The following is a 144,179-nucleotide window of genomic DNA, read 5'->3' as shown; positions in this document are numbered from 1 at the left end:
CATGATGAGCTAGATGCTCTTAAGGCTCGGCTCAAGAAGAGATTTGAGATGAAAGATCTCGGACAGGCCGCTCACATACTTGGTATGCGCATCAGATGCGACAGGTATCAGGGACTCCTCTACTTATCACAGAGGGAGTACATTCATAAAGTCCTTGAGCGCTTCCGCATGTAGGACGTAAAGCCCATTGGCTGTTCATTGCCTTCTTATGTGAAGGTATCACAATATGATTGTCCGCAGACAAATATTCACCTATGCTAGAGGTGTTGTTTCTTGGATGTCCAGGGTGCAAAAATACATGGCTCTTTCTACTACAGAGGCCGAGTATATTGCAACCACTGAGTCTTGCAAGGAGGCCATTTGGTTGGGTCATTTGGTTGCTGACCTTGGTACTGATGCTATCCCTACACTGCATTCGGATTCTATGAGTGCTATTCAGTTAGCCAAGAATTCGGTCTTCCATGCAAAGACGAAACACACTGAGGTGAGATATCACTTCATACGTGGGGTCATTGAGGACAAGTCTGTTCATCTTGTCAAGATCTCGACTTACCAGAATCCTACAGATCTGCTCACAAAAAGCCTCTCTACAGAGCGCTTTGCCTTCCTCAAGAGGTTGATGGGCGTGGGATGAGATGACATCTTTCCTCATCCTGTTGTACATGTGTACATGTTGTACTGTCTTTTTCTTTTTCTTTTCACTCCTCACTAGGGCAGATTAGCCTTTAAGTGGGAGGTTGTTGGGGTAAAGGCACCTCCGCCTGGCCGCCCGTGTATTACTACATTGACAGTCACCGCCACTTCGCACACTGTAGGTGGCGGGTGCCCGTCACCGTCACTTTATTCTTTATTCTTTTAGTGACAGTTTGAATAAAGGAAGGCCTGGTCACACATTGTGACTGTTGGAGTTCCCATTTCTTGTCTCTTTCTTTCTTGCTCTTGCTCTCCCGCCATAGCTCTTGAGTGCAAGCTTCGATCCTTATCACCTTTCACCATGCTAAAATTTCAATTTTGAGCAGTCCTTTGAGAGTAGTCACTTGTTACAAGCACTCTATGGCATATATTTTGTGGGAGCTATATCTTGCATAAAATCCCACCTCTTGCAATTGGATTTGGGATAATTTTGGGGTTGATTTACTACTAGTACAACAGCATGTTTACTCTTTGTTTTGTAGTTATCATGGCATCAACTACTGGGGATAGTGATATCTTTAACATATACAAGTTGGATGGCACCAATTTCAATTATGAGAAGACCCAAATTTAGTAGGTATTGGTGCAAAAGGAGCAAAACCAACTATTGAAATGCAAAGACATAAAGCTCGAGGAGTTTAAGATATGGCATGGGCTAATGTAATGGCCCACCATGATCAAAGAACACAACAATTTGCCTAAAATAATCCTACTAACACACTATTAGCGAGTTTGGGAATCTCCCATTTCCTATTTTTTTTAATACTAAAAAGGTGGCACCTGGATAACATGCCCATAAGTTTCTCAAAACCATATGATGTGACCTATGATTTGGAGTTATAGTGTTCAAGTTATGGCAAATCCAAAGATTTGACTATGTCTCCCAAACTTATGGGAAATTTTCATATTCCCCAATCTACAACATACAACTTTCTAAATCAATTTACAACCATAAACATTTAATTTTCAAGACTGATATGCAAACATAAAGTATGCATCTTAATCATTCATAGAATGCCACTCTCCTAATAAATATCCATCAGATTATTCCTTAACAAATAACTCATCATAGATAGCATTAAATTTTAGGACACAAGAACATAATGATATAACTAGACATCAACAACCCTATACATGTGCTATCCTAAAGATCTTTGCATTTTAGATGATAATAGATATAAAAAGATACAATTGAAGTAATCAAGACAGTTGCCACCTTTTAGGTAAAGTCACATGGCATACAAGGGTTACTTCATAAGTATTAAGGTAAAAGTACTAAAGTAATGGTGTAATCTAAACCCTAACACCTAACACAACTCGGTGGATGACCAGGACAGTCAATACTTGAACCCACAGATGCAGCTAAGTAAGATGATGCATCAAAACTAACCTAGAGAACATAGTTATACCTTGCCAGAGGTCTTACACCCCTTCACAAGCCACACTATGTAGCATTGAGTAGAGCCCCTCTAGGATACTCAAAGCCCTCTTATGTAGTTGCATAATTGGCCCTAAGTGTCAACAAGATGAAACTAATGTTTGTGATGAAGCAAAAATAAAAAGTATAACTAAAAAAGAAACTAGATATTGTATCTAGGTACATAAGAAATAATGGCCATGCATGAAGACACATCAATTAACCAACTGATCAGCACCACTAACCATCAAGGAAGAATCATGTTCCATTTTCTTCAACTCTTCATGCACCTATATCCTGAAAATCCATCTAGAAAACTATGTATCTCATGTCCTGCTACATCATCAAGCAAAAAGTCAATAAACGATATCAGGCAAGGATATGAAATTGTGGCTACATTCAGCTTCCTGTAATCCATACATACTTTGATCTTCCCATTCTTCTTAGGTACCACAACAATAGGAGATAACCATGTCACTTCATTAACCAGCTTGATGAAATCAACCCTCAACAACTTGTCAATCTCTTCCTTGATCAATTTAGCATAGTTCAGGTTCTTTGTGTTACTCTTTTGGATGATTGGCTTAGCATCCTTCTTCATGTTGATTTTATGCTAACATATTGCTGGATCAAACCCCTTCATATCATTATAGTCCCAGGCAAAGATATATTGAAACTCCTTACACAACTTAACGAGATCTTGCTTGAAGTTCTCCTCCACATATATATTGACCTTGATAGGTTTAGGCTCTTCTTCCACATTCAGGTTAACTTCCTACACTTCAACTTCCTAATCTTGAAATGATTTTCCTTAAAGAACCTCTTGTTGCTTTTATCAAATTTTCAAGAGCAGCTTTTCTTTGAATCTAAGTATCAAGTCTAAGATTTGATCTAGAGTTAACTACAAAGAGTATCCTACTAATGCCTAAAAGAACTCTTTCGAACCTCGTTCTTGAAACTTTCTTGAAGTCCTATCTTCATGATGCTAATTTTGCTAACTACAAGATTCAGGGTACCTTGCTAGTCCTAATCGTCATGCTCCTCAAGTATTATTTTTCTTACCACTTTCTACAGCTTCTTGACTTGCTTAGTTGCCCTTTTCATGGCTTTCTCTTGTTCTTGCCAATCAAGTTTCAAACTAGCTTGGCTTCTAACAACAACTAGTATCATAGCTTCTTCAAGATAGTCTTCTACTTTAGTGCAATTAGAATAGTCACACTAAACATGCATACTTATAGCACTTAGGTTACATGACACATCCTCTGCCCTTCCTTAATCTTGCTCTTGATGAATATTTCCATAACTAGCAGTCTTTGCACCTTCTTCAGGAGGTTGCCTTTGCTCATCTTGGTCAAGTAGGTCTGTGAGAATTGCTGCTACTAGGGCAAGTGGATGTTGTTGATAAGGTGCTCGTACAGGCCTTCCATCATTGTGGGTCCTTTCTTTTAGCATTCCCCTCTCAGTCGTATGCCTTTCCCATAGTTCACAGTTTGGCCCTACGAAGTGTCCTTGACCTCCATAGTAATGGCATGCTCTTGTTTGAGAAGTTTGCTGTTGTGCTTGAAAATTTCCCCATGGCTATCTTGATGGTATTCTTATATGTTCCCTAAAGGGTCTCTGAGGTATTGTGTCAATAATTACCTAATTAACTATAGCATGCTACATAAAACTTAGCCTAGGCTACATCACCAACACCTAATGTGACATCTCGATATTGGGGTTCTACAAAGAAGTTATGGTTTCATGACCATTCCTTAGGCTCAATACTTCTCCTTTCTCTTAGTGTCATAAGGATCTAAGTCTTTTAGCTTCTACTTAATCTTATTATCCAATCTACTGTCCTTTGACTTTGTCTTAGTTCTCTCCTTTGCCTTATTCTTCTTCTTGCTCTTTTCTAAGCTTGTTTTCTTCTTCTTCTTATGCCTTTTCCTACTAGTCTCTTCATCGTCCAAATCAATTGACTCACCTTCTAACTTTGAATCTAAATGGCTATCTTCATCTTCTCACTATCACTATATAAGTCTATCTCTGTATCTAGATCTGAAGAATCTTCATCCTTCCGGCTCCTTGAATGAGAAGTACTAAGCCTTCTCTCCACCCTCGTAGTAGCTTTGATCATGGTATCCAATGCGTCATTAGCTACTAACTACACATTAGCTATAGAGCCTCTGATCCTACTCTTCAAGCACTTCGTGAAATAAGAAATCTGCATCTCTACTAATGGTGTATCTGTCTAAGTTAGCTAATTCAGTAGATTCTTGAACTTTTGAGCATAGTCTTCAACTAGTATATTCTTATGTTTTATATCCTTAATCTTCCTTAATACATCCCCCATATATTTATCTTTCTCGAACCTTTCAAAAAATGTCACCATTAGATCATTATGTGTATTAAAAGTAGCCATACCATAACAGCTAAACCAGTCCATGGCTTTACCTTGAAAAGTTGTTGCAAATTGTTGTTTCTTAACCTAATCTCTATACAATTGATTGAAACTTAACTATACAGATTGAAACCACTAGCTATTCACCTTGTTTCGAATTGGGCCATATGGCAATCAATATCTTCATTCTTCTTACTTGAAAACTTTATTTATTTAACCTTAGGGTTCTATGGTGATGGTACTTGAGTTGACATCTTCTTTTTTGTTTTAGTACCAAGTCCCAAAACAGATTAAACAACAATGGTCTCTGTTTGGGAGGACCAAAAAGAGAAGTTCCTACTAGGAGAACATCTTGTGCTCTCCTTTTGAAATCATCGGGCGCATTTGAACATCCAAATCCAATTCAAGATTGGCACCAACCCCCCTGATGTACTTGTAGAGTGAACATCTTTAGGTACTGCTTGATACTCCAGATCTTCATCAGCCCACATTGTAGAGGCGAGCACAAGCTCTACTGCCAAGACCCACGGACCTCTTATTGTTCAAGCATCTCAAGCGAGCACTAATGGCTACCTCTCACATAGCCGACGCGCTATCCCTCTCTAAGAGTGTAGTGAGCTTACCTTGGTACCCGATTGAGTTGCTTCCTCTCTCAAGCACTCTGATAGCTCCATGATTCTTGATGCAAGCTCAAGCATCCTCGAGCCTCCACCTCCAAGCTCCATCCTCCATAGCCGCATGTGAGACAAGAGAAGAGAAGGGAAGAGGAGAGAAGAAGAAGAGAGGAGATGGTGGAGAGCTTCACCTCCTTGATCCCTCACCCTCACACACTCACTCCCTCACACTCTCACACTCCCTCACTCAAGCACACACAAGTAAGCAAAAAGAAGAGAAGGAGAGAAGGAGAGTCCACTTTGCCACACACCAAAGAATGAGCTCTCGTTCATCTTTTGAAATTTATATACAAAGCCCTAAATCCCATTTGTGCGACCATCCCCTTTTTACATGGACGGCTATAGCCTAGGCTCTTTTTTCCATTGGTCTCCTATCTTCTTAGCTTCCTTCCTACCGCCCATCTATATTTACAATTTGCACAAGTTAGAGTCCGGCACTCTTAAAATAAATCACGGTGCGCCTTGCATTCTTTTACAAAAGTATTGACTTGTACGTTTCCTTGAGCGCCTCTTCTTGATTTAGGGCTTTTTCACACTTCTTGTGCTTCTCAATTGCTTTTTATTTCTCTCCTTCTCGGCCCGTTTGGACTCCTTGTGGGCCCTTTGCAAGTCGACCTTTTCTTGTTTCCTCCTATCCTCTTCTTGATGTTCTTGCACAATTTTCTTCTTTGTCTTCCTAGCCTCTCCCCGGCTAGTTTGTTCTTCTTGTTCCTTGATGTCTTCTCCTTCACTTAGCGTCCTTTCATTGGACTGTGCCTCCCATTCTTAGTGGGGTGGCAACCTGCTTGGTGTTTTGTCCACCACTTCTCCTCCTTCCTACTCCTATCCCAAAGCTTCCCTGATGATTGTGGTGAGTACACCGAATTCGATGGTTGCAGTCTTTGAGGACGACGCTTTCCTTTTAGCCTTGGTGGTGGGAGATTCTCTACCAGTGGGCTAGCCTCTCATTGCCAAGGCCTTTGCTGAGGTCTCAATGGTCTTTCTCACAAACCCATTGAAAGGGAAGTGGAACCCAAGAGGAAGAAGCTTGGCGGTGAGAGCTATGGCGGATGGAGAGCAAGAGCAAGAGAGAGAGTGAAACTCAAATTGGGAACTCCAACAACCACAATGTCAAGAGCAAGAGAGAGAGTGAAACTCAAATTGGGAACTCCAACAACCACAATGTGTGGTCGGGCCTTTATTCAAACTATCACTAAAAGAATAAATAATAAGTGACTATAACGGGCGCCCACCACCTACAGTGTGCAGTGGCGGGTACTGTCATTGTAGTAATACATGGGCGGCTAGGTGGAGGCACCTTTACCCCCCAACAACCTCCCACTTAAAGGCAAATCTGCCCCATGAGAGAGAAAAAAGAAAAGATAGTGCAACATCTACACATGTACAATAGGATGAGGAAAAAGATGTCATCTCATCCAACACCCATCAATCTCCTAAGGAAGGCAAAGCGCCCTGTAGTGAGGCTCTTCGTGAGCAAGTCTACACGATTTTGCTCAGCCATAATCTTGACAAGGTCAATAGACCTGTCCTCCTCAATGACCTCGCGAATGAAGTGATACATCACCTCAATATGTTTCGCCTTTGCATGGAAGACCGGATTCTTGGCCAACTGAATGGCACTCATAGAATCTAAATGCAGTATAGGCATAGCATCTATCATACCAAGGTCTGCAATCAAGTGGCCTAACCAAATAGCCTCCTTGCAAGCCTCTGTGGCTGCAATATACTCGACCTTTGTAGTAGAAAGAGTCATACACTTCTACGCCCTGGACATCCAAGAGATAGCCCCTCCAGCATAAGTGAACACATAGCCAGAAGTGGACTTCCTACTATCTGCATGTCCTGCATAATCAGAGTCAGTGTACCCCATAACTCATATATCATGGCTGCCATAGCAAATACACATATCTGTTGTGCCCTTCATGTACCTCATGATACCCTTCACGGCATCCCAATGTTTCTTGCCAGGTGTAGCCATATAACGTGCCACAACCCCAACTGCAAAAGTAATATCTGGACAGGTGGCTATCATGGCATACATAAGACTACCCAAGGCAGATGCATAGGGAATCTTGGCCATCTCGGCCCTCTACTCATCTGTCTGCGGACAATCGGCCTGTGAAACCTTCACACGAGAAGGCAATGGATAGCGTATAGGCTCAACATCCTGGATATGGAAGCGCTCAAGGACTTTATGAATGTACTCCTTGTGTGATAGATAGAGTAGTCCCTGAGATCTATCATATGTAATGCGTATACCAAGTATATGAGAGGCATGTCCCAGATCTTTTATCTAGCTCCTCATGAGCTGTCCCTGCTAAAAGCATGTCATCCACATAGAGTATCAAAATCAGTAAAGAACCATCACGAGATTTCTTTGTGTACAAGCAAGGATCCATAGTACTGCGGCTGTAGCCTTGTGACTGCATGAATGCATCAAACTTATGGTACCATTCCCTAGATGTCTGCTTCAAGTCATATAGACTCTTCTTTAGCTTGCACATGAGGTGTTCCCTGCCAGGGTCTAGGCTACTCCATGTAAATCTCATCATGCAAGTCCCCATGTAAAAAAGTAATCTTGACATCCATCTGGTACAAGTCCAAGACCAAGACTAAGCATAGGGTGGTCATCTTGACCACAGGAGAAAAGACTTCATCAAAGTCAACACCATGCTCCTGCTTAAAACCCTTAGCAACTAATTGAGTCTTATATGCCAACTTGGGGTGTCCAGGGGCACTTTTCAGCTTGTACACCCACTTGCATGGCAAAGCCTTCTTACCCTAAGGCAAGGAAACCAAATCCCAAGTCTGATTCTTATGCAATGAGTCAAGCTCAGACTTCATAGCCCTCTCCCAAGAGTGACAATCACCCCTGTGTATAGCCTCATCATAAGTGAGAGGCTCTCCTACATCTGTAACCAGTACATAATCCATAAAGGAGGGCACAAATTGGTCAGGAGTTTGTCTATCTCTAGTAGAATGCCTCAACCCAGGCTTTGTTGCCTAACTGACATCTTGTCCAACATCAGCAAGTCTAACATCTGGGCCATGAGCATCAAGTGATTATGCTCGCTATCTAGCTGTGGCTGTGGAGTGGACTAAATGGGAGCTGTGGCGTACCTCAACCACTTTCTCAAGCTACATATGCATTTTGTCCTCATGAAAGATGACATCATGGCTGCGGATCACTTTCCACGCCTGCGGATTCCATAGATGGTAACCCATCTCTCCTGCATCTCCATAGCCAATGAAAATGCATTTGACACTTTTAGGATCCAGCTTATTGCGTTTGTCCTTGGGCACATGGCAGAATGCTTCATATCCAAAGACACGCAAATGATTATAAGAGGGGGGCTTGCCTGCCCATACCTCCTCTGCAACCTTAAACTCAATGCCACTACTAGGCGACCTATTAATGAGATGCACTGCAGTAGTAACTGCCTCAACCCAAAAGTGTTGCAGTAAGCTAGCCTGGCTAAGCATGCTACGAACCCTTTCTTGAATGGTCCTATTCATGCGTTCAGCCATACCATTCTGGGGAAGGATATAAGGGGTGGTCAACTGATGCTTAATACCCCACTCATCACAAAACTACTCAAAGGCATGTGATACATACTCATCCCCATTATCTGACCTTAGGCATTTTAGCCTTTTCCCAAACTGGTTCTCTACCAATGCAAGCCAACACTAAAATGTGTCTAAGACATCGGATTTTCTCTTTATGGGATAAGCCCAAACCTTACGTGAGTAATGATCTATGAAAGTAACAAAGTACTTTGCCCCACCGAGTGACTGACAGGGCATGGGCCCACATACATCTGAGTGCACAAGAGCCAAGGGCTCACCCATGCGTTTCTTACCAGACTTTTTATGCATATTTGTAGTCTGCTTGCCATACAAACAATGATAACAAGAATCAAAATGCAAAGAATCAAAAGGTGGAAGATCTTGCAAAGCACGGAGCATTTTCATTCCTTTAATGGACGTATGCCCCAAACGAGCATGCCAAAGAGATACATGGGGAATAGAACCCACAGACAAAACATGATCCAAGGTATCTCCAGATACAAGTAAGGGATAGAGGCTGCGAGACTTGGCACCTCTTGCAAGCACAAGCCTACCACAAGTAATCTTCCATGCAGAGTCTCCAAAAGACACAAAATACCTTGCATCATCAAGCTGTCCAGCTGACATAAGGCTGTGAGTCAATGCAAGTACATGGCGTACATCATGTAAAACAAAAGAACTGCCAGAAGGAAACTGCAACTTAACATCTCCAATGCCCACAATGTCAAGAGACTTGTCATCACCAAGACGCACAGAACCAGAAATGCTACGATAGGTATGAAACCAATCTCTACAGGGTATCACATGAAATGATGCACGCGAATCCAATAGCCAGTACTGCGCATACATGGAATGTATCTCAGAAGCCTATAAGGCATCGCATGAAGAAGCTGCAAGTATGTAATCATCATCTGAATCAGTGGCCTGCATGACATTTACCTCTTCTATATTCACACTGGACTTTGCAGGTACAATGCTATGCTCAGAAGACTTTTCATGCACTTTCTCTTTTCCCTTTTCCTTGCGCTTATCATCGCGCATTTTATGGCACTATGGCCTAATATGTCCTACTTTCCCACAATAATGACAAATAAGATCAGACTTCCATCCATGGGACTTACTGCGACCACGTGACTTGAACTTGGACTTTTGAGAGTCCCTGCCCTTATGATCATTATCATGCATGCCATGTCTGCCACCTCTAACGGTCAATGCATGTGAAGAGCAGGAAGCATCATTGCTTCTCCTGTTGATTTCCTCATTCAATAAAGCACTGTCAACATCTTTGATTTTCAGCCCATCAAGCTTGTTCGTGCATATGGCATTACAGAAGACATCCCATGATTCAAGCAAGGTGCCAAGCAGAAACAATAGGCGCAAGTTGTCTTTGAACTCAATACCCTGTGACAACAGACTCTTCATGATAGCATGAAACTAATTGAAATGAGATGATAGGGAGGTCCCCTCCTTCATGTGAAGGTCCATTAACTACTTCAACCAATACATTTGTGACGCAGGACTTTGCTATGCATAGAGCTCCTGAATCTTCTCCCATAAATCCCATGCATTCTGATTCTCATCTTCAACAACATTATGATGGACCTCTTCTGAGAGTGATAAGATAATGGTAGACTTGCATAGCTCATCAACTTCCATCCCAACATCATCATCTATATCCTCGGGTTTAACACCCTTGAAATGCAAGGGTTTAATCTCCAACTTCTACACCAAAACCTGCCATATTTGGGACTTCCGATACCCATAGTTGGTACCATCCAACTTGGCAATGTTAAAGAGAGCTGTGTCTTTTAGATGACCAGCCATACTGTCCCAAATCAAAGCAAAAAAGCAAAATTTCATGTTGCTATAATTAGCAAAAAATGCACTAAAACCACTCCTAAAACTGGCTGAAAGAAGGGATATCACCAAGAGAAGCATCTGTCCACCAAATCAAAGCAAAAAAGCAAAATTTCATGTTGTTGTAATTAGCAAAAAATGCACTAAAACCACTGCTAAAACTGGTTGAAAGAAGGGATATCACCAAGAGAAGCACATATCCACCAAATATGACCAAGATAACATCAAATATTAAGCATTACCCTCATAGAAGTGCTCGAAATCTGCAGATTTCAACTTGTTGTAATAAATGACAGCAGTATATAAAACTGTCCCAAAGTGAAGCAATCACTAATACATAAGTCACTGTAACTGCCAGGTAGCAAGATACATCCAACAAGGAGTGCCAAGGGGCAAGAAGATACCACGAACTGTCAAACCAATAACCTGTCAGGCAAGAGACATCTCATAGGTCTGAAGTCATGCATGTAATGGGTCTCGGGGTAAGAGAAGAGACCAAGCACAAGCACAACTGATAGAGCAATAAGCTCAATGCATAACCATCCAAGATGCACACAAAACTGACAAACCTATGACAGAGATAGGTGCCTGCCCCAATAGGTGTATCAAATCAGCCCACTACATACTAACTGCAAACAAAAAGCTCTTAAGAGAGAAAATGCATGTAACTGTCCCACAATTTCAAGCTCAAGTGTAAGTAAGACTCTATGTACATTTGAATATACCAAGAGGCTTCCACTAGAAGTAAAGTTAGATGCAAATAGAGCAAGCAACGCTCTAATACATGGAGCACATAGCATCAGACATGCCAAATCCTAGTAGAGCATAAATCCCAAGCTATCTCAGGCCCGTAAAGCATAAGCCTAAAAGCATTCAAGGAGCATGTAACTGACAACCAAATGTAATGCCTAGTAGGTCCAAAATGCTCAAATACATTTGAAGATAAAGCTCCAAGTAACTATCAAGCATAGGCAAACCAAGTGGCATCCATATCTGACCAAAGCATAAATGCAAGAAGCCTAAATGTCAAGCAATGACAATAGGCATAAACCGGTCCAAAGCATGCCAACTGAAGCCAAATGCCAGTGAAGGATGACCAAATCAGAGCCTAACCACCCTCAAAAGCATTCTGGAGCCAAAAGGAAGCATTTGACAATCTCCAAATACATCGGTATGATCATTCAAACCTCTAGTAAACACCCCGTATCCAAGAATCAATGCATACATAAACTAAATGAGCTTCAGCCCACTATATTACAACAGCATATTTAATATTAAATGAAGCTCAAACAATGTCTAAATCTACTCCAAATCAGTCCCAAAGCATAGACATAGCATTCCATAACATCCGGGCATCAGTAGGCATCAAATGGGCAATGCCAAGAAGCATCAAACAGTAAATGTCAAGTGCTGCTCTGTTTTGACAGTCCTGGGACTATGTATACAGCAATGGCTGAAGGGGGAAGCACTCGAATCGATCACCGAGAGCCAAGAACTAATGCCGAGGAGTCCAACAATGATCGAAAAGGTTGCCAAGAGTGCTGGGAAGCCGGGGAAGAAGCGGAATGTGCTAGGAGCAGATCAGCCCAGCCCCCTAAAAATGCACCACATTTTGTGCTAGTTATTCCTAGGGGGTGGGGGGTCTTCAACAGTGCTCGGAAGCACTTGGCAATGTCAAGGGGGCTCCGATGCAACCCTGGAAGGTGCCAATGGAAGTCCGAAAGCTCGGGGAGGAAGCAGGAGATCAAAACATACATGCAAATGAAGGTGCCATGGCTGCCATTGAAGCTCGGGTTGAAGCTCTTTAAATCCAAGCTGAAGAGAATGCCGGGCAAGCTCTAATGCCTTTGCTCTGATACTAGTTGAAAGAGAAGTGGAACCCAGGAGGAAGAAGCTTGGCGGTGAGAGCTATGGCAGATGGAGAGCAAGAGCAAGAGAGAGAGAGTGAAGCTCAAAGTGGGAACTCCAACAATCACAATGTGTGGCCGGGCCTTTCTTTAGTCAAAATGTCACTAAAAGAATAAAGAATAAGTGATTGTGACAGGTGCCCACCACATGCAGTGTGCAGTGGCGGGTACTGTCAATGTAGTAATACATGGGTGGCTAGGCAGAGACGCCTTTACCCCCAACACTCGTTGAGGTTGACCTCATCCAGCGACCTTGCTACGACACTCTCTAGCACGGGGACGTTGATGCAGCTCATTATGGAGTTGTATCTTTAGCTAGAAAATAGTGCATGCACCATCTTGGCTTGGAGTTGGATTTTGGGATCAGGAATATCCGCCAAGCTAATGCCATCATTGGTGTGGACTTTTACCTTGTCCATCCCTAGTAAGGCATATATGTCTCTTTTCGACTTCCTTTCTACTTTGTTTACCAGGCCCAATGCCTTTTCCATCAGCTTCGAGGTCAATTCGATCTGCACTTGGCGAGTTTCCTCCCCCTCATGCACAGTTATGGTGCCGCGGATTGTGTGGAAAGTCCTCAAGAACTCTACACAGTGGAAGTAGTCCACTCCCCAGCTCAGTGCCTCCATGGATTTCTATAGATTGCATTGCTCGATGATTTGCCTTACCACCCATTCTTCAATGGCCACATCATCTAGGTTGAAGATATGCCAAAATTTGAATTGGTTGAAGGCTTCCGTTTCCACCGAAAGTCCATATTTTGCTTGTTCTTCCCTTGAAAAAGGTAGTTTGCTAGCCTTTTCTTGGCCTGCCATGATGGTGCCTGCCATGAATCCATATTCACCATTAGTGGTTTTCAAAATAAGCAATAGGAAATGACTACATGCTTGTTAAACTAAAATGCTTGCATGCAGAAGTAGACTTTTCCTTTCATTAGTCTATTGATTTTAACCTTTATCGACCTTTTCCTTAATCACAAGATGTTGCATTTTACCCTTGCAATGTGTGGTTTTCCTTTATTGTTTTCTTTATGTGTTTGGTTTGATTCACCTTACCCCTTCCCCCTTCACAATGAAAAGAATCCTTCCTAGGATGAAATGGTTAGAGAATGAAGGGTCTTTAGCGCACAATCTTAGTGTTTTACTTTCTCATGAGCCAGGCATAGAAACTCAAATTATATTCTAATCGAGCATAGCTGTCCATATCGAAAGGACAGATGCCCACATGTGTAATGTAAGTGAGGACATCAAGTAAGAAGTCACCAGAGGCCACTCTGCTATAGCAATGTGCAACTCCTCCTCGGTGAGGATGCGATCTAGATAAGGGTGTTCTTTAATGTGGTCTTCAATGGGTCGATTACAGAGAGTAGTCAACACCCTATATGAAGTTGGAGCGACATAGGTTGGGTTATATTCAGATGCTTTGATCATACGTCATTGTTCAGCATTGGTCATTATTCGGCATCCCTCTAACTCCCATTGTAATTGTAGAGTGTACTATTTCTGCAAGAAGGGGGAATATTAAGATGCTTTGATCGTACGTCATTGTTCAGCATTGGTCATTATTGGACATCCCTCTAGCTCCCATTGCAATTGTAGAGTGTACCATTTCTGCAAGAAGGGGGAATTGTTGTCGGCAAGCCATTGCAACTTCTCGATTTTATGGTTTGTGGCCATGATCGTGCTCTTGTTATACGATGTGATGAGACGATGTTTGGTTGCTTGTTCCTTGGATACCTCGGTTGCAATTAACTCCGCAGCTACTTCGAAAGCTTTAACAAATACGAATTCTGACTCCTCCCAAGAGCAAGGGAGCGTTTGCACTTCTATTGCTATAGGTTCTTCCAAGAGTCCTAGATCTAGTCGATCATAGCTTTTAGTCAATGTCATGAAAGTAGCATCCAAGCATCGGAGGCAAGTAACCAAGTCGTTCCGAGTATTTTAAGCTAAATTTGTGGCCAAGGTTAGAATTGAGTGCCGCTCATAAGAGGGTCTAAGCCCTGCATGTGGTTGAGGTTTGGCAGCGCTAGAGAGGTCAGTAGCTAATTGTTGTCGCTTGGTTTGCTCACAAGTTTGTAGCTTGACCTTATGTTCGATGGGTGTGGTTGTGGCAGCAGGTGACACACTACTTGGTGTGTTTGAGAGTTGGGGGGGGGGGGGGGGGGGTGTCAGTGGGACTAGAGGGGGTCGATTTGTTAGTAACATGTTGCAATTTTGGCCGATATATTGGCTTATGCCCTACTGAGCTAGGCTTTAGAGGTTCCATGGATTTAGTGGCTTGAATCACTTGTGGTTTGAGTGGTTCTGAGGGGACGTTTCATGTGGGCAAGCTTGAGGATGGCGTTTGAGTAGTGACTTTGGATGTTTGGGCTTTAGGCAGCCAAATCCAGGTGTTACCCATATAGTAGCCTTGCACTTGCAACAAGGCCTTGGGGACCCATTGTGGCTTGACCGTACACCAATGTTTATAATTTTGTCTCGGCCTCCTAGGTTTCGGGTACGGATCCGTAGCCTTGCGAGGCCACAAGTTTCTATTCCAAGGTTGCGCTCTCTATTTAGGTACCCATTTGAACCGGGGTTCATGGGCTTCAATGTTGGTTCTAATGGGTTTCTGGCCTCGAGGCTAGGTAGGTTGTGACAAGTCCCAACCCCCCTCCTGAGACTTGGCAATGGATGTCTCTACCGATGGATTTGTGGACTTGGAAAGAGTCGCACCGACCTTGCTAAAAGCTGTGACTATGCAGACATTACCCATGGTGAGGTGGATGCGTTGCGACTCATAATTGACATTGCAATGAGCTTGCTTCTTGAAAGTTCATCCTAGCAGCGATTATGTGCTTGCATTCTTAGTGTTGGAAAACACAAAGAAAATTATCGGCATGCTTTTAAACTCGATAGAAACTGCAACCTTGAACTTTCCCAAAAGTTTGTACGGTTGGCCTCCATAAGAGGTGAGACTAGCATTAGTGGGTTGCAACTGTGGTTTGACAATTTGGGTCCAATGGTAATGAGTTAAGATATTAAAAGCAGCTCCCTCATCGATCAATGTGCTAATGGTGCATGTGTATTTGGCAGTGACCATCATGCATAGGTAAGCTCGTGGTATTGCTTCTTCATCCTCAATGTCCATCTCAGTGATAGTGGCTACTCATACGTTGACAGGTAGCATTGGTATTGGGGGCTCATGCAATGGGTATGTGGGGGGAAAGTACTTCTTTATGCAGCTACCATTGAAGAAGCCTATGTCCTCACCCTCTAGAGTTTCAAGTTCTACGTTGTCAGTTCAGCTAATGGTTCGAACCTTAAAATGTCCTAGCCCCCGAAATTTCAGTTTTTGCTTATGTCCTTTGACTGAGTACAGTAGTACTAAGTCACCCTATTCAAAGTTACGCTGCTTGACATGCTTGGGTCTTCTCCTTCTAGTGGGTTCCTTCAAGTTCTTACGCCTGGGTGAGTTCCTTATTAATTAAAACCACTCCTCAACTTACCTCCACTCTATGCGCGTGTGTGTCTATATGCTCGTTTCTATGCACTGTGTGAAATCATGCTTTTAGCTTTTCTCCATCATCATGCTTTGAGGGTTGGAATTCAGAGTTAGTGAGAAGACAAGTGCCTAAATGACTATAACGCTCTTGTCGTGGGTTTAGCTTGATAGGCTCGTATGCCCGGTTTTTTGTCGTCTCTGTTGATTTATAGGGTTCTCTACTGCTCTCTTTGCCCTGTCATGATTCAATGGTTCCTTAAGACTCCACTTGATGCTGTTGTTGGGCTGAATCACTAGATGGTCAACTAGTGTCACTTCTATACTTGAGTCTCGTTGATTCCTTTGTTCCTTGTGCCAAAAAGGCTTCTCTAGAGTTTGTGTGGTCTTCTGATGTCTGAACAGCCAGTGTTTAGGTGGTCTAGTCTAATGTTCAAAATATTCTAAAAATTCAAACTCGGGCCCAATAGGTCCGAATTGCAGGGCCGAATGTCTGATTTGGCCCATCCGAATGGCCGAGGGTCGAATGAGAAAGGGCCAAATGCAATTGGTCCAAGTGTTGAATTCGGACAGTCTGAATGCAGTTGTCCGAGGGCCAAGTCAGGTGGGCTGAGGGCCGAATGGTGAATTTGGGCGAGCTTTGTTCAAGTGGGTTTGGTCGAGTGGCCAAATACAGGGTGGGCTAAGGGCCAATTTTGGGACTCGGCCAAAAATCACCATCACTTGGATGGGTCGAATGCGACGCATTTTTCACCGAGCTTGCACAAAATTCGCCTTGCCAAGTGATTGAAGCCTTCATGCTGCTCGAGCACCTCCAAACCTTAAGTACACATGTAGGAGAAGGTATAGGAATACCTATAATGGGCAATGAACTCGTCGGCGATGAGATTGAAGCAAGTCCACACAATGAAGCTCTCTCTCTCTCTCTCTCTCTCTCTCTCTCTCTCTCTCTCTCTCTCTCTCTCTCTCTCTCTCTCTCTCTCTCTCTCTCTCTCTCTCTCTCTCTCTCTCTCTCTCTCTCTCTCTCTCTCTCTCTCTCTCTCTACAGCCAGACCTCCGGGCTCACACTACAGCAGGCTGAGGACCAGCGTACCCGACGCCGCACGAGGATCCGTGGGTTTTGGACCCCACAGCCACACCGACAGGAGATCCGGAGGATTCTTGATCTACATCGATAGCAGACTGAGATCCGACGACACTCGCCACATTGGATCTCAGATCTCCAGTTTGCTCTTTCTCCACCGCCGATGTACCACATCCTGCATCCAGGAGGGATCACCTGCTATTAGCGACTTCGACGACTGCTACTACATCCCAGGATAGTATATCTCCCTGCATCTGTTACATATACACATCGCACCACTTTATCACAACCAACAGTTGTTCCCCTATCACAGCCGACATTTGTTCCCCTTTTGTAGCCATTTTCTGGAGTACCAGAGCTGCATACACACATACACATACACGACACTTATCACACTCACAGCACCATATTTTCAGTTTCCAGTTTTTAGCTTTTCATTCAACACTTTTATTTTGGATAGCTGGACCTCATCAGTTGTATCACAGTTTGTCTCATAGGCCAGTTTTGGTCTTTAGAAGACGTTAATATAACTTTCTTTCTTTCTTTCTTTCTCTCTCTCTCAGGCAACCTGGGTTTCAAATGAGCTTCCCCTTGGTCTCCTGGCTGGTAAACCCCTCCTCCACAAAGTTCTTACCACTTCTGTCCCCTTGCTCGTCGGTCTCAACCCCCTCTAGCTCTCCTTCCTCCCATTTTTCATAGATCTGTGCTCTATTTGGCATGTTTTATAGTAGCAAACCTTACACTTTTCCAACTGATTTTCTAACCTTAACCTACTCTAAATGCAACAAGAATTGAAAGCAAGGTGCTGAACTAATTTCTCCTACTAAACTAACCATCAAAGATAAAAAATACTTACTTGTAGCACGGATTAAGGACCCAAAACCTCCTATCTACCTCAAGCTCCAGTTCGGGGATGAAACCCTTACTTTGATGCTCTATTTGAAAAGCGCAAGCGCTCAACCTTGAATCCGTTGGTCCCGGCAATGGAACCAAAATGTAGAGGCGAGCGCAAGCTCTACCGCCAAGACCCACAGACCGCTTATTAATCAAGCATTTCAAGAGAGCACTAATGGCTACCTCTCACATAGCGATGCGCTATCCCCCTCTACAAGAGTAGTGAGCTTACCTTGATGCCCGATTGAGTTGCTTTCTCTCTCAAGCACTCCAATAGCTCCACAATTCTTGATGCAAGCTCAAGCATCCTCGAGCCTCCACCTCCAAGCTCCATCCTCCATAGCCGCATGTGAGACAAGAGAAGAGAAGGGAAGAGGAGAGAATAAGAGGAGAGGAGATGGTGGAGAGCTTCACCTCCTTGATTCCTCACCCTCACACACTCACTCCCTCACGCTCTCATACTCCCTCCCTCAAGCACACACAAGCAAGCAAAGAGAAGAGAAGGAGAGAAGGAGAGTCCACTTTGCCACACACCAAAGAATGAGCTCTCATTCATCTTTTGAAATTTATATACAAAGGCCTAAATCCCATTCGGATGGTCATCTCCTTTTTACATGGCCGACCATAGCCTAGGCCCTTTTTTCCATTGTTCTCCTATCTTCCTAGCTTCCTTCCTACCGCCCATCTATATTTACAATTTGCACAGGTCAGAGCTCGGTGCTCTTAAAGTAAATCACGGTGCACCTTGCACTCTTTTACAAAAGCATTGACTTGTGCTTGTTCTTGAGTGCCTCTCCTTGATTTAGAACTTTTTCACACCTTGTGTTTCTCGATTTTTCTTGGCATGCCTTCATTCTCCATTCCTCTTTTGCCTTGGCTCTATCTTCTGCTTAGATTTTCTCGATTTTCCACCTTGTTCGTTTGAGGGCTAACACACACCTTTGCTTCAGCCTACACTCCTTCATCCGCCTATACTTCAACTTCTACCTCATGCAAAATGTGTTGAGTTTCCCTTCTGAAATTCTCCTAAATTGATGGGCTCTTGTGCTTGTTATAATCCAATCACCTTGTTAAGGGTATTACCCTGACATAAATGCTACAACCCCAAAGCACTTCCATCATGATCATTTCCATTACAGTCTTGTGCTTCACAAAAAATTCTTGAACTTGATTTTCTCCAATCCTAATGCCTAAATCATGAGCAACATGCACACGAAACTGGTAAGAGCACCAAAGCATAATGGCCCACCATGATCAAATGATATAACAATTTGCCTAAAATAATCCTACTATAGCATACAACTTCTTGAATTGATTTATAGCCATAATTAACATTTAATTTTTAGGACTGATATGTGAGCATAAAGTATACATCATAATCGTTCATAGAATAACACTCTCCTAAAAAATATTCATCAAATTATTCTCGAATAGATAACTCATCATAGACATCATTAAAATTTAGGAGATAAGAACATAATGATAGAACCAGACATCAGCAACCTTATGTGGGCGCTATCTTGAACATCTTTGCATTTCACATGTTAATAGATATAAAAATATATGATTGAAGCAATCAAGATAGCTATTGCCTTTCAAGTGAGGTCACATGACATACATTGATTCCAAGCACCTATATGCATACATAAGTATTAACGTGGAAGTACTATAGTAATGGTTAATCTAAGTCCTAATAGCTAATTTGAACGAGCTATGCAAGTCCATCATTATCTTGTCATTGTCTAAGCAGGTTTATTTCAATGTTATGGAGATAGAAGGTGGTGCTTATGATTTATGGCAAGATATGTGATCCTCGTGACAAGCAAAGTTCTACATCTCAATTGTATTAGTTAGAGAAGCTTGTAGGCCTTTGCATTAAGGAGGGCACTCCTATATCCACTCATTTGAATGAGTTCCACTCCATTATCAGCTAGCTTATCTTGTAGGGCATTGTCTAAGGATGACATGAAGTCTCTATTCTTGCTTGCTACACTACTTAAGTCTTGGGATACATTATGTACTTCAATGAGTGTCAATCCTACCAAAGGTGGGTTTAAATGCTCCAATGTAGAGGGAGCTTTGCTTATATAATAAATAAATAGGAAGAATATCGATGCAGCTTGCACTTCTCATGCACTTACAGTTAGAGGTAGACATGATGATACATGGAATGATTATAGTGGTAAAGACTCATAGCCTAACAAGGGCAAGTCTAACTCTCATGGCAATCGCATAGTAAGTCATGTGGTTATAAGTCCTCCCTCACTTGTTGTTATTATAGGCAACAAAGACATGTAAGGCCACACTGCCTTACTCAATATTCAATCTACTTACTCTCAATGTTGGCTTCTTGATTCATGGGCTTTCTTCCATCTTATCCTACATCATCATTGGTTTTATACTTACCACACTATTATAGATTCAATCACACAAGGTGATGGTCATGTATATGATATTGTTGGCATAGGTGATGTGAGACTACAATTTAGTACTGGTGCTCCATTTGTGTTGCATGATAGCATATAATGTCCCAACTTTGACTAAAATCCTTATCTCAATAGGATAGTTGGATGATGACAAGTATGATGTATCTTTGGTGATTTTGCATGGAAGATTACACACTGAAACCTCATTTTTGCTAGAGATGCCAAGGTTAGCAACATTTATCCCTTGCTTATATCTAGATCTATTGATCATCTTTTAACCATGATTGATATTATGCATGTATCTCTTTAGCATCACCATCTTAGGCATAGGTCCCTTAAAGGAATGAAAGTCCTTACTCTTCAGTCATAGGTCCCTTACTCTTCAGTCATAGGTCCCATACCCTTCAGTCATTAGGTAGTGCAAAGTATTTCATTATATCCATTGATGATTAGTCGCATAAGGTTTGGGCCTATCCTATAAAGCAAAAATTAGAAGCATTGCCTACATTTCAATGCTCTCTTACTACGGTTGAGAACCAGTTTGGGCATAGGCTAAAATACCTAGGATCTGACAATGGGGGTAAATTATGTCTCTAAGGCATTTGAGGATTTTTGTAACAAGAGGGGTATTAAGTGTTGATTGACCGCCCCATATACCCCACCCTAGAATGGCATTGCAACACACATGAATATAACTATTCAGGAAAGAGTTTGTAGTATGCTTAGTTAGGTGGGCTTACCACAATATTTTTGGGCTGAGGTAATTACTACTAACATGCATTGTAATGCAAGTGGATGTATAAAGTGAAGCACCCATATTGGCCCTAAGCCAACATGTAAGGCACGTTTGATTGCTAAGGGTTTTAAATAGAAAGAGAAAATTGACTTAGATGAGATATTCTCCCCTATGGTCAAGATAACTATCCTTCACTTGGTATTGGCCTTAGTTACATAAATGGATCTGGGCTTGTACCAGATGGATGTTAAGATGGCTTTCTTATATGGATACCTGCATGAGGATCTCTATATGCAACAACCTAAGGGCTTTAAGGAAAATAATAGGGAATACCTAGTGTGCAAGTTGAGGAAGAGTCTTTATGGACTTAAGTAGACAGCTAGGGAATGTTATCATAAGTTTGATGCCTTTATGCATTTACAAGGTTATTCCCATAGTGATATGGATCCATATCTTTACAAAACAAGGCCCATGATGATAGCTTTATCATTTTGGTACTCTATGTTGATGACATACTAATTGATTGGAGTGCTCATGATGAGCTAGATGCTTTGAAGACTTTAACTCAGGAAGAGCTTTGAGATGAACAGTATGGAGTATCCTTCTCTTGAATACTTGGTATGCATGTTATGCACAATTGGTCTAAGGGACTTATCTGCTTATCACAAAAGAAGTGCATTCGTAAAGTCCTTGAGTAGTTCCATATGCATGGTGTTAAGCCTACTAACTACCCATTACCTTCTCATGTGAAGGTCAGTCAGGCAGATTGTCCTCAATTAGATTATGAGAGGGCCGAGATGACCAAGATCTCATATGCATTTGCAATGGGCATCAAAATTTATGCCATGATGGTCACTAGACCTAACATAACATTTATAGTGGGAGTTGTGGCTCGTTTTATAGTGACACTAGCTAATGAGATTGGGACACCATGAAGGATATCATGTAATACCTTAAGGGCACTATGGATATGTGCATTTATTATAGTAACCTCGGTACTAGAGTCATGGGCTAATAAACTCTAATTATCTAGGACATGCAAATAATAGAAAGTCCACCTTTGGTTATATCTTCACATTTGTTGGAGTGTTGTTTCTTAGATGTCTAGGATGTAAAAATGCATGACCTTGTCTACTCTACCGAGGTTGAGGATATTGCAGTCACTCTAGCTTGTAAGAAGGCCCTATGGTTAGGCCATCTAGTCATAGACCTTCGTATAACTGTGGCTCCTACATTGCATTCAGATGCTATGAGTGCCATCTAGTTGGCATATAATCCGATCGTTTATGCAAAGACTAAGCATATTGAGGTCCATTACCACTTTATAAGAGAGGTGGTTGAGGGTAAAAAGATAGAGCCCGACTAATCAAAGTCTTGCAGAACTACTCACTGAAAGTCTTCCACTAGAACATTATGTCTTCCTTAGGAAGGTGATAGGCATCAAATGAGTTGACATCTATTCACCTTACTTCTATGTACACATTGTACTATCATTTTTTTTCTATTTTTCTTGCTAAGGCTTATATCCATATTAATTAGTCAATTTTTAAGGTCAACCTCTCCAACAAAATTAAAATTGAATATAATGTATTATCATATTTAAGTAAATACTTATTTATATATAATATCTTATTGCTAGCATTTAGAACATCCTATAAGTCTGCTAATGGGTTAAACTTACATCCAATAGCTTTCTTGTGCTTGGGCAATGATACTAGGTCCAAGTCTTGTTGGCCTCTAATATAGCCATCTGCTCATTCATTGTTGCATCCCAATGTGCATGACCAATAGCTTCATTTTATTTTTTTAAAAAGGATTTTCAACAACCTTCACCATATAAGCATAATGAAGAGATGCACAACCCTCAAAACCAAATCTTTTAACAGGATATCTCGCCTTGTAGACATGTGTACCACTAGATCACTCAATGGAGCCTTTATATTACCATATCCTCTCTATACACCTAGTTTCCTAATTGAAAGAATACCAGGTTTATTATCTAAACTCTTTGATCCACTAGAGTCCCCCATCAAGAACTAAAGTGGACGCATCATTACCATTTGACACTTTCTTCTTTCCTTTGTCATCACTTGTAACACTAGTAGATGCACCTAAAAATATCCATGACTGATTTTAGATCTACTACAAAATGATGTCTCTAGTCTAATAAGAATCTATTATTCTTGCTTTTCTATCTGCACATGGCTATCATGACCATCAACCTCATCCAATGCATCTCCACTAAATGCATACAACTACTTGTCTTATAAAAAATGACATCATTGCTCACTCTAAACTCAATGATGATAGGGTTATAACAACACTCTATTTTCTCATTATAATATCCAATAGAGATATATTTTTCACCCTTTGGGACCACCTTCTTCCTTGATTCATTAGTCACATGAAATATGCAATACAACCAAACAATTTCAAGCGTGACACATCAGGCTCCTTGCTTGCAAAACATTCTTCAAGGGTCATACAATAAACTACAATTTTGGGAGTTCTGTTCATAATATAGATATAGTAGTATAAACAACCTCAAACCAAAAGTACTTTAGTATACTCTTTTTAGTCATCAATGCCCATGTAACTTCTGTAATATGCCTATTTTTTCTTTTAGCAACCCCATTTTGTGTTGCTGATTATACCTATATGTAAATTATCTCTTTATCCAATGAGACATGAAGAACTTGATAGACTCATTAGAGAGGTATTCTCTCTCTCCATCTGATCTCAAACACTTAACTTTCAAGTGTGTTTATGTTTCAACAACAACCTTGAAAGTTCTGAAGTGTTCAAACACTTTACTCTTTTCGTTCATGAAATACATCCACAGATTTCTAGAACAATCATCAATAGATATAGCAAAACATTTCTGCCACCAAGAGATACATTTTGCACATGCCTCCAAATACATGTATGCACGATATTAAGTATATTCTTGCTTACATCTCTGTCACATGAAAACAATTGCCTCGGTTACTTCCTAAATTAACATGCTTCACAAACCTTATGTAATTCTGCAACTCTAAATGTGAGCAAACTTGTAACTAATCCTTTGAACTACATTAATTTCAACCTTTGCATATTTGCATGTCCAGTATGTTTTTGTCATATTTCAATGTCTGCAGCCACACCTTTGCAAATAGATGATCACTTAGATCTAGTTCCTTTTCTTCAAAAACAAACGTGCGTAGACCTTTTCTAATAAGAAAGTTCAGTATAGAGAACTTCTGTAATGGGTTGTTGTTCTTATCTAGCTTCTCAATAATGGGATTTTCGCTATTCTTAGCTATTATGACCAAATTGAGTACCAAACAACAAGCAAATCTTCAACAACCTTTCACAAGAAGTGCACAATAATAGCAGGGTAGCCTTTTTCACTAACTCCTCAATAAGACATATTATCTATACCTCATCTTCAAATAAACCTTGTGTTTGCTTCACAGATTTGAAATTTGTAGCATGTGTATTTGAGAACAACCAACATACTTGAGATGACAATATATCGTGTAACTGCTATCCATATATGACCTTGCCAAGATGAAACGAGGCGGCTCAAAGTAGCCTCACATGGCCAAAAACTTAGCAAGAAAGCCAAGGCCTGTCCATAGAATATACACCATTCTACTTGCAAACCAAATCTCATAGCAATTTGAGATTTTCAATCTATAGGCATCATCTAAGGGAAAGAGTGAGAGAATGGGAGAGCTTCTTCCTCAATGATTGCTTACTTAAATCCTTGATCCTTCTCCTTTACTTCAACCTTCAAAACCAGCCTCCCTTATGTTAAAAAACACGGATCTAGAGCATGGCAGGAGCTATGGAGGATGAAAGAAGAAGATAAGACTCACGTTGACATAGGCAAAGATAGACCAACTGTTGCACAAGTGAATTAGGTTCCAAGATAGATTAGCTTGGACTCATAAAGACAATATTATGTAATGAACTAACACTGACACAAGACACTAAGTGAAAGTACAAAGCATCATGATATTGTATTCATTTCATAGTCAAGTACAATGCTTTATAGAAGTTGAGTTGTTCCATTCTCCTCACTGTGCATATGGGATTCAGGACATCTCTTCCTAGAGTATACATCATTTGTTATTTCTCAACATCCCCCCTCAAATGATGAGTCCCTACACTTGATGGCTTTTGCCCCCCTACATGATAACATGGCTTGGGAGACTAGCTCATAGGCAGCCTAGTCAAGTTAAAGCTTGAGACTTTACATCTTTGGCAAGGGTTTTTACAAAGGAAATCCACTAAGGGAAACATAGAGATCCACTATGGGAACAAAATCCTTAGAACAATCTGTCAGAGTTGTTGATGGTAGTGGAAGCATCTTCTTCTTCTTCTTCATTCATGAATTGGTTCTAGTGGTGATCATTCTACATTTGTTGTGCTCTTTTCTTGTGGAAACATTCACTAGCTATATGACCAGTCTTACCACAATAATGACATGTCATCCGACTTTTGTTGTCAATGTTGAATCCTCGACCTCTTCCTTTGGGTCCAACAGCTCCTTTGGTGTATAAGAGATTTTCCCTGGATGAAATACCATCTTTTGCATTCTTGTTCTTTTGTTTGTTATCTTCATCAAGAAGAGAGTGCTCAATATCTTTAAGTGAGAGACTTGGAACATTACTTAAGGTGGACACGAGATTCTCGTATGGATCCTTATTTACACTTGCAAGCAGTACAACTATTGCTTCATATTCATCAATATTCTTCTTAAGAGTTGCAAGTTGGGTTTTTAGGCTCTTGAACTTGCTAATGTGTGTGGTCATGGAAGCACTGTCTTTTATATCTAGTTTATAAAATTGCGTGAGTAATTTTACCTTTGAATTCTTTGCTTGGGTACCAAACATCCTGTCAAGTTCCTCCCAAGCGACTCTAGCATCTCTAATGCCAGAGATATGATGTAGCACATCATCACTTAGTCCCCATGCAATGATGCCTAGTGCCTTGTTATTTATCTTCTTCCATTCTTTGGTTTTTGATGAAGTTACTGCAAGGATTCCGCTTTCTGAATCTTCTTCCCTGTCAAAGAGATCCCAAAGGTCTTTCCTCATGAGGTGGTACATGGTCTTTTCCTTCCATGCATGGAAACCCTCTCCATTAAACTTTGCTATTTGCTCAAATTCTGCCATGTTGATAAGCTTCAATTATTCAACAAAAGAGTTGTATTTCAATGTGTTAAGAGACACAAGTGCAAGGTAATGTGAATGCACACTCTGTAGTATTAAGAGATACTATGTCTGGTCTTTAAGCTCGACTCTTCTTCCTTCTCGATGGTGATTATTTGATGCTTGTCTTTTCCTTCAACTTGAGTCCCCTCCTTGCTAGTAAAATCACTGAGTAAACACTCATATTAGAGTGACAGTATTTGCCTTGCCAAATGGAGGAAGAATGAGGCAAAGAAAGAAGCCTCGGTGTTGATGCTACTACTTGAGGTCTTCAAGACTTAAAAAGAACCTTCAAAGTATCCCAATTCTTGTTGAAACTTTCAAATTCAATGCAATTAGAGTGGCAATAGCATTAGTGTACTGTAGATAGTGAGGGAGTGAGATGAGAATGAGCTTGTAGTTGAAGTGGCTATGGTGGAATTAGGGTTAATCAGATAGGTGACTGGTTTTCCACTTGGGGCAGCTCATAGACACACTTATATGGCAAATCATTTGATGAGGAGGAAGCCTATAACCCAAGCTTCCAAAGCCCTATGGTAATAGGGCATCCAGTAGCGCGGATGAGGAGATTCAACTGTATGATAGTCTGCTATGGTGTTTCTGGCAGCGAACTGCAATCTCTACAATGCCAAGTGTTGGGGCAGACAATGTTGACATTTGACATGACAAGGAGGAGCGCTTGAAGTTGGAGAACAACTCTCTTGAAGAGAGCAGGTTGAGATAGGCTCTGGTTGAGGAGATCCAAGAGCTCAACCAGAGGTGGGTGCAGGTTGGCTATGGCAGTCACAAAGTCAACAAGCTGAAGGTGAAGTTGGAACTGGAGTCATGGGCCGCTGAACACTGATGACCAGAGGTGAGGAGGGTCTAGGAGAGCAGTGTACGAAGCTATGCCATGCTCAACTGAGCTCTGATACCATGTTAAAAAACACGGATCTAAAGCATGGTAGGAGCTATGGAGGATGAAAGACAAAGAGAAGACTCATGTTGACATAGGCAAAGATAGACCAAGTGTTGCACAAGTGAATTAGGCTCCAAGATAGATTAGCTTGGACTCATAAAGACAATCTTGTGCAATGAACTTACATTGACAAGACACTAAGTGAAAGTACAAAGCATCATGATATTGTATTCATTCCATAGTTAAGTACAATGCTTTATAGAAGTTGAGTTGTTCCATTCTCCTCATTGTGCATATGGGATTCAGGACATCTCTTCCTAGAGCATACATCATTTGTTATTTCTCAACACCTTAGTGGTACCACTTTGATACCATATCATGAATTGTGTGATGGAAGGACTTGCTCAAGCTACTGCACCAAACACATACAATACATATAAGGAGAACCTCACTCAAGAACACAAGAAGAGAGATGGAGACCAAAATATTTTCTAGCTGATTTTTTTTTTCTTCTTCCTCTCACAATACAATGTATCCAAAGTATAGATAAGATATAATAGAAATGAAAGGGGCTTGCCAAGTCAAATAGTACATAACTAACAATTCTAATCGATTGGCACTATAGTCATACCATTTGTAGGTAGATGTAACTAACTGAATATAATAAGTGATGGGTCAATAGCCATGTGAGGATCATAATGACCATTAACATGCTAAGTATAAATGTACAGACCCATTTAGCTAGGTGATCCATCATCAATGTTCTCATATGTTGAGCTTTATCTTGACAAAATAAAGGTTCCTAATTGACTCTAAGATCTCCTAACAAGTTGTTAGCGTCGGTTATGGGCTACTACTTACACAAGACAATCTGAAGGACTCATGTCACGCTTGGTTTAAAGAGAGTGAGAATCAAGGAGGGAGATAAATGTGTCAACCCCTTTGCTCATAGGGTAAACTCTTACTTTAGTCTTGTAAAACAACATTACGTCAGGATCTAAGACAATGCTCTAAGATAGTCAACCTTCAACTCTTCCTAAAAGTTCCTATATCTAATGTTTTATTGCAAGAAAGCCTTTTGGCTAATCGAGACTGCCCTACCATAGAACAAACCTATTGGGGATTCCCCCTCTTACTTTTTCCATTTGTAATGAGGTTTTCTTAGTTTTTAAATTACCTACCACATTAATGCAACAGGTGCAAATAACTTTCTTAATTAACTAGTTAAAATAAGGCTTGGTTGTATAATTTAACACAAAAAATTTAGAAATTACTATTTTAAAAAACATAATTTTAATTCTAAAATTGGCCTATCTTTATCTTATTATATTAATTCCAATCCATAGACAAGACTTTGCATGAAGGCAAGAACCACCGATCCACTTGTAACTAGTATTGGGGCCTTCTAAGAGACCTTTCCCAGGTTTATAGGAGGTTAGACTAGTCCTAGCATACCCAAGGAATTGCCACCAAATCCCCCTTAGCTCCTTGGCACCTCTTAGCTAACATCTAGTCCCTACAAAGAGGCCTCTCATAATCAATGTCAGTCCTAGCATTCAAAGTTGGCAAATAACTCCTCAATGAAGAGCTCTATGGAATGGTTAACTAAGATACACTTACTTTGTGGGTAGCATGTTGTATAATCTTTGTATTCATTATTGTATCCAACAAAAATGCATTTTATAGCCTTGTCATCCAATTTCTTGCATTGTTGTGCTAGTACCAAAACATAAGCCAAGCAACCAAAAACATGTAAGTGACTCATAGATGGCTTTTTACCATGCCATCCCTCATACAAAGCGATAGGTTGCAAAGCCTTAATGGGATGCTTGTTAAACATATAGGTTGCACATAAAACAACATCAAGCCTGAAACTATGTGGTAAATCTTGACTCTTAATCTTACATTGTGTCATCTCCATGAGTCATTTGTTTTTTCTCTTGGTTAAACCATTTTCTTGTGGTATATATGGCACTGTACATTGGCATTTATTCCATGTTTAGCCAAATATGTATTTAAATTCCTTACACATATACTCCCCCCCTCGATGTGAATGGAGAGTGCCCACTTTATATCCTAACAATTTTGAGCCATGCTAACAAATGGCTTGAAGCACAATATCACTTTAAACTTAGCTTTGAACCATATATCCATGCATGCTCGAAGTAGTCATTAATGAAAGTCAAGAAGCGTAGGTAGTTAGCAAAAACATGTTGCTTGCATTGGATCACAAACATCATTGTGTACAAGTTGTAGTTTGTAAATAGCTCTCATGGAACCATCTTTTGGAAATGAAGCACATTGTATTTTACCTAATATGCAGCCTTCACAAATGTGTTTTCGAGGTACCTTAAGAGTAGCTAATGGAGACACCATATCAAATATTAGTAGGTGCAATAAATTAGCAAAATGCAAATGACCAAAACGTGTACGCCAAAGTTCTGCATCTAAAACTTCTTACAAAACTGCAATTGCGCATGCCATGTATTCCACATATTTTCCATAGTTATTGAGCTTATGTTGCTTGCCACATAGTGAATTGGATGCAATAATTATATCCCCACAAGAGAGATCATGAATTGTGCATTTATCATCAATAAACTTCACAATCAAGCCAATCTTGGCAAATATAGAAATGAACAACAAATTCTTATTTATCTTTGGTACTACAAAAGATCCATGAGTGTGAAAGTACTACAATTAACAAGTAGTTAACATAAAATTTCAAACTCATTTGATAAGATAAGAGGAGTCATTGGCACATGTCACAATGCTGCCCTTAGGGGCAAACTTGAGAGAAGTGAATAGACCATGTAGGGAAGTAACATGCTTTGTGGTATCACTATCAAAGTACCATATACATGAATCCACAACATACATGCAAGAATCATGTAAAAAAGGGTCATAATTGCATCGTGCACTAAATGCCCATTTTGTATCTTGCACAACATTCATAGATTTTGACTTAAAAAGAGAAGTATTCACAACAACCACAATAGTCTCTTTCTTTTTAGCTTCATCCATAGAGTTTATTTAGAACAATCCTTAATGACATGATCTTTTACCTCATAGTACATCTGACTCTCTTTTTTCTTCTCATCCTTATTAGCCTTCTTTGTCTGAGCAGCATTTGGAAATTTCTACTTACTAGAAGAAAATGAAGGTTTTACTTTTCCTTTCTAAGTAGCCACAAAATCTTGGTTTGCAATAATGGGCCTATTTTGCATGGATTATTCTTGTTGCATTGAAATAGAAACCAACTCATCAAATGACAAAGCATTCGAATTGCCTTTCATTGTCAAATGAAGAGTACATGCAAAACTTTGATAAGACTTAGGAAGACCCTTAAGAACAATCTACACAAGATAACTATTTGGCAAAATCTCATGTGCAACAATCAATTGCTCCTTAATATCTTTGATATTTGTAAAAAAAGCTATCCATAGAGTTATCTTCATACATATGTTCACTCTCTAACTGCTTACATAGGTTAGCAACATTGGTCTCGTTTCTTTCTTTTTGGAAATGTGCAAGAATATCCAAAGCATCCTTTAATTAAATGAATATGTGGGATCATGGTACATAACAAACAATGCAAGGCACGAGCTTATGCATCTCTGCCATCCCAACAAATCTACTTCATAGCATTCACCTACTTGAGTACCAACAAAAGGAACCTACAAGTGATAATGTAGAAAAGACACTTTACAACAAGGAGATCCCTTACTATCATCTCAAGGGGTGGTTGAGCCATGCAAATAGTACCTCGCCTAGTGTTAGACCCATCTCCCAATCTAGAAAATGAGAAGACACCGACTCCCTACAGATAGTAGTTGTACATGAGGTTTTAAATTGCACATGTCGAAGCTCATGGAGAACCACAAATCTTTGCCTTACTTTCAGCAGCATGTTCTTCATATTTTGGCACCTTCCAATCTTCTTTCCAACACTTCCAACCATGATCAACGAATCAAGAGTACCAACATCAATTATTCTACTATCTTCAAAAATACCTTATCATCTAGCACACATTCAACTACAATCCTAATCCTTTACTTTAGCAACATCCACTTGCCATTCATCCTCCATCAAACCTTACAATTAAGTTCCAACACTTCACATCTACAATGTGTGCTATTGCTCATTGCTTTGAACAAAGAGTGCTAAGGGAGCGACACTCAACTAGGAGGGGACAATACCTAATAAAAATTGCCATTGATTATTTTCTTATTCACAACAACTATAACATAGTAATTTTTTTGTTCTACCTCAAATCCTCTTATGTCCCATGAGATTAATGTGAACTTAGCAAAGCACTTCTACACATTATCCAACATCAATCCTCATCCCCATCAAAGATTACATAATGCTTTCGATCCAGTAGTGGTAGCAAGCCATTCAATGGACATTTATCCTTTCCTTTCACATCATAGATCTTACCCTTTCCCTTCTTTGAGTCCATTTTTCCTTTGTCCATTGACACATTTCCTCTCATGCTTTTGTGCCTTCCCCCTACTTGTAGCTAACACACAAACTATTATTGTTGAAAAGCTATCTTGCATGCACTATATGGTGTTTTTTCACCATTTATTCTTTATCCTTTTGCTATTGTTTTCCTTGTTAAGATTTGTTGCCTATTGCATCTCACCTTGCTTGTCTACCATCTCCAAATTGTTGGTCTTACTCTCAACCTTAGTCTCCATTTCCAATATTTTGGGAAAGACAATGATGAAGTGGCCTCATTCTCTACATAAGAAATAAGAGCCTAGGAAGGATTTGAATTTGACTTCAAGCACAACATCAATGCCATTTGCCTCATATAGTTCTAGAACATTTGGAATCTCATTTCTACAATCCCATGCTCTCTTCTCAAATTTGAGGACTATATTAATAGAAGCAACAGATGAGACATATAGCTCCTTGTTAAGAAATGCAATTGGTGTCACCATTTCACCATCAAGCCATATGGGGAGATCAAGGAAAGAAACCCAAACTTGGCACTAATGTTGCAAGATCACCTTAGTAGAGAAGCTTGAAGACCGTTGGAAGATGTATACAATATTCCCCCTAAATTCAAACGCACTACCTAAGATCCAAGCATGTTCTCCCTAAGAACCAAAAAAGACAAAAAAAATCTATTTCTAGACAATCTAAATTGAATTAGGAATGCTTTGGACTAGAATGTGTTCAAGAACTTATTGAAGTCTTCCTTAGAATGCAGGTTATCCTTGAGATGCATGTAGAGGAATGACATTGAAAGCTAAACATATCTTCACGTTTCTCGATAAGGAGAAAGCCATATGAGAATGCATGATTTTCCTCCAAACATCAATAATAGAGCTACATTTGTGATTGTTGTACCAAAGCAGATATTCACACATGTTTGTCAAGAATGATTGTATCCATGCTTTTGTTGGTAACAAGGTAGTCCATAGGAGCAACACTAGGAACACCAAACTTGTGCTTCTTTACCTCCACCTTCCCCATTGCCATTGCCCTAGCATCCTCTTGCTAGAGACAACAAATTGCATGGGGTGCTCCCACTACGTTGTAGCCTTTTACACAATCTATGCAATTTAAAGCCATGAGTTTGACTTTGTCACCACACTCATATTGCTGGGGTAGTATTTGGAATCCAGTACGATTATACATATTTAACCCCTCGAAGAAAACAATTTGGCGGAGCATTCCAATCATTACATAATATAAGATGCCCTTACTAGCAATGCTAACCAAACTCATTAATACAAAACTTACCAGCTAAAACATTTGCTCCCACAAATAATTTATACAAAACTTACCAGGTAAAACATTTGCTCCCACACCTAATTGTTAGGCAGCCATGCTGAGGAAGGGAGCGAGCGAGGCGTTAGCTTCTCGCCATCCACCTCATCCATGAATCAGCAGAAAGGAAGGAAGCAAGGAAGAAGGGAAATAAGCCTCTGGCGCTCGTAATCATAACTTAAGCTGTGCTGCTTTTGCAACAGCAGAAGAAGAAGAAAGAAGCAATCAGCGCTTGCCAGGAAACCCTAATCCAACTTCCGTTCCAAGGGAGGCTGACACGTTATAGAAAGAAGACAATGCCTTCTGCTTCCCCGGCGTATGACAAGGGAAGCACCTTCTCCCTCGACATCAGCAGCGATGGCGCTGCCTCCCTACAGAAGGCTGTTCTCAATAAGTTGTCCGAGTTCATGGGGAATTACACAGACGACGTGCTTGCAGTACGTCTTTGCTTGTTGTTCTTATTTGATCTTTCCGTATAGGCCCTAGATCAAACCTCTTCTTGGCCTGTTTTCACTCAGGTTCCCATCCGTTACGCAATGGTAATGTGCATTAGGCTCTGTGCAAAACCAGAACGGTTGTTGCTCAATCTTTCAATAATCATTTGTATTACTCATGCGCACTAACAGACGCATTCTGGAATCTAGGAGCCCTTTGTGGGTGAGGCTAGATTGCTAGGCAATATAGTTTGGTTTGATTGGCCTCCAAATGTGTGTGATACTTGATAACCACGGTGTAGCACCACGACAGGTTGCTTGACAAGGTGCATCTATGAACGAGCCACCCAGTTGACTCTGGTGGCACTAGATTGACATTTATATTCTTTAGTCCAGTATATGGGGAGTTTTTGAAAGATATAAGACCTTCAATTACTTACCTTGAATTTCTGAGCTTTAACACGAAGAAGAGTGTAAAACAATTGGCCATTTTGAGCAGGCCATGGTAGGATTCGTGAGCTAACAAAGAAGTTAAAGATTTGGGACGAAAGTGAGTTCTCCTGTACTTATCCGAAACTGAACAGTGCATTACTTATAACAGAAAAACAGGATGGTTGTGAATGGATATGTTATTGAAGTAGCCTTAGGCAGCGATCAAACATTCTCAATGAATAAAACTCATACCACTATAGCATGGTGTTTATTTTTGGAGGGTTTAGTAGGGTTTGTTCATGTATTCATTTCAATACTTAAAATTTCCTTATTGATTGCATTCTTTCTAAATATTGTATTGTGAGAGTGACTTCTCTTGCATTGTAATTGAAGCACGTGATTTCCAATACAGGTGGTGTTCTGAAAGATCAATTTCTTAAAAGACATAAAAGCTAGAAAGTCACACTCAAATAAAATTTGGACTCATTGCAAGGAGGTTTCTTAACATCTTTCTTTTTCATCACAACTTTTGCATGTGCAGGGTCCGATGGAGGGATTTGGAATCCATGCATGGTTTGTTGGTACCAGTGAAGTGATGGATTCCAAGGAGATCATCTAGGGGCAGAAGTCTCTATGGGTGCATTAGGGCAAGGAGTACATTTAACTTAGTAGGCATAAGAGAGGGAGTATCATCAAGGATAGACCTAAGATGCTGCAAAACATTAGGGAGTATCATCAAGGATAGACTTAAGATGCTGCAAAACATTCCTCTTTTGGAAAATGACCATTGATATCCCTTTGAAGTCCAAGGATTGAATGAATGATAAGCCTTTACTTCATTGGAATATCCCACAGTTATGAGAAGCTCAACTTGGGGCTTGAGCTTACCTCTTTTGTCATCTAGTGAGTGCATGTGCGCACAATATTGAAAGACTTGGAGTTACGAAATAGTAAGATGAGTGCCATAGAATGCCTCGAAATGACTCTTGAATCTTCTTAGGAATAGTTGCAATTATACATCGGTTTAAAAGGTACACAATGTTGATTGCTTTTGGCTATAAGCTTGTGGATGATTCAATTACAAAGAGCATAGAACATGCCATTTTTATCACACTTAGGTTCTTACCTTCAGCCACTCTATTTTGTGATCGCGAGTTGATTGATGTCAGCTAGTGTTGAATGCTGTGCTCGTGTAAAAAATCAGAAAATTCATTGGAGACAAACACACCACCATTTGTCACCTGAATGCGACAAGCCTGAAAGATATTATGTAGTTGTGTTTTTTCACATTTTGATGACATTTGTCACTCCTTGTTGTCCCTACATGGACACCCATATGATTGGTCACTAATCAAGCCCATGTAGCAAAACAATCAATGCTTTAGATATTTCTTTAATGAACTACACCCACATACATCAAGAGTAATCATCCACAACAAGGAAATAACATTCGGAGCTACTACTAAACCAATAGTTTCATTAATGAGCTCAAGAGATAGCTTCTCCTGAGAGGAGGAAAAGATGGTAGACAAAGGAGATTCATACATGGGGCTTGGTCTTGTCAAATGTAACTCTCCCAATGCCTCCTTGTTCGAGGGGGGGAGTTGCTGCAAGGGATATCTTGAATTCTAAGCTCTTGCGAGATGAAGATGTCTCGTAAGGGAGATGTGATGGGTAACTCCACTCCATAATCCACTTGATTGCATGGCCGCATGGAAGAGTGGGATGGGTCTTTATTTGAGTAGACTCCTCGTGAATCATCTGATAGATATAGACTACGTTCTTATCCTAACGAGTCTCAAAAGATACGAGATGAGCTTGTGGATTGATGTCCATCAATGGTCTAGCATTTTGATTTGACATCCCTTTTGAAGTCGAGAAGAGCATGGGTTGTGATTGTTGGCTTGTAGTTGCATGATGTGCAAGTCTCCAGGGGGTGTAATCATCATCCCTATTTTAGGGGGATAAAAGGGTTGCCATTCAAGAACAGAGTGACATGGTCGTCATTTGACTTAGGAGGATCAATTGTGGTGAATTTGGCAAGTACTTGCCAATACTCAATCAATTTGACTCTCAAGTCGCCTCTATGAGTGATTTTGAACTGCTAGAGCTCATGGTCAAGGTTGATGCGATAGGTGCGAGCAATGAGCTCATGAGCTACATAGTGGTTTGTAAAATTTGCTCAAGGCTCAAATTCAAGGCCAAAGTGTTGTAATTATTAGTGGAAGTTAAGACATTGGACCTTGCATCAACTCAACTATGGCTATAACATTGTGGTGGAAGTGTTGTGATTGCGAGTGCAAGTTAGACATTGGCTCAACTATGGTTATAACATTTTGGTGCTTCTAGGATTGACCACATCATATCAAGACCATTGGGAATCAGGCTGGGGTTCTTGACCTTTGACGAGATCCCATAGATCATGGGAATCCAACATGTGTTGCATTACAATAGGCCATGTTGTGTAATTTCAATCCATTAAAATGAGTCTCATCACTAAACATGCTCTTCATCATAGCGGTAGTGGGAAGAGAAGTGAGGCGAAGGACATGATTGAGCTTATCGTGTGCACTCTAGGGAGATGACCCATGAAAGAAGAATTTGTGGGAAAAGAGGAAGATGGCCCTCTAGGCATTGGTATTTGTGAAATTTGTGTGGTAATCTGAGGGGTTTAATACATGGAGAAGAGGAAGATGGCCCTCTAGGCATTGGTGTTTGTGAAATCTGTGTGGTAATTTGAGGGGTTTAAAACCCTTGTGTTTGAGCTCCCAAGGATGCTTGGAGTATGGTATAGAAGAGGAACTCCTTATGAAATGCAAGAACTGCCCATGGAAAACACACTGGAATGTGACAAACAAAAGAAATGCATATAAATGCACTTAAACAGCCACTCTAGAGTGAGTAGCCTCCCCCATCAAAACACACGATATACATGTTAGAGCTCCAAAAGTCCTTGTTTGACTCAAACTGAGGCTCACAAGTAGGAGATGACAAAGCATGACAAACACGACTGCTAATACCTTCTCTTAGATATTAGATGTGGCTAAAGGCTAAGGAAGTAACGGATCCTGGGGTGGTAAGAGGAATGCTGATGTTAATGAAGTCCATCGATATAGACTGTCGATGAAGAAGCTTCTCACGATCATGGGAAAACCCCCTTTGAAACACTAGGGGGAGGAAATCCATAGTCGCATCACCGAGATTGTCCCCCTCTAAAAGGGATGGGGGGTACAAGGGAATTAGTGGAGGAGAGGGTGGAGGATGGGAAGGAACCTGTGGAAGAGATGGTGCATAGTGGAAATGGGTGTAGCAATAGACAACTGTCTCGGAGGACGTTGCATGAGAGAAGGGGGATGGAGCGTGTAAAGCCCGCTCTCTTGCCAACTTGTTGCGATAACAACCCTTGTAGAAGAATCCTCAATATTATGGAGTGCTCGGTGAAGACAACTCGAGTACTAAGCCTAGCAAGGCCATAAAATGAGAAGAGTGGAAAGCCCAAGTCCGGAACATATAGGGTCTATGAAAGGGAGCTTGAAGCATGGTCGGAAAACAAAGGCAAAGTGCCAACACCACTAATAGGCACTGAAACAATGTCATCAACAATGATTGAACCCTCAGAAGAACATAGATCCTACACCAAATCACCTTGTGGAGTCATATGACTAGAAGCTCCACTATCAACTAGCCAAGGCCTCAGAAGAGGAGGCAACCATTGAAGGAGGCTTCTCGAAGTCAACAATATGAAGGAACATTGACTCATGGGTAATTGTCAGAGTAGAGGTAGAGGGCTCAGATGTTTTAGCTCCATCCTTTGCTTGCGGACGAAGGTGAGGCATTTCTCTTCTGGATGTATCCCTTTCCCACAATATGGGCATGTAGCATAGTAACATGGAACGGGGAACGAGAACGGTGACGGGGACAGGGTTGGGGATGGGGGACGGCTTAAAGCAAGGAAGGGGGATGGGGGGTGGGACACGGGAGGGAACAACATACATAAATAGCATTTGAAAATGTATGCATGTGATGTGGATGGATGTGTGGGTATAGTAATAGGGGATGCCCATTTTGTAGCTTCCTGTCCCAGCACCATCCCCATGTTAGAGCCCCCTCTCATGGTAACAAGGGATGGCAATTCATTATTCCTGTCCTCCTCCCGATTCCCATCCCTATCCCCAAAACCGGTCCCATCTTGCTGTGTGTGTGGGTGAATGTATACTACCAAAGAACATACAAAAAAACCCACAAAAAAACCACCCCCTAAAAGACACCCACTCCATTATAAATAATAAAAAAAACCCCTATTAAAAACGTCCCCTAACAAGGGACGTGACAAGGGGACGGCGGGGACGGGGGGATGGTAGTTGGGGACGGGACAGGGGACGTCCCTGTCCCATTTTGGCGTCCCCATTTGGCCCATCCGTTTGGGACGACATTTCCACATTCCGGGGCCTGGGGACGGCCGTTCTCTGTTACTATGGCATGTAGGCTTCTCTGAATTGGAGTTAGAGCCCGAAGAACTCTCTTGTCATTTAGCCTTAGACTTCCCTTTCTTCTTCTTTCCCCCTTGCGAACTTGCAACAAAAGCTTTTGTGGAGGTGGATCCAATAGTAACCTCTTTGGTACGCTCGTCATACTCCAAAACAAGCGGGGCAAGCTTCTCCCATAGAAGCTTTTCATTGGTCCTTGATGTAAGAAGGCTGATGTAGAAGATATCAAACTGGGGAGATGGTAGCCGAGCCAAAAGGATCGTAGCCATATTCTCTGAAGAGATAATCCTACCAAGGGATGCAAGCTTATCCCTCATATCCTCCAACATGTTAACATGATCCTTCATGGAAGAAGAATCATCAATAGCGAGTATTCGCAATATCTTCTGGAGAATAATCCGATGGGTAAATGTCTTTTGATGGTACAAAGAAGCAAGCTTGGTCCACACTTTTGTTGCTTTCTGCAACCTGCGCACATGTACTTGGACAGAATCTTGTAAACTCATAAAGAGGAAAGATCGAGCTCTAGAGTTGAGCTGATCCCATAAGGCCGCACGATCCATCGATGATCCAATGGTGGGAACATCCACTAGATGGGCAATAGGGTGGGTAACAAACTGTCACGGGGACGTGAAATTTTGAGATGCTTTAATCTTACTAGTAACATTTAATGAAGTTATTAATGAAATGTGCAAGGTTGTTTAGCACATGCACATGGCAATTATTTCATGGGAACGGGCCAAGGACCCCGAGGATGCAGTGGGTGTTAAAGGCAAAAGTTGTGTTAAGTTATGCCAACTGGGTTTTGGTGGTCAGTTGGTGCCAGGTTGGACCCTAGGACAATTGTTTGGCCATTAAGTGTCAGTGGTGACACTAGGGACTAGCATTAATTAATTAATTAATGCTAGTCTAAGGGTCAACAGAGGTTGGGAACCACTCCAAGTTGCAAATGGCCTAGCCAATTTCATTACAGATGGGCATGTTTAATTTTGGGCAGGGTCAAAAGGGCTGAAATTAATTTTCAGAATTAATTAATTCTGAAAAATTAATTTAATGGTTGAAAACGCATTAGGAAGGCTGCCACTTGGCAAAACTTTCCCATGCAACTAGGGAGAAGGCTGTTTGAGGGTGGTGGAAGCTGAATTGTAGCCATTCTGAGCTTGGTGGAGGGAGAGGAGGTGATCAGATTTGGCTCTGAGAGGCGATGACGACTGATCGCGCGCCGTGACAAGACAGGGGGCAGCCGGTTTTCTCTTCCGCCTCAAGAGAGGCGGCGGTAGGAGAGGAGGGCTCGAAAGTAGAGTTGGTGTTTTACCCTCCTTTTGAAGCTGTTGGTGCCATCAGATTTGTCATCAGAGCTACGAATCAAAAGATACATTTCAGCTGATTTTCTCTCTCTCTACAGCATTCTCTCATCTTCTCCAGTCTATGCTCAAGCATTCTCAGTAATTCTCAGCCATTGGTAGCAGAGTACAACCAAATTTGGTGGACAGCAGAGAGTTTACTGCTGTCCACCTTGGGACCCGTGCCATCAGTCAAAGGCATTGTACACTAAAATCAGCACTGGAAATTCGTGGAATTGTAAGGATTTCAGATGCCAGCCCATCTATTGTGAATTTGGGGCAGCATTTGATCAATTGGGGTTCCATTAGAGCAAGTCCTGGGTGAAAATCAAGGGGCGATTTGCCCGAATGCTTTGCTGATTATTGGAACAGCAAGGGGCTTTTGAATCAGCCAAGGAGATTGTGAAATCTCGGCTTGTAATTTATCCATGAGCAATTGAAATTAAAGAAATACCAAAAGGGGTGCCAGTTTTGGGGCCAACAGGGTGTCTACTATCCAAGTTTATGAAGGTAAAGTGAGCATTTCAGTTTATGTTCATTTGCTAATTGCTGTAATTAAGTGCTTAATCAGGTTAAATCGCCCTATCCGAGAAGGAAGGCTGGTTTCACAAACTCCCAAAGATCGAAGGTATCAAGGATACACTCCACCTTATGTGACCAAAGTGAGTAGTTTGAACCATCAAGCTAGTTGTCTTTGGGTAAAGAAGGGAGTATGGGCACTTGAACAGAGGTTGCCATGGATGGCCAATGGAGGCCAGCAAAACGGGCCTTTTGTGAGACATGGAGAGAACGGGGAGGAGAGGGTCCTTGAACAAATAGGCTAGGTGACCTTTCTTTATGTTCTACATGGTAATCTTGTTGCTAGAGGAGTGTTGAGAAAGCTTCTCATCCGTATCATCAAAGCCACAAAACTCATGGTAAGACATCTTCTAGATCTTGCAAGACACCCTCAAGAAATTTGCACTTTGGCGGTAGACAGCTCCGAAACAGGAGGAAATCTACTACTATGGGATGCTAAGATCTTGATGTAGAAGGTCTGGCCTAAGGGTGAAAAGCTGTCATTGGCGCATAGAAGGATGCATAAAGCGCAAAACGCTGATCAGGATGCTGTCACTTGCTTCACCAAGGTCGCGTTTGACTAGAGAATGACTATGCTTGGCCAGGAAACTATGGCTACCACCCAGAAGGTTGTGTTTCAACAAAACGCTGATGGAGATGTGTCACTTGATGCTTGGAAGCAATCGCCTATACCTAGTTGATGTTCTGGCCTTTTGATGATGTGGTCCATTAGAAGTAGTCGCATGGCCACCAGATGATCTTGCCAACATAGTAGAAGCTTGTGTTTTCAGCAAATGCAGATGTGTATGGCCTCCTCTACTTGAATCATGGACTTTGCGTCTCTCTCAAACAATGATACGATGCTCTGATACCATGTGAGAATGCGCAATGGAAAGGAATGGAAACATAGAGACAAAGGAATAGATAGAGACTACAAGAAAAGAAGAATGAAATCTGCACTAAACAAGAAAGAATGCTGATATAAACGGGAAAGCGAAAGGAGAGTGATTAGTCCGCGCACGCAGCCCACTGTTAGTTAGTCATCAGCTGGACAAGCAGGGGCATGTGGCAGGTAGGCGGTACGTGACAGGCATTCGGCCATGTGCCACGTGGCAGTAGTTGGACTGCAGCAGTTGGCTGCATTAATTGCAGCCAACCTTTATTTTTTTAGCGATTATTTTCAGCCTATTTATAGGTTTTGTTTCCAGCAGTCTTAGTCAGTTGTGTCCCACAGATTTCAAGCTCTGTAGACCATGGAGATTGCCTTCGGGGCTGACGGAGACCGAGATCTTCGAGGTGGAGACATTTGCAGATATTCTCTTTGCACCCATGTATAATTCTGCATCCTCATACAGCATTCTTCACTGCAGATTTTCTGCATTTCACTCTGTTTCTCTCTTTCTCTCTTCTCTCTCTATTCACTCTTTGTCTTGGTCATTCGCTTCCGCATTGCTTCACTTTGACATGGTATTAGAGCAGTGAAGGACTGCTGACCTAGGGTGGACTCATTTGAAGAGAAGATTTCAGCACGACACAAGGCTGCGTTTTCAGCGTGTAAGTGGGAGCAGGTGGGTTGCACACCAAAACAAGGCTGAGGCAAGCGTGGGTGTGTGAGAAAAGAGAAAATTTGCTGAAGCTTTTGCTGTTTTTTGCCATTAGAGAAGGAAGAAAGTTGTGTTTTGGGCCTTCAAGTGCAGATTTTACCTTTTCATCGCCTCTGGCCGGTGAAGAAGGAGCGGGACGAGTGAACCATAGCCCTAGCAGGCTGTATTTTCACAGTTAGAGGGGGCTGCTCTTTGTGTTTTGTGCAGACATTGTAGGTGAAGATGTCTTTTGAGACCGAGACAGAGTTTTAGGCGATCATGGGCCTGAAGGTGCCTGTCTTACTGGCTCTTCCTTTAGATCAAAAGCTTGATGGTGAGAACTACTGCATTTGGCGGGTCATGATGCTTGCCATATTGGAGTCCTATGATTTGGCGGAGCTTGTTACGGAGGCTATCAATCGTCCTTTTTTGCGTGACGATTCCCGTCTCTCTTCCAGTGAGAAGGTGGAGTTGGCAAAGGCTCAGGCACATTGGGATAAACTCAATGCTTGCATTAGCTTGTTTTTATCTCTCTCATGTACTACAGCTGTTATCTCTCATATAGAACATTTGACAGTGGTTGAAGCCAGCCTTCCTTTCGTGGATGGGTGGTAAATCCTTGATTACAACTTAATTACAATAGCAAACAGTAAATGCAAATCTGAAAATACAAATTTACCTATTGATCTTGGACAATGCACACCTGATTGGCCCCAAAATTGGCGCCCCTTTCGGTATTTCTTTAGCTTTATTGAAGAAGAAGTTGATTTACAATGGGATTCTCCTGATCCCCCCCTTCGCAACCCAAACTCCCCTTGCTGTCCAAAGTGACCAGCAAGTCTTCAATTTGATTTACCCCTTGATTCGGGCACTTATTCATAGACGATGGAAATGCCCCAAATTCAATGGTTGGCTAGTTCTCCACTTGAATTTGGCTGAAATTCACCTTTAGCCGTGAAAATCCAAGTCTTAGAGCTTTCAATTTTTGACACACTTCCCGAGGCTGCTGCTAAACCCTAATTTTTGCTATAAATTAGGGTTTACAACAAAGAAATTTACAATTTCTTAGCCTCCAAGGGTCCAAATGTTGAGATCTTCAGAGGAAGGCTATGAAATGGCGGGGAGATGAGAGAGAAAGTTGTAGAGAGAAAATTCAGAGTTTTGTCGCAAAGAATGACTGAAATTTAGTTAAATGCAGCTATTGCACTACCACAACGGCATTAAATGTTATCGCCTACAATTGAGGCATCTGCTTCCTCATCAGTTTTTTTCCTCCATTTGGAGGTGGTTGAGGATTCGATCCTGACGGCTTTTGATGCTACGTGGACGGCCCCATTCACTCGGGAGTGGATTGTTGACAGTGATGCCTCCCGGCACATGACTCCTTCTTTCGCAGGTGTCACTCATTTGTGGCCTTCTCATGGTTAGATTCTCATCGATGATAGTTCGTCTATTCCTATTTAGGGATGTGGCAACATGCATCTTATTCCAGATGGGCGTGGTGGTGCCCATGCATCTAAGGTACGTTATGTGCCGGCTTTGGGGTATCATCTTGTCTCGGTGCACAAGATTTGTGCCTCCGGCCTTTTGGTTGAATTTGATGTGGATTCTTTTCGGATTCTTGATCGAGGATCGAGAGAGGTTCTTTCTTCAAGTTATAAGGAGAAAGGAGTCTAGAAGTTGCGGTCTTCTTCCGCCTCGACTTTTCTTTTTCTTATCTCTCAAACTTAGTCCGAGCTTTGGTATGCTCGATTTGGCCACCTCAATTATGATTACCTTCGAAAGGCGTCTAAGTACTAGTTTGTTGGAGGTTTGTCGGATATTGTGGTGAGCCAGTAGCCTTGTGTATCTTGTATCTATGGGAAGCAAACTCATGATGTTGTTCCCAACAAGGCTTCGAGAGGCGGTCTTCAACACCCTGGAGCTTGTTTCTACCGATCTTTATGGACCAATGAGGACAGACACCCTTCGAGGGAGCTTGTATTTCATGCTCATTATAGATGATTAAGCAGGATGACATGGGCCTATTTCTTGAAGTTGAATGGCATCTTGGAGCGGAAGAATTGCAGTGTGATTGAGATGGCTCGTACCATGATGGAGCATTGTTAGACACCTCAGTGTCTATGGGTTGAGGCTGTGGCTACTGTAGTTTACATCCTTAATTGTTCCCCTACTTTTACTGTAGTTGGTATGACTCCTTATGAGGCGTACTTTGGGTCAAAGCCAGATGTTTCTTATTTGAGGGTTTTTGGGTGTGATGCCTATGTTCACATCCTGAAGACACAGCGTGACAAATTTGAAGCGGCTTCCAAAAGAGAGGTGTTTGTGGGCTATAGCTTGCAGTCTCAAGGCTACCGATTAAGAAGGGATGTCTACACGAGCTGTGACATTTGGTTCGTGTTGGTTCCAGCTCCATAGGGGGGTGAGGATCACCTTGTTCTTGGAGATCCTAGTGATAGTTAGGCTCCAATGACTATTCCTCTCAAGTCTCTGTCTCTTGAGGACTCTTCTTCAGATGAGGAGCCTAGTTCCTAGCCATCGGATTCACCGATTGGTCCTCTGTTGTTGGTAGACCTTTTAGAAACTTCAGTAGATGGAGAGCCCTGAGGCGAGATCCGGCCTCCTCCTTGTTGGGCCTGTTATACGTTTCGAGATTCAGGGATTGAGGGGGTCCCTGAGGAGTGGCAACCGCAAGATGGACCGCAGAGGTCACGGAGGCACTAGGCACATTCTATGGAGCTTGTTTGCTCTAACTACCGTTTGATGTCCTGTGTTATGCAGGATAGAGAGCCTACCTTTGTGAAGGGGGCTTTACAATCTGATCATTGGCGGAAAGCGATGGAAGCTGAGTTGGAGGCTATTGAGCAGAATGGCACTTGGTACCTTGTGCCTTGTCCCTCTCATAAGGTGATTGGTGTCAAATGGGTCTTCAAGACCAAGTACCAAAGTGATGGCTCTTTGGACAAGCACAAGGATCGCCTTGTTATTGAAGGTTTTGTTCAGCGCCCAGGTATTGATTTCCATGATACTTTTGCCCCCACTGCTCGTATGGCGACTATTCGTGCTATTCTTGCCTTGGCTTGTCGTAGGAGATGATTTGTTTTTCAGTTGGATGTGAAGTTGGCCTTCTTGAACGGTGATTTGAAGAAGGAGATCTATGTAGAGCAGCCTCTTGGCTTTGGTTCCTCAGATGGGAAGGTTTACAGGTTGAAGAAGGCCTTGTATGGCCTGAAGCAGGCTCCACGTGCTTGGAACGAGAAGATTGATTCGATTCTCCAGGCCAAGTTGGGATATCGGCACTCTAGGGGCGATCTGCAGCTTTATGTGCACACTTCTGAGGGTGGTCGTGTGTTGTTTGTTTTGTATGTTGATGACTTGATTGTTACAGGTGATCATGTCCAAAAGGTCGAAGAGACGAAGGTAGCCTTACATTAGAAGTTCGAGATGACGGATGTAGGACTCCATTTCTTTTTGGGCCACGAGATTTATCGGACTTAGAGGAGGGTTTTCATCTCTCAATAACGATATGTACAGGAGCTCTTGGTGACTTTTGAGATGGAGGATTGTCGGTCCATTTCTACTCCTATAGATCCGAACTAGAAGGCCACTTCACACTTAGATTCTCCTTTGGTGGACGCTACTCGCTACTGTCAGTTGATAGGATCATTGATTTGGCTCCTCAACACACGGGTTGATCTATGTTTTGTTGTAGGTCTCTTGGTTGGGTTCATTCGTGCACCTTAGCAAGTGCATTGGCAAGCTTCTCAGAGGATACTACGGTTTCTGAGGGGGACTTCCGACCTTGGGATTTCCTACCTAGCAGGTACAGGTGCTTCCGATCTTGTTCTTGCATGTTGGAGTGATTCGGATTGGGTTGGTGATGTGGACCATAGGTGGTCTACTACAGGCTATTGTTTTACCTTGGGTGTAGGTGTTCTCTCTTGGAGTAACAAGAAGCAGCCCATGATAGCCCTATCTTCTATTGAGGCAGAGTATCGGGCCGCATCTTCTACCACATGTGAGACTATGTGGCTTTGGCAATTGTTGGAGGAGCTTGGCTCCCCCTAGACTCGTCCTACTATTCTGCGGTGCGACAATGCGAGTTGCATTGCCTTGGCACGGAATCCCATATTCCATACCTGAACGAAGCACATAGAGATCCAATACCACTTCATCAAGGAGAAGCTTCTGGATGAGACCATCAATGTGGAATACTGTAAGACCGAGGACAATCTTGCAAATTTGTTTACGAAGGCACTTCCCCAAGCTCTACTTCATTGACATTCCAGATTCCTCTGCCTTATGCCTTTTCCAGGATCTGAGAGGGGGTGTTAGCTAGTCATCACTTGGACAGGCAGGGCCACATGGCATGCAGGCGCCATGTGGCAGGCAGTTGGCCAAGTGCCACGTGGCAGAAGTCGGCTGCATTAATTGCAGCCGGCCTGTATTTTTTAAGCCATTATTTTCAGCCTATTTATAGGCTTTGTCTCCAGCAGTCTTGGTCAGTTGTGTCTCATAGATTTCAGGCTATAGACCGTGGAGACTGCTCTCGGGGCTGACGGAGACCGAGATCTTCGAGGTGGAGACATATGCAGATATTCTCTCCGCACCCGTGTATAATTCTGCATCCTTATACAGCATTCTTCATTGCAGATTTTCTGCGTTTCATTGTCTCTTCTCTCTCTCTCTCTCTCTCCACTATTTATCTCGGTATTCGCTTCCACATTGCTTCACTTTGACACCCACAGTATCTGTGAGGACTATTTGTAATTGCCAAGTGGGGGACAGCTACAAATAGCCACAAAATCCCTAAACTGGCCGACTTGTGGCTGGAAAATGCCATAAATGCTGGCCAACCAGCATTTAATGCTGGTGGTTGTGGTAGAATGAATGCCTGAAAAATGCCAGATGGCCACCAAAAAATCGGGATTGGCGTGGATAGTGTCCAGCAGGTGTGAACAGCTTGGGAAATGTAGAAACTGCTCATGGAAAACACATTGGAACATGATAAACAAAAGAAATGCATAGAAATGCACTTAGATAACCTCTCTAAAGTGAGTAGCCTCCCCCATCAAAACACAACAGACGTGTTAGAGCTCCAATAGGCTAGAGGAGGTGAGAGAATGCTGTAGAGAGAAATTTCATTGTTTCTTCATGGAGAAACCATGCAAAATGTCTGCTGCCCTGTCAATTCTGCCCTGGAAGCCCTCCTTACTGTTTAAAGAACAAAAACTGCTGTTGCCAGCTCTTGTAGGTGTCATAAATGCTGTTGCATGCTTCAGGCAGGGTAGTTGTTGTAGATGCCAGCCTGTGGAAGGTCTCCCACAGCAGGAAAACTGGTCAGCAGCCTCTTTCCTCTCTCTCTCTCTCTTTTTTTTTTCATAAACTCTCTCTCTCTCTCTCTCTCTCTCTCTCTCTCTTTGAGTTTGCATTCACCAAATGAGCCTCTATGACCCCCAAATAGATAGCTTCTCTCTTGCATGGGTAGTTTTGCCAAGTGGCAGCCTTCTTAATCCATTTTCTAGCAATTTTCAGCCATTTAATTAATTTCTAGAATTAATTAATTTTGAAAATCCAAATGGTCCCAGACCTTAATTGACCCATGGAGAGGCATTAATTAATTAATTAATGCCTAGTCTCTACTACCACCACTGACACTTATGAGTCAATTAATCGTCCTAGGGTCAAACTAACACCGACATTTCTCTAGAGCCTAGCTAACATAACTTGTTACAACTCTTGCCTTTGACATCCACTATTTCCTCAGGGTCCTTGGCCTGTTATCATGAAATACTAACTTGCACATCACATGTGCATCTCAAGATTGCACATTTGATTATTAAGTTAATCAATTGTTAATCTAGCATAAGCAAAGCATCTAAAAATTTCACGTGCCCGTCACAACAACATTATTATTTGCATACTTTGGACCATTGCAATGTGACTTTGCATGGGGATTTGCATACTACCAGTCATACCAAGATACATTTTCTCATACATTGCATGCATTACTAGATGCATTTTTCCTCATGGAAGCATTACCAACTGAATTTTCTTGTGACCGGCAATATGCAGAGCTTTTTGCATGACCAACATTAATACCATGAGTCCCAAACACAGTGGGTTGCATGCATGCGTTGCCAAACTTGCCACTTTGTGCCCAAGCATCATGCCAACATTGCTATATGTGGGGTTATGCATATTACCAGCCATACTCGGATCCATTGGGCCTTGCATACCACACATTGGTTGCTGCATACCATAAGGAGTTGTGCCATACATCTCCATATGTGGTCCCTAACACACCATAGTATGAAAACTAGTGCCACCACCAAAGTACCATGGCTGCCCCATCATTGCATGTATGCCTTGATATCCAAAAAGCATTAGGTTGGCACTTCCAAGTTGGCCTTGCATATGCATCAATTGCCCCACTGGCATCATTTTCTTATGCCCACCACCCACGTTTGAAACTTGTTGTATTAGCTCTTCCTTTGGTGTATCTTGTTGTCCCGAAGTTCTGGAAGACAATTTCCTCTTCTTGCCTTTGCTGCCTTGTTTTAAGGAGTTCAAAAAGCGTATGAATTGAGGATCATCTGCTAATTGATTAAATATTTTAGCTGTTGTCCTTAGCTGGTCTTTAAATTGGTCATCAAATTCCTCTCTCTTGCTGATCATCAGCTCCTAAAGGCCTAGAAAGACCCACATTTGGTCTAAACAAACATTATTTGCTTGCTGTCCATGTCGTGTGCCTTGTCCAAGATCAGGAATCACATTTCCCCTTCATCATGTGAATTTTCAAACTGAGAGGCATCATCATTGCTTGATCCCATCTCACTATCTGAAGAGATTCATGCTGCAGTACTCAACTCATAACAGTTTCAGCACTAGAGCAATGCTTTTGACTTCCAATCAGGTGCCTTTGGTCCACCAAATCAAGAGAATTCATGGTATTCTGGAAATGGAACCTTGAAACCAGCCTTCCTCCTTTGATTAGGTAGTACTAACTTGATTTAATACTAATTACAGCAAGTATAAAATTCGCATAACAAAATGCAAGTGTTACTACTTAATCTTGGACATTGGATAGCTTGTTGGCCCCAAAAGTGGTGCCCCTTGGGTACTTCTTTACCTTGAATTGCAATTTGGGTGGAATACAACGAAATTCCTTGAATCTCCTTCGCTCTCCAATTACCTCTTGCTATCATAAATGACCAACAATTCTTCAAACCAATTTGCCTCTTGGTTTCCTTGAGGACTGGCCTTCACCTTGCTCTTTGCGAAACAAATTCAGCCCCAAATTAGATATTGGTTGGCAGACCTTTTGAATCTCCTTGAAATTCTTTAATTTTAGCTATTGGAGTCAAAGTTCTAGGCTCTCAATTTTGAGCACACATCTTGAGGTGGTTGTCAAAACCCTAATTTCTACTATAAATTAGGATTTACAGCAAATATTTACCAAAATCTCTATCTTTGATGACTCAAATGGTTGGATTTTTTTGAGATAACTTGAGAGATGGCCAGGAAATGAGAGAGCATGCTATAGAGAGAAAAATTTCAAAGTTCCATTGCGAGAAACGGTGAAAATTGTTGCCACCATGCTCAAACAGCCATGGAAGTTGTCACTTACAACTTAGGACTACAAGAAAGGCTATTGTCTCCTCTTGTATGCTGTCAGCTGTATTAAAAGGACCTTGGGCTGCTGTCACCTGCTCTTGGAGGGCTCCAAACTATTGTCACTTCTTGTAGGAATGGTCCTCGGTGGTTGTAAATTACATCCACAACATCTCCTTGCTCTCTAACAGCCTCCTTCTCTTTCACAATGATCGGAATAGACTTTCATCAATCCCAAAAAACGTTTTTTTCACTTTTATAGCATTGTCTAGCTTATTACATTAATTTTGAAAAGAGTAATTTTAAAAATTAATTTAAATAATAGTTCTAGTGTCCAAAAAAGTAATCCTACTAGCCAATAATTAAATTGGTTAGACCAATCCGTCTTCTAAGTATCTTTGAGTAGTTATTGACCCTTAGATTGACTTTACTTAATTAATGCCTAGTCTCTAATGTCACCGTGGACATTATGGCTATTAGAATCGTCTAGGCCCAAATTTGACACCGGGTACCACCTAGTATTTGTCACATATAACTTATTATAACTTTTGCCTTCAGCAACAACCGATCTCTCGGGGTCTTGGGTTCCACATGGTGAAATTCTTAACTTGCATCTCACATGTGTAAGTCACATTAGTACATTTAATTAACTTTTATTTAAATGCTAAGCAAAGCAATAAAATTTCATGTCCTTGTGATAGCATGGGGCTTGGGTAAGTTTTGTCAAGTTGCAATCTTCTAATTCCATTTTTCAACATTGTCTAGCATTATTCAACTTATTAAATCATTTTTTAAAATTTTAATTTTGAAAATTAATTTAATAATTATTTGTGCATATAAAAATACTTTCACTAGCTAATAATTAGATTGGTTAGGCGAATTTCTCTCCAAGTGTCCTTGAGCAGTTATTGATGCTTAGATTAATGTTAGTTTATTAATTAATACCTAGTCTGTAATTTCACTACCAACATTAGTGGCCAATAAATTAGTCTAGGCCCAAATTTGACATCAGGTATCACCTAGTACCTTTTACAATTTTGTCGTTGGCACCAAGTGAGAAAGCAATAAAATTTCATGTTCTTGTGACAACCTAAATAGGAATTTATGTAGTACAATGCACTTAATGACTTTGTCAGCTCAACATAAAAACACACCTATAAATAGGTGAAAAGGAAGGAGAAAGAGAGATGTAGTTGACTAGTAGGCTTGGTTTGGTTGGTGCAGTCAACTAGCCTTGCAATATGGTAAGCTTGTTGCCTTGTCAATTGCACAAGGTAGATTACTTGCTACCTGCAATTGTTGGCTTGTTTGTATATGTGCTTGCGTATTTAAAATTGCTTGTACTGTTGGTACTTGCTTGTCCTGTTTGGCCTACCTTGGCCACCCTTGAGACTAAGGGACTTGGAACATTGATGAAGAACAATCTAAGGAAGAGCTTTAGTAAGAAGACCCACCAAGTTAGCTTTTGTTTGGTAGTACTCCATAGTGATAGTACCATTCAAGTTCCTTTTTTGTATGAAATGATATTGGATCCTTATATGCCTTGTTTGTGTATGGAACACGGGGTTTCGGGCAATGGCCATGCAACTCTTATTGTTGCGTAGAAGAGAGGTTCTATGGCAACCAAGCTCTTTCTACAACCTCTGGAGTCACTCAGCACTTAGCCTCTATAGAAGACAGGGCTATCATAAAAAACAGAGCACTAAGTCTCTCCCCAAGGAGCTTGCTCAAGGGCATAGAGAGCCTTCTTCAACTTGTGCACCTTACCATAGAAGTAGAAAATCCAAGCAGCTACTCCGCATAGATCTCTTTCTTTAAGTTGCCATTTAAGAAGATAGGCTTCACATCCAATTGGAAAATTGACCATCTTCTATGGTTAGCTAGCGCAAGTATGGTATGAATGGTGGTGATCCGAGCGGTAGGAGTAAATGTATTATCAATGCCAACATTTGGGTTTTGTGCAAATTCTTTGGCCGCAAAGCAAGCCTTGTGTTTGTCCAATGTGTCATCTGTAACTAGCCTTCCTTTCGTGGATGGGTGGTAAATCCCTGATTACAACTTAATTACAGCAGCAAACAATTAATGCAAATCTGAAAATACAAATTTACCTATTGATCTTGGACAATGCACACCCGATTGGCCCCAAATTTGGCTCCCCTTTCGGTATTTCTTTAGCTTTATTGAAGAAGAAGTTGATTTACAATGGGATTCTCCCGATCCCCTTCGCAATCCAAACTCCCCTTGTTGTCCAAAGTGACTGGCAAGTCTTCAATCTATTTTGCCCCTTGATTCGGGCAGTCAATTGGCTTTCACCTGCTTTGATGGAGATGGAAAATGCCCTGAATTCAATTATTTCCTGGTCCCTTCACTTGAATAGGCTAAAAACAGCTTCAGTCCTATTGAATCTAAGTCTTGGAGTTTCCAATTTCTGGCACGCTTCCTGAGGCTGCTGCTAAACCCTAATTTCTGCTGTAATCTAGGGTTTACAGTAGAGAAATCTGCAATTTCTCAGCCTCCAAGGGTCCGAATGCTGAGATCTTCAAAGCAAGGCTATGAAATGGCTGGGAGATGAGAGAGAAAGCTGCAGAGAGAAAAAATTCAGAGTTTCTTCATGAAGAACTGAAGAAAATTAGTCATTTACTGCTGTTGCCTTGTCTCAATAGCTTGTAGATGCGAAGAACTGAAGAAAATCAGTCATTTACTACTGTTGCCCTGTCTCAATAGCCTGTAGATGCTGTCACCTGTTGTTGATTGGTCTTCTCCAGCCCTTGGTTGCCTAAGAAGGTCCTTCAATGGCTGCAAATTAGACCAGCAACATCTCCTCCCTCTCTCTTGCAGGCTGAATACACTAAAAATGCCTCTCTCCAGCCTCTAAAGACGTTTTTTAATCTTGCATGGGCATTTTTGACAAGCGGCAACCTTCCCAAATGGTTTTTCCAGCATTATCCATAATTAAATATTAATTTTCAGTCTTTAAATACTGAAATTTAATCTAATAATTATTTCAGTGCCCTGAAAAATAATAGGACTAGCCAATAATTAAATTGGCTAGGCAACTTTCATTCTCGAGTATCTCTGTGCCATCTTTGACCATTAGATTGGCATTGGGTACCATGAAATGCCACTTCTCTAATGTCACCACAATTGACACTTATGGCCAAATAAATGACCTAGGCCAACAACTAGCATGAGATACCACCAAGTACTTGTGCGGCATAACTTATAACAACTTTTGCCTTTGACATCCTGTGATTTCCTTAGGTCGCGGGCTCGTAAATTTATTCTAACCCCAATTACACCTGTCATATGCAACATTTACTTAGCCATGCGATTAAAAATTAATCCACATGTTAAGTGAGGTTTTAAAAATACATGTCCTCATGACGCATCATTGAGATATTTGGTCTTGAAGACCAACTTTACTTTTATCACCTTATGATAAATGGACTTATGCACTAACACCCAAGTTCCATTGTGTGCTATAGCCTCCAACTCCTCTTCCACGTCCTTCCACTTGTGTCCATGCTTTTATGCCTCTCCAATTGTCGTGGGCTCCTTGCTCGCCATGGCACAAGTCATTAACCCATAATTGGTGTGTACAAACGCTCTTGCATGTGCCTCGTTGTGATGAGAACGCCTCGGCTTGTCTTGCCTTTCCCACTTCTTGGGGATACCTTCCAATGCTTGCATAATGAAGGGTTTGGCAAGTTCATTGGGGAGGATGCTGAATCTCCCCTTGCTCTTTGATCCTTGACAAAGTCTTGGATAAGCCATTGGCTTGGGAATTTTGTACGAAGCAATCTTCTTGTAAGGAGCCTCAGTCTCTGATGGCTCTAGCTAAACTAGCTCTTGTGCCCACTTATCACATGAATCTCCAAGTATTGGTGCTCATCACCCACCTTTGTAGCTAAAAATTCTACAAATCTGACATCTTGGTAGATGCAGACATCCAAGAAATTTAGATTGTAAAGATAAGATTCCGTTGATTGGGAATTATATCCCATGAACACAATTTAGCAAACTTTGGCTCCTTCTTATCAGGCTCCTTCCTTGGGATGTAGACATATGCATTACACTCGAAGACCTTGAAATAAGAAACATTAGGCTTGTAACTAAAGTATGCTTCAAATGGGGCAATGCTTGAAAGCGCTGATGCAGGTGACTTGTTGAGGATATGGACAAGCTATGGGAACCACCTCAGCCCATAGAACTTAAGGCACATTCTGATGCTTCAACTTGGTCTCGCTGTCTTATCGAGGGTCATGTTCTTTCACTCCAAGATATCGTTCTCTTGTAATGTATTGGTGTTGGCGAATTCCTGATGGATCCCTCATTGCATACAGAAGTGAGCCATTTCATTGGAGTTGAATTCTCGCCTTTATTAGCCCTAATTGTCTGTAGCTTTCGCTCATACTAATTTTCCTTGAAGTTTAGCCTTTCGAAAGTTTTGAGAAGGCTTGTGACTTAACTTGCAAAAATTAAGCTCTAGCCAACTTGCTGTAGTCATCCACAATCAACATGAAGTATTTGCTTCCCTTAAGGGACTCGTGAGATAGTCCTCATAAGTTTGTGAAAACAATTCCAAGGAGGCATTGACCCTTTGAGAAACCTTGTTCAGGATTGCATCATAATGTTGCTTGCCTTTGATGCAAGACACACAAGGAATATTGCTCACCCTAACATTCTGTAAGCTGTGAACCATTTGTGCATGAGTGGCCTCCTGAAGATACTCGTTGTTGAGGTGACTGAACTGAGCATGCCATAGCTTGATTTGAGATCAAGAAGTAAGAAGGTAGGAGATATGAGGTGCTATGCCAGTGCTGTGTCGAGAAACTTGTAAGTACCATGTTCCTCCCTCCCATGGCACGCCACCTCTTGTGTTTACCGTTTTGAATTCAGAAGGACTCAACATCGAGCTTCACAATTAAGCCTAGTTCAAATATCTTGCTCACTGAAAGTAGATGCTAGCCAAGACACGGAACGTATAATACTGCCGATGTAAAGGATCCAACTCTACCATTGGGGATGATTTGAATTTCACCAATGCTGTAGACAAGGACAGAAGAGCTATCTCCAATGCTGACATGATTGGATGCAAGTGGTTGATCCCATCTTTGGAGGGAGTCATATGGTAAGAAGTGCTAGTATCCACGATCCACTCAAGGTTTCAGGGGCTATCAGTGGAGCATCTGATGAGGCAGGTATCTCCAACACATCGAGGTGGAGAAAATTTTGTCTTTGCTGCTGTCAAGATAGGTTTATGAACTGTCAGGTGTGGAGGAGAGCTGGCAACAGCTGGCAGCAGAAAGACCTACCAGAATTGTGTCTTGTTTTCTATGCATGAGGATCCGGCCTTGCAGCCCTATTTCTGAAAGAACTGGGTGGGTTTCATTCCCTACCCAAGGTTTGTGTTTCTGTCTCAACTCTGATATCTTTTTGATTGCTCTTGTTTTTAAACTGATGAAAAATCCTTTACAATAATCTTTGTCATCTTACATGAGGGTTTCGTGAACTTTATTGAACTGGGAGACACTGTGATCGAGATTTTTGTAATGGGCTGATAAGGTTATGTGAATAAATTCGGGAAACAGATTTTGTCAAGTCTGTTGTACAGGTTACTGAGTGAAATACTACTATCCTTAGAGTAAATGTGAAATACTGCATCATGGATTACTAAGTACGTCCCTTAGAGCAGAAACTGATGATTGGGTGAAGGAAAAGTAGGATTGGTAGGTTTCTCCAGTTGATAGAAAGATCTTTGAACATCCAGAGCATTTGGCATCATTCTCTGCACTGTCATATGTAATGATGTTTGTTTAGCATCACTGGTTAATTAAATGGTTTGTGTGGCCTAGATCTCAGAGGGTTCTACTTGTTTTTTGAAATTTGTCCTATGCAGGGTCCATGAGTATGACATACTCAACTTGTAAAACAAGAAGGATTCTTGGATGGGTTGTCTGTTTTCTCCATAATCTCACCTGTGCTACAATAAGGTGCTCAATGTTGACTATATTGAGTGTTTCTTATTCGCAGCAATATGTGGTTGTTCTTGTGGGGCATGGTAAACATCAGGCCCAAGCTGCCAAGGATCTTGAAGCTTTTCTTGGTGATCAGAGTGAAGCCTTTGTCTCTTGGTAATACTTTTCAAATCATTTTGAAGGATAATGATTGTCCTTTTGTTTGGCCTTTACACTTGCTATTGTTTTGGTCTGGTACCTTGTGTGTTTATTTAGCATGTACCCTAAAGATGGTTATAAGAAGTGCTGGTTGTAGGCTTTGGGACCATCTCTGCGCCAACATTCAGTTGTACACCCTAGTTCCAAGGACATTATCTTCAAAGAAGACTCATGGCTCTGAGCGGACTGTAGAAGAAAGAAACAAAGAGCCCGCTGGTGTAAATGGGCAAGTCTGTAAAGTGAAATTGCTCTACTGATGTCTGCTGACATGTAGTTGACTTTTCAGAGCTTTTATATCCCTCAAAATTTTTGTAGGTACGATCTGAAGAAGAATCAAGAAAGGCTCACTCTAAAGGTGCTGATATTGAGACAGGGAAGGACCCAGACAGGAATGTGTCCTTGTCCAGGAAAGCGAGCACAGGGCCAAATTATGAAGACTTGAAAGTTGACAGATACATGGTTAATGAACAGTTTGATCAAGATTCCCATTCAGTACACCCAAACAAACAGCCAAACTCCCCGGGAATCGGAATTCGCAGAGAAAGAAAAGCCTCTGATGAAAAGCATCAACACCACAAGGTCCTGTTGCATGCCCCAAAGAGAAGCCTTTTCATAAGTAAACATCTGCAGTGTACGAGGTCAAAGTTCTAAAGAAGAGTTCTTCAGGTGCCCTAGTTCTAATTTAGGGTGAAACTGCATTGTGCATATGCAGAGGCCTTTGTCTCCAAAATATATGCGTGCTAGCAGGCGGCTCTTGCAATTTGCTGTGAGAGAAGCTGTGGCACCTGCATCGAGCCATTTAAAGTCTGCTAAACGCCTGCGGTCTGTTGTATATGCCGATACGGGTAAGGTATCGAGCTTGATGTTCAGCAACCAATTGACCATTGACATCTTTTAGCCAGGTGTTTAATATATTTATCATTATTTTACTTCCCCATTAGTTTTCTTAATTCGTCTACTTTACCTTAGCTTTACACGTTTCTTGGAAAGTTGTGGCAAATCGGCTATTTTGCATACTTTCTCCTAGCTTAGAATTGCAAATGCATGTAATAAAGAAGTTGCTAAAACTGATTCTAACATGTGAGGAAGGCACCATTTTACAGAAAATACAGTATGTACCACGGAAACCTTTGTGCACAAAGCACCAGGTGATGCATTGAGAGAGAGACATGGCAAGCCTGCACTGCCAACAATGGAAATAGCAAGACAAGCAATCCCAGGAACACCATCAGGTATGAAAGGAGCTTTAGCAACACACAATGAGAGAGAGAAGCTCGCAGGTAGTGTATGGGATCGACTAGGAAGAAAATCTGCCGCTTTTGTGGATGAAAGGGAAGAAGTGCTAGGTGGTTTTGTAAGGGGTCTTCACGGTGCTGAAGAAGTGGAAGAGAGCAGGTGTGTAGATATGGATACTTATGAACAAAAGGCTTGGAATAAGGCTGTTCTAAGAGGCAGTGAGAGACTTCGATATGATCCTTCAGCTGCTGTCATGAATAACATGAATAGTGACTGCACAGAGCAGTCCTTAGGCATGAAGGATTTCTATGCAGTCAGAGGTAACATTGATGAGGCAGATGATGGTGATGCTGTTGCTCTTACTCAGCATCTGAGGTCAAAGAAGCGAATTCAACATGGCCAAGATGAATCTGTAACTGTGCAATACAGGCTTGCACAAAACACGGATGCTGGACCCAATGAACACAACTCAAAATCCGCAACTGCATCTTCCAGGGTTCCCAGTTCTTCTCAGAAAATAGTAAATATATCTGTGAATGTGAATACTTGGAAGCCTCATCCATCTGAGAATCTCGAAAGAAATAGTATCAGCAGGCAGTTGCAGTGCCAAAGTGAGAAAGCTGCTGATGTTGAGAGTCGTCAAATAGGAATCCCCAAGAAGCAGGAGAGAAAAGATGAAAGTAATCAGGTACACTACTTTTGTAAGTTTTAACTTTTAAAGTGTTTTAACTAGTCTGATAGCATAGAATGACATGAAACATCCTCTTTCAGGGTTGCCAAAAATTTCCCCCTGGATTGTAAAAATTCAAATAAGTCCAAAGATTTTTTCTTCATGATATAGTTGTGAAAGTACATTTTAACATCCTCTTACTAGAACCTCTGTGGACAGTCACAAGGGAATCCCATAAAAACAGATTTTATATACATGCTAATTCACCCATCAGTTTCACATCATCACAGAGTCCAGAAAGAACATGCAAAAATATACTCTCACCAGAAACTGGGTGAAAAGTCACAAGAGCATGCCAAGCTAAAGGGTCGAATAGAGAATCAGAAAAGCCCTCACCTTAACAGAAAACAAGGCTATAGCAATATGCATATGGACACTGGTGCATTCATATGCTTCTTGTCAATGGCTGTTATTATATGTGCAAATCTTACAGGCATGTTTAATACGTAAACATGTAAGAAATGCTATCACTGGAAACTAGGTGGAAAATCACAAGTGCATGTTTATAAGTTACAAGGTTGAACAGAGAATCAGAGAATTCCGCAACAAAAAACAAAGGCCATGGCAATGTGTATATGCATCCTAATGCATTCTTCAACTTCCCTTTTGACACATGCAAATATACAAATGTTTAACATGTTCCTGGACCTATCCATGAATTTTCATATTTATTAAACAGTGACCACATAAGTCTTGAATGATGCAGTTAGGGGATTAATTTTTAATCAGCTGTTATATCCCTGCTAGGAAAGGGGTGTTTAAGGGTCAGCTTCAGCACTCCAGAGCAGTCAGAGGCGGGGCTTCCCACCAGTCGGAGGTGGCGCTTACCACAATAGTCTTTTTTGATAGATGGGTCAAGGGCAAGGACTATTTCATGCTTGGTGATTGTAAAATTATCTTATTCCACTTCCTTGGCTTGGATGAGCATGTTGTATCTCACATTGCCCAGATTGGTTGATCTTTTGAGCATCTCATTCAGAGGGACAGGCCCGTTGCTGGTGCAGTTGTGGAGGGTTGTTCAACACCTGTCAATTAGGGCTATGGTGGTTGCTCCCACCTTGTCACTGCACTCCCTCCCTTGGGCTATGAGGATCCCTTTGGTGCATGTGGGATATGTGCTTTGGATGGTGTATTACGCTGGCCTCCCAGAACAGTGGCTTGCTTGCAGGATGGTAGGACACCTTATAGCGGGCTGCACAAGACACACCTTGAGAGAGTGGTTGTTTGGCCTCAGCCAGTCTTTTGGGATGAGAAGGGAGCACCCTTAGCTCATAGGAGGAGCACGAGAGTGGTAGAAATGAGCCACACAGGAGGAGACAACAGCAGAGATAGAGACAGTAGCAACAACTGGAGAGACGATGGAGAGTAGTTGGAGACCCCAAGCTTGTTGCTTATAGAGATGTGGCAATAGCTGCACCATTGTCATCAGTGGTGATAGAGAGAGCCATTTTCGAATGCCCCTCTCCCTGGCCGTTGTTGAATTAGGGACAGCTTGCTCAGTCGCAGCAATGCTAGACGCACTAACATCCTAATTATCAGTTCGAGCAGGGATAGTTACGCTCATTCCTAGGCCATCAGTGATTGAGCCACTTCAGCCTGCTCATCCTCCCCCTCAGCTAGCTATGGTGGTGTTAGACATGGTTCTTGCATTACCAGTGGCCTGCCCTTAGCTGAAGCCTCTAGAGATATGGATTTGTTTGTCTCTTATGTCCTTGGCACTCAACAGGATGGTGGAATTCCTCTCATGGAGAGAGAGAGAGAGTTGTTTACTCAAATCATGGCTATCGAGTAGGGGGCAATAGGAAGCAAGGACAAGATGGATACAACTTTAGACGATTCCCTAGACTCCATTGAATTTCCATTCTCTTCGTGAGGCTGTAGAGTCTATACCATGCGGTAGAGATGGAGCCATGCCAATGTGACAGACTTGGGCACTTCCAATGAGGATCCTTTTGTGGAACATTAGAAGCTTTTGGGGATGTTTGTTTTGCTAAGGTAGGAGCCTCATGAGATAGGATCTTCATAGAGTACTACTTGGAAGGTTAGCGGATCTTCTTGTGCTACAAGAGCATCACCTTTTGGAATGAGGATATCTCAAGGCTGTGGAAGTTGTTGCTAGGTCAAAATTTCACTTATGGGGCTCCAGTGTGGGTGCCTTAAAGTTTGTATTGTGTAGGCAAGCAATGACTTCATGTAGTGTAAGATTGGGGCATCCTAGTCTCAAGAAGAGGCCCCATGGGTGTTTGTGAGAGTAGATGAAGCACTTATTGGACTTGGTCATTTATGCTTCTAATGGCTAGTGGGAGAGAAGACAGTTTTGGACCACCCTCACTCATTCGTACCTCATTTTGATGAGTGGGTAGTTGGTGAGGATTTTAATATGGTGGAGGCTTTGGAGGATAGGGGGAGTAGATGCATTGACGATATCAGAGGAGGAGAGTAGGTAGCTTAGGGAAGTTTGTCTTTTAGATTAGGGAACCCAAAGGCGGAAACGGTCCTCAAATATTATATTATAGTAGTAATATGGAAATGCATAAGGCATGGCTTTGAGAACCCAAGCCATGTGCTTTCTAGTAGACACTTGCACTTTGTGTCCATAGAGCATGTCCATGCCCAATCTAGGACAATCTCAATCAGCCTTCATTTGATCTCTCGCAGCTATAAACGCTTCACTCCCTGCTCCTTGAACCACTAGCTCACACTTGTGCCATCCTGCATTAGCATTCTCAACAATGACTCACTAGTAGAAGATCTTGATTACTCTAGATCAAAGCTTGTTGAGAAGAAGAGAAGTAGAAGATCTTGATTACTCTAGATCAAAGCTTGTTGAGAAGAAGAGAAGGCTTGATGTATTTGATACTAATTTTCCAACCAAGGACCAAGAGTTTCTTTTAATAACTTAAAGCTCTTGAAATTAATCATAGAGTAGGCCAAACTTCTAAGATATTTATAATGTTGGCCAAATCCTCAAATTCGACTTTTTGACCATTAACACTAGGGCGATTGCAAATGTCCAAAACTTTGAGCACTTATATGTCCATGGTCTAGGAATATTTTTGGTAAGAATTTGACTATCCAAATTGTTTGATTTGAGAAAAATGATACTACCTCACATGTGTACTATATTCTCCCTCACTAGAATTGCACCTATCCTTAGTTACATTGCACCCATTCAACTCCATGGACCCCCAACCAACCTCTTTGAAAATGACCATAAAGCTCTAGCCCATGGAAACCTGAAACCGGCCTGTTCACTGGGAAGGGCGGTAGTGTACAACCAAAATATATAAATGCTTTCACCCAATTTAACAGTCGCCCACTTTACCTGAACTTAAAGACACAGAATCAAGAAGACATACAGGAAGCTAGAATGCTCCTGTTGCAACACATACACCATGTTGGCCCCTAAGTTAGGCGCCCCTTGCGGTATTTCTATATTTTTTAAAAAAAGAGGGAGTACAATGGGCTGTCTTTCACCTATTCTGGGTGAAATTTGGCAGCATAACAGTACAATTACTGACCCAAAACAAGCCGACCAGGAGGGGAAACTCTGCCCAAGTCTGAAACTTTTGGTTGGAGTGCTGAATTGACCATTTCAGCCTGCTGTAATTACTGGTTCAGACCTGTTCTGAAACCTGTTTTCAGTTCACACTGTTCCCTGCACTATTCAGCCCACTGTAATTACTGGTTCAGACCTGTTCTGAAACTTGTTTTCAGTTCATACTGCTCCCAGCACTGTTCTGCATCATCTGTGCCAAGTGCCCCTTGATTCTGACATCAATTGGGCTTTGAAATAACCTCTGAACAGTCCAAAAACAGTACTGATTCAGTGCTGTTTCAGACACTTACTTGGTGAGGTTACCACCCTCACCTGTCCCTGCTGGGAATTGCAAACAACTGCTCCTATTCCTGGAGAAAGGAGGCTCTTGCCTCATGCAAAAACAACATATTCCACACAGCTGTACCTGAATCAGAAGAAAAGCCCTTGATTCTGCAGCATAACCGTACTGTCAGGGAGAGAGAGAGAGAGTAGGAAGCAAGCCCAGCCCTCTGTGCACCATAGACAAGGTAGACCAGCTCTCAAGAGCTCTCCATCTGCAGCTGCTTTTTACAAATGAGCCCCTTTTTTTGCCCAAAAACTGCACGCCAGCCCTCTTTAAAGAGGTAAGTGCACACATTTGTGCCAAGTGGCAGCACTAGAAGATATTTCCCGTTTCAGCCTTCCGGTCTAAAATTCTCCATACTCGGTGCAGAATTTGACCTCAACACAACCAGAGGATTGATCCTCGTGCAAAAACGAAGGTAATGACGCGAACAGATTCTGAGGTCCAAAAATAGTAACTCCCTAAATTTTAGGAGTTGCTTCCATTGCATCCCACTAGACTTCTGACCATCTTTGCAGACTATGGCTACATCCAAATTTGTAATGTAGCTCAATTGAAAGTGAATTTCCACTGATGACCCCACATGGACTAATCTCTTGAAGATTTGTCTTGTCCATCTTCACTTTGAACTAGTCTCTTCCAGGCTAGTTCTTCAACACACTTGTCCATATACACTTTCACAAGTCTCTTCTAGACTTGTCAATCTACAGTGCCATCAGTCTCTTCCAGACTTGTACTGGACCTTAACTGTCCAGTCTTGACTCACTAAGCACTATGGCTGGTAATTTGGTCATGTGGTTACTAAGGTGGCATTGACCATTACCAAAGATGAAGAAAACTTTGGGAAAGAAGGTGACTACGAGAAGCTCAAGTATTGGTTTTGTCACAAGATTGTGACAACTATTACCTTTTTGTTGATTTCTTTATTACATATTTTATTTGGTTTTTCTTTTTGGAAGGATCCCTCTTGAAATCTAAATGCATGAGTTGCATAGCCAGTATGTGAAACAGACAGGAATGTCTAAGAGTAAGCAATTGTAAAATGTGAGAACTCTATCTAGGTGGCATCACCAGCTAGATGTGGCAAAGAGTCCTTTGAACCACCAATTGGAAGCTACCCAATTCGTAAACTACCTATGAACCTTGGTGAGGTCCATCTTGAATTGATGCTTGCAATTGTGAGCTAGAGAGTCCCGCCTCCAAGGTACACATTTGATCCTTCAATTGACACTCCTTCCAAGGTTGGAACAACCAAATCCTAATTGTGACTCACTAGGGTTAAGCACACCCTTTGAAGAGCAACCATCCACCACTTGTTTACCTCCAAGAGATGAAAACTTTAAACTTATGTCTTTACAAACATCATAAGCCTTGTGAACAAGCCAATTGTCTAGAAGAAAACCATCGCGAGGGCAATCTTTGTTGAAGAAGAGGTATGTTGTAACATCTTTAGCTCCATGTCATTTGCACTCTGCTTTTTGCTCACCTCTTGTGGGTCCTATGGGAATAAGGTATGTCTGTGACTAAAGCTTTTTGTTGCTTCTTTTGAACTTTGGTAACTCTCAGTTTTGACTTGAACCATAATGATGCCACAATCATGGATCTTGAATCCATGGCTTTCAAACTTGATGTTGCGTGTCTCTGTCACTACCAAAATCCGATGCTAGGTCATTTCCACTTTGGTGAGTCGTGTTACACTTATGGTGTTCCTCTGAAGTTCTGGTGTGAATGCTCCTTTATACATGGGCACTTACATTCTAGCTGGAGAAGGGTTTTTTCCCTCGTGTGAACACCTAGTAGCGGGTGTGGTACCTAGTACCTTAGGGATTGTGATCTTGAATCCATGGCTTTCAAACTTGATGTTGCGTGTCTCTGTCACTACCAAAATCCGATGCTAGGTCATTTCCACTTTGGTGAGTTGTGTTACACTTATGGTGTTCCTCTGAAGTTCTGGTGTGAATGCTCCTTTATACATGGGCACTTACATTCTAGCTGGAGAAGGGTTTTTTCCCTCATGTGAACACCTAGTAGCGGGTGTGGTACCTAGTACCTTAGGGATTGTACTTTCAAAATTGTTCTCATATAGTGGATGTGATAGTCCAACACTCTCCTCTCTTGTTGTTCACTTGTTCATTGTGAGTGAGTGTATGTGTGTGTGTGTGTGCATGCTGCTAAATCCTAACCTAATAGTGGTTTCAAAGCCATATCTTTCAATCGCTGCCATCACCGTTTGAGTCACTATAGAGCCTCGAGCTCGGCTGCTACATATTGTTGATATTTCTCATCCTTGTGTTGGTGTTTGATTGTGTTCATTAATTGTCTTGTTATGGACCTTGTTTGGCTTTACGTCACATAGCCTACTAGCTTGCCTTTTATGTGTTTGATGAGTTGTCATGCAACCTACCCTACCGGTTGCCTATCCTTCCTTTCCCTTGATTATGATTTTGCGAGATTTGTTTACGTACGATAGCTGTGCTTGGACCTTGACAAGCAATGTACAGTCCGTCGCAAACCTGTTGCTAATGCCTTGACAATTGTTTGACCCGTCTGTTTGTGACATGTTTTATTTGCCTCGACAGGTTTGAATCAAGCCTGTTAGCAGCCTTTGCGGTGACCCATCTGATGTGGCAATCATGTTTTGTGTGTCGACAACTTGTGCCTTGCCCGTTTCATCATAATCTTGGTACTTTCAGATTAATATATTATTGAACATTTATTTGAAATAAACATGCCCTTGTTCGCATCCAGTCTCTCCATAGGCACAAATTTTAGGGATTCATGCAGTGTTTGGTGCACAAAAAATGCATAGTTTCATGCCAAGAATTTGGGGCTTTTCAAATTCAAGCCCAAATTTTACCAACTTTCAGCAAATAAATTTGGGGATTTTGTGAAATTTGTCCAAATCCATCAACATTGAGACTAATTACACCTTCTATACTGACATTCATGGGTATTGGAGCCCTTTTAGCTTGCAGATCTTTCTTCGCAATCATCGATTGTGTGAAACTTATAAGTTTTTTGGCCTTTTCTTTGCTTTTTCATATTGTTGCACTTACAAGTACACATTTGGCAGTAACTGTTGTGAAAAATTTGTTGTAGGTAGTGAGGAATGGTAAAACAAAATGATTTGCTCAACATGTTTGGGGCATAGCTGAGGGAAATGGGGAAACAAATTTTAGAAATGGAAACGAAAATGAAAATGGAAATGACAATTTTGAGGAGGGAAAAACGGAAATGCCATGTCATCAGGGGAGGGGGGGGGGGGGAGAGAAAGAGGAGAGAGAGAGAGAGAGAGAGAGAGAGAGAGAGAGAGAGAGAGAGAGAGAGAGCACCTAGGTGCTTAGAAGTTATAGCATAGATTACAAGTTTCATACTTAAAATCAAAACTTTTTGATTTCTAAGTTTTGAAAGAGTTATACAAAAGTGCATAATGCAAAAAAGAAGTGACTAATTGAATTGTAGACTTTGAATTTGATCCTGCCGTGTGGAGTTGGGTCACACAGTCCATGAAGTCTCGTTGAAAAATTTAAACATGATACTATTAAAACAAAACCTTAAAAACATTTCCCTATTAAAAACGAATCATAAAAAATGTTTACTATTAAAACTTCTTAGAAGAGTTGAGAGACACTAAAATGACACATTTAAAATAAACATTTAGATGATACGTAACGAACAATCATATTTAAAACGGCAAAAAATGAAAGACATCACATAAACGAGACCTTTAAATGTTTAATAGAAAATGTTTTGGCTATGTTGTGAAATGGGTTAGCCCAAAACATTTCCTCTTGGGGAAACACTACATGGTAGCCTTTTTTCCAGAGGAAAAATGTTGCGCTAGGGAAAACGTGTTTTGGGCTCGTATCTTTACGTTTTGGCATTTCAGGTCCCCCAAGGGCATTTTGGGGTGTTTTCCGCTTCTATGGTTTGGGGACTCCGATAAATTGGATGGCACTAATTATCCAATGTGGTCATACATGATGAAGCATGTTTTAGTTGCCAAGCAGCTTTGGGGTTATGTATGTGGTTTAACGGTTGGGCCTGGAGGCTTTGCTACACAAAATGCTACATGTCCATCTAGTTCATCTATTGTCACCAGTGCACCTTCCGCTCTAGCCCCTCTTGCACCTCCTACTACGGATTGGTTGTGATGGGATGGGTGTGATACCCAAGCTTATGCTTTGATTACACTTTTGTGTTAAAGATAGGTTGTCTTGCATGTTTGGTTGTGCACAGTGGCCAAGGATGCTTGGGATAAGCTTACCTCGTTGTATCGGGTGCGCAATGAGGTTCAAATAGCCTACTCGTGCAAACAACTTGAGATGGAGCACATGACATAGGGTGATTCAATGGATGCATACATTACATGTGTTAAGGACACGACGGAGAAACTTGCACTGATCGATGAAATAATTTATGATGCCTCTCTTGTTTCTATAGTCTTGGTTGGCCTACATGATACTAATCAGAGTTTCGCCACTACACTTCACTTACTTGCAAAAGGAGATGTTGATGCATATACATTTGATGCATTGGTGTCATTGTTATTGTAAGAAGAGCAATCACAAGTGAATCACTCCAATATAAGTATGGAAAATCAAGCATTTATAGTCAGCCATATGAACGAAGGGAAGTTATGGCAGCTATCAAACTCAAAGGGTATAGGCAAATCGGTTTCTTCCATAGACTCTTTGAGCACCAAGGATTAGGGTGCTAAGAAAAAGAGATGCAATTATTGCAAGAAAAATGGGGATGTTATTGAAAAATGCAGAAGAAGGATTGCAAGTGAAAAGAGGAAACAATTAGGCATGAGTATTGCTGAAAATTCAGCAAGTGCGAAGGATACAATAGCACATTTAGCAAGTTTAGACATTGGTTAGTCTTATGCTTTTGTTCCATGTTGTTTGTATGATTCTTCTTCACATGCAGATGGTTTATTAGTGGCTGAAAACAAAACACATGGTATTTTCACAACGGTGCTTCCAAGCATATAACTGTGAAGATATGCTAGGGTTTGCACTAAGCAAACATAGCGTGTATGACCAAGATTGGAACATAGAGACTGAAACCGGTCTATGACTCACATAAAGCGGTAGTCCCTTCAATTAATACTTTGTCTTTTCACATACACACACAAATAGAGACCTCACTCCCTCGCCTCAACACCAAATTGGCCCCGAAGACTGACGCCCTTCTTGGTATTTCTGTATCAATTAAAAGATGGAAGGTTACTAAAAAAAAAGAAATGTTCCGAAGTACAAAACTTGTGAACAGTTGGCTTTCATATTTTTTGAGTAAATTTCAGCTGCATAAGGACAGTGCAGCATATCTAGAACAACATCCCCTTCTGAGTAAATTTCAGCGACATAAGGACAATACAACATATCTAGAACAACATCCCTTTCTGAGTAAATTTCAGTTGCATAAGGACAGTACAACATATCCAGAACAACATCCCAAGTAGGAAAACACTTTGTGTGAGCATAACTCAATAATTGAAGTGTAGAATTGCAATCTGCAGAACTCTGTATTTACTGTTTTTCACCTGTTTCTTGACTTGTTCTCAGCCTTATTCCATTCCAAATTTGTTTCATACGAGATGGACTACAAACCCTTTAACCCTGGCATCATTTCAACAGTAAAACAGTCCCACAAACATCACTAAATCAGAGCTGAAAACCCTTCATGTTCCCGTGTAGCGTGGTTATCACTTTCTTTAGTTCGTGCATTGGAGAAGCAATCAGCTGCTCCTGAACGTGGATAGTGAGGCTCTTGCTTCAGCATAAGTGCAAAGAAAACACAAAAATGTACATTCGATGGAATCAACCCATCATGCAAAGCATTTCTTGTGAGAATAGAGAGAGAGTTAACCAGAGGGAGTAAGCTCTACCTCCGTATATGAGTCAGAGACGAAGAAGTACTCTCCATAGCTAATGCACTTGCAACAATCTGCCTCAGCACCTAAAAACTTCATGCTCAGATCTATCCCTCCTGCCTATTACGTTTGTTTTAAAATGCTCTCTCTCTCTTTGTTGTGCCCAAATTGTGACACATGGCATACATGCAACAATTTTCCCATTTAAACCTTCAGGTCTAAAATTCTCCATGATCGGTGCAAAATTTGGACCTTTGCACAGACCTGAGAATTAATGCTTGTGTAAAAATGAATATAATGACGCGAATAGATTTTGGGGTCTAAAAATAGTAACTCCCTAAATTTTAGGATGGTGATCCTTGGATTCCTTAAGTTGTTCTGAGCAACTTTTATCATTGCAACCATATCAAAAAGTGTAATGTGGCTCAGTTACGATGACTTTTATTTCGTGAGCATTTTCACATGTGCATCTTCTGTCTTAGCCAAGCTCATTGTCCTACACCATCTCCAGTGGCTAAGCACATAGTCCCAAACCACTGGCATTTTATTCTTTAGTGCCTATTCAATATGGAACCGGTCCCAAGGCTCAAACAGACCATTAGTCCACTTTGTCCCAATGGCTGCCTCTTTTGGCCATGCAAAGATTCGGGCTTAATCCAAGAGAACTCTGGGGGTAAAGAGCAACAACAACTAAAGAAAATAAAAATAAAATATTTATATAAGTAAATAAGGAAAGCAATTGCAAAAAGTATCACCACCTGTTGGCAGAGACTCAAACAGAGAGGAGCAAAACTCAAACCGTAAATGCAAAATGCAAAGCACAATGACTCAAAACTCAAACATAGAGAGAAGAAAATCTGAAGTGAACGAATGCTGTAAATGAATGTAGGAGTGTACAGAATGCCCAAGGGCAGAGCAATGCAGTGTCGGAGAGTGTTATCCATTGGAGATAGATCCCAAGTGCTGCGACCACCAGTCAGAGTGCGGGAGTTGAGGAAAGCACCAAACGTTGATCATTGAAAGGTCAGATGATTGAGGTGACAATAGGGAAGTTGCCTGGAGCAAAGGGACGTAGCAGGAAGCTGCAAACACAGCGGTAGGATGGCTGCTAGTGGGGAGAAGATGGTTGCCAGCTACTACCTGGGGATAAAAAGGCTGAATGCAGACTGCAAGGTTGACTCTTGATGACAAACGAGGGTTGGAGAGTTGAATGCATGGAGGAGCACGTAGTTTGTGGGTCGGCGATGGTAGATGGACCAAATGCAGCAGAGGAGTGAGGACTTGCACTGAAGGGATGAGATTGAATGGTGGGTAGTCTGTCTATTTATAGATATTGAAGGGTGCACCAAACATTAGGGTTTTGGAAGTCCACTAAAATTCTCTTGAACCGTGCACTGAATTTACATTTTTCATTAATTAAGGGTGTTTTGGGTCTATTAAAAATGCTAATCAGTTGTAAAGTGTGTTTTAGCTCAACACCAAAGGGAAGGCCAACAACATAGTTTTTTCATACATGAACCAAACGTCAAATGCAAACACGTATGAAAGTATGATTCGAGTATGATTCAGACCCTAGACTTGAATCATACATGACCCTAATTTTATCGACATATTTTAACATCAGTAGTATTAGATGAAGACATCGGGTTGTAAAAGCTTTCTGCCTTTTGATAACAGCAAAGCCCAAATTTCCAAATTCAAAATTTTAGCCTTCAAGCTTGAGCTTTTATATGTGCGTGTGTGTGTGTATAGATATATATGTGGAGAGAGAGAGAGAGAGAGAGAGAGAGAGAGAGAGAGAGAGAGAGAGAGGTGTTCTCTTCAAATGTTCAAACTTAAGAGTTCAGACTTCAGTTTTCAGCCTTTAGGCTGTGAATAGTGACAGTGCAGGCTGAATACACTGCATTGCCCAAAGGCCGAGAGAGAGATCTTCCCCAGTGGTCAAAAAGTTTGGGGCCGTATTGTTTCCAAGTAGGCAGCTGTGTTGCTGGCAATTTGTGGACTTTGTGAGTGACTTTGAGTTGTTTTCATTCATAGAATGTGATTTTTAGGCTGTGTACACTTAGGACCCATAAATAGGCAAAAACAATCTGAAATGATTGCTTTTTTTGAAAAAAATTCAAAATTTTTATGAAAAAAAACCATTAAGTTTAAAATGTGTCTTGAGACGTCTACAAATGTTTGAATTTTTTTCAGATGCGTCTGAAAACAACTATGGCCGGTAGTGTTTACTCCAAGGCGTCCCACCCCAAAGCAGCCAGGGCATTGGACAAAGGGTGCATGTCGGCTGCCCAATGGCCTACCAAGCCCTATGAAGGCAAATGGAACCACATTGAACTTTTCTTTTTCGGTTTTTTTTTTTGGGTGGTGAAAAGTTGATTTTAGGGGTGGTGGCCAATTAAATAACAGTGACCCAGAAGATGGGAGTAGGGATGGTACACCCAACACGTCACAAAATACTACAAGCATATCCAACCACTTGAGGATGTTGATGATGAGGGAAAGGTGATGAAGTATCATGTGAAGGAGGATGGTGGTGTAATCTGCCAATGGAAACAACTTAGGATCTGTCCAGTGGTGCTTTGCACAATGGGATTCATAGTATGCTACATGCAGAAGAATGCCCATGCAGTAGGTGTCAGTTGGACAGTGATTCTCATGGGGAAGTTTATTTGCCCAAGCACCCTAGTACAAAGATGATAAAATCATTCAATGTATAGGGGAAGGTACAACAAGGGGGAAGGCTGATATCTAAGACAAGTGCTGAAACCTGTAGAATGCGAAGAAGGGTAGGAACCCCCTCTTGAGAGTCGACGTGGATGTCGATGCCAAAGAAGAAAGAGGAGCTTGAGGATGTCAATCTTTGTGTGGTGTCGAGAACCATGTGGATGAAAATGATGAAGCATCCCTACTGGAAGAGCAAGGATAGAAGTCATCGTCATGATAGCATGAAGAGAGATATTGCACAATCTGCCATAGGAGAGGAAGCCTCCATGCTGGTAGAAGAGCAAAACTCCAAGTAGATGGAACCTTGAAAGAAACGGTGCACATCTTTTGTCTCCAGTTTAGGAAGGACTAATGTCTTGTTAGCAGAGTATTTGTCAGCTCATGTGTGAGTCTAAGCTTGATCTGGGCTGGGCATTTTTATTAGGTATTTTAGGTATTTTTCTGGTGTGGCATTTTATGCCAATGGAGCATTTTTATGCACCAGTCGGCCAGCATTAATGCTGTCCGACTAGCATTTATTGCTCCCCACTTTTCAGCCTATTTATTCTCAGTGGCTCCTCCTCAACCAGTATCATCATCATCACCTTCACCATCTGCAGACTCTGTGGAGAGAGGAGCCAGTGCTAGTGCCAGTGCCCATGCAGCCAGTGACTCACTGTTGTATGCGACTGTTTCGTGTTCAGATATATGGATTCCATTTCCCGTGCATACATTTGAGTTCTCATCTGTATCGTGTTCTTTTCTTTTCTCTTTTTGTCTTGTGTTTCAGCAGTTTATTTCAGCACATGTTTATGCTTCCACCGCTGCTCCACTTCTGACATGGTATCAGTTTTCAGGATTTGTGTTTCTGCTGTGTTTCATTGCTGATTTCAAGACTGTTTTCCCCTTTTCTGCTCAGGCGACTGCTGTCGCAGCCAGGCGACTTGTTTTGGGGCTGTTTTCAGCCTGCGTTTTTTGCAGTTTTGCCATCGCCTGCTGCCTACGCACCCTCTACTGCCTGCGTTTTTCATTTGTAGCTGCTGGCGACAGTTTTCTACCTGCTTTTCTCCAGTTTACCGCCTGTGTTTTGCTGATTCAGCGTCTCTCGTGGCTGGGTGACTGTTACTTCAGGCCGTTTTTGCTGTTTTTGGCAGTTTTTGACTGATTTTTTGACTTTCTGCAGCAGATTTTGTCTTCTATTGATCAGATTTTGGGTTCTATTGCATGTGAACTCTCATTTTCTGCAGTCTGTGCTTGTGTTTTGGCTGTGTTTCCTCTCTAAATTCCATCTCTTCTCTACTTCTCTTCTTATCCTCTCCACATGGCTCCTCCGTGCAGTTCCACTGACGATAAGTTACATGGACTTGATTATCTCACATGGAGTGCTATCATGAAAGCTTGGTTTGTGCAGAAGCGGTTATGGTACATCGTCTGTGGCGCTATTCCTCGACCTCTCCGTCCTTTTCCTCTTCCTGAAGACTTTGATGAGGACAACCATGAGGAAGCGGTGCTCACATGGGACTCGGACGATGCACGTGCTTACTCGGCGTTGCTTCGGTGTATTTCTAAAGTGGTCTTACCGGCGGTTACCTCCTGTAGGACATCTCCCGAAGTATGGCAGAAGTTGCAGCAGAGGTACATGACCAGCTTCGGCACATGCAATCTCCTCTTCCAGAGGCGCATCTCGTCGGGACGGTCCTCTACAAGCTCACCCTGGAGTTTGATGGAGTGGCCAATGCTTTGCGGGCGCAGACATCATCGACTCCTGTCAGTTTTACACATATGATCTCGATGCTTCTTGAGCATGAGACATCCTTGAGATTACAGGGGCGGCTTCCGGCACATTATGGAGGTGAGGCTTATGTAGCTTCTGAGAGGGGTAACGGGAAGAAGAAGTCGAAGGCCCAATGTTACCACCGTGGCAAAAAGGGACATTTGCGGAAGGACTGCAAGAAGTTAGCGGCTTCCAGGAAGAAGGAGCAGAAGAAGCGCGATGTTGACTCTACCGATGAGTTCTCTCCTTCATCAGACTCCGACTCAGATCCTCCGACCAAGGTGAAGTCCAAGGCGCGGAAGGGATCCTCTTCTTCAGATCGCGGGAAGGGCTTGGTGGCCCCTTCCTCGGCTGCTTTCTAGTGGTGGTGATGAGGTCATCCCTCACGACTCTCTTGTGCCAGAGAGGGAGTGTGAGCGGGTGTTCAGATGGGGCAGCCTCGCCTCATCTATACTTTTATACAGGTGCACAGGTTCCAGAGAGGGACATCCCTGACGCATCGACTTCAGTCTGGCGGAATCAAATCCTGGAGCTGGGATTGACATCCAGGTTCATGATGAGCTGGTTCTCTGACAGAGAGCAGGAGGCTTTCGTCTGGAGCTCACATGAGGGGACACTTTGGCGGTCTGGCCAAAGGCGGGGAATCTATGGTCACCTATGTTCAGGGGCATTTTTGACAGGATGGTCTTGTATGCTACTGCGAGACATTGGTGATGGACACAGAGACATTCTATGATCTTCTCTATTTTCCGGTGTTTGGTACGATCGACATCGACATCAGGTTCTCTCCGAGGCACCTTAGTGGTGGCTTGATCACCCACTGCTTGGGTATCCATGGTTCTACTTGGTGGTTCTATGTTGTATAGTTTCTGATCCCTTTTCATTGTACTATTGTATTGTATCAGATCACTCATGATCTGAGAGAGGGTGTTAGCAGAGTATTTGTCAGCTCATGTGTGAGTCTAAGCTTGATCTGGGCTAGGCATTTTATTAGGTACTTTAGGTATTTTTCTGGTGTGGCATTTTATGCCAGTGGAGCATTTTTATGCATCAGTCGACCAGCATTAATGCTGTCCGACCAGCATTTATTGCTCCCCACTTTTCAGCCTATTTATTCTCAGTGGCTCCTCCTCAGTCAATATCATTATCATCACCTTCACGATCTGGAGACTCTGTGGAGAGAGGAGCCAGTGCCAGTGCCAGTGCCCACGCAGCCAGTGACTCACTGTTGCATGCGACTGTCTCGTGTTCAGATATATGGATTCCATTTCCCGTGCATACATTAGAGTTCTCATCTGTATCGTGTTCTTTTCTTCTCTCTTTTTGTCTTGTGTTTCAGCAGTTTATTTCAGCATACGTTTATGCTTCCACCGCTGCTCCACTTCTGACAATTCTTAGCTTCCCATTGACTACCCACTTGCATTGGGTCTCCTTCCCGGCAGCCATAGCTCATTCTCTTGAGCTCCCGTCACTCCTCGACTTCCCGAGCTTCTTCCCGGCCTATTGAGGCACCATCAGGGCATTGACATTGAGGTATTGCTTCATTATTTCAGAGTTTTACTTCAGTCCATAGGTCTAGGTAAACAAGGCAGCCACCATTGAAGCTTCCAATCTTCATATCTCTTTGCCCCCGGTTGTGGGTTGCTAGAGGCTTGTTCCCAAGCCCCTTTGGCTCATGTTTGAGCCCTCCAACCACTCCAGAGTTGCCACGTGGACCAGCAGGAGCAGCAGCAACATCATGCAATCTGCGCTTGTTTTTTGGGCAGCCACACAGTTAGCCACTTCAGCTCCAGCTCCAGCTTGGGCATTGATCACTTGTTCGGACTCCATTTCAGGCCTTTTTGCACATGTATTGTACTTGGCATTGATCCTTTGAGATTAGGCATTGGTTGGTGGCTGAAAACAGTGTTTCAAGACTGTTATAAACAGTCCACAGACATTTGATGCTAGTGTTACATTCACAGTTTATGGCTATGCTTGTTTGGGCATGACTACATAACCGATTTGATGCCTATTGCATCCAGATTGATTGGGGGATTGAAGCTACATGTAATGCTATGATTTTGGCCTGATTGTAGGGCTGAAAATACTAAGTTTATAACAGTAAATGCATGCTGAATACTCTTGGGCTGAAGCTATCTTTCATGCTTTGATATATGCCTATTGGTTCCGGATGTATGTCTTGGGTTATGCTATATGTATTGATCATCGACGGACGACTTCGAGCTTGTCATTGGATCCGGATGCTTTTGGAAGCTTGAGCTTATTTCAGCTCGCACTTATTGACATTGGTCTATGCTTGACAGTGGTCAGTGCTTTGACAGTTATATGCTATTTGGGTACATGCTTACCCGACGCCTACGGCTTAATGCATTTTGTCTTGGCACAGTGTACCATGTACTTGTTGAGCTTCAGTGCTCTCTGAAGACTTGGCTTGGATTCTCATTTGTTATTTCGGAATTTTGTATTGGATGTCACTTTGGTTGTTAGAGATATTTATTGCGATGTATGTCTTGCTCATGGATGCTACCTACAGTTGCCTTCTAGCCGTCATGCTCTTGGGATGCTATTGAGACATTGTCTTGGTTACTTGTCTTTGGCACTTTGACTTGGTTTGACTTGGTTTGATTGAGCTGTTGAGCTCGTTTATCCGCCTCTTATACCAGTGGGAGCATCTTGTATGCTTGATCGACATTGAACAGGAAGTTTATGCTATTTTGATCATTTTGCAGATACTTGAGACTTTGGGATTTCTAACACTTAAATATTGCATGGTTCATGCACTGATATCTTGGAGTTGCTTTTGACCTGATCTTGGGCTTTGCACTCTTGTGAGCATACACCTACTGGTGTCAGGTCTTGCCAGTGTTATGTATACTTTGCCCTACTATCCAGGGGATATGCCTACTCACTGACGGATGCTTTGGTGACATGTTTGGGTGTTTGCTTAGGGTCTTGATGATTGTTTGGTGTTGATTTATACCCATTTATGGCTGGTCATGTCTTGGCTGTCATTTATTGACTTGGTGTAGTGATTTGGTCAGCAATTGACTCTCACAGTATCCTGCTGTCATTTATTATAGTAAGCATATAACCCCGGACTCACATGGATTTTTCATGCTGAAATATTCTGAAATGATGTACTTTCACTAGTACTTGGTGGGCAGCCGTTTTGGTTACACTTTTTTCGCCATTTTCTCTCGATTTTGGTGATTTTTGGGTCATTTTCTGCAATAAACAGCAAATAGTTTTGAACTATCTGCAGTCTTCCAGCCTGTATTATGGCGAGTTCGTCCACTGATCATGCTATTTTCAATATCACTAAGCTTGATGATACGAACTACTCTTATTGGAAGAGCGAGATTCGGCAAGTATTGGTGTAGAAATCGCAAATTAAACTATTGAGGTTTAGCAGGCAGCTGCTTGTAACTATGCCAGATGAGGAATGGTTTGAGCTTGATGAGTTATGCAAGTCCACTATTATAGAGTGCATGGCAGTTGTGGGATAAAATCAAGAATCTCTATGACAAGAAAAGTCCAGCGAGTCAGATGTATTGGTTGAAGCAGCTTATGGATCTGCGCATGAGGGAGAATGTGACCATGTCTGCTCACTTGAGCCAATTCCATGCTATACTTAGGAACTTGACTTTGCAAGACATCACTTTTGCAGAGGATGTCACTCCTCTTTTCTTGCTTGGTACTCTTAATGAGTCATGGGATGTATTTCGCACTGCATTATGTGTCTCTGCTGCTACCTTGAAATTATCTGATGTTGAGAGTGCTCTTCTGCAGGAAGAGGTTAACCGTAAGAATTTGGATGCCTTTGGTGTGTCACATGCTATGACAGTTAGAGGCAGGAATGATGGATATGGAAAGCATGGCAGTGGCAGTGGCCGTGGACGGGATTCTCAGAAATCTCGGTCCAAGTCTCGTGGGAAGTCACGTAGCAAATTTCGTGGCAGGAATGCAGATGTTACTTGTTACCATTGTGGGAAAAAGGGCCATATTAGGCCACAATGCAATGAACTGCGCAATGAAAGGTGCAAAGATAAGCGGAAAGACAAAGTGCAGGATAAGTCTTCTGATCGGAGCATAGTGCCTGCAAAGTCCAGTGTTAAAATTGGAGAGATTAATGTTATGAGCATGAGGATGTTGATGATGATGATTATATCCTTGCAGCTTCTTCTAGTGCTTCGTAGATGACAGAGATACACTCTATGTATGCACAGTGTTGGCTCTTGGACTCAGGTGCGTCCTTTCATGTGATACCTTGCCGAGAGTGGTTTCATTCATACCGTACTGTTTCGGGTTCTGTGTGCTTGGGTGATGACAACTCTCTTGACATTGTGGACATTGGTGATGTTAGGTTGCAGTTTCCTTCTGGCAACAGTTTTGTTATGTAGGATGTACGTCATGTACCTGCTTTGACACACAGTCTCATGTCCGCTGGATAGCTTGATGACGCAGGTTATCATGTATCTTTTGGAGACTCTGTATGGAAGATCACTCGTGGCAGACTTGTGATTGCGAGAGGTGCCAAGGCTGGCAGTCTCTATTCCTTGATTGTATCCGCTTCTTCCCTTGATCATGTTTTGTCTGTGGGTTCTATTCCACATGTATCTGTTTGGCATGCCCGTTGGGGCCATGTCTTTGAAGGGAATGAAAATGCTTTCTGGTTTGCAGTACTTACGGCCTCTTGATTATGCATATTTTGATTCATGTGAGCATTGTCTTTATGGCAGGTAGACTAGGTCTATGCATAAGAAGTCTGGTAGGCCACGCATGAGTGAGCCGTTGGCATTGGTACATTCGGATGTTTGTGGGCCCATGCCTTGTGAGTCTATGGGTGGTGCAAAGTATTTTGTTACTTTCATAGATGATTTTTCATGGAAAGTTTGGGCTTATCCCATTATGCTGAAATCTAATGTCTTGGCTATGTTTCAGAGATGGCTTGCATTGATTGAGAACCGGTTTGGGTATCGGCTAAAATGCCTAAGGACAGATAATGGGGGTGAGTATGTCTCACGTGCTTTTGAGCAGTTATGTGATGAGAGGGGTATTAAGCGTTAGTTGACCGCCCCCTACACCCCCCCTTCCCCCCCAGAATGGTTTGGCTGAGCAGATGAATAGAACCATCTAGGAGCGCATACGCAGTATGCTTAGCCATGCAGGCCTACCACAGAGCTTTTGGGCCGAGGCAGTTAGTACAGATGTGCATGTCATAAACAAATCACTTTCTAGTAGTTTGGATTTTCAGGTTGCAGAGGAGGTATGGACTGGAAAACCTCCCTCTTATGCGTATCTCCGTGTCTTTGGATATGAGGTATTTTGCCATGTGCCCCAGGTACAAGAATGTCAAATGTATTTTCCTTGGTTATAGGGATACAGGCGAGATGGGTTACCGTCTTTGGGATCCGCAGGCGCAGAAAGTCATCCGCAGTTATGATGTAGTCCTTCATGAAAACAAGATGCATAGGCAGCCCGAGAGAGTTGTTGAGATCCGCAGGGTCATATTTCAAGAGGAGCCGAGGGCTCCCACTCAGCCAGTTGGACAGCCTACAGCTGCAGCAGACGCTCATGGTTAGGATGTTGGACACGTAGCTGGGCAGGCAGCAGAGTCTGCCGTGAGACGGTCTACTAGGGACAGACGTCCACCTGATAGATTTCAGCCCTCGATGCATTATGTCTTGGTTACAGATGCAGGAGAGCCTTTCACCTATGATGAGGCTATGCGCAAGGGTGACAGTCACTCCTGGGAGAGAGCTATGCAGTCTGAGATAGACTCCTTGCATAAGAATGAGACTTGGGATTTAGTTTCCTTGCCTGAGGGCAAGAAGGCTTTGCCATGCAAGTGGGTGTACAAGCTGAAAAGTACACTTGGATGCCCCAAGTCGACATACAAGGCTAGACTGGTAGCAAAGGGTTTTAAGTAGGATCATGGTGTGGACTTTGATGAGGTCTTTTCTCCTGTGGTTAAGATGACCACCCTGCACTTAGTCTTGGCTTTGGTTGCTCAGATTGACTTGGATTTATACCAGATGGATGTCAAGATGGCTTTTTTACGTGGGAACTTGCATGATGAGATTTATATGGAGCAGCCTAAGGGCTTTGCAGAACCTGGCAGGGAGCACCTAGTGTGCAAATTGAAGAAAAGCCTTTATGGCTTGAAGCAGGCACCTAGGGAGTGGTATTATAAGTTTGATGCCTTTATGCAGTCACAGGGATCCGTGTCTTTACACGAAGAAAGCCCGTGATCGTTCTTTATTGATTTTGGTACTCTATGTGGATGATATGCTGATAGGAGGGAAAACTCATGATGAGCTAGATGCTCTTAAGGCTCAGCTCAAGAAGAGCTTTGAGATGAAAGATCTCAGACATGCCTCTCACATACTTGGTATGCGTATTAGACGCGATATGCATCAAGGACTCCTCTACTTGTCATAGAGGGAGTACATTCATAAATATGAAGGTATCACAGGCTGATTGTCCGCAGACAGATGAGCAAAGGGCCGAGATGGCCAAGATTCTCTATGCATCCGCAGTGGACAGTCTTATGTATGCCATGATAGCCACTCGTCCAGATATTGCCTTTGCAGTTGGTGGTGGCACGCTATATGGCTACACCTGGCAAGAAGCATTGGGATGCCGTGAGGGGTATCATGATGTACCTGAAGGGCACCGCAGATATGTGCATATGCTATGGCAGTCAGGATATAGGAGTCGTGGGGTACACTGACTCTGATTATGCAGGATATGCAGATAGTAGGAAGTCCACTTCTGGCTATGTCTTCACCTATGCTGGAGGTGCTGTTTCTTGGATGTCCAGGGTGCAGAAATGCACGGCCCTTTCTACTACAGAGGCTGAGTATGTTGCAGCCACTGAGGCTTGCAAGGAGGCCATTTGGTTGGGTCATTTGGTTGCTGACCTTGGTATTGATGCTATCCCTACACTGCATTCGGATTCTATGAGTACTATTCAGTTAGCCAAGAATCCGGTCTTCCAGCGAAGACGAAACACATTGAGGTGAGGTATCACTTCATATCTGGGGTTATTGAGGACAAGTCTGTTGACCTTGTCAAGATCTCGACTGATGAAAATCCTGCAGATCTGCTCACGAAAAGCCTCTCTACAGAGCGCTTTGCCTGTTGGAGTGGAGATAGTTGCAGTAGTCTGCGGTGGTTTTCTAGGAGGAAGAACTTGGGTCTTGGTATGACACTCCTCGTCCACATGGCCCGACCTCTGGCAGTGTGTGCAAAACGTATTTTTCTTAGGAATTTGTTGCCAAAGGGGTCGTGTTTCTTTGGTTCTGTTAGAGGAAGTTGTGTCACCCTTGTTTTGGCTTGCCTTTGCATCTTGCAAGTTTGTGCCACTATTGATTTTGTCTCCCAAAAAAGAGGCAACCAATCGTTGCCCCTTTGAATGGATCTGTGTGGAGGATTTTTTGTGGACTTAATCATGCAGCCTCGCGTAACGCAAGAACTGACACTTAAAAGTCCTAGAAGGTTGGTAATCTAGGCAGTGAGATAATATGCTAGATAAAAAGGAAGTATTTTTCGAGCAACTTGTTTAAGAAAAACATGGCCTAAGATCATCCCCTTTCTTAATGGAAAGCTCATGAAGCTTAAAATCGAGATTGATATGGCAAGTGCGATCTTGAGTTGTATAGCAGTCAATGAGATGACTCCAATTCTCAAATGCGAGGGGAAAATGTTGTAATTTTAGGGTGGAACTCAGGAAGCAATCCTTGCATTATCTCAACATTGGCTGTGGCATTGCGGGTTCTCCATTGACGGATGTGATCAGGGTGAGCTAATTGAGGGTCCAACATAGATTCAATACCAACGACAAGGTTCCAAAGTCCTTGAGATTTAAGCACTTGTTACATGAAGTTTGACCAAGTGGTGAAATTCGACTTGTTAAAATGAGTCTTATCTGTGAAGGCATTTTTGGCTGTTGCAACAGGAGTGGTAGTGATAGGAGATAAAGTTGTGTAAGGGGGTTAGGGTGAATAGGGGGGATAGGGTGGGGGAGCGGAGTACAATGAGGAAGGAATTCTAAAGTGCCCTTCATGCATACGAGAAGTGTGCAAAGTGGCTCCAAAAGTGGGCATGGATGGAATGGGTATGGGCATGGTAACTGCATGAGGAGCCCATGGTGGAGGGATAGGGATAAAGGGAGTAGAGGGTGGAAATCCCTACGTAGGAGTGACCCAAGGGATGTGTGACGACAGTCCATAAGCAGAGGATGGATATCCCTTTGTCTGAAAGATCGTGTGGGGGGGTTGTGAGTGTTTGAGTCTCGAGGATAGTGAGGGGGATGCGCATCACAACCGTCCTAGAGTGGAAGGATGTGGTAAAGTGGGCATATGTGGAAGGTACAGTGTTAAAGAGTGGTATTTTTCCCAACGATGCACCAAGAGGTGGAGTGATTGGAGTGCAGGTAGATGGTGGGATGCTGAATGAGAAGATGCTAGGAGTTGAGATGGAAGATCCAACCCCTAGTATGCTTTGTGGAGAAGTGGAATGTAATTCAAGATTTTGGAATGAAGATGTGAGTTGATCAAAATGTGGAGAAGATAGTGGTGGGATGGGAGGGAGTTGAGAAGTGTGGTTTACTTGCTAAAGTGAAACATATGGTAGAGATATACCTGATGAAGGATATCTACTTTGAGAGCCTCCTCTATTAAAGTAAACAAACTAAAAATCATCCAGATCTTGCACAACAAAGGAAGAAATAGGAGAGGGTTTTGGCTCATACAACTCAAAAAGATTATACAAACCTGACACAAGGCCTGTTGGAGATAAAGAAGATGGATGGTTAGATGTGCTGAATGTCATGGTTTCTTCAAGATCAAAGAGATGGGCAGTCTCATCAATTGCTCTAGACAGAGTAATAGCACTCGTTGGAGGAGTGTAAATTGAATTGTATGTGATGCGCAAGTACTCCTTAAAATCTGCATCTGTAAGATGACCTAAACGAGTAGAAGAAGATGGTAAAGGTGAAAGTGTGTCTACCTCCTCCTCGAGATCATAATGCCTTATGAGAGCCTCCAATGATGGAGAAGCTTGATAGGGTGTCATAGGATCCAAAGAAGAAGGTACTTGAGACATTATGAGTTAGAATCGAGTCCATGTCTGTCTCGCACAAAGACTAGCCTCCATAATCACCGTAGAATACTCTTTAGAAGAGCATCGGCTTTGATACCACGTGAAGGTATGCTAGGGTTTGCACTGAGAAAACATACAATGTGTGACCAAGATTGAAATACAAAGACTCAGACAAAGGCAAGCAAAACTTAAACCCTAAATGCAAAACACAAAAACTCAAAACTCAAACACGAAGACAAACATAGAGAGAAGAAACTTTGAAGTGAATGAATGCTGTAAAGGAATTTAAGAGTGTATAGAATGCCCAAGGGCAGAGCAATGCGGTGTAGGAGAGTGTCATCCACCGAAGACGGATTCCAAGTGTTAAGTGACCATGAGTCAGAGTGCGAAAGTTGAGGAAAACACCAAACGCTAATCATCGGAGGGTAAGATGATTGAGGTGACAGTAGGGAAGGTGCCAGGAGCAAAGGGTGGCAGTAGGAAGCTGCAAACACAGTTGTATGATGGCCGTCAACAGGGAGAAGTTGGTTGCCAATAGGGAGAAGATGATCGCCAACTACCACCTGTGTTGCTAGGAGGCACTCATCTCCTTTTGTAGGTGCCTCTCTTGGCAACAACTTGGGGATGAAAAGGCCAACGCAGATTGCAGGACTAACATCTGATGGATGAAGGAGGGCTGCCACCTGTCGCCTGTGGCTGATGGAGAGTTGAATGCATGAAGGAGGAGGTAGTTTGTGGGCTGGTGATGGTCTATGGACCAAATGTAGCAGAGGAGTGAGAACCTGTATTGAAGGGACGAGACTAAATGGTGGGTAGTCTATCTATTTATAGGTGTTAAAGGATGTCCCAAAAATTAGGGTTCTGGGGGACCACTGAAACTCTCTCAAATGGCACACTGAATTTTAATTTCTCATTAGGTATGTTTTGGGGCTGTTAAAACTGCTAATCAGTTGTAAAGCATGTTTTAGCTCAACAATAACATCCTTTCATGATTTGTTTCTATCATATGCAAATGCACAAAAGGGGGGATCGGCTGTATGTGCAAATAATGCTTCATATGCAATTTAAGGCATTGGATGTATTCCCATTATTGTAGTAGATGGGAAAACTATCATGCTCGAAAAATGTCTTGTATATGCCCTGGCATAAAGAAAAACTTGCTCTTAGTTTCAATCATTGCATGTGCTGGTTTATGGTTACATTCCATATGGATCGATGCAATTTCTATCACTGTACTGATGGGATGCCCTCATTGTCATTGACACATTGTATAATGGCCTCTGTTAGCTTGATCTATATAAGAAGAGAGCATCAGAGGATGCATTACAGGTTGAGGCTACCATTATGGATGACACTAAGTTATGGCATGCTCAATTTGATCATCTTAATTATGGGAGTTTGCTTGGCTTGAGAAGCAAAAATATAGTGCTTGATCTCTCTCCATTGAAAGCACCTAATGTATGCGAGAGTTGTGTACTTGGCAAAATGCATCGTGCTTCGTTTCTCAAAGGTGGATCTATGCATGCTAAACCTAAATTATAGCTTGTGCATAGTGATGTTTGTGGACCCCTGTGTGTCAATGTTGGGTATATGCTTTGAGACACAAATGATAAGTGTTTGCATGCTTTAAAACCTTCTTGGCCTTGGTTGAAAATGTCAATGGATGCAAGCTGATTACACTTCGTACCAGATTGAGGGGGGGGGGGGGGGGAATACATTTCATGAGAGTTAAACTCTTTCTTGGCTGAAAGGGGCATTACACATCAATGTATTATGCCTTACACACCTTCACAAAATGGTGTGGCTGAAAGAAAGAATCACACTTTGATGGAAATGGCACGTTGTATGCTTTCACACAATAAGTTGCCTCCAAATTTTGGTTTGATGCCCTGCATATGTAGCAAGAGGCGTACGCATAACATGTCAGCGGATCAACCTATGGGTCCAAGATAACAACGGTAGATGGGTCTCAACTACTCTTTGCATTACCCATAACAACCATCGCCGGCCATATAACGTGTGGTCTAATAACATTCCCCACAAGCGACCAGGTCCTGTCTCATCATCAATAACAACATCCGGACTAGGACCATAGTTGAAAAAGAGGTCCTCTTCATAAGCAAAATTAGCTAAGGAATCTGCAAACTGATTCCAATAATGTGGAATCAGCTGAAGAGATATGCTCTCAAATTCATCAAATAGGATTATAGCAGTTCGATGATACATACGAAGGAGAGGATTCTGGACTGTATATGCCCCATTGAGTTGATTCAAGATCAACTGGGAATCCTCTTTTATTAACAACTGCCTAATACCACCTTTCTTAGTAATATTCAATCCCATAATCAGGGCTTTATACTGGGCCATGTTGTTAGTAAATCCTACCCTGAGATAAGCAGCTAATTTCATTGTAACTCTACGTCGGGGATCTCGGATAACTACTCCAACACTTCCTTTCCTATTATAATGTATGTGTCCATAATAGGTTTACACAGCTAACCATCAAGAACTCCTCTATTCGTAATTATGATAGTCAAAGTTCAACATATTAGAGGATGAACTGATGGCTCCATCACATCTTCTTCATTAAACTCAACATGGATGCTTGTTAAGATTTGTAAGCAGTGATGACAGAAAACTTTAATTTCCCACACAAAGGTACCGTCTTCTTGCTCAATCACTTTATATCCCTTGCTCCACCAGATAAGCCTCCCCTGATGATATCTTTGCTCGAGATATAGGTGCTCCAAATAAGGGATTAGCCGCCCCATCAACCAATTTAAGCTCTCCTATAGGTCTCCAATCAGCCCTAGCATGGACCTGCAATGCATTTTTCCGCGTTAGCATACTTAGAAATAATAAGGTTTTATCTTATTAAGATTAACCTTATTCTTAAATTCCACTCCTTGTAGATCAGCTAATAGAACTGTGGACTTATTTTTACCTATCCGAACTATCTTGTAAGGGCCATCCCATCGAGGTTCCAGCTTTCCTGGAAATAGCTCCCTACACGCGTCGTAATATAGAACTAACTGCTCTTTCTTAAAGGTATATTTCTTCGCTTTCAGATCATGCAACGGCTTCATCCGACGTTTAGCTACCTCCTGGTGCAACAAACTTTGCAATTTGAGCTCGTATGTGTGTAGTGTATATGCTGAATCGTAGCCCCACTAAAGTGTTGGCTGAATGTATGCCTTATGATGCTTGATTGGCCGAAAACTAGCGGCGTTCCACATTTGTGTCTTTGGTTGTTTGGCATATGCTTTGGTGCTACAACCACGAAGACATAAATTGCAAGACAAGGCTGTCAAATGCATTTTTATTGATTATAGTGCAAAAAGTAACCATGAACAAGATTTTGTTAGTAGAGATGCGGTATTCACTGAACATGTTGATGGGCCTATCGTGAATTGCAAAAACCAGCGAATGTGGGGGTCTATGAATATATTTGACAGTTTGTGCCACTGTTTCAACAAAGTGCACTCGATTTTAGTCAATTTCAGTAACCTATTGAGGCTTTACATCAACAAAATCAGTAGCAAATGCATGCTGAACAATAGCGTGATTTTCAGCCCATTGATCAAAGTATTGTTGATGATGAAGTGGTCGATGAGAAACACTACAAAGAAAAAAAGAACATTGAACAAAGAACTCAATAAGAAAGACATTGGTCAAAGTATTGTTGATGATGAGGTGGCGGATGAGAAACACTACAAAGAAAAAAAGAACGTTGAACAAAGAACTCAATAAGAAAGAGATGATTGGAAAAAAATTTGTTAAATATACATTAGGTTGGAGCATAAAACGACTAAAACCTCATAAATAAGGCACCATAAAAATACCTAGAATTCTTTACTGTGCCCAATCCATTGGGATTGTTCAGAAACCACTTCTCCAGCTCACAAACTTCATTTAGGGCTTCACACTGATAGCCCCAAAAAGGGTTGGTGTCCACATCTTGGTCACTTTTTTAGTGGATGCCCACATAGTGGTGCGCCACCCTAGAGAGCTTATGCCTATAAATAGGCAGTCACTTCATTCATTCTTCACTCCTACCACATCTCTCTCTTCATTCATTCTTCACCACCCCACCACTCTTCAGTCATTTTTCACCCCTCTGCCTTCGCCATTCGACACCCTTCCCTTCTCTCATCAGCCCCTTGCATTGTCCTCACACCCCTTTAGGAGGACATTGCGGTTCGTGGCTCATGGTTGCCCTCACCTTTCCTCCTCTGCTTGAGAAGCCTTGCGTTTAAAGCATCCTCCACCTGGCATCACCATCATTTGCTTGGCGTCAGCACCGTTCTCCTTCAGGCTCCACTTTACCTGCGTTTTTCAATGTGGAGATTTTCTCCTTGCTTGATGTCATCATCTTTAGCTTGGCGTTAGTATCCTAGTCTTTGGTGACAGTGTACATCACTAAGCATTAGTGATTTCATCACTCGTCTATCATAGGGGCTGCTGAGACACGCGTTTTTGCAGCCTAGCTTCTTCTCCATCACTTGGCGTCACTCATTTGTCATAGAGGCTGCTGGGACCTGCGTTTTTGCAGTCTGTGGTTCATCTTCCATCATGTAGTGTCATCATTATCCACTTGACGTTAGCATTTGGGCTGCTCTCCTTGCGTTTGGAAACTCCGACATTCTGGAATTTGTGTTTTGCTACCCAGATCACTCCCTAGCATTAGAGGATTGCGGTTCGCTCCCTTGACATCTGGTGATTATCTTCCACATCTCTGATGACATCAAAGGACTGCGGTTTGCTCCCTCAATAGCTATCCTTCACCTTCTAGTAATTACTTCGATAGCCCACTACTTGAAGGATTGTGTTTCAGTCCCTTCACTGTGCAGAATCATAGTAGCTCTCTATGTCTATCAACAATGCATTTCAAGTAGCACACGTGACCATCTTATCACCAATGCTGAAGCACATAAATGAGCATTGATTCCCTGCCTTCGGCTAGACCACCAAAGTGTCCCCTCTTATGAGAACTCGAACTAGTAGCCAATCCGGCTCTCTGTCAAATAGCTCATCATGAACCTGGATATTTCAAAACCTACCAAACTTAGGTCAATGCATCAGGGAAACCCCTCTCTAGATCCTGTGCACTTGTATAAAAGTATAGATGAGGTCATATACCCCACCTCACCCACCTCTCACACTCGCTCTTTGGCATTGGAGAGATGTGAGGGATGACTTGCATCACTTGTACTAGCAAGTTGGAAGGAAGGCCCTTGTAGCCATCATTGGGACCCTGTGGTTGGAGCCTAAACCTAGACCTGTAGATGATGAAGACTTGTGGAGAGAGTAGAGTTATCACCCTTTATCATTGTTCGCTCCTTCTCCTTCCACAAAGTTGCTAATGTGCTGCAGTCCTCTTGGAGATGTCCCTTCTTTTCATAATAAATCTTCGTTATCTGTATGTCACTCCTCTTGGAAATTGGAACATCTGGAGCACCGAGAGATCCTCAACGAAACCTAGATCTCAACACAGCAAACACAAGCTCGAAAACACTATCACCCAGCCGTGCACATGAATAGAAGATCAAAATGGAGATGCTTAGAACAAAGACACATATTTAGCAGGCATTAAATGCTATTGTTTTGCATGAGAACAAGTCACCTTAGCTTGCAAACACAAACGTAGATGCTGTGAGAGTGTACAATGGAAGAAGGAACATGAACATAGAGAGAAAGGAATAGAGAGAGTCTGCAAGAAAAGAAGAAAGAAATCCGGACTGAATAAGGAAGGAATGCTGGATACACACAAAAGATTGATCAGTCCTTGCATGTAGCTTATAGAGACAGTGAGGGCACTAGATCAAAAGCTGATGATGATGGCAGCATCGGAGATGAAGGAAGATGACAGAGTCGGAGTGTGCACTCGTCAAGGAGGATGTGGGAGAATATGTCTGCCAAGTGGGAGGAGTGCCAAATGTATAGGCACAACCATAAAAAATTGGCTGGCTATAATTTGGGGCCAAAAATATGGTCAACGAGCATTTAATGTTGGTAGAATGCCATAAGTGCTTAGAAAAATCTCCGAAATAGTGGACAATGTTCAGCAGGTGAGCACACTACTATATGCAAAAACTGCTCAAGAAATGCACTGAAAATTCCAACTTGAGGAGAAAATGCATTGAAAGATAATAAATTGAATGCTCTAGAATGAGCTACTTCCTCTATTAAAACAAGTGACAAATAGGTTAGAGCTCCTAAAGTCCTCATTTGACTTAGATTGAGGCTCACATGTAGGAGATAACAAAGCATGACAAACACGATGTCTAACATCTTCTCTTGGATCCTGGATGAGGCGGAAGGCCAAGAAATGGATCCCAGGATGGCAAGAGGAATGCCAATGTTGATGAAGTTCGCCAATGTAGACTACCGATGAAGAAGCTCCTCATGATCCTGGAAGACCCCCCTCTAAAGCACTAGGGGCCAGGAAATCCATAGCCGCATCACCAAGATCGTTCCCCTCTAAAAGGGATGGAGGGAATGAGTGAACCTTTGGAGGAGAGGGTGGAGGGATGGAAACGAACTTGTGGAATAGATGGTGCACAAGTGGGAACGGGTGTGGCAATAGACAACTGCCTCGAAGGACCCTATGTAAGAGAAGGGGGAATGGAGCAGAAATTAAGGTGTTGACAATTATCTTGGGATGCATGCTCAGAATTGAAGGCCTAAGGCTTGAATTTTAGCAGTTGAAATGGAAGAATTTCAAGGAGATTCAAGAAGCCAGCTAGGCTACATTTGTCTCGAAAGGAGCAGGGTGAAGGCCAATTCCCCAAGCAAACCAATGGTTTGAAAGCTTGTTGGTCTTTAATGATAGCAAGTAGCTCTTGGATTAGTGGAGGAGATCGGTGAATCTCAGTTGTACTCTATCCATTTGCAATAAAAGGTAAAGAAATATCGAAAGGGGGTGCGAGTTTGGGGCTAACAGAAGGTCTAAATAAAGTCAAGGTTGGGAAGAGAGATCTACTAGTGTTGAAGGACAAACTTTGGTGCTGGGTCAAGATGTCTTGGGCTGGTCTGACTGCTTCCTTATTATGACAGCGATGTGATTATGCTACTTGGCTAGTCTGATGGGTCACTGCTTCCAAAGTATCATAGGCATGCACACTTTGTACCATGGTGCTGGTCCTATGCAGTACCTCATTGTGCTATATGACCACTTTTTCCTGCTTCTCAGGTTCGTGGCACCTGAATCATGATTCTTGATTCTTGAACCACGATGCTGCTTGTGTGCAGTACCTCATCATGCCATATCATCACTTTTGCCTGCAGTTCACATTCCTGGTATCCTGATCTTGAGCCTTGAATTTTAAGTATGATTCCATCACTTTGTCCAGTGTCTGTAATATGGATGTATACATGTGGCATTTGTAGTTTAATGAAACCAGGATAATAAGAAAGCACATGGTAAGGGCAGCTAAACAATGCTTTTGAGATTTAATTGCATATGGCTTGGTAAACTAATCAAATATATGCAATGTAGAAGGGCACCCCCATTCCCAGTGTATTGTTTTAACATCTGTTCTTAGACTAATTTTAAAATGAGGCAAGCCATCTTTCACAAAGTTAGGTCTTGGAACAAATGTGATAAATTGTTTACTTTTGCATAAGCTATACTTTGTTTTGTGCTGATGTAGTTTGTTTCTGTGACATGGTTTCAAGCTGACTATTGTTTTATCAATGATATCTTCAAAACAGGGCATATTGGAGCTAAAGAAGCGAATGGAACAGGTGCAACTGGAAATGGCCAAGCTTCGTGCCAGACGCTCAGAAGCCACACCAGAATCTCAAAATAGTGTCCCAGGCAGTGTATCTGGTAACGGAACATCTATCTTATCTCAAAATCCAGGAAGAAGTTAACCGAACTATGCAGCCTTGATTTTCTGTTGTGTCTTTTTTATCCTGTTGGGGCTTGCTAGATTTTTCCATGTCAAAAGCCTAGCCTAAATTTTATCTAGTGTATTTGAAGCTGTCTTGTGGCGAGCATATGGTGACATTTGGTGGTGACATTTGGTATCTCATTTATTGTGGTTTTCACAATGTAGCTTACATGTAACCATTGGAGAGCATGTGTTCTTGAGCCCTTGCTTCTTGCTCCAAACAAGAGAGTATCTTAGGCCTTAGAAGTAAATTCGGAAGCAGTGCAGAGCATTACATTTCAGCCACTAGAATGGTTTTCTGAGTCTCCAACTTTGGATATGACATGTGAAGTGGTTCAAGGCATTTCATTTTGGCTGCTAGAATGATTTTTGAGCCTCCAACTTTACATATGACAACTGGAGCAGTTTGTTGGCAGTTCTTTGAAGTACCTTTATTGAAAGAGAAGTTTAGTTTTGTGGTATCTTGACCAACAATTCTAGCTCATTGAAAGGTTACTGCAAGGATTTTTCTGGAACTGCACTCCGATGATTTCTTGTCTAGCCATGCAATGGTTGTCATGTACCTTTAGATCCTCAGTCGAGGTTGAAAGTCTTGCACCAAGACATACTAGGTGACAGCATTATCTGTAGCCTCCTTCTCAGATGCATTATCAGAATTGGCTGCAAGTGAAACAGAGATTATTCTGGGGAGCAATGACTGACACTTCCCTGATCCACCCTAAGTTGTTCACGCTTGTAAAATGAGTCAATCTAGAAATGTCAGATATGGCAGCTTACCATTGTGGTGACTACATTTCAGCCCTTTGCAGCCAGCCATTCTTCTAACTGCCTTAGTGTCCCTGCTGCCAATGCACATTGCACCCTGTTCTGGGGTGACCTTGTGTTCAGGTTCTTCATCCTTCAGGCAGCTTTGTCTGTTGCCTTCATCTTCATTCTTTACGTTGAGCATTCATTTTCCTTTTAATCTTGCTATTCAGTGCACTTCGACGTGTTATAATTATGAGATTGTATCTTGATTGCTTATCTTGCTTATTCTATGTTGCCATAGCTGTGCATTTCATCCCCTAAGTCCAAGCTTGTGCAATTTCGTAGCAGGCTTTTGTCTCAAGTGACTCGCTGATTGTTGGAAAACCTGCTCTTCCTCTGTTGATGAGGCTTCTGCTTGCTGCATTTCACTGCTGCCACACGTGTTTAGGGTTGAAGCAGTCCAGACACGTTTGCATTTTTAGTAGGCAAGGTCATTTTCAGCATTACCTACCTTTTGGAGTAGTTTTTAGCTATCCAGATTGGGATCATTCTCCATGTGTGTAATATTTCCATGCAATTAAAAGTTAGTTGGTTAGTTCGCAAGTTAGTTAGTCAATTAATAAGTTAGTAAGGTTACTAACTAAAAATTAACTAAGGTAAAAACTAACTAACATTAATAACTAATAATTTTTATTTAATTAAAAATATTTTATTTAAAAAAATCAAAAGTCGTAAATCTGATATTTTTCTCGGATTGACAAGGACCTTAGCCACCCTTCACCGAAGTTACAACGTGAAGGAGACTTATGAGCTATATTAATCACTAGATATTTTTCTCGGATTGACAAGGACCTTAGCCACCCTTCACGGAAGTTACAACGTGAAGGAGACTTATGAGCTATATTAATCACTAGTATTAATTTGTATAGTTTAGATGGCCCAAAAATAATAGATTTTGGGTAAAACTAGTATATTTTAGATATTATCCTAAAAAGATATAGAGATTTTTAGAATTAGATGTTATTTAAAAGAAAAGACAAGTGATGTGAGATTTTATAAAAAAAAAAAAAAGAGGGATTTGTAAAATCGTGCACGCCACGATCGCAGTCTACAGACAGAAAACAACACTTCAAATAGAGAAAAGGAGGAGTAAACTGAGAGCTTTCTAAGCAAGTGTCTTGGATTTTTACCCCCCTTTTGGAGCCAATGGAACCATCAGATTTATGATCTGAGCATGAGATCATTGATTTTTTCAAGATCCCTCTCCACAAAGAGCTCATTTTCTCAGCCACAAGTCTCTTCTCTAATTCACTATAAATATGAGGCATGGGGAGGCACAAGGGGACATAAGGAGACCTCGAGAGGCTGCGAGAGAGAGGTAGAGAGAATGATACCCTCCAAGAGAGAGAGAGAGAGAGAGAGAGAGAGAGAGAGAGAGAGAGAGAAGAGTTACCTCGAGAGGTTGCACAATTCCCTCTATTCCGATCCTCGACTTAGTCATCTTCTTTTACACTCTCCTATCTCGAATCTATTCCGTCTTCTTTATCTCTTGAATCTACTTGCGGACGATGGCCTCCAAGGGAAGAATGTTGCATTCGCATGGCAATTTCACAACTAGAAACGAATCTTCGGACAAAGGTATCACGGTCAATCCAATTGCGGTTCCGGTTGTAAGTGATGTATTTTCAAATTGATAGATGCTTGTTTTGATTCTCATATGAGATACATTAGGCCCCATACTATGATGCAGGAGTATAGGTCATTGGAAGGGATAAATGTTATCTCACGTATTCAAAAGATCGAGCTTGCAAAGTCTATGTATTAAGGAAAGTTAATTGCATCTAGTTGCATATGACTTATTCGTTGATAGAACAATTACAAGGAAGAATTGGTTAGGGGTTATGGATGGCATAATCATGACATTAAAAATTGTGCATACAAGAGTTAAGTAAATTTTATATAGAATCGCTCTTCGATCCCAAGGGAAAGAGTAGATATGCGATGGAAATATTATCACGACTATTCTTGCATTGTTTGGGAAGAATACAATTGGTTTTTTTGTTGGTTGATTGAAAAACATCCTAAATGCTTTTACATTTAACTGGTCGTTAGTTTGCTATTTGGATGATTGTTTCAAGTGCTTGTGATTTATGCTAAATGCATGGCAAGGGTCTGTGATGACAAGTTGCCATGGGGATAAATGAATTTTTCCTAGAAATATATATTAGGGTTGAATGCCTTGTTGTGCTGGATTCTTAAAGGATTTAATTAAGGAATGATATATTGCACGGGTGGATCACCTTCATGATCGCACTGCGGATTAACCCGAGAGGGCATTGCTCGATTCATGGACCGAAGGTTGAGTGGTGAAAAGGCCAACCACGGGAATGATGTTTCGCTCCTAGACAGCTTGCGGGTCAGGTGGAGCTCTGGACACCCCTTGCTAGGTCTAGAATTGAGTTGAAGACCTCCGTGGCCCCCAACGTTTGGGCATGTTGGGAGATCCTATTCTAGATAAAGGATTGAATTTGTGGTGCCATGTGATTTGGACCAGTTACTTTTGCAAGGCAGAAGGGATACTTCTGTTGGACAGAAGGGATACATAATTTTCTCCTATATGGGCGGGAGACAAAGATTAACTTGATAATAAGTTAAAGGAACTTGTTTGAACTTGTTTGTCAATAGATTGCTTTCTTTGTTTTCGTGTCTGTGCTATAAGTTATGCGAACGAACCATGTTCCCTAAAAGGCTTAATCAATGAAGCTGACTTTAAGTGTCACACATAAATGTGGTAGGACCTAATTAGAAAACTAAAGCTATTGAGGGAAGCGGGTGGGTGGAACCCCCGACGGGTCCGTCCTACGGAAGGGTAGTCCCAGAGAACAGGGAGGCTTCTGACAAGGTTTACCGTCTTCGACCTTAGAAATTGTTAGGATAGAATCCCGATTCATGTCGTTTTAGGGGACCGGAATGGGATTATGCCCTATGGGCAGAGAGGTCGAGCAGCGCATTCCTCTCATTTCCCATTCTCTTTAAACCAAGTGCGACATGGGTCTGCTTCGGCTTGGGTATCTCTGTGTAAAGTAGGATATCCAGGATTCGAGGTTAGAATGTTGTTAGGAGACCTTGGCCACTAGGAGCCCAAATTTCAGGTCGATCCTAGTGAGTTCGGCTGTGAACGTTCCGTTGCGAGGCGGATTCGAGAAACCCTAGGTGATAAAACCTGGAACATTCCATGGGAGTGCCGGGCAGCGATGGTTAGATTCGTTTCTCAATAGATTGCTAAAAGCGTGCTTGGACAACCGATGGACATGCACCTTACAATGTGGCAATTGTAGGAAGCTGCATTTTCAGTCAAAAGCATACAACCACTTTGCCATTGTGGGGAGAGAGAAAATATGGTACGAAATGTACTTTAAGTTTGTTAAGGGCAGTACGATAAAAACACGTTACTCTCATAAACGCTACTTTACACCCAAATTTTTTGATAAAAAAAGGCGGAGACGTTTAAATCTTAAACAATTCTTGTGAGAGAATAATATTAGTATAAGAAGGGTTTACTTATCCCAAAGTGCAGATTGGTTCAGAAAAGAAGTATCCACTAAGTTGGTACCTCATGATACTGATACATATGATATGGTCATTGGTACTATAGTACAATATAGTATGAACCCTTTTGTACATGGTACTAGTGCAACTACAGTCCATTTTAATAGACTGCTTGATGTTGGTGGTGGTCAAATAGGTCACACAAGATGCACATGTTTTCCAAGAACTCCTAAACATGAAGATGCCTTTGTCTATGGTTGATTTTCAAGAGACCATAGTTCTTGTCATTCATGCTTGACTGGGGGAGTGCTATTGCAACAATAGATCTCCATAGTGGATTCCCTACTCTTTTAGTGCTAGTAGGGAAGTCCTCTTTTAAGATAGTGGAGACCTCTTCTTGAGTGGTGGGTGTTGAGTTACGTTTTCAAGGTTCTAGTCTAGATAGACATGAGCTTCCAACTTTCCTTTTTTATCTAGGTGGCCTTACCATGTGGATTCAAAAGCAGCGAGAATGTGTTAGGATGCACTTTTCAAGTTTGTCGTAGACTTTTCTTATCAGCAACTTTCCTCCTTAGCTTCCTCTTCTTCTCCATTCCTCTCTCCTTGAGTTTACATGGTGCGCACCAAGGAAGTTGCTCATCGGTTCCTTGCCACGATCATGTGCATGGTACCTCTTGGGGCATTAGGTGCAACATCGTTTGGACCGGTCAAAAGAAAAGAAGATGGCGACTAGGTATGTGGGCCTATGAGAAATCAAAAGAATTGAATGTGGCTATGAGCTCTTGGTACAAAGGGCATCATTTTAAAAGGTGGTTCAAGAGATCTTATAGGACTTGTGGCTCACGAGCATGGAGAGGTTTTAAGACGGAGTGAATGATGGCCCATTGCCATGGAAGTGGATTGTTGCAGTCATGGAGGCCTTGCAAATAGTGACAGAGGGGTATCCCATTGACATCTTTAATGACACACAACTAGTTGCCATTCATGCAAAGCGGGTCATTGTGACTGACAAGGATGTGAACTTTATTATTCGCGTTCATTTGGGCAATAGACCTCACTCTTAGGATTCTTGCATACGTAAGGTTTTGCCATGTATGGCCATGTATTGTAAAAAACTTAGTGAGAGGATGATGTGGTAGGCATGCATTGAAGTTAGGCCAACAGTTTTGAATCCTACATTTAGGTCAAAATAGGCCACAAGGACCATGCTTAACCTATCACAATTTTATCCAGTATTTATAGATGATTCATTTGAGACTATGCTAAGTTAGTTGCACCTATGATTGACTAACTTATAAGAAAAAGAAAAGATTTTATATGGGATCAAGACCAAACAAAAGGCTCTAAAAAACTCGAGTAGCTATTGCCACAACTCTAATTATGAATACAATGGTTGCTAGTTAATTGTTTATGGTTGGAACTTACGTATCTTTATAATAGGTGCGGTCTTGTTGTAAGAGGATCGACAAACAGCTGAACGCAAGAAACTTAACAATGCCTATGTATGAGAGATTTCTGTTAGAGTGCAGCATTGTGGAAGAGGATGCATGGGCTGAGATGGAGTGGCGCACACACACACACACACACACACACAGGCAGAGAGACAGAGAGCTCTAAAATTGATGTGAAGGACAATGTCATATACATCAAAGTTTGTACATTCCACTTCAAGGTGCCAAAAGGCACAACCAAAATTGGAAAAAAGGAAAGAGAAGTAAACCCTAAAATCATTCTATCATTATAAGATGAAAATTCAATACATTAAGTAGTCCACCTAGATGGTAAACCCTAAAATCATTTGATCATTTTTAGGATGAGAATACAACACATCAAATAGTCCACCTAGATATTCCTAGATGATCACTTCTTTTGTGCTTTGTGTGTTTGGAACTCCACAATGAAGGCTCTAGCTTATTTGTAGACTGCCCATTTTCTTTATTTTCATGCTTCTTGCACTTTAGCTAGTCATTGTTTCTTGTGGGTTGGAGATATGGGACCCTATGGCTCTTGGGACATTGACCGTGACTTGGTGTGCCTACACTCCTAGGCTTGTGGTTAATGCCATGCATCTCACAAACTTTTTTGAACTCATTAGAAACATACTTGGCCCCATTATCTGTTCTTATAGCTTTTAACTTAAGCCCTTTCTGTGTGGCAACAAAAGCATGAAACCTTTTAAAAGCATCCAACACTTCCATTTTGCTCTTGAATACACACACCCATGACTTTCTACTGAAATCATCAATAAAAGTGACAAAGTACTGTGCACCCCCATGTGAATTAACAGGCATAGTGCACACATCAAAGTATACTAAGTCGAGCATTGGACTTCTTAACGACACCAGAGTAATAAGGAGACTTCACATGTTGTTCATATATGCAATTATTACAAAAGTTGAGACCAAAGTCTTTTACATCAAATCTCCCTAAAGAGGAGAGAACCTGAAGGCCTTTCTAGCTCATATAGCCAAGTCTTTTGTGCCAAAGTTTCATCTGTGAATGAACTTCAGTCATAGCCAAAAACTTGCCAGGTAATGCTTTACACTGCAAATAATACAAAGTCTCCTTTTTGTTACCTTTAACGATCAACATAGAGTCTTTGTGGACCTCCAAGATCCACCACCAAAGGCAGTAAAATATCCTCTTGCATCAAGCTGCCCAATTGACAATAAACTTTTTCTTTATGCTAGGTATATATCTGACATCTTGCAAAATCAGCTCTTGGCTATTTTCAAGGGCCAAGTGAATGGTACCTACATCCTCTATTTCATATGCATAATTGTTGTCCAAGTAAACCTTGCATAGGCAACCTACAATGTATTCAAAAAATGACTCCAAAGAGGGAGTAACATGAAAAGAGGCACCGCTGTCCACTATCCATGTTTGGGACAGCCCATCATGAGCTGAAAGTAAGGCATCAATTACCTCTTTTTTAGTGATGTGCATATCACCTGGTGTTACCATAAGATTTATATCATTACATGAGGCTGTAACAAGTATCTCTCTAGTGTTAGAGAGCTCTTCAATGACTACACTAGATGCAACAGTTGCCTTTGCAACTTCTTTTGAGGGAGAGTTATCATCATCTTTCTTATCATCCTTCGTTTTTTTTTCCTTGTTGTTTCTTTCTTTCTTGCTCTTTTTTGTAATACTGACAATTGGGCTTTTTATGCCCTTTACGTTCACATTAATAGCAAGTAATATCTTGCTTTTGTTTTTGCTTTTGCTCTTGCTTTTGTTTTTGCTTTTGCTCTTGCTTTTGTTTTTATTTCTTGAATTATCCCTCTTTTCCAACCTACCTCTAAGATAATAGGTTGAACCACTACTTTCTCCACTGAACTTTCTTCTAATCTCCTCATTGAGAATAGAGCCCCTAACACTATCAAAGGTTAAAGTAGGGTTGTTGCTTAGTGAAACAACCAAAAGCTCCTAGCTACCAAGGAGAGTCATCAACAAGAAAATAGCCTTTAGTTTATCATTGAGGGGCTACAAACCAGAGTCCTGCAACTGATTCAAAATCCTTGTGAAAGCACTCAAATGCTCTGATGTTGTCTTAGACTCATCCAACTCCATGTTTACAAGCTTGCGCATGAGATGCACTTGATTTACTGGAGTTGTATTTTCACAAGTGTCCATCAACATTTTCCATATGGTATAAGCTGTATCAAGACGCTTAATGTCTGTAAGTACATCATTAGTTACAACCATTTTAATGTATGCAATGGCCTTCTTGTTGAGTCTAGCCCAATCCTCATCTGTCATAGTTGCAAGTTTGATTTCCAAGAGAGCATCATCGCAATCCTTCAAAAACAAAATGCCTTGCATCGTGTCCTTCTATAAGTCAAAGCCAATGCCATCAAATTTCTTGATTTCAAGAAGGGATTTAGTGTCACTGTTGCTAGAAGCATTAGTGGCCATTATTCAGCAAAGTGCCAAGTACCAATGCTGTATTTTATGATAGTCAATATTGGACTGAATACTCAGCTAATTTCAGCCCAAAATTTCAGGAGATAAAGAGCAAGATTTGCTCCAAGTTCATGTATAGTAGTAGAAGGAATGACTTTCAACAATATAACTAAGATTTCAGTATATAATCCATGCATGCACCATTGCAAAGTGACTCCCACTTCAGCAATATCACCAAAAATACATTTGCAACAATCCTGGATCTGCTGGTGATCACTAAAAATGCTGCAACATGAATATTCAGCAATATATCAACTCAATGGGAGTTGTCAAACATGTGTACTGCATACATATGTGCCCGAAAGCACTTCTGATACACAAAAAACATTAGAATTCTCTACATTTTCTTCAAAATCTCCCAAGTGAGAGATAATAAACTCGAATTTCATTATGTACAGCACCAAGATTGCTTCAGCAAAGTCCCCAATGTCCATTTTGGACATCAATTTTGCTAAAATTCTCAAAGTTTAGAAAAAGCCCCAAAATTTTACTGATCAATCTGCCCCAATTGCATTAATATGTGTTCTTGAGAGCATAGCAATTTTGCCAAAATTCTCAAAGCTCAGAAAAAGGCCCAAAATTTTATTGATCAATCTTCCCCAATTGCATTAATATGTGTTCTTGAGAGCATAGAATAGGCAAATTTAGTAAAATTTTGCAAAAGCCCCAAATTTCTTGGGTCCAAAAGTGCACCAATCTCAGTAAATTCGGCTCAGCTGAGCAAAATTTCACTGATACATGAAAAGCCCCAAAATTTTGAAGGCCATTGTGTACAATTTCTGCAATATCTGGGTCCACTGTCATTATTATGTATGACCAGCATCATATTTGGGAAAACCCCCAAATTTTCGGGCATAAAAATGCACTAAGTTGAGGACTGTGCTTGCATGCGTGAACCACGGCTTATAAAAATGAGCCATGTCACAAAAAAGAACTTTCACGTGCTGTCGCCTAGTCTCGCGATGCTGCTGTCTGCCTTCGCCCCACGCCGTGTGATGCTGATGTCGCATCACACATGGACTGCCTCGTCGCCTGCCAACCTGCTACGCTTGTTCCATGCTGACCGTCGGTCACGACTGCTTGTTCCATGCTGACCGTTGGTCTGAACAATAGTCACGACTGCTGCCACTCTGGTCACACTTGCTGGAATCGTGATGAATAGCCAGCCAATGACCTGCACCTAATTAGTTTGACCAAAACAACAGCTGGCCTGCTCTCAGTGACTGAGAGAAAAGGTGAACGGCTTCTTCTCGTATGCAGAGCTGACTTGCACTCTTGGGAAGCGCACACACTGTTGCTGTAGCTCTGATACCAGTTTGTTGAGGCAAGAGTGCAATGGAGTGCGAGACAGGAATGGAGTAGGAGCAAAGCTGAGAGTGTGAGTGAGAGAATTTCAAGATAAGTGTACCCGTTAGTGTTTTGGTACACAAAGAATAAAATGTATTTATATGTTAGGGTACAGATAAGGGTGTGTTCACACCCATAAGTTTATACACAGGGAGATTAATGGGACTTTACACCCAACAACCTTTCCTTCACATCATAGCATTCTACATATCTAGCATGCAATGGAAGCCCTAGGTAAGATAGAGCCCTGCAAGAAACCCTAGTTTGAGGATTGTGTGTGATTGTGCAATAAACCCTTCAGTTGTCAACCCTCCACATAAGGGACATGCACTGACATTTAGCAGGGCCCTAGGGGAGAGCTAGATCAGCAACCCGAAGCAGACTTTCTCTTGTGGAGTACATGTCAATACTAACATTTATAGCCAGGAAAAAAAGTGGAACTGAATATATTGTTGTCTTATTGTGTGTATGGAATGTCTGGCTAGATACAGCAACATAAGGGAGCATTCATGCTTCTATATCTATAGAGTATGTCCTTCTTGCAAATGCATCTTAGATCACTTCAAGTGCCCTCATAATTGTGACAAATATCATTCTTCTTCCAAGCCAATTTAATGCTCTAGTAGTTTTTGAGTATGGTTCAGCTAACCTCAGCCTAATTTTGCACAGAAAAAAAAAGGTCTGCCATGCCCATGTATATTATCATGTAACTACCCTTCCCAGTTCTAATGTCCGTTGGTTTGCTAGCTGTCTAAGGTTATAACCTTAACTCATTGCACAGCACGCCATTGCAACAAGAGTGCTGTCATATATCATACAAATAGTTGTTTATCATGATGCACATCTAAATCACCTAAGGTGGGGCTTGTGCAGGTAAACAGCAAGCACAAGCAATTGATGATGAGAGACAGGAACGGATTGTGTTTGTTACAAATGTAAGTGTGATTGTGATGGTTCTTTGGATTCATGTCAAGTCTCTTATCTTTATACCTTCAACCCATATCCCATGATTAGTACTTAATCATGGTGTGCATTCATGTCCACGATCTGACAGAAGGTTAATGGTTTGGTGTTTTGGTTGAATATATAGATTCATTTTGCTGCCACAAAAGATTCTGTGATGGCTCATTTTGCAAGGTGTGGCGATGTACAACGGGTTGTTATGCTGACTGATGGGGCTACAGGACAACCAAAAGGGTATGCTTTGTTAGCTTTCATGCTCAAGTATTGACTTGAAGACAAAAGGTTATCATAACGCTACTACAAATTCATACATTCCGCAGATCTGCATTTGTGGAATTCACTACAAATGATGGTGCAAACAAGGCTTTGGCACTTAGTGGGTCTTCCTTCTATTCCAGAATATTGAAGGTGAGTGCGCTTATCTTTCTTGGCCACCCAAACTAATCTTATGAAACAGGCAATTTTGATGTTTCCCCATCTATTCTAAGCTCGTGGTTCATGCACGGGCTTTGGTTCAACTTACTCAATCTCTCATATGCCCCTACAGGTGATGAGGAAAGAAGTTGGTCAGGAGATACAGGAGGTGCCTGTACCTGTCCGTCCAGTTGTGACACAGCAGTCTATGGCTCCCCCCTTGCGAGTAAACATGAGAAGTAAGTGGTTCCGTGGGTCGCCACATCCCCTGCTCAAATCTCCAAGCATCCCAAGGTCCACTGCAAATCCCACAAGTTTACAGTGGAAGCGTGAACGTTCTGGAGGAAATGGGAATTCTACACCAGTGAACAGGAATGGTACAACAGTCCACTTTGGACGTTCTCTTTCATATATCAGATGTCCAATGAACCCTGCAAAGAATGCGGAAACTGCAGAAGAACACAAGTCTGTGTCTAATCAAGGGAGTAGCCATGCAGATTCTGGCACCAGCAAAAACCAGTGCTCCTCACAAGAAAATATAAAAGCCAATGCTGGGTAACAGAATATCGGGCAAACATTAGACACTTGAGTTGGACAGGAGTGGCAACAGCTTGTAGAAGTGTTATTGAGATACCTCTCAGCTGTACACATTTAATACGAGGCATGCTTTGCAGCAAGTCTAATTTTGCTGTGAGCTGGAGAAGGGTGGCAACAGCTTGTAGAAGTGTTACTGAGTTACATCTCAGCTGTACACAATGTGAGGCACGCTTTACAGTGAGTCTAGTTTTGTGAATAATGACACCCAGACTATTGTACATTTGCAAATATAAAAGTAGCCCATTGTTCAGGACTGTTCACTGGTCTATCTATGCAAGGAATACTTTGACATCTCATTAGTGCACTGGTCTTACTGATTCTATCCTATCTTGCAGTGTCATGTTTATTGCTCCAATGATGCATTGACATCACTCTCCCTAAACTGGTATATGTTATGATTCTTTTTGCTGATGCTACTACTTTCTGTTTATTCCAATTAACATTAACTGTATGTGATAACTCAACCCTAATGATGCCAGGAGCGAAAAATTTCTTATGTAAGTAACTGGTAACTTGTTAATATTGGTAACTGCTTTTGTTATGGAATGCTTGTCTCATCTATTCCAAACAGACATCAACTGCAGATGATAAACTGCCCCATGCTGTTCTTATGGTCTTGTAACATTAGGAATTACTTTTTTTTTTCTTTGGGGTGCCGGGTGAGGGGGTGGGTTGGGGGCGGTTGTGGGTTGGGGTTATCATAATTTAGTAAAGAGGTCACTTATTGATGTGCTAGTTCCAATCTGTGTGATCACTAACATCCAAAGGGGTACAGGTCTTTGAGAGAGAGAGAGAGAGAGAGAGAGAGAGAGAGGTATTATCTTTTACGAAAAAAAGAAAAAGAAGAGAGAGGTATTAATTAACATCCTTTTTGATGCCTGAAAGGCATATAGGACAAAGGGACACAAATCAAAGTTCTTAGTTACAATCGACTTCAGGGAGCCATTCGCACAAAAAGAAACCCACACCAAGGTAGTTCTAGTCTATGCCTTTTACTAGTCCATGTGTTGTGTGGGTCTTTGGTCAACTGTTTTTTTATCTAAGCCGTCCACTCCAAAACATGGGATTGAAAATGCATGTTATGTTGGTATAGTTTTGCGGATGTTATTTTGAAATATTGGTGTGGCTTCTTGTTTATCGTGGCTTGTTTTTGCTTGCTAAGCCTCCTAGTTGGATATACTGTATTTCCCTTCCTAATAATTGCATGCCAGTGATGTAAATAGCAATGTGTGATGTTCCTTTGGGATTCAAACTTGCTGAGTGCTCAACAAGTTCAAGCAGACTATGGATAAGCATGCACCATTGAGGTGGAAAGGCACCACTAGTAGTCTTATCTATTGTCTTTGCTTTAGTTTGATGTGTTTCTTGATTTGACGAGTCTTTCCACATTATGAATTATCTATGACCTTGTCAATAGGGCCTCTTGAAGCTTGCAAATTTCTAAACAAAAATGGACATCCAAATCATATATAATGATTTGTATTTGAAATGCCCTATGATGTGATGCAAGGTACATCTTAATTAATGGATGGATGCTAGGTAAGTGAAAAGAGATTGCTTTGTAATTATGCTATAAAATCCTTTTTCTTAAACTTTTCCTAGTATGTGATTTTTGTAAACATTGGCCTACATAGATGGTTATTCTATTAATAATGGCCTCTTCTTTAGGCCCATCCATGATGTATAAATGTTGTGAAATCATCTATGCTTGCATGCACTATGCTTTTGATTTTTCTATAGCAAATATTAATTGAGTGTGCAAATGGGCCCTTGCTTCAGCTCATCCATGATGTATAAACGTTGCATAATTGCTTATGCTTGCATGCGTTACACTTCTAATGTTTAATAAAAAGTAATAATTGAATTGCAAATGGAAACAAAATGGCCCTTCCTATTAGCCTATCAATTGGATATATGTAGTGCATAATTGGTCCTATTGACCCTTGACATGATAATACCGACATATTAATGTATGTTAGCATTCTAATAACCCACCTCATATTGAGCATCCTACACATGAATGCCCCTTCATGGCATAACACATACTACATGAACCCATGAGGTAAAACCAAAACATGCTACACTCGCACATTGTTGCATGATGGTTTAACTTCTCATTGCAACCTAAAAAAGTTTCACATGTAATGGATCCTAACCTTTTTTGTATTATGCTGATGCATATAAACACAACCATGATCAAAGTCATTGTCAGAAGGCTGCACATACATATTGTGGATGCCTTGTAATCCTATGCAACCCACAAAAAAACTAGCCAACGACACTACTTGTGCATAGGCTACATTTTTCACTAATCTAGGGATAGTTGAAATGCCCTTTATTAAAAAAGAGAGTTGGAAAATACCCTACCCTAACCCCACCTTGCACCTTATATATAATGTGATGTGCCATTCCTTTTATTTCTTGTAAGTATCCTAAAGAGCAGTAGAAAACTTCTAGAATAGGGTAACATGCAGAAAGTAAGTTGCTTATTTTAGAAGATCTCATGCAAAAAGGACTTCCAAAATCATGTGGCACACGATCATAGTTTATAGGTAGTAAACAACATGGATGCACCAAAAGGACTCGTACAACTGAGACCATCCCCTTATATAAAACAAGAATTAGGGTTAGGTTTAGGTCAACACTCTCAAGTCTCTCTCCCACTTTAAGGATAGGGTTTGCACCCTTTTTGCATTTAGGGTTTTGACAACTATGAATTAGGATTTACACCCCCTTTTTGGGCATTCTACCCACTTAATGGGCTCTAGGTCAATTAATCCTTATTGCATGCTTAAAACTTAGCCTAAATAGAAGCTAGAGATAGTACTAAGACAATACATGTACGCAACCCACACAACACTTGTAGGTGTGACAAATACAACTATGGGTGATAAATACAATGTGCATGGGCCACATCCTTACTCCAAAACACATACAAATACCCTCCAAGTCATTCTAGTATAACCTCCAATATAAGGGCATGACACCCTTGTTAGAGCCCTCATCATTGCAAAACAAACTTGATATGAGCAATTATAGCAAGAAGTCAAAAGACACCTCCATCCAAGCTAGTCTACTCACATGCTTCAAAGAGAAAAATCAAACTTCCCAAGTTAAGGCTATGTGATTGTCATAGAACTTGACTCAAAGACTTAGCTTGTTATATAGTCTTCTTACCTAAGGGTTAGGTTGATTGAAAATGTAGAGGTTGTTGCAAATGCTCTCATTAATGAAGGGTCTAACTTCAATAATTACTATGCTACTTTTGGATCCAAGTTGAAAAACAACAATTAGTGTTTACAAACATGAAGTTCAATATTTATGGTGGCGTGCTATACTTAGTCAAAAAATGCAAAATAATACTGAATGTGGAGATTGAAAGCACCCCTCAGTATTTCATTCTAGCAAATCAAGAGGGTGAGGGAAAAGAGATCCTTTTTAGATGTCTATTCTAAGTATCAAAAGTCAAATCCAATGTTGACTATGTCAATAATCACATTCGCTTGAGTTTTCCAATAGCATATTGGGGGTAGAAGCCAATGGCCAATAGTCGGTCGGGCACCCCTTGTATGCATACACACTATATAGTTATATAGAAGCGAAGATAATAAAGAATAAGTATACAATTCATTTTGTACTCACAAAACTCTCTTGTTGCATACACAAGAATGAGCTCTTTCTTTAACTTTTGGCTTTTATACATTTAGGGCTATGGTTTGCACCAAAAGTTGGGTATCCTACCTGCTTTTTAGGCCTTTGATTGTCCTCTTTGATTTTTGCATACATCTTAGGTTAGTTAAAGCAAATCTAATCCAAAGTGAATAGAAGTTTCATACCCACAACCTCACATCTATTGTGGGTCTTCCTATCTAACTTTGGGGGAGATTACAATTTGTTGTGATATTACAAAATTAATGATGAAACCATAAGAAATAATTGGAATACATTATTTTTCCATATTGCATATGTTACATGACCCAAAAAAAAAAACATTTTTGACGTAATTTTGATACTTTGATTTGCATGCTTCTACTTTGACTTGACTTTTACACCCTTTTTCCTTTGAGGCTAACATTATCCCCTCCTAAATAGGTCCTAGTACTGTGGTACTCACTATCATAGCATGTATGTTTCAACTTGCACCATGGATGTGGAATGCTTGGAATATCATGGTGTTGTCCTTGGAGGATTGACAATAGTTGTTGATCAAGATATTGGAGGATATTTATCTAGTGCTTGGTAGAGCTGAGATACACATGATTAAAGCTATTGGCAATGGCACAACTTGTAGAGGGTGGTGTTATTGAAGTTGGTACACTTGAATGATAGTCCTCTTGTTGGATAAACTTGAATGGATACTAGAGTTGGGTTGTGGGTTGTAGAGGGTAGAAGAGTTATTGTTGAAGGATAGGTGATGATTTAGGATTCTCAACATCTTCTGTTTTGTAATGAAAACCTCATTGCATTTGCTTCTTAGAGGAAGTGCTAGCCTTCAATTTTGGTATGCAAGATATGTATTATTGGTTTGGGAGATGCGTTAGATTCCAAGCAAGCTTAAAGTATGGTTCCACACTTGAGAATCCAAATGATGTATAGGTTATTATGTCAATCTTATGTGAGAAAATGTGTAGACCTAAGTAAGTACTTATTTAGAAGATAACTCCATTGGTCCTTCTTCTTGGTGTAGTTGATGAAGTAAGGAAACTTGGTGAACAAAGATGGGAAAGATTGTTGTTTTGTTGAGGAAAAGAGTGCTCGGAGAAGATCATAGGGAGACATCGATGGTAGTTTAGACAATAGTGTTGATTTCAATTTAATTAATTTATGAAGGATAGGGTATCTAGTGGGTTAATTGCAAGTGGCATTTGAAGTGATTAGCCTCTTCCTTGGGTCCATTTTTTTCCTAACTTCCATAGCTGGTTTGTTCGCAATGTGAGAGAAAAGAGCAAGTGACTAAGGGAAACGTGTCTAACCATAGGAAGGTAGATCTTCCTAGGTTTGTCCTACTCTTGATGGGCCCTAAGTGAATGTAGGGGGATGCAAAAGAAGGGCTATGGGGTAAGAGGTAGAGCTTGCCAACCAAGGCCATTGGATATCCCTAACTTGAGAATTACTAGATGTAATGCAATGTTGTGAGTGCATATTTTCTTTCTTTTCTCTCTTTTCTCTCTTTTGTTTTTCAAATATATATATAAAGTGCCATAAAATGAGACTTTTAGTCTTGTATAGAGAGATTGAAAAATATTAAAGATAGAAAAGTTGATTATTGTAGCACTCATGGTTCTAAATATTGCTATTGCATTTAGACATATAGAATGAATATTGAGCCAAGATAGTTGAAGCACGAGCCTTGATGTTGAAGCAAGTATTGTGGATAAAGAACCACAATTGTTGGTGAAGATCTATATGCTTGGGGGGACAATTTGCCCATCCCTCCAAGGAACTTAAAGGCTTTTAAAGTAGAAGTCGAGATACATCTTGTGTGATGAAGCTAGGACCTCAATGGTGATGGTTCTTGCACGCGGTTGAGAATAGTTGAGGCTCCTAAATGTTCATGTCTTTTATGTTTTTGCACATTTGAGCTCTTCAAGGGTTTGGATTGCTTTGTTGTTACTTGTATTATCATACATTCACTTGCTAAAACTTGAGAGTGATATACAATTGGTGTTAGTTTGAAAAATTGGAAATTTTTAACTAAAATTTGATCGAAAAAATTAGAGTGGAAGTTGGGACTCTCAACAAATTACCTTATACCATAGTTTGTAGCCTTGTACAAGAATCCTTGTAATGCCTCCCAACTTCATAGAGGTAATGCCTTGTGGTGTGTGTTTGTGGTTAGAAAGTTATTTATGCACAAATAAAGGTGGTGAATTCTTTATCTTTATACAAGTTAGTGGACTATGGTACAATGTCAATTCGCAAGCCATTCATAGATGTTGGAATTATATTGGAGTTCTACATGGGTATTAATAAGTTGTGGCATCATGGATTAGTAATGATAGATATGTAACGACATATTGTACCACGTTTTAGTGGCCCATTGTACTAGCGACATGCAACTCTTTTTCTATGAGAATCTTGTCAAGTAGAGGGTGGTGTTGGATCGATTCAGTTAGCTTAATATCTCCATGTATAGTTGCAAGCACTTGGAGAGAGGTACATATATTAGTTCATTTATCGAATTTCATGTAGTTCATCTTTCATGGGAGTAAATCATTAGTTGAATTCCAATTGTAGTGCTTAAAGCTCAACTTGTATACTAAAATTTTTTAGCATACTCCATCCTTTGGCTTTTTATTCCAATTCTTATGCTTCTTCCATGGATTTATGGCAGCAATCAAAATGGAATGTAGGAATCAAGCGATGGATATCGGTTTCATCCTCAAGAATGTGTCTCATGAGGTCCTCTATAAGTCAGTATAATGTGCACTAATGTATTCTTGCTCCTTTGAAATTTCATGCTTTTCAACACTCTAGAATTTTGATGTCAAGCTAGATGTATATGCGCTAACATTATCTTATAATGCAATTCTCTAAGATACTAAACTAGACATACTCAACTAGAGATACTCAACTACCATTATTTTCTTTTTGAACTTCTTTTTTCATTTCTTTGAGACTTCTTACCATTACTTTTGGTTTTAATCTAGTTGGATGTTTTGGTCATGACAAGCATGACTTGATAGTTGCTAAGTTACTTATACTTTTTTATTATAAACTTGTATGCTTTTTGAGAACAATGCATCCATTGTGCTTTATAGCCAACAATGCTTTTTTTCATGTGCTTGAAGCTTCATCTAAGTAGAACCTCTTCTCCTACCATTTCGTGACTAGGATACAAATATAACATGTTTGGCAATATTTCAATCTCAATGGGCATTAGAATTTCGCACTTCCTAGGAGGAAATATGGGGCTCCATCATAAGCATGGATTATCACACTTGTCAGCATGAGCTTAGATTTTCAAATCTTAGTCCTTGCATTGTAGGTTAGAATATTAAAATTCTCTCCTTTGTTAGTGAGAGCATTGGTGATGTACTCTCTTTTAGCAATAAGTTTGATCTTGAGGTATGCCAATGGTATTAGATCTTCATCTTTGGGGTTGATATTTATGGCCTTAAACTTTCTGATTACAATGTTAGACTCTATAGGTCCAATTATTGTGCTACTAGATACTTCACATTTTGGAAAATGCTGATGCATATGAGTGATGCCACACTCAATGAATCTTGGGTCACCACCATTGGTTTGAGAATAATCTTGCTTTATTGTGGATAGTAGCAAGCCACACATCCAGGCTAATTGCAATTTTAACATGTTATAGTCCCACGGGGTCAAATATTTATTTATCTCCTTCTACATGTCATCATGTTAAATCATGTGAACCAATGCCTTCATTAGGTGAGACATAGTGTTATACGTGCTCCTCTTTTTCAAGTGAATGTACTAATTGAATGCCTAGGAGCTACACCAATGGGATGGGCCTGTTATATGTGCTGCTCTTCTTCAATGAATTTGTTAGTACAATGCCTAGGAGCTACACTAGTGGGATGGGTCTTGAAGGACAAAGGACAAGGGATTATTGAAGGTTTGATATCAATTCTAGGTGTTGCAAGGCTTTTGAATTGGTTAAACAAAGCCTCCTATTTGGTAAGGTTTTCCACTAGTTTTTTTCGTCATCTTTTTGTGGATTCCTTCTCAAACTCCATAGTATTTTTCAATTTTGTAGACTCTAATTGAGAGTCTGGCAACTTCTATCCAGTGGACTCATCATTAAGTAAAATCTACATAGCATAGTGAATAGAAATTGAGAAAGGAGTAGAGAATACATAGCAAATATGAAATGGAGAAAAACTTCTTTAATTCCAAACAAACTGATACAAAGATGGCTCAGTCTACTTGTGTGATTCCATAGTGTAGCTTAGATGATGGTGATCTAGATAAATGATAGGCAAAGAATTTAAGGCTAGTTGGAAGAACTTTGATTGGGTGAAAGATAAATTGATTATAGATTTGGAGGGGTCTTTCTTTTATAGCTCAAGGAGGTAGTCTACTTAGCCTATTCAACTATATTATGAAGCTTCCCTAGTTGGTTATGGAATATTCTCTTTTCTTTTTGACTAGCCCCTTGAGAGCCCCTATCTCTATTAGGGGCCACTTTTGTAGTCCTCAAAGCCCAAAATAGGGATCCCTAATAACTTCCACACCCTACAACTTGATGGAGTGTGCTGCTTGGAGTTGTTATTGGCTTAATTACTCTATCTAGCCCAAAGATTAGATTCACTAAGGTCACCTTTTTACCATTAGGCCACATAGACCTCATCTTGCATACAAGTTTGGACCTAGCTAATATTTGGGATCACACATGGCTTCCCCTCATAATTGCGGCCTTACAACTTTGAGCACCATGGATCAATGGTGGCATTTTTTTACAAGGGTGGTGCATTGATCATATCTAATAGCCCCTCTCAATGTCCGCCTAGGTGAACTACATCCTTGACCGAATGCCACAAGTCTTTGTAGTTGAACTCGAAGTAGATCCTTATTTAGAGCTTTGGTTGGGACATATGCTCCATTCTCCTTCGTTGGACAACATACATGATCTACTATTCTATTCTTGATCATATCACACACATAGTGATGACTAGATTTTAATGTGTTTAGTGCACACCCACCTCTTCTCAATGTCCACTTGCAAGTGAACTACATCCTAGGCCCAATGCCATGAGTTTCTAAATATGAACTCGAAGTACATCCTTTGTAAGAGCTTTGGTGAAGATATCTGCTCCAATCTTCTCTGTTGGATAGTAGACAAAGCTCTATTATACTATCCTTGATCACATGTTGCACATAGTGATACTAGATTTTAATGTGTTTGGTGCATATATGAAATACTAGATTTCTGGAAATGGTGATGCAACTCTGATTGTCACACCTTAGCACTATTTAATCTTCACCTTGCACTTCCATATGCCATAGGATCCTCCTCAACCATATTGCTTCACATGTAGGAAAATAAATCACCTTGTTCTCTGCTTGGATAGAAGGCAATGCCACTGTTGATTGCTTCTTACTAATCCAAGAGAAGATTTCTCAACCTAATGAGAAACAATATCCAAAAATCGACTTCTTGGAATCACTATCACCTGTCCAATTTGAGCCATAGGTCCTCACATGAGAACTTACAAAACTGTATGTGATACCATAGTCAAAGAGTTCCCTTTAAGTATATGATCACCCAAATCCTAGCTTTTCAATGACTTTCTTGTGGTTTGGTTGAGAACTTTCCTAAAACACTAATAACAAAACTGATATTTGGCTTGGTGTTGCACAAGTAGATGAGATTGTTGACCAACCTCGTGTACCTTCCAATGTCTACTAGTGTTGATGTATTGGCGGTGTTAGATTTTTCAGTGTAACTATGGAACCGTCTATAGATAGCTAGTTCCAGTGTCATTATATAGAACCATACATGAGATTCTCACCTCATATGGCTCTTGTCATTCAAATAAAATTCAGAATAGAATTAAAAAATGGTTGAGTAGGGACAAAATTTGACCTTAGTGATCTAATGGTGCCAAGTGGAAGGGCCATCACTTAACATATAAAATCTACTCAATGGATAATAGGATGATCTTCCCCAAGAGTTCACATTGACTGGAAGATTTAACACCTTGTTGTCAGGCCTTTGCCACCTAGGCTAGTAGTATGTCCCAAGGGTTGGGGTGTTTGCCCATTAAAGTGGTATACACCAAGTTCTACCCTAATAGCACCATATTTAATGCAACAATGCTCAATTGGAGACACACATGGCCAAAGAGGTGGTACAAAATGTTATAGACCGCCCTATTTTGTGTTTCTCTAAAATTGTCACTTCTTCGTTTTTAGACAATCTTACAATGTATAATACTAAAATTGGTGTTGTAGGTTCTAAAATTGGAACTATAGGTACCAAAATTGGTACTATATGTACTTAACAAAATTGGTACCTCACATACCAAAATTAATAGTGTAGATCTCAAAATATGGAACAAAAAGGTTTCAAAACTTGATATTATAAGTACCAAATTCAGTATTATAGGTATTGATTTTGAAATTGCAAGTGTCAATTTTGGTACTATAAGTATCGATTTTGAAACTGTAGTACTGATTTTAGTACTATAAGTCTCAATTTTGTTATTCCAATGCAAGGCTACTAGTTCCATGTTTGGTATTGTAGTGTGTGAATGGATAGTACATGGGTTCAAAGTGACAAAATTAATGTTTTGAAGTGGCTTATGTTGTGCCACTTTAAAGTTTTCATAAACGGGTATTTTAACAATCCAACATAAATTGTACCAAATTTTGTACTATTAGGTTCCAAGTTGCAATTTTACATAGGGTAGAGTTAGGCTTTTTTGGTGCACCTATGGAATGGTTTATAAATAGTTAGTTCTAGTGTCATTATACAGAACCATACATGATATTTCCACCTCATACAACTCCTCATAATTCAAAGAAAATTTAGAATAAGATTAGAGAATGGTCAAGTAGGAATGAAAGTTAGCCTTAGTGATCTAATAGTAGCAACAAGTGGAAGGGTCTTCGTTCATTAGATAAAAGTTACTCTAAGAATAACAGGATGATCTTCCCTAAGAGTTTAGATCGATGGGAAGGTTTGACAACTTCATGTTAGGCCTTTGCCACCTAAGGTAGTATATCCCAAGGGTTGGGTTGTTTGCCCATTAAAGTGGTACATACCAAGTTCTGCCCTAACTAGCACCATATTTAATGCAGTAGTGTTCAATTGTAGACATACATGACCAGAGGGGTGGTACAATATGTTACAGACCACACTATTTTTTGTTTCTCTAAAAATGTTATTTCTCTATTTTTGGACAAACTTACAATGTATATTACTAAAATTGATACCCTAGGTTCCCAAATTGGAATCGTAGGTACGAAAATTGATATTGTAGGTTCCAAAATTGGCATTATAGGTACCTACTAGAATTTGTACTATATGTACCTAACATAATTGGTACTACATGTACCAAAATTGGTATTGAAGATCTCAAAATATAGAATTGAAAGGTTTCAAAATTGGGTATTGTAAGTGACAAAATTCACACTTTAAGTACCAAATTCGGTAATGTAGGTATTGATTTTGAAATTGCAAGTGTCAACTTTTGTACTATAAGTATTCATTTTGGAACGATAAGTATAGATTTTGGTACTGTAAGTTCCAATTTTGTTAATACAATGCAAACTTGATAGTACCATATTTGGTACTATAGTGTGTCATGGATGTTACATAGGTTCAAAGTGACAAAACTAGTGTTTTGTAGTAGCTTATGCTGTGCCACTCTAAAGTTTTCATAAATAGGTCTTTTAATAACTCAACATTAAACAAAACCAAATTTGGTACTATTAGGTACCAAGTTGCAACTTTACATAAGGTAAAGTTAAGTTTTTTGGGTGTAGTTGTGGAATGGTTGAAAATATCTAGTTCAGTGTCACTATACAAAACTATACGTGAGATTCCCACCTCCTATGACTCCTCGTCATTCAAATAAAAATCAAAGTAGGATTACAAAATGATCAAGTAGGGACAAAAGTCGGCCTTAGTGATCTGACAATGCAAAGTGGAAGGGCCATCTATAATGTATAAAAGTTACTCTAGGGATAATAGGCCAATCTTCCTAAAAGTGCACATCAATAGGAAGGTTTAGCACCTTGATATTAGCTCTTTTCCACCTACAGCAGTGTTCAATTGGAGACACAAAGAGGTGGTAAAGATGTTATAGAGGACCACCCTATTTTGTGTTTCTCTAAAATTGTCACTTTTTTGTTTTTTGACAAAATCTTACAATGGTAAAATACAAAATTTGGTATTGTGGACACCAAATTTGGTACTACAAGGTCTCAAATTATGGAACTAAAATTTTTCAAAGTTTGGTACTATAGGTACCAAAATTACTAGTGCTTATTCTAGAATTGGTACTATGGATACCAAAATATAGAACTAAAAGGTTTCAAGTTTTGATATTATATGTACCAAAATTCAAACTCTAAGTACCAAATTTAGTACTATTGGTACTAATCTTGAAGTTGTAAGTACCAATTTTGGTACTATAAGTACCAATTTGGTTAGTGTAAGCTCCAATTTTAATAATGTAAGTTTCAATTTTGGTACTGCAAATGTCAATTTTGGGATTAAATATCCAAAGTTGAGATTGTAGGTATTGAAGTGGGTATCATATATAGAGTAAGAAAGGTAGATGTAGACATGGTCACATTGAAACCAATAAAAAATAAATGTTATTCCATGATTAGGAGACGTACAAATTTACCCACTTACCTCATTGGCAAAGGTGGGCAAGGATAACATGGCTTCATCCTCTTTGGCACCATCATCATATGGCATGCTATTGTATATGTTCTCATACACCTTAGAGCTTAATCTATATGGGTTTTGGAGTTTAGACATAGGCTCCATTGGGAACCATATGGCTCTTATAAGATGGGACAAGATCATGATAAAGGTATATGGTCAAGAAGACTATATGTATCACATCTTCTCTCCACTTGGCCATGACAGAAGCCTTGAAACACAAGTCCACCTTTAATAGTTCTGTTATACCACTTATCCTTCTAAGCTCTCTCTATTCGGTACATGGCTTTAGTGCATTTCAAAAGGTAGAAGTCATCGGTGACTTCAATTGCCTTCATTGAAAAGTTATTCACAATGGGAAACATTTTCACACAATATTTGAGGATTTTTCCTTGTACATTGGTAGATTAATGTCCTGAATGATTGATTGCCACAGTATTCATGCTATTATCATTCTCCCCATCCCCTTCCTCTTCCTCAATGTCTACATTGCCTAGCTCTTGCAATGGTACAATGGATACATATTTTCATTATTCTATGAATTGCCTATCCATGTATCTTCTCCATTCCCCACTAACCCATGGATCACAAAAGCATGAGAGTGTTTGAAGATGGGCAACACATGTGTTGACTGTTGAAAATCCATCAATGGAATGGACTGTATGAGAGCCCTAAACCTTCTTCGAATCCTATTAGAGAGCCCACTGCACATCATCTTATGAAACTAGCCAAAAAACTCTATGTGTATTACACCTATGTGATTGTCCTTTGTGCACAAATGTTGCATTCAAAATATTAACCACATCAGATCCACACTTTGTAGGTGCTGAATTCGGTTTCAGCTCTTCATGTGTAAGTGTTCTCTTGATTACACCTATGTGATTGTCCTTTGTGCACAAATGTTGCATTCAAAATATTAACCACATTAGATCCACACTTCGTAGGTGCTGAATTTGGTTTTAGCTCTTCATGTTTAAGTGTTCTCTTGATGCAGCCCCAGCACCATCATGCTCTCCTTTTCCATATCTCAATGTGGAGATATATCTAGTCAGCTGATAGTACCTTGCAACAAAATAGAAAGGTCACCATGCATTGAATTATGATGCAATGCCATTTGACTACACCCAACAATATCATAAGTAATTACCTTGCTGTTTCAACCACTTGTCACAAAGAAAAAGGCAATGCTATACGAATAATGTATCATGTAGCTTGTCATCATATATGTAAAAATGTAGTATCTTTTCAACAACACCTATCAAGTTTCTCACATATTTGATGTGTATAAGAATTGTTACTTGGATTGACCACTTTACATTTTAAATGTGTAATTCTTTGTGAAATCAATAACTAATACAATAATATTGTTAGGAAACTTAAGCATGCAATCTTTGAACTATTGTGCCTACCACCAAAAGATTCATTTATGCTTGATGAAACATTAAAGATTATCTGAAAATAGATCATGGAAAGTAGCCTTGTCATTCTTTGCAAAAGCAAGTCCTTTATCTTCTTCTCACTTCCAGTAGCATCGAATTGTCAGATACCAACGTCCATTCAAACCTTAACTGACACCTCTTTGCTATCGATTGAAATCTCATCTTGGTAGAATGTCAAGTTTGTTATACCACAATAGGAACAATATGCAAAAAATCATTTCTTTGCATAGTACTCACTATCAAGAGGCTTTGAGCACAATATGGATTCCCACAAACTAGTGATGTGTTGACATACTACTTGGCTCACATAACACTACCTTGCATCATTGTTTCTATGACAAATGGAGCATGTGTGTAGAGATGAACTTTTGCATGATGTTCAAGCTTATTTTGTCGCATCTAATTGAAAACCTCTTTAAAATACAACATTTGGACATGATACACATAGAGCAAGTATATCGTTCTTTCAATTTTCGAACAAAGTACGACTTTAATGCCTCAAAGAACCTAAAAGATAACAACACTATAGGATGAGTCCACTTGAAACTATGAGACATTTGATGTACAACTTGAAAACAATCTAGATTAGAAGCTTCCAATTCTATAAATGAGAAATCTTATGTTTCAGAAGCTATTGCATAGTCTTGGGTGTCAAATTGTGTACTTTTTGTACTATACATGCTTGTCATCTAGGGAAGTACCAAATTAGGTTTTGTAAGTACCAAATTGAATAATTTTGGTACTAGGGATGTGTATAGTCTAGAAAGTACCAAATTTGATACTTCATGAATAGTACTTTGGCATTTGAAAAGTACCCGATTTCAAGCTTTTTCCTAGAAATAGAAATTTATAAAATTAAGAATGGTACCTACACCTTTGTAAAGTATGCAATTTGGTACTTTTGTACTCTATGTTTATATCGTCCAAGAATGTACCAAATTTGGTATAATACTAATAGTATCTAACCCTCTTTCAAGCTTCCAATTTGGAATTTTTGGTACTTTAATTGCTTGTTTCTTAGAAAACTATCAAATTTGGTATGACATGAATAGTACCTAGGTCTCTGTAAAGTTTCCAATTTGGTAGTTTTGTACCATAAATGCTTATCATCGAGGAAAGTGCCAAACTGGGTGCAATATGAATAGTACACATGCCTCTGTAAAGTCTCCAATTTGGTACTTTTGGTACTATGAATAAAGTAGCAAGTACCACATTTAAACATTTTTCATACTATACATAAAACCACTACAAATAAACTTAATACAAAAAGTTTTGGTATTCTATGAAGTATCTTTTGTATTGAGTCTTCTATAATAATAGCTAAATCTAGATGCAATACTAGTGAATATAATGACCATATGTAATGAACCGCATACATTGTATGATGCCAAAGGAGAGATAGACAAACTGTTGAATGCAGGATTCATTTATGAAATTGAGCACATGGACATGGTTTCACCTATTGTCATAATGCTGAAAAGAAATGGTAAGATCAAAGTCACGTGTTAACTACAAAAAATACTATGTAGCAGCAAAAATAGATGATTATCCAATGCCCTACATGGAGCACATGCTCAAAAGGGTTGAAAGAAGGAACCCTACAACTTGAAGCATTTTTGGGCTACAATCAAGTGCAAGTCTATCCAAACAACATGCACATGACAACATTCACCATTGTAGGGAGTGTTTGTATATATAATAATTCTCTTTAGTTTGATTAATGCTTCCTCTACCTTTGATACACCTCACAAATTATGACAAGGAAATGAGATTACCTAAGAGTCATCTAGTAAATGCATTAGATGTTCCACAACACTCTTTTTTCTTAAATTCTCATCTTATATATGTCCTTTTTGCTAGGAGAAACTCTAGTCTCTAATGTCCAAAAGGCATAGAGCAAGTCATTGGTTCAAAGTTGATAAGATTACCTCAATGCACTAATCTTTGACAAGCACTCAATGGTAACACTTCATCCTCATCTTTCATGTACATCTGAGAAGTTGTCACCATTATATTCCTTCGATGAAAACCTAAGACAATAAATTCTAGATTGATTCATTGTTATTATGCCACCTACAATATTCATGTCCATACTCAAAAAGCTTTTCTTCACAAAAAGCTAACTTATCAAGTGAGGGACCTTGAGTTTGCTAATGAGTTATGAATGCCAGAGACAAGACTGAATTAGACATCCACACTTTGCAATTTCGAAAATGATTGATGGTGTAGTAGTTGTTGGAATAGTTCCTTTTGCTTGCTCATGGGGAGATCTTCAGTTTGCTTGCACTAACACCATGCCATTACTGAGCAAATGTCCTTTCTTGACTTGGTTTTTGGTGATCTCGAAGTGATGTCATGATCCCTTTCTTTGCTTCTTTATTCATGATTTTTTGCAGCTTAATAGCCATTGACGTAAGCTAGTTTGTGAGTGATCTTGGCATGCAAGTAAGGGTCAGACAGGTTTGCAACATCGTGTCGGCCAACACCCATGGTGTGCACAGATGGTGGCTCAGAGTCATCAAAGATCAGGAAGCACTTCAAACCAGGATTCTCCATTACATACACACACACATGCATACACACACAGAGAGAACATGCTATGGCTATATATACACACACATACACACATGCTCAAAGAGAGAGAGAGAGAGAGAGAGAGAGAGAGAGAGAGAGAAGGCAATGGATTAAGTGATGTTAGGGGTAGGAAGAGAGAGACGAACTTTGACATGTGGGCTGGTAGTTGGAAACTAAAATGTAGCCCTAGAAGAGTATTGGAGATAAAAATGCAATCAGTGGAAGAGCAGGCAACAACAGTAATAGGTGTAGGAGAGGCTTGGTGGCAACCTGCAGTGAAAATGTAGTTGCCTGAAGGTCTTGGATAGCTAGGTGGTGCCAACACATGCTATTGGTAGCAAAAGAGGGTGAGGAGGCAGCTCCTTAGTCACATGGAATAGCCATTTTTGGGTCCCCTATCCTAGTTCCCAGTTCCTATTGCATGCATATTACATGTGACTATATAGTCACATGGAATGTCAATTCATGGCCCTCTCTAGGAAATGGAGTTGCTAAGTGGAAAAACAAGTATATTGCAAAGGTGGCTCATGCATTCATGTCAAAAAGAAAGTTGCCTCATTACTATTGAACTGAAGCAATTGCTATTGTTGTATACATTATGAATAGGAAACCCATAGTTGTTGTACATGGCATGACGCCAATAGAGAAGTTCACAGATAGAAAGCCAAATCTATCCCATTCTGAAAGTATTTGGATGCATTACTTATGTGCATATTCCTAATGAGTTGTACAATAAATTGGATCCCAAAGCATGTGTGTGTGTGTGTGTGTGTGTGTGTGTGTGTGTGTGTGTGTGTGTGTGTGTGTGTGTGTGTGTGTGTGTGTGTGTGTGTGTGTGTGGACATTGTCTTGAGTAGAAGGGATATAGATATTATACTATGTTACACGTGAGCTAAGAGTTAGCAAGGATATTGTTTTTTATGAATGTGTAGCTCGTACAGTAATGTGCGGAATGTAGTTGGGGTTGATGAGCATGAGAGTGTGACTATGTAGAAAATAGGTAAGCAAAATCATAGACATTAAGTACACAAGAGTCTTCTAGTCATGGTTTTATTGATAGACCTTGGAGTGATAGATTGAGGTCACATGTTACACCATCAAGTACATCATAGATGTCAAGAAAAGGTAAAGAGAAAGTTTGGGACTCACCTATTGTGACATATGTATTATCTCGATTCTCTCATGTTGATGCTAATTCAGATTGCTATGAGTGGAGCTTGGACAAGGAGTTTGGGATTCCATCTATTAAAACACCTAGTGTGCAGAAGGCACAAGAGGATGCTAAAGAAAATAGTAGTGATTTAGGTCCATGTAGGTCAAGTAGAGTGAGAAAGCCAATGCAACGATTGACATATGATAGCTATGTAGCTCATCACTATGCATACATGTCTAAGGTTGTGCAAGCTATGGCACCCACTTGTTTTGAGGGTGTAGGGGGTAATGAGTCTTGGGATTGTGCTATGGATGAAGAAATGGTTGCACTTATGGATAATGACACATGGGAGTTTGTGCCCTTACCTAAAGGCAAGAAATCTATTGGCTACAAATGGATTTACAAGGTCCGATAGATCTATTGAATACTATAAGGTATAACTAGTTACCAAAGGGTATGCATAGGCTCATGGTATTGATTTATAAGGAGACATTTGCTCTAGTGGCTAAAATTTCCACTATAAGGGCTATCATAGTAGTGGCTACATAAAAAGGTTGGATCATGTATCAAATAGATGTTAAGAATGCTTTTTTGTAGGGGGAGTTACAAGAGGAAGTTTATTGGAGCAACCACCTAGTTATGCGAATGAGAATTATCCAAATTATGTATGCAGGCTTCGAAAGGCCTTGTATGGGCTGAAGCAAGCACGTAGGACATGGCATGAGATGATTGCCAAATACCTTGTTAACACTGGTTTTCACAAAGCATTGGCTAATCACTCACTCTATGTATGTGAGAGTGATGTAGGTATTGTGATTATTACTATATATGTGGATGACTTGATCATTGTGGTTGATACTGAGATAGAGATTGACAATGTGAAGAGTCTTCTCAAGGCTAAATTTGAGATGAAGGACTTAGGAGAGCTATACTATTTTCTTGACATAGAGATAATTAGGACTCCAAAGGATATATTGTTGTCATAGAGACAATATGCATTGGATATGTTGAAGAAGTATGGTATGGCTAATTGCAAGCCTATTTTTATACATTTTAATGTTAATTCTAAGCTTAGTGCACATAAAGGTGACTTGATTGAGGATGTCACTATGTATCGAAAGGTTGTGGGTAGCCTTATCTATTTGACAATCACTAGGCCAGACGACCTAAACTACACAGTTGGTTTGGAGAGTCAATTTATGTAGCTTCTACAAAAGCCACTTTTGAATACAATGTGGCATGTCAAGTCCTCATTGGGCATACCTTATTTTACGGTACAGGTGTAGATAAATGTCAATCAAATAGCAACCAAGATGGCAAAGCTCAAAAGGCATTTTGGAGCAATACAAGACATTGCCAACCTTCCTATACATCCATGTAGTCATATGAGTCACCCAAGAAGCGCCCGGGTGACCAATAGGTAGAGCATACACTGACAAAATAGGCTTCAGCCTTGGTTATTACAGTAATAAATTCAGTGTCAAAATTGAGTAAATCAATCCTCAAATGAAGCTCAAAGCAACCTCAAATCATGGACATATGATATACCAATGTGCTAGCATCAATAGTGCGCATCAGGAGTGCATATAGAACACCTGAATCATAGCCAGAAGCAGTAGGCACATAAAATCCATGTTAAAAGAGGTTCATCCCTATTGCATACAATAGTGAGTACACTATCAAACCAAGCTATTTCAGTACCAAAATCAGCTCCAAATCCAACCCATAACACATGCATAGCATTCCCATACATGTAGACATCACTTTAGCATAACCAAACATCATAAGACCAACAAAGTTGACCATAGAAGCATCAAATAAAGTACTGCCCTGTATTTCCAGCCAGTAAATCTCAGCCAAAATACAATAAATGAAGTGGTTAAATCATTCCAAAATCAACTCCAATCAATGACATAGCATCCTCAAATATATAAGCATCAACCGGGCATAATTGGGCATCATCCAACCAATGGCAATAGTGTAGATATCAAAGCTAAGTGCTGCCCTATTTTATGATAGTTTGTGGATTGTTATAATAGTCAAAAACTGAAGCTTAGCACTCAAATCAAATGCCAAGAGTGGAAGGATCAATGCCAAGCATCAAAACCAAGTGTATAAGTGCTTATATAGTTGCCCAATGAAGAAGATATGCTATAGGATATGAAAAACGTGATCTGCTCCTAAAAAAGGGCCCGTTCCACATAACATGATGTTGCATTAGTAAGGTGAGGGCTATGGAGACTACTCCAACTTACTCAAGAAGGCTCAAAGAGTGCCCAAGAAGAATGCAATTGATAGGAATCTCGAACGGAGTGGCTATGGTGGCTGCCTACAAAGAGATGATTGATGTAGGTATTTGAATGGAAGTTGAGGACCAAGCTCAAGCTCGCGAAGAAGAAGGCTATGATACCAGTTGAAGGGAGGTGAGCCCTAAAGTGAAAGCATGAGAGGGAGTAAGAGATATGGTGGAAGTAGCAAGACCAAGAGAGAGAGACACACACAATGTGGGAACTCCAATAATCACAATGTGTGACCGGCCTTCCCTTTATTCAAATGTCAGTGAAAGAATAAAGAATGACATGATGGTGATGGGCATCTGTCGCATGTAGTGTGCAAGTGCGAGTACTACCAGTGTAGTAATACACATGCGGCTAGGCAAAGGCGCCTTTACTCCCAACACCTACTATCCTCTTGAACATAGTAGGGTCTTCTATCTCATCCCCAACATTAGCACTCAACTCCACATTTTGCTCCATTGGTACTAAATGAGGCTTACATGTTGTCATACCATACTTGGACAACATATCCAAGCCATACTACCTTTGGGACAAACATATACCATCATCACATCTAATCATCGCAATACCAAGAAAGTACCTCACCTCACTCAAATCATTCATCTTAAACTTCTTCTTCAAAAGGTCCTTAACTTCAACAATCCCACTATCACTATCACTTGTAATAATCAAGTCATCCACATAGATAACTATGATGACCAAGCCTGCATCTCCCTTTTTCACATAAAGTGAGTGATCAAAATTAGAAACATAAAAGTTAATATTGAAAAGATACTCTCTGATTTTGTCAGACCATGCTCTAGGTGCTTGCTTTAGCCCATAGAGCACCTTCTTTAAGTTGTACACATATGTGGGATACTCTAAACCTTTATAATCTTCTAGCTACTCCATATATACTTCTTCTTGTAATTCACAATGCAAGAAAGCATTCTTGGCATCCATTTGCTGCAAACTCCAACCTTTGGTTACTGCCAAAGCAATCATATATTTAATAGTTACCATTCTAGCAATTGGACTAAATGTCTCTTCATGACCTATGCCATGTATTTAAGCATAACATTTTGCTACCAATGTAGCCTTATACCTGCTAATAGAACCATCTACATTATGCTTGATTTTGTAAACCCACTTACAACCAATAACTTTCTTGCAACTAGGCAATGGTACCATCTGACTAGTAGATGTATCATTACCATCTAACACTTTCTTCTTCTCTTTGTCTTTACCTGCAACACTTGTAGATGCACCTAAATATATGGGGATACTCCTTAGTCTCCCAAACCAAGGGCTAACTATAGATGTAGTACCAAATGATGTTTCTGATCCACTAAGGCTCCACGATTCTTTCTTTTCTTTCTACGCATAACTATCATGATCATCATCATCATCTAATACACCACCACTAGATGCATACCAACTATTCATCTCATTAAAAATAACATCCCTACTTGCTTTGAGCTTCCTCTGTGATAGGTAATAATGATACCCTTACTGCTCTAAAGAGTATCCTACAAAAATACATTTTTCAACCTTTGGATAAAGCTTCTTTCACAGCTCATTTGGCATATGAACATATGTAATACATCCAAATCCTTTCAAGTGTGACACATTAGCCTTCTTGCCTATAGAGCATTTTTCGAGGGTCATCCCATGAACTACAACTGTGGGAGTCATGTTCATTAATATAGATAGCAATATGAATAGATTTAGACCAAAAATATTTTGGCATTTTTTTCAGCCATCAATGCTCGTGCAACTTTTGCAATATGTCCATTTTTCCTTTCTGCAATCTCATTTTGTTGTGGGGTATACCTTTAAGTAAACTACCTCTTTATCCCATGAGACCTCAAGAAGTCATTGAACTCATTGGAGAGGTAGCCTCCTCCTTGATCTAACCTCAAGCACTTAACTTTCAAGCATGTCCATCTTTCAACAAGTAGCCTTGCAAGTTTTGAAGTGCTCAAATACATTACTCTTTTTCTTCATGAAATATACTCACAACTTTTTTGAGCAATCGTCAATAAATGTCATGTGAAAAAGGTTATCTTGTCGGCTTACTTAATTGACATACTTCACACACTTTATGAAATTATGTAACTCTAAAAGCAAGTAACCCTATAAAACCAACCATTTTGGACTGCATTAATTTCAGCCTTTGCACATTTGCATGCTCAATACGTTTGTGCCATAAGAATTTTAACATCTAAAGTGAACATACAAACAACTCCACTTCCTTTTGCAATCAACCTACACTTATCATTTAAGTCTTCTATATAACAATCTTTAGCATTAAATCAAACTTGCAACTCTTGCTCTACCATTTGGCCAATAGACATACAAAATTGATGGCACATGTAATACATCAGACAGACTCTTTTTTCGACCATCATGTAAGGATAAGAAAACATTTCCAATGTGTGAATTTGGGTGGCATGAATTGGATTTTTAAAACCTTGCATCTCTCCAAACCATTCAGTATGACTGGTTATATGATTAGATGTACTTGAATCAACATATTATACGTCATCATGTGTCTCCTTTCCTTGAACAATATTTATCATATGCTACATAAAAAATTGACACTCATTTTTATTTTCATTCTCTCATAAAGACAATGCACGGTTTCCTTGTTGCAATTTATCACTACACATATTATCCTTTTTAGCATAATAATGGGCTGCAATGTGACTTGTTTTACCACAATAATAACAAATAATACAAGAATTGCCAAAACCTCTATTCAGCCATCCACTTCTTCCTCTAGAGCTCCCCTTGCCTCTAAATTTTCCATGGCCTCCTAAAACCACATTTCATTGAACTACTGATTTAACATGTTTTGCTGATTATCACCAGCACATCCTGTACAATGGCCTCTTAAAGAGGATTTACCATGTCTCCTTCCTAAACTTGAGTAAAATGCTTGAACCTCTTCACCACTTCTTTCAAATGATTCACCCTATATGTTGATCTCTTTAGTCATTATGAGAGAGACCAACTCATCAAAACCTAGAAACGACTTTTATACATATACAGAAATGATAAATGATTTCTAGGCCTTTTCATTATTAAAAGGCCACCCAAAGTAGATAAAACTAAATCATCATTATTAAGCATCTCACTTTTAAAACATACTCATTTACAAGCATCTTTCCTTTCTTTAAAGTATTCAACTCTTACTTGAGTTGAATCTTTTGTACCTTTGTATTTACTAAAAACATATTCTGAAAGATTGTTCAAGCTGCATATGAAGTTTCTACATTTATGATATTCCCCAACATAGTGTTATTAATGCCTGTAGATAACCAGTACATCACATTTTTGTCCTTTGCATTCCATTCTTTCTACGCCTTTAATTTATCTGCAATCGTAGGATCCCTTAGCTCTCACTCATTTTCTTCACTTGAAACAAACTCATAAAAGCCTTTTCCAATAAGAAAGTTCATCACATGAAACTTTCATGATGGGTAGTTGTTCTTGTCCACTTCTCAATAATGGGGTTTTCACTATTCTCTGCCATCATCACGAAATTGATACAAAATAGCAAGTAAATCTTCTACAACCTTTCACAACAAGTGTTGTACAATAATACATCAAGCAACCTTTTCCACTGTGACTACTCAATAGTACATGCAATTTGCAACCTGTTTCCAGATAAAACTTGTGTTTGCATCCTAGCCAATATCTTAGAACTTACATTTTTGAAATATGTAGCCTATGCACCTACTCTGGATCAACACAATCAAAATCACACTAAATCCTGAATTTGTTATTTCCAATCTTGTGAGTCTAAAACAGGGTATGAAATGGTCTCAAATGGCCAAAAAATCAATGACAGGCAAGCCTACATGGCTTATTTGTAGAATGTACAGTGCTCTACTTGCACACCAAATCTCATAGTAATCTGAGATTTTAGCTGTGTCCTACTTTTGATGCTTCCACAGGCATTATCCAAGAGAGAGAGTGGAAAAATGGGAGAGCTTCTTACTTGTTTCTTACTTAATCGAATCATTGCTTCTTCTTATTCACTTCAACCTTGAAAATTAGTTGCTCTTAGTGGCGCCACTTTGATACCATGCCATGAATCGCATGGTGGGGTGACTTGCTTGAGCTATTGTGCCATACAGACACCATACACACAAGAGGAAGCTTACTTAAAAACACAAGAAGAGAGATGGAGGCCAAAATGTCTTCTTGCTAGTTTCTTCTTCTTCTTTTGCATACAATATAATGTATACGAAGTTACAACACAAAGAAAAGTGGCCTACTAAGTCAAACAATGTATAAGTGACTATCTTAATCAATTGGTGCTATAACTATATCAGGTGTAGGTAGGTGCAATAAATTAAGTAAGTGATAAGTCAATGGCCATGTGATTATCATAATGACCAAAGATGAGCTAAGTGTAAATGTGCAAATCCATTTAGGTAGGTGTTCTATCATCAATGTCTACACATGTTGAGCTTGCCATCTCAATAATTATTCTATGATAGTGATAGATAGCCAATACATGGCTTTAATCTGTGTTTGCTCCTAATCTTTCTTAGCCTTTACGTGTTTAGCAATAGCATTTCATGTAAGAATTTCAGGTGCTATGGTCATGTCTCCTTCAATGTAATTCCAAGCATCTTTGCCCTTTAAGAAAGTTGTCATCCTGAATTTCCATGCATGATAATTATTCTTATCAAGCTTCTCGCTAAAAATCTATTTGAAGTTATCAGACATTTTGACAAAACAAAAAATCTTTAAAAAAACTGCAATCTACAAGCAAGATAATACTAGGTGCACCACAACCAAACACTAGCCTTTTTCACTGACTACATGATAATAACAACAATCTGCAATTTATATATAGATGTGTTTTTAATCTAGCAAGCACTTGAAACCTTATAGATTCGAAATATGTAACCTATGCACCTATAAACAACGGACACATCCAAATGTGCAGTATACCCAAAACCTACTGTTGGGACCACTTGTATGTATAAGACGAAGGCTGAAATTACCCCTGATGCCAAAAATCACAAAAGGGAGCTCTAAAGGATAATTTTGCAATGTATACACCATTCTTTTTTCCCACCAAGTTTCATTGCAATCAAAGACTAAAACCTTGTCAGCCTCAAGAGCCTCATATAGCTATAACATAAGGCAAATCGAGCAAGGTAGAAGAGCTTCTTACCCATTGCTTGCTTGCTTACTTTCATGCTCCAATGTCTTCGTCTCACGAGCTTGTAGCCGTAGGATGGCTTTGATACCATGAAAACTAACAAGAGGGGGTTTTGAGAACACAAAGAGACAGGGCTGAAATCTTATTCTTCTTCTTTCACACAAAAGAACCAAGTCTACACCATGATAAAATACTATTATAAAAGTACGACAACATATGTATATATGGTCACTAAGTGTGAACCCACCAGGAAAAAAGAGGTGGCACAACGAATGTGCCATAACTAAGGATGGACTACATGGGTGTAGTCCAACTATAGAATCATTAGCATATCTCCATGTCAGTCACCTAACATGCCAATGAATAATATCGTGCCACATCACCAAGGCATGTAGTGGATACCAGCTCATGTAAAGATTAATATCTCAATACATGGTGAATATATTCATTCTCCAAAAGGAGATAATAATCATAAACCAGTAGTGAGACATGTTGAACCACTATCGATGGTGGGGGTGCCATTCAGAGAGTACACAAAATAAAACAAACACACACACACACACACACAAAAAAAAAAAAACTAGGAAGAATTGAAAAAATCTTGTAAAACTGCAAACCATCACATTGAGATAAAAATCAAGAAAATACCAAAGATGGATAGGGCTAGACTAGACATACCCAAGCAATCCACATCCCAAGTAAAAATTTTGACATGACCTACGCACATATGTGACTAAAAGCTTCATGTCATGCAAACAAATCAATACCTTGAACTCCATAACTCAAAATAAAATAAGTAGTAGTAACATTGCACTCCAACACTAACTAAACCATACATATCAAAATGGACTCGTATCATAACCCCACTAACTAAAAGATAGGGTGCACATGGACTAATAAGACCAAATCCTATCCCCATATGTGTAGCTTGTAAGTCTATGGTGCAACAATAGAGTGGATAGGTAAAGCTAACTGAATTCATTTGATCGATTGAAAATTATCAATTATTTTATTTTAAATTAATTTATTAATATATAATGAATTGGAATAATTGTAGCCTATCCCCACTCAGACTCAACAAGGGATCTCTAAATGTAATCCATTATTACAATTCACATGATGTCTGGTGCAAAGCACATGCATGCATAACGATGAGGATGAATTTTATTTACAAATTAGTGTGTCTATAGCATGTTTGTGTGTGCACCTATGAACAACAAGGTTTCCATTTAATTTAATAGAAACTAAATGTGTTATGGTGCACTATGCTCGTGCAATGGCACATGAGTGCATTTTGTTAGTTGGATGGTGTAACATTCAAGTAAATTTTAATTAAAATTGAAAAGTGTCATGGTACATGTGAAGCAAGGAAAGAGAAAAAACCCCATGGTGTGTGGGGGGACACTCACAAGGTCTAACGACAAGTTGGTGAAGGAGATGTAAATCCCACGAAACCATGTCATCCAAAAATCCACAAAGAGGATAGATTGCCAACTAACAACTAACCATCCTCATGGAGGGCAATCCCAAACAAAACAACGGCTAATATAAATGTTAAAAAAAGACCATAGCAGGATGTATATGTGTTATTTTGGATGTGTTTACATTTTTTTCTTTTTTAAAAGGTTTTTAAAATGATTTTTTGGTCAAGATAAACAAAGAATTTTTGTAGGAGTTTTGTTTGGATTTTTCACATTTTTCTCCTTTTTTTATATGTGGATTAGTTTATGTGTGTGTGTTTTTGTTTGTTGTTATTTGTTTTATCTTTTTCTAGGGTTTTTATTATTTTTAAAATAAATAAAACAAAGAAAATTCAAAATTTGTGGATAAATTTGATGATCCAAACACTAAGGAAAAAAAGTTTACAATTGCTTAAGGATTTTTTAGAATTTTTTTCAAATGTTTATGATGTTTTTTGGCATAATTTTCGAATTTTTAAAAATATTTTTGAATGTATTTTAAAGTTTTATTTTTAATTTTCAATTTTTAGTTTGTATTTTGTGCACTTTGTAATTTTTTGAAATTTAAAACTACGATTCAAGTAGACACAGTTTCTTGAATAACACACATGTTTTTTAAAATTTAAAATAAAATCCTCCTAAAAAACATTTTAAAAACCCAAAAATTTCAAAAGGATGAAACAAAAGCCAAATATTAATAAAAAATCTAAAACAACAAAACACAATTTGAAAACTAAAAAATAAAACATATGGGGCAGTTGCGGTTGTAGGTGGGTTTTCATGTGGTCAATGGTGGGGAGGGTGGGTGGGAATGGGGGCTTGGAATGGGGGAGTGAACAAAAGGGTGAGAACAAGGGTTAAGTGGGGGGTGGGGAGAGGGAGAGGGGGGTACGGGTAGGGGGTAGGTTCAAGAGTGAGAAAGGGCAGAATCGGGGATGGAGGAGGTTAGGGAAGGAGGAGGAAGGAGAGGAAGAGGGAAGGTGGGAGGGGTGGGGAAAGAGGAGATAGAGAAAGGTGGAGGGGTGAAGAAGGAGGAAGAGGATGGGCAAGCAGAGGGGGCCATAGAGGAGAGAAGGTTTGCACAGAGGGTGGGAGATGAGGTGCATGGGCAGCAAAAAGGGGGAGGTAGAGAGGAGCCAGTAGAGGAGGAGGAGCAAGAAGAAGAAGATTGGCATGCCCGCGACACATAAGAAGTGCTTTTTTTAATGTAAAAAAATGTAGGGGAAGCGTATGTGGATAGGGAGGTGGTGGTTGTTTTGTTTTTTTAAATTTTGGGTGTGTGGTTGGTCTGTTTTTAATAAAGAAGTTTGAGAAACAATCAAAGAAAAAGGCAAGCCTCCTCATGTGTGTATGCATGGGGCCACAAAGGGAGGGGGGGATTGTGGTAGTAGGACCCAAGTGCACATGAGGGCATGTGCGGAATTGGTGCGAAGCATCAAGCATGTCAATGTGCAACTTGGGGTAAGATACGGGCGTTCACGAGGAAACATGGCATTCAAAAAATGCAAAATCATAGAAAAATGAATGTGCATTGAAAGGCCCAACATGTGCTTGCAACACTTCATTGTGCACAACTCATCTCTCATTTGAATTGGAGGAAAAAGACTAGTCACTTGTCCCACCCTTTGTCTCACACTCAGTTGATAGATATAGAGGGCATCCCATACTCATATTCCCATCATGTTAGGATGAAAGCTCACATCAGTCAGTAGTTGTTGATGAGGATCCACTTTGGCTTATCGATGATATTAAGTAGCACTTGTTGACAAAAGCATACCTAGGGAGGTAACTAATAGATTAAGAACTTATATTGGGGTAAGATCTTTTGGCTACTATAGGAGTCAAACAGTCTATAAAGTCATAGGACATAGTGCACCAAGGGAGATAGCTTCAAAATTGCACCCTGGAAATAACAGTTGATGATGCAGCTAGTTTGGACTGCAAGGTGTCACTACCTTTACCAAAGCTAGCTTCCCATCCAAGGGTGTGCCACCTTTTCTTAGAGCGGGGCCTATTATGATAGAAAATTTATTCATTTTCTTGTATAATATTTTTTTTTTTGTTTTTTTTCTCCTTACTCTCAAGGGTATTTCCACCTTTTCTCAAAGAGTAGGTTAAAATGGTAGGGACCAAAGTCCTTTCCTCCCATGAATTATTTGTTATTTTTTCTTCTTCATTTTTTCGGAGACTAGTAGGAATACCATTTGTTATAACCATCCATGCCACCTTTGCTAGATTAAAAGGGAAGGTAACAGAACATGGGTGGGAGTTGAACTCATGGCAACAAAAAAAAATTCCTTCTCATTAAAATGAGAATTATGGCTATTAGTAGCATCATGAGAAATAGTAATGAGTGACACCCTAGGGGGAGGAGGACTATCAGTTGTGATTGTGAAGATCCCCAAGGAGAGAAGTACTTCTTTAAGTAATAGCCATCAATCAAGAAGAAATCATCAGACATATCTACAGCTTGTATTTGAATAGAGCCATTAGGGTTGATAGCAAGTACCTTGTAGGGGCCCATCCAACACTATTGGAGTTTTCTTGGAAACTTACCAAAGGGGAAATCATATGCTAGGTTACCTTCCTTAGCAGTATTCCCTAGTTGCATACTAAAATATGGAGCTCTCTAGAGAACACTAAGAAAATGAGGAAAATACTACAAGAAAGTCTATCTTATAGTATGAACAAGCATATCTTTCATTCTTCAAGAGACTGCAAGAAAGAAAACAATACCATGAATAATAAATCTTCATGTGGCATCATAAACAATTCCTCCCACATATTTACCTTCATCAAATTGCCAAGATATCTTTATTATCATGCATTATTGACAAAAAAACACAAAGATCTACTCAATCTTGAATGGAATTGGTCACACATACTTCATTCGTTCTGATTCATTGTTCTTCATCTCTCCAATATATAGTTTCAACCTCTGAAATGGCTATCTTTCTCTCTCAATCATGCATAGATCATAGCCACTTACAAAAGCATATAACGAATCATTTAACTCCTCTCTTGGTTGTGGAGTTTCCCTCTAAAAGGCATGTCTAATTGCACCAAAGACACTACAATGACCCTTGAGAGATCAACACTATCATTATCACTTCAGTCTCTTTACTCTAGTCTTCATCAACTACTTCTTTATTCAAGCTAGCTGATTTTGAGCTTGCACTCTTCTCGTTCCAATGTTGGAAATTTTTACCAAGCTAAACATTCATCCCACAAAATACTCATAGATGCAAACAAAAGCCAACATAAGACATATAGAGTGTCAATAGTACACCATGAAACCTCATAGTTTCAACCAAAACTATTCGCACTCATAAAAATTTATTCAAAATATACCCATTCACACTCAAACCCAATCATTCACAATCTCAGAATCTCAAATAGTATCAAAAATAATACCAAATAGTCACAATACATGCATAACAAAACCAATCAAAATACAAATACATAATCTCAACTCATCTCATAATCTTATCAAAAACCATCATTCATAAACCAAAATCATTGAAACAATATCCAAACTCTCCAAAACACATCCAAACTCATCAAAAACTAATAAGAAATGCATCCAAAGCAACCAAAAATCACCCAAAATCCAACAAAAAGCTACTAAAAACATAGCCTCTTTCACTCTCAACATTTGTTTTGATTGGTAATTCACAATTTGTTTGAAAAGAGAGAAAGACTATTTGAGAACTACACATGTGAAAGCACTTGAACAAGGTCTAAATTAAAGAAAGGTGTAACAACTACTTGTATACAAGGATGACTAAGCAAGTCAATAACAACCAAAGTAGAACACTGAGTAAGAGATAAAAACTTAACTAAAACAATTAGCAATGAGACTTTAGGAACCAAAAAAAAGTGAAGAGGACCCCATCAATCACAAACCATCTAGAATCTATAGGAAGAAGTTCTATGATCCTAAAACCTATACAAGTGTGCATATGCTTAAGAAGTGGACTTAAACCCCCATCTCCCACAATGAGTAAAGACCTTAGTCCTAGTAAACCATTGATAATGAAAAAACCCTCTCCACAACCTAATCAACCAAGTCATTGAGATAGAAAACTTAGAGACCATGGGCACCACATCGAGTACAATGGATAGAACTAAAAATTTTGGAAAAGCTTTGAATGACTTTCAGGCTACATAGAAACTTTCCAAATCATTGAGGATTTTGATGTCTCTAGTACGACCTCGAAGGCCATGGGACAGAAGCTTATATAGTTTAAAGACCAATAAACAAGTACACTCAATTGGTTGGTAGATATCAATAACAATACACAATAATAGCTTATGAACATGCAAGTAGAGAGGGAAATAATCTAAAACATATTGTTGAACATTGAAGTTGCAAGATCCTCATAAGATTCATTATCTCAACTTGTGTTGTAATGCATGTTTGAATGCACAAACATGCTTTAGGTAGCAACCTACATAGGTCAAACTCTCTTTATGGGAATGGGAAATACACTTGAAACGAGGGATTAATCAAAGATTCCTTTCATGGACAAGAAACTAGATAAGTATAAGGTCAATGATGATCCTTACAACTTTATTTAACTATTCAAACAAGCTTGCGAAGCAAACAAACTTATCAATGACACTAAGCAAGTGCAACCATTTGAATTATGTCTAGGAGAAAAGGGACAAACCTAGTTCGTCAAGCTTGATACCATTGAAAAAGCCATTCTCATTGCTAAAGGACCTCTTCATTAATCGTTTTATGGAAGTCGAATACTATGATAGCCTCATCATTTGGCTAATGAACATCAAGCAAGAAGAAGAGGGAGAGTATGTGAGATTACATCTCCAAAATGAGGAGCTTGTTTGAAAAATCCTCATTATGAAAGGCTATGATGACAAAAGCATTCATTAAGGGTATCCATGAAGAAAGAAACTACAAAACCCTAGCAAAAAGTTTTGACTTAAATCATTTTAATGTTAATGATTTTTTATATGATGTTATCTAAGTTTTAATTACCTTCATCGAGAGGGAACTAGAAACAAGAAAGATATAAGTACTAGCACTTTCAGCTAAGTTGAAGCAAAATTGAGGCAAGTAGTGCATAAGACTTCATGGCTGATGTAAAGAAGCAACAGTAAGAGCTTTTAGAGATGGTTGAAGCTCTAAAGTTGTCCCAACCTTATTATCAAAATGTGTGGCACATTCATTGTGGTGGAGGGTGTCTTCTTAGAAAATGCTCACGTGATGAGTGAACATTGCACTAACTTTAGATGCCTTGGACATCAAGTTGTATTTTGTCAAGATCCTAGGCAACTTTCACATATTGCAAGTCCACAACCAAAAAGTGAAGGACTTCCTTTCCTGATGTAATAATAACTAGCAACACTTCGAGTCCCACCAACTAAGGATTTGATGGTCCCATAAAGCCAAAATCAATCCATTAGGCATATCTAAGCCTCCTAGTCCCACCATAACTTACCCAGCCAAGTGACCCTTCTATACTCTTATAAAAGAACTACATAATGAAGAGGAATGCACAAATCCTTGCATGGCTCATGATGATGAGGAGGGAAATGTGATCCTCATGGTCACCGCCCTATTGCAATCATGATGTTAGGTCATGGAAGAGGGAAAGAAGCAAACTACTCGAAAAAAATAGTTGAGTTTTGGAATTGTCACCAACCACAAAACCTATCAAATGACTACCCCAAGAATCAAGAACCTTCATTAGGAAACCGAGCGGACCAAAGATGCACTAAGTGTGGCATGACTCGCATGAATCAAGATTTCCTTAAATACTAGACATCCCATAATACACAAAGTGGGTCTATTGGATGTAATATCTCAATTCCAAGGGTGAAATCCACAATCATTGATACCAAAGATAGAACTAATACCATCTGCCTATCTTAGGGTCAAGCTAATTGCAAAAAATAGCATATCATCAAGGCTCTCATCGATGAATGAGTGATTGCAACATCCTTACCTAGAACGAACAAGTGCCCAATAATGCAACAATCAACCCATATGGGGGATCTCTACATTCTCTCTAGAGAAGTATAAAATTGTAATGACCTTGGAAACCAAAAGCTTGCCCATCATGTTTTATGTGCTTCCAAATCAAGAAGATTTAGGAAAGGAAATCCTACTACTTGGAATACATTTTAGATGTGCAACCAAATGTAAAGTGGACTATGAAGCACACCACATCTACTTGACCCTACCAAGAATCAAGATAATCACAAATTTGAGAAAAGTAAATCTTTCCAACTCTCATTGGAAGGGCAAGACACCTATCTTCAAGTCAAAAATGAGGACAACAAGGAAGTTCTTAAGGAACTTCTCAAGGCACAAGAGGAAACGTGAGTATCGGTCATCAATGTAGAAATCCTCCTTGTCTAAAAATGAAAGCCAAAGTTGCTAAAAGCTATAAAATGATCCCAAAGCCTACCAATAAAAGACCACCACATCATAGGAAATGAAGATCTTGGGGATACCATCATCAAACTTGATAGACAGCAAAATTTTGTGATGGGTCTCCAAAGAGTTGCTATGTGTTTGAGGGTATTATGCAAAAAATCGATGGATCTAGTTGCCTAAACCACCCATGCCATAAACTCTATCAACGATGGCCCAAGTCTCACCCAAAGTAAAGAAAATAAGAGAAATATCAAAATTAAAATCAAAGTCTAGGACGCAAGAGACTACGCTAGTCAAGTTTGAGACCAAAATTTCAAATTTAATCAATCCACAAAAGATACTTGAGTCCATCTTGACTAGGGTAAACAACCTGAGGTGGTTGTGGTAGCCCACAAGATAAGCCAATGGTTTGTCAAAGGCCATTAACATGATCAAAGCCCATGAAACAACCTCCTCCTAGTGATATTTCTCAATCTAAAGAGGAAAGCCTAAGAAGAAAACAAACAATCTACCTAGTGTCACTAGGCATTAGAGTAGTAGTGGTAAATGAATCAAAGGAGGAATAAATATCAAATTTAAGAGGAGCCATAATTGAATTGTGGACCTTATTAAAAAAACCATGCTACAGATCAAGACTACTATAAGGCTCATTATGACTATATCCATTCTTTAATCATTAGCTTATTTGTTTTCATGTGAATTGAGAGGAGAGAACTGATCATCTTAGAGAATGAGTATGAGCTACTAGGTGAGAGTAGCTCGAGCAAGAGATAGAGGAAATGCATGAAAACATGTGTCTGTCCATACCACATTGTTGAGCTACTCATAGAGCCTAAGATTTTGATTCTCTATTGTTGGGATCTACTCTCTTGAGTTTTACTCAAACTCATATCAATGTGTCAAGTAGAGGGTTTCACCAAAAGCCAAGGAGCAGTTAAATAGAGGATCTCATAAAAAGTACGTGCAACTAAAATAGGGTAAAATAGGCTAGTGTATGAGAACTTGATGAATGAAAATGAATAGAGTCTAGAGTATTTAGATTTTTCATCTTCTCAAAAATTTGGAAAATAAGCCTTAAATACATCAACTTTTCAATCTTATGTGAGCCACATTGTGTATTCTAATTCATTTATTGCTTACATGTTGGATATTCTCCATGCTTGCTTTTCTTGAGAGCTTGACAAGGAGGTAAAGGAGTAGTTTATGAGTGGGTATGGTAACTCTATAAGACAATGACTAGTGTAGGTAGAGAGCTTGTTTGTGTGCATGTGTGTTTGTCTACTTGTTTGCGTCTTTGTCTCCATGCCTAAAAGCTCTAGTTTATCATGAGGAGTTTGGAGGCACTTTGGCTCATATTGACTGAATGGGTCAAAAGTGAGGTTGCTTTCCTTACTTTCTTAAAAGGCCTTTGGTCCTTGATGTGGCATCTATCTCCTTGAGTAACATGGTGGCCACACATGTACTTGTGGTTGGTTATTTTTTAACAATGCTCATACTTGAATTATTAAAATATCTAACTAAACCAATATGCATGTCATCAATTTTTACTTGTGCATTCACACTTTTTGTATGAATAGTAGAGGTTGTTTCTAACAACCATTCTTGTAGGTCTTATTGAATACTATCCTAGAATCTTTTATCCCATCCCATTCGCTAGTGCTTAATTATTTCTTGAGTAGCTAGCTTGGTTTTTTTTTTTAATGAGTTCATGGATGGAAGTGGTATTAATCTCTAATCAACACTCCAAGCATGTGAGGTTAGTGGACCATGAACCTGGAATTTCTAGTATGCTACATGACCCCATCAATAATTAGGCTCTAGAGAGCCAAATAAATCTCTTCAAATCATCCTATGAGCTCAAATATTTGTTCTATGGAGGTTGTTTGTTTGGAGACCTTATAGTTATGTTGTTTCACTCTTGAAACATGTTGGGTTGTTTTGAGGCCTTGTAGATACGTTGTTTTACTCTTGACACACATTGGGTTGTGGCTCTATGGTGGGTTTGGGGGGAGGGGGGGGGGGGGGGGGGGGGGGGGGGTGCGTGCGTGCGTCCTTGAACTCTAGATGTAGTTAATGCTTCTTCCTTTGATCTATTTGTGCTTATCACCTCGATCCTATATTTTTGTGGTTTTTCCCCCCTAAATTTCTTTCTAAATTCTCACTATGGGAGTCAATATGATCAAGTAAGAGAGAGTGGAATAAGTAGCACTTTATGAAATAAAAGATGAGACTCAGTGGAAAATAACCCTAACTAGTTTTAGGATACTCCTAGACTACAACAAAATGCCATGTTTTAGGTAGTGTGATGTTCTCTAATGAATCTTTTAATTGTTCATGACTGCTATGGTCATGAGGGGTCGGGTTTTAGGGTCCCAGAGTGTACTTGAGAGTTGAAAACCTTATTGTTGGGGCCCCATTTTAGGTCCTAACAATTGGCATGTTTGCAAGGAGCGCATTAGGATTCCCAACAGGGCCTAAAATTGGCTCTCAAGGAGCATAAAGAATGATTAAGGAGACAAGAAAATATATTTCACAAGCATTGTATTGATCATAGTAGTCCTATTTTACTTAAAGTTAGGGGTCTTATAGCCCCCCATATTTTAAAAAAGTCCTAATGTGTGTAAGAGTGGGAGTTTACCCCTCTGGACATAGTAGTTGGACATATCACATGTCCTAGACCTAGTCCTAGCAGTGGATTAACTCCACCCATTAGCCATTTTGTTCCTCATATAGTGCATCAACTATGGCACAACCATTGCCATTAATACCTACACAAGCAATTCAAGTTCCAACACAAGGACACGGGCTCTACCCACATTAGAGTGTCCCTTGATCATTTTTAATGGTGGGCCAAATGAGGATTATGAATTGCATATCAAGGATCTTTAAGAGTTGATATTCAACTATCAAATAAACGATGAAGCACATCACATGATATTTTTTTGCATGATACTTAATGGGAACACAATTGAGTAGTACTATTGCCTTTGTCAGCTAATTTAGTTACCACTATGTGAGAGTTTTATACATCTTTTCTTCGTAAGGAATTCTCCCCCAAAAAGGGTGGCAATACTAGCTATATATACTCAATAAAACTAACTAGAACTTAATAAATGTGTAAAGGCATATCCTCAAAAGCTACATGAGGTGTTTCATTGCTTAGACACTACCATTTCATTACCTCCTACTACTAAACTAATTCTTCTTAAGAGGAGTTGACTTCACAATAATCCAAATTCACTTGAGTAACACTATGCTTAATGATATATGTAACTATAACAAAGGGGGTAGAACTGAGGATCTAAGTTTCTTATGAAATAGAGGAAAAACTCTCTCAATCCCTAGTATAATGTTGAGTGTAGTGCTGACAAGTTACAGCCCATTGTCTGCATTACCTATTAGCTCTATGGGTTAGACTCACGGACCCTTAAATCCATTGCCCAAATTACCTATAGCTTTGTGGATCAAACTCAAGGACCCTTAAATCAAAGGTTTCTGCAAATGCCTACCCCTAGGATGCCTAATTTAGTTCATTCTATGCCTATGATGTCCATGAGTAGTGGACTAGCTACCATGGTGAACCAAGGAACTACACAACCTATCAATCATTTACAAATAGTAAAACCTAATGTAGAGTGATGACTACTAAAATTACTAGATATGAATCTTCATTATCTAATATCGTACAAGAGGTAAAAGATATGATTAAACACTACACTATCATGATCATGGAGTAATACCATCAGATCGTAGGTGAACCTTCTTAAAGAAGAGCAAAAGCTTATGGGAGCTCATGGGAACTAGAAAGCCCGATGAAGGGAGTCTATTGAGATTTAGTTGTAAGTGGGGTGGCAGTCTTCAATATCTTTCGTGTAATTGTCAATATATAAAATGTGATATATGTTAAAAGTCAGGTCATATGGAAAATACTTGCTGGAGTCAAGTAAGTTAGCTTCAATAAGGAAGTCAACAACCTACGTCGATTAGTCGTCACACAAATGATGGAAACACTCAAGGGGAGGACCCTAAGAAAATCTTGCAAAGGGGGAGAGCTACTCTTAAGGAGATGTCTAGTGGGTTTAGTCTGGTTGAGACACTTTCAATCAGTGGGAATGCTACTTGTAATGATGTTCGGACTGTCATTAGGGGTCAAAAAGTAAAAGAAGATCAAAGGGCCAACTCTGCTACTAGTAAACCTAACCCTAAATCAAGTGTTATTGTGATAAGACAGTTATAGACACAAACATTCAAATAGATCCTCTAAAACCCAATGGTGATCTAGATGAGTCTGTGGTCAACAATAAGCATAAATATATTGGTGAAGTGAAGCATGTGGTAAATCTAGCAACACAAATCTTAAATACAAATCACTTTATCGAATATAAAAGAATTTGAATAAGTAAAGATATTCGAAAAGAACAAAATAGGGCCCAACCTCCCCCATAACAAAATCCATGATTTGCATCATCCATTATGAAATATTGATATATATAACTATTTATATTCATATCATACATCTAATTACAAAGAAAATACAAACATAAATCAAAATACAAAGTTTTGTGTGTCCAACGGTTTCATGTAACTTGCTATAGTTGTAGTAGAGATTTTTCTATGCCAAATCATGACGTTTTCACATTACAATCGCATTCAAGATGCGATAAGACTACAAAATGATATTAAAAGCTTTAAATTTTGACTCTGAATATGGGGAAAATAACAAAACTAATATTTTACTCTCTTGTCCTCTTTTGTGCATAAACTTGTTGCTTTTATAAAGAAAGTTAAGAAAGCTTTCTAAAAATTAGTCACATAAATAAAATAGCAAAGCATTCCATAAAGAGAACTTGTTTTAATGAAAGCATATCTTAAATCTAATACTTTGTATACTAAAAATATTAAATAAAATTATTTGGTGGTATTAAAGGCCAATTATTTTGTTAAAATTACCAGTAAAGAAGCTTACACTTGTAATTCACAAATAAATTAATAAGTTTGACAATACACAACATCATGTAAATGCATATCATTATACATTATGCTTACTATATAGATTCACTTGAAGATTATTTATGCTCGATAATTCTTTAGAAATAGTAATTTGCTTAATTCCATCTAATAATCTACTCACCATATTCCTAAACATATTAATTTTCTTCTATCTATCTACCAACTATAATGCAACCAATGTCACATGATGCACTTACATGTAATAAGTCACAATTATGATGTAAATAGATAATGAAAATCCACATAGAATCATTGTATTTTCATAGTAATCTTTGTAAGACAATGAAAAGCTACAAATAAATAAGTATAAAATAATTGTATTTTCATAATCATCTTCATAACATCTATGACACGATCCACAGTGTAAGTTGATATGTATTCTTAGCCTTATAAACCTATAAAAAAACCCACAAAATGATAAGTAAAGTTCATTTTTAATAACATAACCCTTCATCATACAATAACCAATTATTAGTCCAATTGAAAGAAACACAAACTAAATAAGAAAGAAATTAGAGGTAACAAAGAGGAGAGAAGGCATGCAAGACATGAGATTGGGTATGATCTTGCCATGCATGGGTCAACACCTCCCCCATTAAGCTTTTCTGCTCAAAGATAACATTGAAAAACATCTCCTTTTTGGGCCTTTTCTTTTTTTGCATAAACACTATGCTTTTATATCAATATTTTTAACTCCTATCAAATATACTTAAATTAAGATTTACAAATTGGTTGTCAACTACCATCCACAAGAAATTCAAGATAATTCTACGAACATGTTATGTTGTGGAGTTTGTAGGGCTTAATTACATAGGGAATAAATGGTGGAAACATGTTGAGAAACATTGCCCTACAATTCTTGCTTATGTGGATGGCATCTTGATAAAAAGTGCAATGATAGATCCTAGCTTATCCTTAAGCATTATGAGCATGGATTTGCTAGAGAGGCTAGGTCTACCCATTCAAGAAGATTTCACAACAATCTTGAAGATGGGGATAGTAGTTTAAGACAACCAAAGGGGATGGTTTCCCAAGTGCATGTGACGGTAGCTCATATTAGTATATTATTTACTTCTGCGTGATTTGATTCATTGGAAGGCCAAGCTATTAGCTCTTATTGCAACAATCATGAATCTTACATTTTGATTTCTTAGGTGATTCTATTGAAAAATCATACATTCCCTCTTATGCATGTTTTAGTGTTTTAAACAAGGCATCCTACCACATTGTTTATAACATATGAAAATAGCTTCCTTAATTAATATTCACACTTGGTTCCTTATCACATCCCAACTTTACATACACTAAGCAATCCATTGAAAAACAAGTATTCTTTGATTTATTTATTTTTCATATATACAATCTCTCCAAGAGCGAATCAACTCATAAGTCGAAGTTTAAGTCAGATTCCATTCTTGTCCAATTCTTCACGGGCCTTCCAACACTAACTACATTGAGCTCGTATAGGTTTCCAACCCTACCTTAGGAGCAAGAGATTATAATTTATACCAAAGCTCCACTGGTTCTCACCTGCCAATAAGGGTGAACCTTTCTATACGAGTAGCGATGGTAATAATCGCATTTGAACCTTTCTATGCAAGTAATTAATTTTTTTTACCTTACAAGGAAAACTAAACTTATAATTTTAAAAAAGTATTAGATTTCACTAATCTAAGAGTTAATAAGATTTTTATGCAAATTCATTGTGTTTTCTAGTAATTTAAATAATTTTTCTTAATAAAAAATTCACCAAACTAACATTTTTTGTCATACTTAAGTAATCCTTACTTTTAATCTATTTTTTAAATTTTTAAATTTTCTTAGAATTTTTTATATTATTTCATTTTATATTTTTAGTTTTTAGAATGTAACAATACCATGAAAATAATATAAGCATTATTTTACTAATTTTAAAGAAAGTTTTTACTAATTAAGATAAATAAAATTTAATTTCTAATAATAAAAATACTTTTAATTTTTATTCTAAATTTTTTTAAAAAGTTTGACACTACTTCAATTAATAATGGATTAAATTTTAATTTTTGTCTAAATTTTCTAGAAAATTGGGTATTGTTTTTATTATTTAATGATAGTAAAGAAATAAATATTATACATCAGCCATATTAACGATCGAATCTTGACATCATGGTTGCTCAAGGATCCTACTACGTCAATATATTGACCAGCCAAGGGCCATCGTGGATAAGAAGAATAAGAAAATAAGAGTTTTCAAAGAAAAAGATGATACATGAACAACCTTTAGCTTCCTTGAAGAGTTTCCTCACCTGTAACTTGAGATTATCACTCCCTTACTCATTCAAAGAGTTGACTTTTCGTGATTGTGTGTTCAAAATGAGAAGAGGAGCTCAACTTTAGATAGTTTTTTTCTTTTTTGGAGGTCCTCAGGGGGAAAGGGGAGATTTATTCTTTTATTTTTTATGAAAAGTTAAATTTTAATTACTTTATAGCAAATCTTTTTACTTATCTTTTTTTCTCTTATTGGTGTAGGAAAGATTTTTTGTTTTTTCTAAGAAAAATGTAAGGGGGGGCAAGCGCATTAGCTATCGCCTTTCCTCCTTTTTACCCCCTATCCCCTTCCTTAAAGATTAATAACCTTAGTCTCCTTTTTTCTTTGTTTTATATTAATCAATTAATTAATACTTATTATTATTTATTTATTTATATTTTGTTTTTTTAATATCTATCTATATGTGTGTGTGTACGTGTGCACGTATGTGCGTGTGCACGTATGTGCGCGTGCACGTGTGCATGTGCGTGCGTGCGTGCGTGCGTGCGTGCGTGCGTGCGTGCGTGCGTGCGTGTGTGTGTGTGTGTGTGTGTGTGTGTGTGTGTGTGTGTGTGTGTGTGTGTGTGTGTGTGTGTGTGTGTGGATTATACATACACACCTCGAATATGTTTAGAAACTTTCAAAAAAATTTCGAAAATCATGAAAAAATAATACATTTCAAAGCAAATTTTCAAGATTTCTTGGTAGGAATAAATAATTTTGAAAATTTTAAATATATATATATAATGGATCAATTTCTCTTAAATTACTTAGAAATTGGAATCAACTTCCACAAAAATTCAACAAATTTGTGAAAGTTTCCTTGTTCACAAAATAATTCATGACTTTGGTTTTTGATATATTAAATTTTAATAATAATCTTTGAAAAATAAAAATTAATTCCTTTTAATTAAGAAAACTTTTTAAAAATCTTGATTAATTTTGTAAAATTTATTTTAGCTCCAAAAAATACTAATTATCTTAATTTAGTTATTGTTAAATGATTGATCTTGAATTTTTGGCTTACCAGCCTCCCCTTGAGTTATAACTAGTTCCCCTTCAGAATTTCGAAAAGAGACTTGGCCCTTTCCACAATGAATGTGAGCGTCATTGGGTATTAGCCAATCCATTCCGAGCAAACATTCGTGGACACCTAGGTTCATTACCCTGAATTTAACCAAAGTCGACTTTCCACCCAGTAGGAATCTCACCTTAGCAGTTATTGATCCTTTGTTAAGGTCCATTGCACTCATGTAGTGATTGGGTTTTGCATTAAAATCCATGGTGCTATCATAATCACCTGATTCTTCTTCCAATACTTTATGTTCTTTATCATTCAATTCTTTTGTCCTTGGAAAGAGATTATTATGCTAGTCAACCACCATCCGATATAGCTAAGATAATTGCTAGTTATGACTATCTAACAACTCTTCAAGACTTCAAACTACTCTCACTAGACAATTTTCTTAGAGACTCCGAACTTTTAAGGAAATTATGCAACTAAAAAGGGTATGAGCAAAAATGTAAAGAGAGTTTGACGATATCAAGAGGTTGATCTTTGATTTAAAAGCAAGGGGATTCTCAAATGATTCCCTATCAAACTTAGCACAATAGTGACTTCATGATATTTCCAACATGCCCCAAGAAGGAATGCACATAACCAAAATCGTACTTGCACGATTAGCTAGAACACCTAGTATGCAAGAACAATCCAAAATTTTCATCATCATCAAACAAACAAACAAATATAGAATGAGTGATGATCCTTTCAATTACACCTTTATGAAGGAGTTTGAACAAGTGGCTAAGGCTAACAACCTCACTCGAGAAGTGAAGTGGAAGCCTTGAAGCTTTCCCTAGATGAAAAGGCAAGAACATGGTTGACAAACCTTGACAACACCAAGAAGCCCTCGTGTGCTACTCTAAGAAACCTCTCCATTATGTGATTTTCCAAAATTGGACAATAGTAAAACCTTGTTGCCTAATTGTCAAACATACAACAAGAACTTGAGAAAGATACATCATTGGAATATGAAGTGTTGTGGAATCTAATAAGGAGCCCACTAAATACTCTAAGTGCTAGGATTTTGAATTAGAGCCTACATACTTGACACATGCTGTAAACTTTGAGGAAGAAGCCATAAAATGATAAACTATAGGAAAAACCTATGGAGAAACTCACATGACCTAGAGGCTTTGCTTGCTCAATTCAAAAAGCTTGTGACACCTAGAATTGATATCAAGCCTTTGTTGAGAAGGCAAGCTTAACACGTGTGGACATTGATGATGGACCATCCGGTTACATGGGTTTCCATGTCTACACTTAGCGCATTGGTGGTCATTATGATTCTCACATGGCTGTTGACTTATCACTTGCTCTATTTGGTTAGTTATACCTATTTACAATTAGCATTCTTCTAGTGCTAGTCTATTAATATAGTCAATTATGCACTATTTAACTTAGTTGGCCACTTTCATTTATGTTGTATTTTATCTATATTTTTTATACATTGCATTGTGTGAGAAAGAAGGAAAAAAAAAACTAGCAAAAAAACATTTTGGCCTCTATCTCTCTTCTTATGATTTTGAGTGAGCTTTCTCTTGTATATATTATGTGTCCAGTGCAGTAGCTCAAGTAAATCCTCCCACCACACGATTCATGACATGGTATTAGAGTGGTGCCCCTGAGAGAGGTTAGTTTGGAAGGGTAAAGTGAAAGAGAAGGAGCAAGGATTCAAGCAAGCTAGCAATCGGTAAGAAGCTCTCCCATTTTCTCTATCTTTCCTTTGGATAGTACTTATTATGAAGGCACAGAAAGCAAGGCGGATCAAAAATCTCATATTCTTTTGGGATCTAGTGTGCAAGAAGAATGGTATATATTATGTAGATAAGCCCTTCAGGCCTTTTCAATGTGTTTTTTGGCCATCTGAGGTTACTTCAAGCCATGTTTTAGCTCTATAGGATTAGGTGGATAGTAGTTTTAGAGCATATGTAATTTCAGCCATGTCAACCGTTCTCAAGTGCACAAGTTAGAAGTTTCAAATCTGTAAGTTCTAAGGTGTTTATCAAGACCCAAACACAAGTTTTATCTATAAACATGTTGCAAATTGTATGTATTATTTAGCTATTAGTGACTAAGGATGCCCGGTTCTTTGTTGTGCACATCTTGTGAGGGGTTGTAGAAGTATTGCTTACTGTTGGGTAATCATTTATGTCATAGTGGCTGAGAATAGTGGAAATCCAAGTATTGGAAAGCTAGAAAAAAGCAATTATCCATCATGAAACTTTTATGTGATGAACCTTTTTATAGGAAAGTGCCTCTATGAATTTGTTTTAAGTGAAGAAAAAGAACTAGAGCTAAACGATCATGCAACTGCATAATAATTAAAGGCTTAGAAAGAATGGAATACAAAAGACAAAAAGATAATATATTAGTTGTCTGTAGTCATTAATAACACTATGTTGGGATCTAACAAAAATGTAAAAAATTTACATGTAGATTGGACAACCTTCAAGAATATGTTTTAAGTAAGTTCAAGTCAAAAGCAAGAGTTGAATACTTTGAAGAAAGAGAATATGCATGTAAATGGGTATGTT

At 40.0% G+C, this 144,179-nt stretch overlaps 1 protein-coding gene and 1 pseudogene across 1 annotated transcript; one reads left to right on the top strand and one right to left on the bottom strand.

Annotated features, from left to right (window-relative positions):
• Positions 1-33,021: 33,021 nt before the first annotated feature.
• LOC148036105 (uncharacterized) lies at positions 33,022-100,804 on the top strand. The gene is made up of 11 exons (XM_087678091.1): positions 33,022-33,435; positions 55,483-55,583; positions 55,723-55,855; positions 55,941-56,204; positions 56,338-56,470; positions 56,729-57,549; positions 88,655-88,772; positions 99,319-99,380; positions 99,536-99,642; positions 99,729-99,816; positions 99,956-100,804. Exons 1-11 carry the CDS (start codon positions 33,295-33,297, stop codon positions 100,379-100,381), a joined length of 2,394 nt encoding a protein of 797 aa, XP_087534217.1. The 5' UTR covers positions 33,022-33,294; the 3' UTR covers positions 100,382-100,804.
• A 13,121-nt stretch (positions 100,805-113,925) lies between these two features.
• LOC148036104 (uncharacterized) lies at positions 113,926-114,660 on the bottom strand (annotated as a pseudogene).
• Between the last annotated feature and the right edge of the window lie 29,519 nt (positions 114,661-144,179).

This window comes from Lygodium microphyllum, chromosome 5 (assembly GCF_053477565.2).
Source record: "Lygodium microphyllum isolate KBCC chromosome 5, Lygodium_microphyllum_v1.1.10, whole genome shotgun sequence".
NCBI lineage: Eukaryota > Viridiplantae > Streptophyta > Polypodiopsida > Schizaeales > Lygodiaceae > Lygodium > Lygodium microphyllum.
The sequence above is the reverse complement of the archived record's forward strand: the minus strand, read 5'-3'. Positions and strand labels throughout refer to the sequence as shown.

Bases quoted from the DNA above. Each gene is read 5' to 3' on its own strand.
- LOC148036105 (XM_087678091.1), top strand. From the start codon at position 33,295: ATGCCTTCTGCTTCCCCGGCGTATGACAAGGGAAGCACCTTCTCCCTC. The intron at 55,856-55,940 runs GTCTGTAAAGTG...AAATTTTTGTAG, and splicing joins CCGCTGGTGTAAATGGGCAA to GTACGATCTGAAGAAGAATC. The intron at 99,817-99,955 runs GTGAGTGCGCTT...ATGCCCCTACAG, and splicing joins TCTATTCCAGAATATTGAAG to GTGATGAGGAAAGAAGTTGG.